This window comes from Orcinus orca, chromosome 17 (assembly GCF_937001465.1).
Source record: "Orcinus orca chromosome 17, mOrcOrc1.1, whole genome shotgun sequence".
Taxonomy (NCBI): domain Eukaryota; kingdom Metazoa; phylum Chordata; class Mammalia; order Artiodactyla; family Delphinidae; genus Orcinus; species Orcinus orca.
The window spans coordinates 41,354,353-41,481,375 of NC_064575.1; the positions used below are offsets into that span (position 1 = coordinate 41,354,353).

Consider the following 127,023-nt stretch of genomic DNA (forward strand, 5'->3'; position numbering starts at 1 on the left):
CAAAGGATTATAAGAGACTATGACAAGCAAGTATATGCCAATAAAATGGACAACCTCGAAGAAATGAACAAATTCCTGGAAAGGTACAATTTTCCAAGACTAAACCAGGAAGAAGTAGAAAATATAAACAGACCTATCACAAGTAATGAATTGAAACTGTAATTAAAAATCTTCCAACAAACAAAAATCCAGGACTAGATGGCTTCACAGGTGAATTCTATCAAATATTTAGAGAAGACCTAACACCTATCCTTCTCAAACTCTTCCAAAAATTTGTGAGAAAGGAACACTCCTAAATTCATTCTATGAGGCCATTATCACCTTGATACCAAAACTAGACAAAGATATCACAAAAAAAGAAAATTACAGACCATTATTACTGATGAACATAGATGCAAAATCCTCAACAAAATACTAGCAAACAGAATCCAACAACACATTAAAAGGATCATACACCATGATCAAGTGGGATTTGTCCAAGGAATGCAAGGATTCTTCAATACATGCAAATCAATCAATGTGATATACCATATTAATAAATTAAGAAAAAAACCCACATGATCACCTCAATAGATACAGAAAAAGCTTTTGACAAAATTCAACAACGATTTATGATAAAAACTCTCCAGAAAGTGGGCATAGAGGGAACTTACCTCAACATAATAAAGGCCATATATGACAAACCCACAGCTAACATCATTCTCAATGGTGAAAAACTGAAAGCATTTCCTCTAAGATCAGGAACACGACAAGGATGTCCACTCTCGCCACTCTTATTCAACATAGTTTTGGAAGTCCTAGCCATGGCAATCAGAGAAGAAAAAGAAATAAAAGGAATACAAATTGGAAAAGAAGTAAAACTGTCACTCTTTGCAGATGACATAATACTATACATAGAAAATCCTAAAGAGGCCACCAGAAAACTTTTACAACCAATCAATGAATTTGGTAAGGTTGCAGGATACAAAATTAATGCACAGAAATCTCTTGAATTCCTATACACTAATGACAAAAGATCAGACAGTTAAGGAAACAATCCCATTTACCATAATAACAAAAAGAATAAAATACCTAGGAATAAACCTACCTAGGGAGGCAAATACCAATACTCAGAAAACTATAAAACACTTATGAAAGAGATCAAAGATGACATAAACAGATGGAGAAATATATCATGTTCTCAGATTGAAAGAATCAATACTGTGAAAATGACTATAGTGCCTAAAGCAATCTACAGATTCAATGCAATCCCTGTCAAATTACCAATGGCATTCTTCACAGAATTAGAACAAAAAATTTAACAATTTGTATGGAAACACAAAAGACCCTGAATAGCCAAAACAATTTTGAGAAAGACAAACAGAGCTGGAGGAATCAGGCTCCCCGGCTTCAAACTATGCTACAAAGCTACAGTAATCAAGACAGTATGCTACTGGCACAAAAACAGAAATATAGAGCAATGGTGCAGGATAGAAAGCCCAGATATAAACCCATGCACATATGGTCACCTAATTTATGACAAAGGAGGCAAGAACACACAATGGAGAAAAGACAGCCTCTATAATAAGTGGTGCTGGGAAAGCTGGACAGCTACATGTAAAAGAATGAATTTAGAACACTCCCTAACACCATACACAGAAATAAACTCAAAATGGATTAAAGAGCTAAATGCAAGAACAGACACTATAAAACTCTTAGAGAAAAACACAGGAAAAATACTCTTTGACATAAACCACAGCAAGATCTTTTTTGACCCATGTCCTAGAGTAACCAAAATAAAAGCAAAAATAAACAAATAGGACCTAATTAAACTTAAAAGCTTTTGCACAGCAAAGGAAACCATAAACAAGACGAGAAGACAATGCTCAGAATGGGAGAAAATATTTACAAAGGAAGCAATGGACAAAGGATTAATCTCCAAAATATACAAACAGCTCATGGAGCTCAATATCAAAAAAACAACGCAATTAAAAAATTGATGGAAGACCTAAACAGATATTTCACCAAAGAAAACATACAGATGGCCAAGAGGCACATGAAAAGATGATCGGCATCACTAATCCTTAGAGAAATGCAAATCAAAACTACAATGAAGTATCACCTCACACCAGTCAGAAAGGCCATCATCAAAAATCTACAAACAATAAATGCTGGAGAGGGTGTGGAGAAAAGGGACCATCTTGTACTGTTGGTGGGAATATAAATTGTTACAGCCACTATGTAGAACAGTATGGATATTCCTTAAAAAACTAAAAATAGAGCCACCATGACCCAGCAATCTCACTACTGTGCATATACCCTGAGAAAGCCATAATTCAAAGAGTCATGTACCCCAATGTTCACTGCAGCACTATTTACAATAGCCAGGACATGGAAACAACCTAAGTGCCCAATGACAGATGAATGGATAAAGAAGATGTGGTACATATATACAATGGAATATTACTCAGTCATAAAAAGGAACATAATTGGGTGATTTATAGAGATGTGGATGGACCTAGAGTCTGTCATACAGAGTGCAGTAAGCCAGAAAGAGAAAAGCAAATATTGTATATTAATGCATATATGTGGAATCTAGAAAAATAGTACAGATGAATCTATTTGCAGGTCAGGAATAGAGACACAGACATAGAGAACGGACATGTGGACATGGAGGGGAAGGGGAGGGTGGGACAAATTGGGAGATTAAGATCGACATATATACACTACCATGCATAAAATAGATAGCTAGCAGGAATATGCTATAAAGCACAGGAATCTCAACTCAGTGCTCAGTGATGACCTAGATGGGTGGGATGGGGGGGGGTGTGTGGGAAGGAAGTCCAAGAGGGAGGAGACATAGGTATACATATAGTTGATTCACTTCATTGTATGTCAGAAACTAATACAACATTGTAAAGCAATTATACTCCAATAAAAAAAAAATAAAGTAAAATATACACACTACTACTATATAAAATAATCAATAAGGACCTACTATATAGCACAGGGAACTATACTCAGTATCTTGTAATAACCTATAATGGAAGAGAATTATGACAAATTTATTTTAAAAAGAATATATATATTTATATATATATGTATAATTGAATCTCTTTGCTGTACATCTGAAACTATCACAACATTGTGAATCAACTATACTTCAATAAAAATTTTTAGAAAAGGAAAAAAAATCCATATTTATTGCCATGGTCAGAGCAAGTATGATTAACTGGCCAAGGGAGGAGGGTCCCATCTAGAAATATCAATAATGGCCCCAACAGAACTATAAGTCCTTTCTTCTAGAATAAATTTCCTAAGGGCCATCCAATTAGAGTCTTGGAGAAGAGAAATCCACCAAGGTAACCCAGGAGTACTAGACACAGGTAATTGTCCACAAACGCAGAAATTGGACTGATTTTTGAAACGCATATGATTGAGCCCAAGAAAGAAACACATTTGGTTCATAAGCAAAAGTGTGAGCAACCATCAATGTAACAAGTACACAGGCCTGGTTCGGCATCTTGGGTCAGCTGTCTCCTTCAGATGTCGTCTTCTTCTTGTCCTGGTCTGGTACTGCTGGTCTCAATTAGTCAAAGCTGGTTGTCAGAAATAGAAATTGCAGTCCATTCAGTAGAGGATGCCTGATATGGCCCCTTCCAATGTGGCTATAAGGAATCCTGTACTTGATGTCTTTTCCAATATGCATAATCTCCTGATTGCAGGTCATGGGGCATCTGATCTTCATCCAAAAATAGTTTACTATGATAAGCTTCAGAAACAAACTTAGACTGTCCTTTTAATAATTCAATTAAACTTTACAATAACGTAACAGTAATGAGGAGCCATCCAGGAAGTGAGTCTTAGGCAGTAAATATAGAACCTCAAAGACAATTAGAACACTGTTAGAATTTAATATCCACAAAACCACATTGCTAAAACATAATTTTTTCTCTAAAATTGTCCTCATTTCCACCAAATATAGCTAAATTAAGACTAATTTGTTTGCAAAATAAGTCTGGTTTCAATAAATTTGGTCTCTTTATTTACATAAGTCTAATTGATCATATAGGCTCTTTTAAAGAACTGTTCATAAGGAATCTTAGATTGAATTTTTAAAAGGCATCTCAAGGCCAGGAAAGCCACACCAAGAGCTTGCTATCAGACTCCACCTGCAACATCTACAGATTTGGGTGAATTCCTCTCTTCTCAAGGTCCCCAAAATATCTTGAGATTCTTTCGCCTGCCAAGAGGTGGCCTTCCTCATTTACCTGGTAAGGCTTCTGAGAACCCTGTAAATGGGGTATCAAGTTATTTTTCCAAGGGGCTTTATGTCTCCATAAAGTTCACCTTAGTTCTTTAAAGCTGTCTGGTCATATCTGATTCTATGTACATTCTCAAAATATGACATTCCAGTCAGAGCCATGATAATATAACTAATGTTTCCAATTATGTCCTTTAATAAGGAGAACAGATTCTTATTGAAATTATGGAAATAACTATATTGCCATAAAATAAGAATACTCATTAAGAGTTTCCAAAATCTGGAGGGATCAGGTAGAGAGAAAAGATAAAATTTTCAATTCTGATTACAAAAATATAATTTACCAAATTGCTGTAAGTCACAATTAGTGTAAGGGGAAAGATTTACTTATATCAGGAAAACAAAGATTAAAAGTAATACTTCAAACAAAAACCATAAAAATTATAACCATATTAACCAGTTCACTCAGTCCTATGTAACTAATTCTTTTTTTTTTTTTTTTTTTTTTTTTGTGGTACGCGTGCCTCTCACTGCTGTGGCCTCTCCCGTTGCGGAGCACAGGCTCCGGACGCGCAGGCCCAGCAGCCATGGCTCACGGGCCCAGCCGCTCCGCGGGACATGGGATCCTCCCGGACCGGGGCACGAACCCGCGTCCCCTGCATCGGCAGGCAGACTCTCAACCACTGCGCCACCAGGGAAGCCCAACTAATTCCTGATTTTAATCATCTGTTAAGAGTTTAGAAGCCATTGGGGTTTCCATTAGAACTTTTAAATTTCTTACCTGTTTCAGCAGTATGATCTGAAAGCTATCAGAGACCTGTAGTTGTCAAAAAGTCCTTTCTATGAATCTTCTTGAAGATGAAGCATTTTTGCAAAAGTATCAGAGTAAAACAACTCTCTATGAATGACAAAGATTTGATTACAATGCAATTGACAAAGAAACTTGATTATGGCTGTGACATAAACATTTTAAGATAATAACTAGAATTATGACTGATAATATTATACTGGGACATATCCAATTTTAGAAATTTCATATAATTTCTAGAACATTATATTAATGACATTTACCCATACAATATAACCTAAGAAGCTTTATCATCACTATTTGACAATGCTTCCCATTAATTTAACATATCAAATAATCCTAATTAGTTGAATATCTCTCTTTGAAATGCTTCAGGGACCCTCTGAAATATCCCAAAGTTAGCTAGCGGTCAAAAGAACTTCATTTAGAATCTGATTTGAAGAAGTTTGTCAAAAATTTTAAAGAAGTTTTAACATTTGTTCCAATGGATAATAGGGTGCTGCGAAACAATACTTATTCACATAATCAAAGTGACAATAAAAGCAGCTCAATATTCCAAGAAAAATTTGTTCTCTTTACAGAGGGAGAAAACCAAACTCCAGTCTTGTACCAACTTACTTTCAATAACAAAAGACATTTACTTATTTAGTTCAATCTAGTTTTAGCCAGTCCTGATCATGCACAAAACTCTTTTCTCAGGTTTCCTTTTCCACAAACCTCCCACAACTTTCTATATCTGTATTAGTTTGTTCCTTATTTTCTTTCCCATTTAGAAATAACCAGCTTTAGTACATAATTACTTTCTGTTCTTTTAACAGAATGCATTTCCATACCTTCTTTTATTGAAAACACACATCCTCCTTTTCTTGAATACTGAAATATTTCCCTTATTATTTCTAGTAAATTTAATTACTTATATATTATAATATTAACCTTGAAAACCTTAATTAATCTCTATCAAAACCCAAGAAGCAAGTAATTGTGAACTGTTAGTCATACTAGCATTTCCTGATTGGCAAACTTATGAACATATTCTATAACCTCTAGAAACATACATTTTTCTCAAAGCATAATTTCTTTCCTCACTGTGGCACAAGACATGTGTCCAATAAGCTCAAACATCTCTAGTTTTTCTCTAATAAGACAAAAGTAGGTAAACTTAAACTTGTTTGGCAATTAATTTTCCAGGAATTTTTAGGAAATGATCTGGATATTCAATGAATTCCCATCACTTAATTTAGCAAAACTCTAAAGTTTCAAGTTACTAAAAATATGGAGAAACTATTTTAGATAGACATACCTAAAACATAATTATTCTTAAAGGGCTCACCTAAAAAGTTCTTGTCTCATTTATATTTAAGTTATTTAAAAGTTTCATCATACCAAGTTATTTTTCTTGCTGACAATTTTGCAACAGATATAACAAGATCTTATTTGATTTCTAGTAAACCTAGGTACAATGAAATTATTATACTTAATATTGATGACTCTAAAGATATCTCTGTGTTAATTAAACCAACAAACTTAAACTAACTTTAATACCAGATATTGCTTTAATACTGAATATTTACCAGATCACATGAACCTGAAATTCTTTTGGGTTAGTTTCTTTTATATTTCTGAGTGTTTATATAAGCCAATTTTATTTAAGCCAATTAAATAGAGCTCTTTTACAAATTAATTTTGGTAATACCATCTGGAGGTAAAGACATATCTATATGTATCTATCTACATGCAGACATACATACATACATATAGACACAGAAATCTCACAGTCTTCCTGATTCAGGTTAAAAAGTCCCCCTCCCTGCCCCGTTTCTTTTTCTCAGTCTCAGGAATTGGAGATGCTCTAGATAAGAGTAAGATAAAAATTCCTGAGAGCCCTGATAGAACCCTTACATCTCAAGGCACAGGGAGAAGAAAACAAGCTCTGTTCCTAGGGTCAGAATTCTGAAAAGGTGTTTCATCAAGCCAGCTTTCTCTAACTGTGTACCAAAGCCTGTTTTGGAATGTCAGAAGAGTTCCATCTTGGCCATTTTCAGTTTGAGACTTCTCTCTGTTCCCAACTAAGCACTTGCAAGTTATCCGTTCGCTAAGTGTGATACATAAACCCAGCTAGTATCCACTTAGGTGGCTGTCCATCAGGGAGCTGATTGTCCTTTGGGGCACAATTTCTCATTATTAATTTAGTAGCCTAATTTAGATATGAGATATAGTATGAACAACCTTCTGAGGACAGTGTGGTGGATTGGATGTGTGCTGCTTCTGAGTCCAGTTCCCCAAGGGTTGGTTCAACTCCTTTAGGTGTCATAGTTTTTCCCTCTGACAGTCTAAAACCATTGTGGGTGCTTGGAGCACTGGATGATCAGTCTTTATCTTATGCATCGTTAGAGGAAGAGTATTTACTTAATGGTTATAGTGGGGTTCTCTGTGGGACTACTGCAGGTCACAGGATTGATCCTCAGATACATGTGTTAGGTTATCAGTCACCTGAGGATACCTTATGGCTGGAAGGAACCAACATCCCTTGTTCTTTAGAGCTAAATAATTCAATCTCTCATTTCACTAGCAAATAGTTTGTTCAGATCATATATCTACTTGTTTTTTTTTTTTTCAGTTTCAGTCAAATTTAACAAAAACCAGACACCTATATTTCCCTTGACCTCCCACCAAGATCCCCCTAGGTCCCTCCCTTGGAAATACATCAGTGCCACTTAAGACTCCCAAGTCTTAAGTAAAATAGCTCAAATAAAATTTTTAGGTTTATCACTTAAAAGCAATGAGATCCACATATCAGGAGAACTCACCGGAACATCTGAGGAGTACCAAGAAGTCAGTGGGACTCAAATGGCCCATGCTGATACCAAACACCAGTTCAGGGTAGACTCCAGGTGTCCTCTTGTGGGTATCTCTGATATCCTGCCAACTATGTTATGCAAATGTTGATGAAAAAATAATAAGCGATCTAAGAAAGAAATGGAAAATTTTATTCAAGCCAATCTGAAAATTGTGACTAGGGAGATAGTCGTTCAGAAAGCTCTGAGGACTGTTCTGCCCATTAGATGTCAAAGCACAGTTATATAAGTTTTTGAGACAAAGGGTTATACATCAAAGTGTTAAACATCAAGGTGACATTGACAGTTTACATAGCTCAACAAAGTGAGTAGTGGGTCTTCATAACACCTTACATGATTAAGGAGGGAATGCTATCTCCTAAGGAATTTCCTTGCTGGTGCCAGCAGGAAATTGATGTGTGTGTGTGTGTGTGTGTGTGTGTGTGTGTGTGTGTGTGTGTGTAGGCATTCCTGCGTCTTTGTAGGGAATCTAGTTAATGTATAATGCAGATGCACAATGCACACTAAGGAGAAGGTATAGTGGCTCAAACAGCAGAGAAAATTTCACGTTAAATTTTATTTCCTGCCTTAAAATAATTTTGTTTCATCAGCAGCCTCATTGAGGAGGTAATATTTGAGTAGACTCTAGGGTGGTGAGGGACTTAGCCCTATGGATATGGTGGAAATAGTGTTGCAGGCAGTAGGAGCAGCCAGTGAAAAATTCTAAGGAGGAGAGCTTGCCTGGTATGTTTGGAGAACAGCATGGGGACAGAGGGTAAGAGGTGAGAATAGAACTGTAAACTAGTATGTTTGTTGGTGGGGGGGGCTTTTGACTACAGAATTAACCTTATTAATGAAATAAAAGCTATACGTTTTCTATTTACACTATAACTATGTATTATAAGGTCAAGGAAGTGAGTGTTGTTCTTTCTTGGACTTTATATTATGAATATCAGAATGAAAAGTGGTTTGAAGGTCTAATTTTTTAACTCAATCAATTGTGCAGAAATCACTTATGAACTGTATGTTAATGATTTGAATCATGTGCCTGAGGTCCCTTTGCCAGAGACTTTTAATTGGTAGTGGTGAGGGTGGGAAGGGAGGGGGTTTTGCCTGGGCATTGAGTTTTTTAAGTGCTCCCAGGTGGTTCTATATGCACTACTCTGGTACCTGTATATATAAAAAAGAGACACCTTTTTCTCATTCGGGCTCCAAAGTAGTCTGCTCAGTATGCTTATCATCCTTGCTGCTTCAGCTCACTGCGGTGTCTAATAACTACCTGGAACTCCACAACCACAAATCCCCTCCACAGAAATCCTGGGACCTCTCCTAGCCATGCCATTGGAGGGGAAAGGTAGGACAGGTAAGAGTTCTCCTTTACTGCCCCATTCATAAGTTCCTCACAACACCAAAAAACAAGACTGGGTGTGGGCACCAGATGACTGAAAAGTTTGTTACAGAATGACAGTGTAAGAGGAAGGGTAAGAGAAGAGGAGAGCAACATGTTGGCATCAATTGCCTAATAAAAAATTTTAAGAACAAGGCTGCCTAATATTCAATTTCAAATTTTGGCATTGTTGTGGTAGAAAATACCCTGTCTCCCCCAATCATCTGTTTCATTTATGTGTCTGGCACATTTTTGGCACACAACAAATATTTGTTATATAAATGAATGAATGAATTCAAGCGGGCTGAACACAAAAAGCACCAAGCCTCCAACCCATCCTTTCCTGACCCTCCAATCTCGTTCCCCAGTGGCAGTCGCATTTACCTCATTTGTTACCCTACTAGTTCTAAATTATATATTTATGCTGTTCATTCTAGGTGTATCGGTGTTAGATCTTGCATACTCACTTTCTGCTAAAATAGGTAAGGATTTTACTAAATGAACCACTCTAATTTTTCCTGACCTACAATACCTAATAAATTATATCACTATTGTTAGCTTTTCCATTGTTTACATTTGTTAGGTTAACTAATATACTTAAATTTGTATTTCTTGTTTCAACTATAAGGAGTACCTCTTCACTTTGTCAAACAAGAATATTGTATCCCATACCCTACTCTTCATCTGTCTTGTTCTCTTTTACCTTATCGTGGATGACGTTTATAATCTGATTTGTAGCCATAGTTAAGGGATTCTTGATTTGTCTACAGGTGGACTATATATGTGAAAATCAGTAAACAGTGTATATCTTACATCTACCTGGCCAAGTTGTATTCTATGACTATATATGTTTTTTGTATACTTTTTGCCATACACCCCCACCCTACTAGACTTCTGCCTTTTTTTTTTTGTTTTGAATGGCCATCATTCGTATAGGTTCTCCAACACTTCCATTTACTCTCACATCTGGGGGCTCTTTCGTTGCTACAGAAAATTCTCTTACAACTCTGTAGTCTCCTTTCAATTTGGTTGGGTGGCTCTCAGGCCTGCTGCACAGTCGTTCCCTGGAAGTTGCCCTCATTGCTTTGCTGAATTAGTTCTATTGTTAATAGATCCAACCTGTTCCAATTTCTAGGACAGTTCTCTTGTTTTGCCAGTCAACATTCTCAAGTAACTTCCTAAAAAGGAGTATTTGAGATATAAAGATTCCTCAGTTTATGTTTAGTTTTCATTTTCATTCTGCCTTCATATTTTGTCAATAGTTTGGCTTGGTATAGAATTCTAGCTTCAAAGTCATTTCCCTGACTTGGGAAAGTGGAACTTTCAGGGAATTGCTTTTCTCCTAACCTCTTCTCCTATTGCTGAGAAGTCATTCCCAGCCTGATTCTAATTCCCTTATGGAAGACCTGTATTAGCTCTCTGGACACTTTTAGGATCTTCTCTTTATTCTTGCTATCCTTAAGTTGTATATGCCCACACATAGATTTTTTTCTTTTCTCTTGCTCAGTAGATATTATACATTTGCAGACTCACATCTCCCTTTAGCTCTGAATTCTTTTTTTCTTGTAAGTTTCATCCAATCATTTTCACTGTTCTTTCTGGAACTTCTATTCATGTTGGAAACCACAATTAATTCTGTATGAATTATCTTTTCTCTCATATTTTGTCTCTGACTACTGTTCTCTACATTTCTCCTTTGCTCTAATCTTGTAGTAATGCAAATATAGTCTACAAGTCAACCTTACAGGCAGTGAGACAGAGAAATGTGTCATAAGTCATGTTTCTCCCTTCCATTTAGTTAAAGGCTTATCCAACATCAGTCCTCCTGGATCAGTGAGTGAGTGTCACCTATGGTGGTGTGTGTTCACTCTTACTACAAACCAATATCTGGTCTCAGTACTGGAGTATACAATAGTGAACAGAGAAACAAAGTTCCTGACATCCTGTACTTACTTTGTTAGAGGAATAAAAGCAATAAAGGGTTGCATTTCAGGTGTAGTTCTAGAGTGAGCAGCTGTAGCTGAAGATTTCAAGTAGGCAGGCAGCATCTTGGTCACAGATAGGCAGCAGCTCCCTTGGTGGTTTGGGGTACTAGGTTAGGCAGCCCCAAAATGTGCCTCAATGGCATACTGATTATTTTGAATTAAAGTTACTAAACAGCCAACGCAAAAAATACTCTCCTGTCTCTGTGAAAAGAGGAAATAAATTGTGACAAGTGCACTCATGCCTCTGGAGGTAGAGTGATACCTTTTCACCAAAGATAGGGAATTTGGGGCTGAGAAGCCTATATAAACAAAACTTGTTACTTTAATTTACTACCCCAAACCCAAATTCTGTTTAGATTTTTCACTAATTGGGCACCCCAAACCTAAGTTCCTTTGTCCTATCAATTCCTTACAAATGTATTGTTTATTTGCCTAAAAGTATAAAAGCTGCTTGCTTCAGCCACTTCTTAGGACCCATTTCTACAAGACCTCCATGTGCATGATTAAAATTTGTTTCTTTTTCTCCTGTTGATCTGTCTTGTATCAATTGTATTAGTATAGCCACAAGGATGCAAGAGGGGTCGAGGGGAATAATTCCCCCTTCCTGATAGTGAACTGCTCTTGCAGTGTGACTTTGGGTACTTTTCTCATAATTCTACCTATGTGTCTTCAGCTCTCCTATGCTTCTGCAATATCCTGTAAAAATTCTTCTTATTCTTAAGAGTGATTCTTTTTTTTTTCACACACACACACTGTATTTTATTTATACAAAATATAAATAAACTGACACCAAGCATCGTAAATGGATGACCACAACAAAAGCAACAATGATTGCAATTACCAAACACGAAACACACTCATACTATGTCATAATATTGACATTCAGTCCAGTAATCCTCCACTGTAACAGCTCCATTATTTTGCGGTGAAAATTGATTTGTATATTTTTTGTCTCTGAGTCCTTGTGGGATTTTATTTTTTTATTCAAACAGGAAGTCACAAAAATTATAATCATCCTCATCAGTTCACTCAGTCCCACGTAATTAATTTTTTTTATCTTGATCTTTTGTTAGCACTTTTATGAATTCATCAGTTTTCCATTAGAGTTCTGAAAATGCTTATTCATTCAGTTCAGCAGTATACTCAGTTACCAGAAACCTGTACTTGTCAAAGTCTTTTCCATGAATTCTTTGAAGATGAAACCCTTTTACAGGAACATTTTTGCAAAAGCATCAGAGTACACCCAGAACTGTCTGAAAATGACAAAAGACTTAACAATGACCTTGGATAAAGATTTGAGGAACATTCATAATAATGCAATTGACAAGGAAATTTAGTTATTTCTGAGATATACATTTTAAAGTAATAACTAGAATTATGACTTATAACATTAAGAACATATAAGATTTCTAGAAATTTCATGTAATGTCTGAAACATTTATATTAACATATTTCCATACAAATAACCTAAAGAAAGTTTAGTATTAGTTGTTTTTTTGTTTGTTTGTTTTTTTATACTGCAGGTTCTTATTAGTCATCAATTTTATACACATCAGTGTATACATGTTAATCCCAATCGCCCAATTCAGCACACCACCATCCCCACCCCACCACGGTTTTCCCACCTTGGTGCCCATACGTTTGTTCTCTACATCTGTGTCTCAACTTCTGCCCTGCAAACCAGTTCATCTGTACCATTTTTCTAAGATCCACATACATGCATTAATATCCGATATTTGTTTTTCTCTTTCTGACTTCACTCTGTATGACAGTCTCTAGATCCATCCACATCTCAACAAATGACCCAATTTCGTTTTTATTATGGCTGAGTAATATACCATTGTACATATGTACCAAAACTTCTTTATCCATCCTTCTGTTGATGGGCATTTAGGTTGCTTCCATTACCTGGCTATTGTAAATAGTGCTGCAATGAACATTGGGGTGCATGTGTTTTTTGAATTATGGTTTTCTCTAGGTATATCCCCACTAGTGGGATTGCTGGATCGTATGGTAATTCTATTCTTAGTTTTTAAGGAACCTCCATACTGTTCTCCATAGTGGCTGTATCAATTTACATTCCCACCAACAGCGCAGGAGGGTTCCCCTTTCTCCACACCCTCTCCAGCATTTATTGTTTGCAGATTTTCTGATGATGCCCATTCTAACTGGTGTGAGGTAATACCGCATTGTAGTTTTGATTTGCATTTCTCTAATAATTAGTGATGTTGAGCAGCTTTTCATGTGCTTCTTGGCCATCTGTATGTCTTCTTTGGAGAAATGTCTATTTAGGTCTTCTGCCCATTTTTGGATTGGGTTGTTTGTCTCTTTAATACTGAGCTGCATGAACTGTTTATATATTTTGGAGATTAATCCTTTGCCCGTTGATTCATTTGCAAATATTTTCTCCCATTCTGAGGGTTGTCGTTTCGTCTTGTTTATGGTTTCCGTTGCTGTGGAAAACCTTTGAAGTTTCATTAGGTCCCATTTGTTTATTTTTGTTTTTATTTCCATTACCCTAGGAGGTGGATCAAAAAAGATCTTGCTGTGATTTATGTCAAAGAGTGTTCTTCCTATGTTTTCCTCTAACAGTTTTATAGTGTCCGGTCTTATATTTAGATCTCTAATCCATTTTGAGTTTATTTTTTTGTATGGTGTTAGGGAGTGTTCTAATTTCATTCTTTTACAATTAGCTGTCCAGTTTTCCCAGCACCACTTATTGAAGAGACTGTCTTTTCTCCATGGTATATCTTTGCCTCCTTTGTCATAGATTAGTTGACCATAGGTGCGTGGGTTTACCTCTGGGCTTTCTATCTTGTTCCATTGATCTATGTTTCTGTTTTTGTGCCAGTACCATATGGTCTTGATTACTGTCGCTTTGTAGTATAGTCTGAAGTCAGGGAGTCTGATTCCTCCAGCTCCGTTATTTTTCCCTCAGGATTGCTTTGGCTATTCAGGGTCTTTTGTGTCTCCACACAAACTTTAAGATGATTTGTTCTAGTTCCATAAAAAATGCCATTGGTAATTTGATAGGGATTGCATTGAATCTGTAGATTGCTTTGGGTAGTATAGTCATTTTCACAATATTGATTCTTCCAATCCAAGAACATGGTATATCTCTCCATCTGTTGATATCATCTGTAATTTCTTTCATCAGTGTCTTATAGTTTTCTGCATACATGTCTTTTGTCTCCCTAGGTAGGTTTATTCCTAGGTATTTTATTCTTTTTGTTGCAATGGTAAATGGGAGTGTTTCCATAATTTTGAGATTTTTCATCACTAGTGTATAGGAATACAGAGATTTCTGTGCATTAATTTTGTATCCTGCAACTTTACCAAATTCATTGATTAGCTCCAGTAGTTTTCTGGTGGCATTTTTAGGATTCTCTATGTATAGTATTATATCATCTGCAAACAGTGACAGTTTTACTTCTTCTTTTTCAATTTGCATTCCTTTTATTTCTTTTTCTTCTCTGATTGCTGTGACTAGGACTTCCAAAACTATGTTGAATAATAGTGGTGAGAGTGGACATCCTGGTCTTGTTCCTGATCTCAGAGGAAATGCTTTCAGTTTTTCACCATTGAGAATGATGTTGGCTGTGGGTTTGTCATATATGGCCTTTATTATGTTGAGGTAGGTTCCCTCTATGTCCACTTTCTAGAGAGTTTTTATCATAAATGGGTGTTGAATTTTGTCAAAAGCTTTTTCTGCATCTATTGAGATGATCATACTGTTTTTATTCTTCAATTTGTTAATATGGTGTATCACATTGATTTATTTGTGTATATTGAAGAATCCTTGCATCCCTGGGATAAATCCCACTTGATCGTGGTGTATGATCCTTTTATTGTGTTGTTGGATTCTGTTTGCTAGTATTTTGTTGAGGATTTTTGCATCTATATTCATCAGTGATATTGGTCTGTAATTTTCCTTTTTGTAGTACCTTTGTCTGGTTTTTGTATCAGGGTGATGGTGGCCTCATAAAATGATTTGGGAGTGTTCCTTCCTCCACAATTTTTTGGAAGAGTTTGAGAAGGACGAGTGTTAGCTCTTCTCTAAATGTTTGATAGAATTCACCTGTGAAGCCATCTGGTCCCAGACTTTTGTTTGTTGGAAGATTTTTAATCATAGTTTCAATTTCATTACTTGTGATTGGTCTGTTCATATTTTCTGTTGCTTCCTGGTTCAGTCTTGGAAAGCTATACCTTTCTAAGAATTTGTCCATTTCTTCCTGGTTGTCCACTTTATTGGCATAGAGTTGCTTGTAGTAGTCTCTTAGGCTGCTTTGTATTTCTGTGGTGTCTGTTGTAACTTCTCCTTTTTCATTTCTAATTTTATTGATTTGAGTCCTCTCCCTCTTTTTCTTGATGAGTCTGGCTAATGGTTTCTCAATTTTGTTTATCTTCTTAAAGAACCAGCTTTTAGTTTTATTGATCTTTGCTATTGTTTTCTTTATTTCTATTTCATTTATTTCTGCTCTGATCTTTATGATTTCTATCCTTCTGCTAACTTTGGGTTTTGTTTGTTCTTCTTTCTCTAGTTCCTTTAGGTGTAAGGTTAGATTGTTTACTTGAGATTTTTCTTCTTTCTTGAGGTAGGCTTGTATAGCTATAAGCTTCCCTCTTAGAACTGCTTTTGCTGTATCCCATAGGTTTTGGATCGTTGTGGTTTCATTTTCATGTGTCTCTAGGTATTTTTTTTTTAATTTCCTCTTTGATTTCTTCAGTGATCTCTTGGTTATTTAGTAACGTATTGTTTAGCCTCCATGTGGTTGTGTTTTTTACGTTTTTTCCCTGTAATTCATTTCTAATCTCATAGTGTTGTGGTCAGAAAAGATGCTTGATATGATTTCAATTTTCTTAAATTTACTGAGGCTTGATTTGTGACCCAACATGTGACCTATCCTGGAGAATGTTCCATGCGCACTTGAGAAGGAAGTGTAATCTGCTGTTTTTTGATGGAATATCCTATAAATATCAATTAAGTCCATCTTGTTTAATGTATCATTTAAAGCTTGTGCTTCCTGATTTATTTTAATTTTGGATGATCTGTCCATTGGTGTAAGTGAGGTGTTAAAGTCCCCCACTATTATTGTGTTACTGTTGATTTCCTCTTTTATAGCTGTTAGCAGTTGCCTTATGTATTGAGGTGCTCCTATGTCAGGTGCATATATATTTATAACTGTTTTATCTTCTTCTTGGATTGATCCCTTGATCATTATGTAGTGTCCTTCCTTGTCTCTTGTAACATTCTTTATTTTAAAGTCTATTTTATCTGATCTGAGTATAGTTACTCCAGCTTTTTGATTTCCATTTGCATGGAATGTCTTTCTCCATCCCCTCACTTTCAGTCTGTATATATCCCTAGGTCTGAAGTGGGTCTCTTGTAGACAGCACATATATGGGTCTTGTTTTTGTATCCATTCAGCAAGCCTGTGTCTTTTGGTTGGAGCATTTAATCCATTCACGTTTAAGGTAATTATTGATATGTACGTTTCTATGACCATTTTCTTAATTGTTTTGGGTTTGTTTTTGTAGGTCCTTTTCTTCTCTTCAGTTTCCCACTTAGAGAAGTTCCTTTAGCATTTGTTGTAGAGCTGGTTTGGTGGTGCTGAATTCTGTTAGGTTTTGCTTGTCTGTAAAGCTTTTGATTTCTCCATCGAATCCGAATGAGATCCTTGCGGGTAGAGTAATCTTGGTTTTAGGTCCTTCCCTTTCATCACTTTAAGTATATCATGTCACTCCCTTCTGGCTTGTAGAATTTCTGCTGAGAAATCAGCTGTTAACCTTATGGGAGTTCCCTTGTACGTTATTTGTCATTTTTCCCTTGCTGCTTTCAAGAATTTTTCTTTGTGTTTAATTTTTGCCAGTTTGATCACTATGTGTCTTGGCCTGTTTCTCCTGGGGTTTATCCTGTATGGGAATCGCTGTGCTTCCTGGACTTGGGTGACTATTTCCTTTCCCATGTTAGGAAAGTTCTTGACTATAATCTCTTCAAATATTTTCTCTGGTCCTTTCTCTTTCTCTTCTCCTTCTGGGACCCCTATAATATGAATGTTGTTGCATTTAATGTTGTCCCAGAGGTCTCTTAGGTTGTCTTCATTTCTTTTCATTCTTTTTTCTTTAGTCTGTTCCACAGCAGTGAATTCCAACATTCTGTCTTCCAGGTCACTTATCCGTTCTTCTGCCTCAGTTATTCTGCTATTGATTCCTTCTTGTGTAGTTTTCATTTCAGTTATTGTATTGTTCATCTCTGTTTGTTTGTTCTTTAATTCTTCTAGGTCTTTGTTAAACATTTCTTGCATCTTCTTGATCTTTGCCTCCCTCCTTTTTCCGAGGTCCTGGATCATCTTCACTATCATTATTCTGAATTCTTTTTCTGGAAGGTTGCCTATCTCCACTTCACTTCGTTGTTTTTCTGGGGTTTTATCTTGTTCCTTCTTCTGGTATATAGCCCTCTGCCTTTTCATCTTGTCTATGTTTCTGTGAATGTGGTTTTTGTTCCACAGGCTGCAGGATTGTAGTTCTTCTTGCTTCTGCTGTCTGCCCTGTGGTGGATGAGTGTATCTAAAAGGTTTGATGGGAGGGACTGGTGGTGGGCACAGCTGACTGTTGCTCTGGTGGGCAGAGCTCAGTAAAACTTTAATCCACCTGACTGTTGGTGGGTGGGGCTGGGTTCCCTCCATGTTGGTTGTTTGGCCTGAGGCAACCCAACACTGGAGCCTACCTGGCCTTTTTGTTGGGGCTAATATCAGACTCGGGAGGACTCACGTCAAGGAGTACTTCCCAGAACTTCTGCTGCCAGTGTCCTTGTCCCCATGGTGAGCCACATCACCCCCCCTCCCCAGCAGGAGACCCTCCAACACTAGCAGGTACGTCTGGTTCATTCTCCCCTGGGGTCACTTCTCCTTCCCCTGTGTCCCGACGCACACACTACTTTGTGTGTGCCCTCCAAGAGTGAAGTCTCTGTTTCCCCCAGTCCTGTTGAAGTCCTGCAATCAATTCCCACTAGGCTTCAAAGTCTGATTCTCTAGGAATTCCTACTCCCGTTGCAGGACCCCCAGGTTGAGAAGCCTGGCGTGGGGCTCAGAACCTTCACTCCAGTGGGTGGACTCCTGTGGTATAAGTGTTTGCCAGTCTGTGTGTCACCCACCCACCATTTATGGGACTTGATTTTACTGTGATTGCACCCCTCCTACCATCTCATTGTGGCTTCTCCTTTGTCTTTGGATGTGGGGTATCTTTTTTGGTGAGTTCCAGTGTCTTCCTGTCGATGACTGTCCAGCAGCTAGTTGTGATTCTGATGTTCTTGCAAGAGGGAGTGAGAGCACATCCGCCTACTCCGCCATCTTGGTTCCTCTCCGAAAGCAACTCTTAAGAGTGATTCTTAAGAGCTAGAGTGAATTTTATGAGTTCTGTTCTCTGCAACTGAATCTGACTGCTACAATAGCCACAAAAATAAATTGTATTTTTAGCAAGCAGCCTTCTTGGTATAGAATTTTCTAATCCCCTGAGTTCAAATTGCAGGAACAAACTTTATCTTAAGTCCCCAGCACCAGTAAGTCCCCAATTTCCCATGTAGTCAGGGAAGCATTTTTTTTTAATTTGCCATCTAGATAGAGAATAGAGCTGATGACTCTATTCTCTAAACCCCTCTAAAACTTAGTCTTATACTACCAAGCATATGAAATGGTCCATTGACAGGTTTACCTAGTATACAAAATGCAAGTTTATTTTGAATAATTTCCATTACAATTTTTTGTTTGCTTCTAGAAAATGCAAAAACATACTATCTTTGTCAGCTCAGGCTCCAAAACAAAACGCCATACAGTAGGTGGCTTAAACAGATATTTATTTTCTCACAATTCTGGAGCCTGGAAGGTCTGAGACCAAGGAGGCTGCTGATTTGGTCCTTGGTGAGAGCTCTCTTCCTGGCTTGCCACCCTCTCCTGTGTCCTCATCTGGCAAAAAGAGACCGCTCCTCTTCTTCTAAGGTACCAAACCTACTGGGTTAGAGTTCCACACTCATGACCTTATTTAATCTCAATTACCTCTTTACAGGCCCTATCTCCAAATACAGTCACATTAGGGTTAGGGCTTTAATATATGAATTGGGGTGGAGTGGGGGAGAGCACATTTCAATCCATACACATACTTCCTGATTTTAGAAAATGTGAAAATATTTTACAATATTATTGATAATAATGAAAAGTATTTATTTTCATATTTATTTAATATTTTATATTTATTTTAATATTTATTAACATGAACCAGGTACTGTGGTAAGTGCTTTATAAGTATTTTTTAATTTAATTCTTATAACCAATGAACTAACTATTATTATCTCATTTTACAGATGAGGAATCAAAGCCCAGAGATGCTAAGTAACTTGTCCAAGATCACACTGCTAGCACAGTGAAGACTCCAATAGACAGTCCTTTTAACTACTATAGTATAATTTAATGTATAAAATACTGGTATATTATACACCAGTAAGGAGGGTTGTTTTGGAATGGTTGATAGTGTGAGATAAGCTCCACCCTGAATGTGCTACTGCATGTGCTGAAAGGAGGAATGAGAGTCTATTATGCAAACGGGGGAGTTTGTATTACATACTAATTTACACTCTCACCAGCAGTATCTGAGTCTGTTGCTCCATGACCTCATCAAACCTGGATTTTATATTTAAATAGCACCTCACCCTACAATTTCAAAAAACAGAAACAAAAATTCTGATGTGCCCCATTTGCTATAAGAAAAATCCTCTATGTAGTTATTGTGACCTGGTTTAATCATTAGCCCTTATCAAGGGTAAACCATGATAGCAAGTTCCCGAGGTTTAAATACACGTCTGCTTAAGGCTAAAATTTGATATGCTCACTTTATTAATTCATCTGAAAATACCACAAGAAACTCAATGTGAAAACAAAGCCATAAAGAAAAGAAAAAGTTATACAAAGTACTCATAAAACTTACAGTTTTAAATATTTCAGTTCTCTGGATTGGCATAGCTATTATGAATTTAGTTCCTTTAAAAGGATAATGTTATGAATATCAACAGAAAATTATGCTTCACTTTCTGAAACATTAAAGTAAAATAAACATTAGAGTAACAGGAATATAAGTGTATATGTATGAATGAATATATTATTTTAGATTGTATAATCCTGGAGTCAGGCTGAGTCCTAAAACTTCATTTCAAGCTCCACAGACTCTAAAATACCTGCTAAGTCCAAGTTTGTTCAATGACAACATTCAGCAAAAATTGAGAACTTAAAAAATTATTTAAAACCAGAAACTTACGTATCCCAGATTTTAACTGCAAAAATAATTAGCGCTCTTTGGAAAGAGGGATAGAAAGACATCTCTATATAACAGTATATGCAATTAATCACTTCTCCCAGTTTTTTTCCCCCCCTTCATTTCTTGAAAATACCGAATGGGAACACTCATTACTCGGTACTTTCTAATTTTTCTTGCATTATAACCACCTGGAGGGACTTAAAAAAATACACGTCCCTGCCCTTTCCCCCTCCATGAAAGGTACTCAGTGAATCTGGGGCGGGGCTGAGCACCTGTATTTTTAACCAGCGATGCCACTTCAGGAAGGGGGGCCTCAGTCGGAAAGCCAGACTTCCCCCATCAGAACCCTTGGGGTGGGGCCCGGGCACCCATGGTTTGATGAGTTCTCTCAGGCGATTGTGAGGCAGGGTCAAGAACGAAAAGCGCGCGCAAGCTCCGGGCGTCTGCGCCCAGGCCAGCGCGAGGTAAGGCGCTAAAGTGGTTTTCGTCGAGCGGGAATCTCGGTCTTGCCGGGCGTCCTCAGTGAGAGGCCCGCGTGGACCGACTCTGGAGACACTGGGGTGCTCGGGTCGCAGAGGCCGCGCATCACGCAGGGATTTCCCCCTATCCGTCCCGCTACCGAGGTTAGTAGCTCTTCCTCTTCCCCTTGTCATCCGGCACTCAGGACGCACATCCTCCCAGCCTCGCCAACCTCCCACGCCGCAGGGCGCAGGCCGAGGCCCGGACCCCAGTAGCCACCGCCAGCCGTCTGGTGGGCGGACTGCCTCGGCCCCCCGCCCTCTCAGCCAACACTTCTTCAGGCCGGGCCCCTCGCTCTGGCCGCGGCTCCACCAATCCCGGGCCTCGCCCGCCGCCACCGCCTCCGCACCTGCGAGGAGGAGCCCGCCCGCCTCCGCCGCAGCCGTCGCAGCGTCCCCGCCCCGTTCCGCCCCCTTCGCGGCGCCCAGAGATCATAGGCCGCCGGCGTCCGGCTGCCAGTAGTCGAGGAGCGGAGGTCGCTTTCCTGAAGCGGGCTTGGGTGCTCCAGAGCCCGGCCGGCTGCTGAACCGCAGCTTCCGGCAGCCGCTGCAACGGCTAGGCGCGGGGCGCGGGCGCCCCGAGGACCCCGTAACCGGGCGGGCGTCCTGAACGGGCAACCCCGCCGAGGGAGGTGGCCGTGGCGGTCGCGCTCGGGCGCCCCGTGCGCCGCGCTCCATGCCCGTGTGGTGCTGCCGCTGCTCCCTGGCCGGTCATTTCAGGTGACTTCTCCACCGTGGAAGAAAAGGGGGCAGGCGGAGGTTAGAGTGCTGCGGGGCCCTGCGGCAGGGCAGGGGCCGAAATGGGTAGAGGCCGCGCGGGTTAGGGAGTCGGGGACGGGTCGGGGGTGGAAGGCAAGCGCCTGAATTGCAGAGGCCTCCCGCCTTGGCTGCTGCTTCCTCCTGGTTCCTTTCTAGTCGAGGTTCCCCGCCTTGGCTCCTGGCTCTGGGGGACTCTCCTCTGTTGTCCCCTTTTCCTCTCCCTGGACCGTACTAGTCACGGGACTGCGGGACCGGCTAGGCCCGGATCTAGTCGGTTACGGCGAACTGAGACTTAAAAGTACTGCAAAGTTTTAGTGAAGGGTTGTGAGGTTCTCCCAGCCCCACACACACCTTAAACATTTTTTTTTTCTTAAAAAAAAAAATCTAATAACGTAAGTTACTGGGTTGAAGGGAGGCAGGGAGCTATGTTTAAAATGTGATGTTCTAGCTACAAATATGTTTCTGACTTTTAAGATGTCAGTCATTGTAAGTCATATATATTGTAGAAATTTGAAAAATGTCGCGATTCTAGACTAACATTATGAGGAACGTTTTTAGGGGTGATACGGATAATACATTTTAAAATAAAAGTTTATTTACTAGATCTAGCACAGTTGGCCAACATTTCATTCAGTTATGGAGAGAAAGACCGAAAGCAATTTGAAACTAGTTTTAACCTTGTGGTGAAGAAAAGATAAGCTTAGCGAAGACTTTAGTGAAGTGCCTTGCCTTATATATACACGAATGTGCTAGAATAATGATATGCAAAACTTCTTTTGTAAAATATGAAATTCTGAACAGAGTTCTTAAATTGGGCTGCATATATAGACTTTAGGTGGCCAGTGAACTTGGATGTAAAGAAAGGTACCAGGAATTTTCACTCAACTTTAACCAAAATCTGTTTTCTTCAACTGTGAATATAAGCAGTAAATCACAGTAGTATTTGTGACTTTGTCATCAATAGAAATCACAAATATTTTCATACCACATTAATTGTTGCAGATACCTAGAAATACTGTTTATTTATTTCTTCAAGATTACAGTAATTATTTTACATCACTGAACTTGTTATTTAATACAATAGAGGAATACATAAAAACATATTCCAAGTTTACTTTTTAGTTTCCTTGTAAATCCTGTTATGTGTTTAATAATATTATTCAAAGAAGAGGTCCAGAGGCTTCACCAAATTGCAAAAGGTGTGTAAGGCACAGAAAAGACTCAGAATTCCTGTTGAACTAGAGCAGCAATCCAGGCTTGCCTACCTTCTCAGTGAGTTTTGTAGGAGTCTCTAAATTCTGGATATTAAAAATTATTTTATGTAATAAACTGCTGGATATTAAATTCTAGGCAAATTTGTGTGGTGCTACTTGACAGTGATTTGAGAGTATCAGATCCACTTTGGAGAACTTTAGAAAACAAGTTCGCCTAGTGAAAACTTGTTAAACTGAAGCCCCTGAGAAAATAATATGCTTTTTAGAAAGTACTGTCCAAAAGCCTTTTGACACCTTTTGGTACAGTTGAATTCTAAGGACACAGCTTGGGATTCATACGTGTTCAACTAACCCTAGGTAGTAAATATCGTGTGCTTACGTCCTTGTACAGAAATGTGGAGGAGGAGGTGAAAACAATGTATTTGCTATATTTTGATCTTGAGGGATAAGGGAAAACAAGCCTGCTAGCCAAAGAATAAAAATTGTGATTGATAAACCATATTTCCATTGTATAAACAGCTCTATCTTATCTAAAATTTAAAAAAGAAAACGTTTATTTAATAATTAAAACATTTCCTTAGAAGAAGGTTTATAATTTACTAGCACAATTTTTTTTTTTTGAGTAATCTCATTAGGAGCACATTTTAAAACCAATAGTGACAGTGTCTACATTTTGGATCTTGCCTTATATCTGAAAGAATAAATATTGTGAGAGAACTGTCTCCTAACTTTCCAAGGAAGAAAACTTCCATACTTCCTGTTCTAGAAGATAAAGAGTGTGACTGACTTCCTTTGTGACTTTAGAACCTTCTTTTCTTATGGTAATATCAATTTGGTAAAAATCTAAGCTCATGCTTCCAAAGACTAAACTCAGGTAGTAAAGCATTTCATTTTGAAGGATCATTTAGAAAAGTATTGCTGGTGTGAGAAAAGTGTTTTGTTATTCAAATATTATGTCTGTGCCATCCTTTTAAATTTGTTTTGAGTCTTTGGACCATAATGTTTCAAAAACACAACATGGAAGGCATCTAAAATCATCTGAAATTTCAAATAGTCTTCTAATTTGATGCCTAAGAATAAGGTTAACTATTTCTGCATATGTGTAAAGTGCTGTTCTTTACTATTCCTAAAATTTAATTATATTGTCCAATTTACTGCCTCAAAGGAAAAGTAGATTTTTTTAAAGTAGATTTTTTTATTACTCAAGTACTTGTTTTAAATAGAACAAACATTCAGCAAATTGGATATCTGCAGTGGAAATTTTCACTGTTCATAGACCTGTGAACACAGTATGCATATAGTATGCATATACTGTAAAATATGTACAGCAATACTAAATTTATAGTTTAGACTCTGAATTTTTTAGAAAGAATACTTACTAATAGGTCTTTGTTTCATTGTTGCTTTATGTAAATTCAGTGAACCTTATTTTCATTTCTTCTCTTGGTTCAGTTTTTCATGCCTGTGTTAAACCAGTATTTATCAAGTACCATGCAAGTTTATTACAAATAGTTTATACCAATATTATGGATTATATACACAAAGATTATACCTATGACCAGTTAGTAGAAAATCAGAACAAATTACATATACTCTGGATAATTAAGATAAGCTAAAACTTTGGCTGTATATACTCTACTTGAGTCTTGGGAGAGACTAGTGTCAAATTGCTTGAGGCCCACACACACACAAAAAACCTACTAGATCTAGTAAATGAATTCAGTGATATTGCAGAATACAAGATCAACATACAAAAATCAGTTGTATTTCTGTACACTTACAATGAACAATCTGACAGTGAAATTGATAAAACAATTCAATTTATACTAGCATCAAAGAGAATGAAATATTTAGGAATAAATTTAGAAGAAATGTGAAAGTTGTACATTGAAAACTAGAAAACATTGAAAAGAATGAAAGGAGGCCTAAATAAATGGTAAGGAATCCCATGTTCATGGATTGAAAAGCTTAGTATTCTTAAGATGGCAATAATGGCAATATTCCTTGAATTTATCTACAAATTCAGTGTAATCCTATCAAAATCCTAGCTGCCTTTTTTTTTTCAGAAATTGATGAGCAGATCCTAAAAGTCACATGGAATTACAAGGAACCCAGAATAGCCAAGACAATCTTGAAAAAAGAACAAAGTTGGAGGATTCACACTTCCTAATTTTACAACTTACTACAAAGAAACTGTAATCAAGACAGTGTTACGTTGGCATAAAGATAAACATAGATCAATGGAATAGAATTGAGAGTCCAGAAATAATTCCCTTCATTTGTTGTCAGTTGATTTCTGTGGGATCCCAAGACAAAAGGGAAATATCAGTCTTTTCAACAAATGATGCCAGGACAGATGAATATTCACAAGCAGAAGAATGAAGTTGGACTGCTACCTCATACTATATATAAAAGTTAACTCAAAATGTATGAAAGACCTAAATTTAAGAACTAGAACTATAAAACTCATAGAAGAAAACAGGTTTGTAATCTTAGATTAGGCAGTGCTTTCTTAGATATGACACCAAAAGTACAGCAACAAAAGAAAAAAATAAATTGGACTTGATCGAAAATTAAAACTTTTGTGATTTAAAAGACAATATAAAGAAAGTGAAAAGACAACCCACAAAATGGGAGAAAATATTTACAAATCATATATCCAAAAAGGGACTTGTATCCAGGACATATAAAGAATTTTTTTAACTCAACAATAAAAAAGACAGCCCAGTTGGAAGGTGGGCAAATAATTTGAATTATTCTCCAAAGAAGATACACAGATGGCCAATAAGCACATGAAAAGATGCTTAACATTATTAGTCATTAGGGAAATGCTAATCAAAACTGCAATGAGATGCTACTTTACACCTACTAGAGTGGCTAAACTAAAAAACACAAAAAATAACATGCTGGTGAGGATGTGGAGACATTGGGACCCTCATATCACTGGTGGGAATGTAAGATGATGCACACTTGGGAAAATAGTTTGCTAATTCCTCAAGATGTTAAACATAGCGTTTACGGCCCAGCCATTGCATGCACTCCTAAGAGAAATGAAAACATTTATCCACACAAAAATTTATATGAATGTTCATAGCATATTTGTAATAGCCAAAAAGTGGAAACCATCCAAATGTTTATCAGCTCATGAGTGGGTAATATACAATGGAATATTATTCAGGCATAAAAAGGAATGAAGTACCAATATATCCTACCACCTGGGTGAACCTTGAAAACATGTTAAGTGGAAGAAGCCAGACACAAAAGGCTACATAATGTATGAGGAGTTCCATTTATTTGAAATTTACAGAGTAGGCATCAGTAAGACAGTAGATTAGTGGCCGCCAATGGCTGCAGGGAGGGAAGAATGAAGAATGAGTGCTAAGGGGTGCAGCATATACTTTTGGGGTGATAAAATTTCTCTGAAGTTATTGGTAGTGATTGAAAAACCTTGTGACTACTTAGAACCCTGAATTGTACACTTTAAAAGGGTGAATTTTGGACTTCCCTGGCAGTCCAGTGGTTAAGTCTCCGTGCTTCCACTCCGGGGGGCGTGAGTGCAGTCCCTGTCAGGGAACTAAGATCCCACATGCCAAGTGGTGCCGCCAAAAAAAAATAAATAGAAGGGTGAATTTTATATGTGAATTATATCTCATTAAAGGTCTTTTTTTTTAAAGCATTACCAAGTTCCCTCTATTTATTTACCTTGGTTTAAGGCCTGATCAGATGATCTGTTGTTTTTCTGATGTTTTTGAGCTCTTGAAAACTTTGTCTTTCTTGATAGAAGCCTAACAGAGGAGGCATTTTATTTCTAATTGTCTTAACCTCTTTTTTCTTAAGTATAAACCAATTATTTGAGAAGACTAGTCCAGTGTAATGAAAGATCCTTGTAAAATGTATAGTCGGGGTTGGTGGTGGTGGGATGAATTGGGAGATTGGGATTGACATATATGATTGGGAGATTGGGGTTGACTAATATGTATAAAATAGATAAATAATAATAACTTGCTGTACAAAAATAAATAAAATTCAAAACAAAATGTATAGTCAATTTATAGAATTGATAGCTATATTAAAATTCTGAGGCCTGCAAGAAAAAAAAAAAGGTTTCTTGAGACATCTTGACTTAGAATATTAAATGCTTCTTAATAAGTTATTAAAAAAATGAATTCTACTGTACCTTTAAGTAAAAGTGATTTGGAGTTTAAGCCAACACTTCTAGCCATGATTTTTTTGCTCTTAAGGAATTTAAATATTAAATATTTGTTTCACAGTGTTTATTTTTAGACTTAAGAAACTGACCAAGGCATTTTAGATCATTGAGTTTTGCTTATAAAATCAAATATGGTAGTAACTGCTAAAGTACCTTCATTCAGTCATTCAGAGGATTATCAGTTTGCTCTCAGAGTGTACAGGATATCAGATAATATTCAAGTATCTAGTTTAATATTTATATAGTCTCAAGTTGACTCTAACCTCCAGCATATCTGCCCTTTTATTAATGTGAAACACTTGTTAGGGTTTGAAGAAGGAGACATCTTTTTAATTATCAGAATCTTAGAGTGATGATCATTTTTATTAATTAAATTCCAGGTTATATATATGGAAGCAACAGTGTTTGAGATAGGGATGTCAGGAGGAGACTGGCCATGATGTCTGCATCTCATGAAAAAGAACTGTGGCCTTTACAACCACCATAATATTAACGAGGCCTGGATACCTAAAAGGACTAATCAGAAGCATCCAAAGGAAGCTGGGGAACCTGTCCTGGGCACACACTTTGGAGAAATATCAGGGACAGGCTCAAGTATAATATATCCTTGTTGAGTTCAGTTGTCAAGAAGCAGAAGGCAAGACAGCCAGTACATCTGGATCTGATCAGTGGTGGGAGTTGGAATGCTCTGAAAGGGATGGATTGAGCATAAGACTTCTTTCAGGGGCAGGCTTGCAATGTGAGGAGGGGCTTTCCTAAGTAGCCATATCCAAAGGGTATCAGTTCTGGCCAAAAGGGGCCATGTATTGTTAGGGGAGCCCAATTACTGGGGGTGGGAAATCTATCAGTGTATCCTGGGGAACTCTGCCCTATCCTGGGGTAGTTCGGGAACTTGGAAGGTTATAGGGAAGCAGAAATTTTGGTCTCTGCCTAATTCTTTCCATGTGTCATCCTCGCCCAAGGATCAGTGAGTCCTATGAAATAACTGATCCATTCCCATGTTTATCATTTTAGGAATAGTAATAAGCACACTCACCCACTGGTCAGTACTGTTTAATATTTTCAGACATTGGCCTGTTTCTGACTATATGAAAATGAAAAATAATTCAGGAATTCTGTTCTGAAGTTCTCTCTAGTATAATGCAAAATTAACTGTGTTCAAAGGATACTCCATTTATTACATGAGCTTGTCAGAACGCCAAAACTAGTTTCTAGGGAGGCAGTTGGGAAAGAAGGTAGACTGGAAATTAATGTTAAGATCTTTGCATTTTTCAGTATCTCTTTGAGAATAAGATGTATAAACCTTATTTTTTTACCAAAATGCACCATTTGTAATATATAAGTTCAGTAACTTTTCCTTAAAGTATTATGTGACTGTTTTTTCCCAAATATACTACCTCTATTGCACTCATCTTTTTATTAATGAGAAAAAAGTGAATGAGAAACTTTCCAGTCCTAGGAGATCTCAGAATTATAAAAATCCCTAATACAATGTTATGTCTTTGGTCATTAAAAATAGCTTCTTATTTAAGACTTGCCTTCAAGGCATTAAAGAGACATGAGCAGCTACATTCAGCCCTCCATATCCACATGTTCTGCCTCCATGGATCCAACCAACTGCAGATGGAAAATATTTGGGAAAGAAAAAATTCCAGAAAGTTCCAAAAAGCTAAACTTGAATTGGCTGCATGCAGGCAACTACATACATAGCATTTACATTGTATTAGGTGGTATAAGTAATCTAGAGATGGTTTAAACTATGTGGGAGGATGTAGGTAGGTTATATGCAAATAGTATGCCATTTTATATAAGGGACTTGAGGATCCATGGATTTTGGTATTTGGGGAGTGAGGGTGGGGTTCTGGAACCAACCCCCCTTGGATACCGAGGGACCACTGTATTTAGGATTTCTAGCAAAGTGGTGTACATTGACGTGGCTAAGGTACTAATTTGAAAGCATTAATCAAAAGGATTTCCTTTTCTCCTTTTATGGAACTATTGAATATTTTATGGCCTAAATAAAATCTGAATAAAGACAGATTTTTATAAAGGCTATATTGACTGTATATCTGTTGTTTTGTTTTTGTTCCATATTTTCCTTTTAAAAGAAACTATAGTGACCCTGAAACTGAAGGAGAGATTTTTAATTCCTTAGTGCAATATTTTGGTGATAATTTGGGGCGAAAAGTTAAAGCTATGCCATTAGTTGAAGAAACTTCTTTACTTGAAGATTCATCAGTGACTTTGCCTGTGGTAGTAATAGGTAAGTTTTATTGCATTTTTTCTCTTAAAATTACAGTTCTGATCCTTACTGCTTTTATAAATGCACAGTTGCATAGCATAAGTTCTTAGGATTGTATTGAAAAGTATTCTTAGGTTGCTTAATATTTTTAAATAACCAATAACCAAATCCTTGGAGAGAGGAATTGGTTGATCTGATATTAGATTCTGTGTTAGAATAGAACATTTTTTCATTGAAGGGTTGATATTACTCTATTATTTTAAAATATCAGTAGTCTATCAGTTGTGTTACTTATATGACAGTGTCATGATAATGATGATAACCAATGTTATTAGAGCCCTGTATAGAGCATTCTGTGTACATTATTGGATTATGCCTTAAAACGCTATAGCCCTCTGAGGTTGTAGGGTATGGACAGACAGGGAAACTCAGTAGTTGAGTAACCTGTGCAAGTTAGTAGTCAGTGCTCAGTTAGTAAAGAACATTATAGTACTCTACAGTTAGGTTTATAATATTTTAACCATATGTTACTATTGTATATCTATTGTACCACCTCAATAGATAGGTATATAAGATTAAAAATTAAGTTATTAATAAAACCTAATTCAAAATTATAAAATTTTATGATTTTGTTTTATTGCATGTATTTAATTACCTGTCATATGTATCTTTAATATTCAAACTCATGAAGTTTGACAAGTACTATAGTGTGAAACCAAGCCAAAGGAAGGAATTATGGGACATATGTACCTTGATGGCATACAACTTCCTTAGTTTCTTTGACTTGTTTCAAGTTAATGGAGAGGAAAGTCCTGTGCTCTGTCTGGCATATTGACATCTCTCCATAGGAGATTCAGTAAAGGAAGGAAGGAAGGAAAGCAAGATAGTTCTACACTAGATTCCCCTCTAGGGGAGCTGACAGTGTTTGCAGTATTTCTCATCCAAGATATCTTGGAAACTAAATCTCACGTTCATTTCCCACTTATATCCAACCCTGGTTTTCCATCCTGGATGTCTTGCCATAGGCAAAGGAACCTATGTCTTCTTGTTCTAGTTGGGCTATGGCAGGGTCAGAAAAGGAAAAACTACTTTCATCTGCACCTTACTTCCCCCAAAACAATCTGTTCCTATTTTGCCTCAGCTAGCCAAAGCGTAGCTTAACCTCATGTATATAGGGCTATTATTGCTGGCAGTAGCACTGCCAGCTGATCATAATAAAGGGCTAATTTCCTTAATGTATGTAATTGGTTTTCTGTTGCTGTCATAACACATTACCGCAGACCTGGTGGCTTTAACAACATAAATGTATTTAACTGTTCTATAAAACAGAAGTCCAACAGTGGTCTCACTGGGCTAAAATCAAGGTATCAGCAGGGCTGCATTCCTTTTGGAGGCTCTAGGGTAGATAGAATGTTTCCTTGCTTTCCCAGTTTCTAGAGGCTAGTATTCCTTGGCTCCTGGACCCCTTCTGCATCTTCAAAGCCAGCAGTGTTGTTTCTCTTTTAACCTTTCATAGTTATGGTTCCTCCTTACCACAGGTGGGAAAGGGTCTCTGTTTTTAAGGACTTGTGTGATTAGATTGGGCCCACCTGGATAATCCAGGCTACTCTCTCTAGCTCACGGTCCTTAATTTAATCACATCTACAAAGTCGTTTTTCTCTGTAAGGTAACACGCTCAGGTTCTTGGGGTTAGGAATGGGAAATCTTTGGGAGTTGGGGCACATTCTGCCTGTGTATATATTTCTCTATGAACTGTTTATTTGTATTCTTTTTGTATTGTCTTTTGAGTGTTATTTCTTTTTGATTCTTTGAGATATTAACTCCCACTATTTTTCGTATAGTCAGTATTTATTTTAATAGGCTTTATTTAGAGCAGTTTAAGTCTATAGGAAAATGAAACAAATTACAGAGAATATTTCTGTAAATACTCTCCCAACCCCCTTTTATACCTTTTATTAACATCTTTATTATATATTCCTTTTCTTCTCCTTCCCAACCCCCTTTTATACCTTTTATTAACATCTTGCTTTGGTGTGGTACATTTGTCACAATTGATGAACCACTGTTTTTATACATTATTATTAACTAAAATCTATAGTGCACATTAGGGTTCACTCTTTGGGTTGTACAGTTCTATGGGTTTTGCTGGGTGTATAATGTCATGTATTATAACATCATATAAAATAGTTTCACTGCCCTAAAAACCTCCTGTGTTCCACCCATTAATCCTTTCCTTCAACTATCAAACCTTGGTAACAACTGATCTTTTACTATCTCTATAGTTTTGCCTTTTCCAGAATGTCATATATATGGAATCACTGTATGTAGCCTTTTCAGACTGGCTTATTTGACTTAGCAATATGCATTTAAGATCCTTCTCTCTGTCTTTTCATGGCTTGATACTCATTTCTTTTTATCACTGGATACTATTGCATTGTATGGATGTTTCAGTTTATCCATTCGCTTATTGAAGCACATCTAGGTTGCTTACAGTGTTTGACATTTATGAGTAAAGCGCTGCAAACATTTATGTGCAGATTTTTGCATGGCCATTAAGTTTTCAACCCACCTAGGAGTGTGATTGCTGGGTCATATGGTAAGACTATGTTTAGCTTTTTAAGAAACTGTCAAATTGTCTTCCAAAGTGACTGTATCATTTTGCATTCCCAGCAACTATGAATGAGAGTTTCTGTTGTTCCACATCCTTGGAAACATTTGATACTGTCTGTGTTTTGGGGTTTAGCCATTCTGATAGGTGTGTAGTATCTTGTTTTAATTTGCAGTTCTGTAATGATATACAATGTTGAGTAATTTCTCATATGCTTATATTCCATCTCTATACCTTGAGGTACAGAGCTTTTCCCTACTTTTTAATTGATTGTGTTGGTGGTTTTCTTATGGTTGAGATTTAAGAGTTCTTTGTATATGTTAGAAACAAGTACTTTATCAAATACATGTTTTGCAGATATTTGCTCCTAGTCTGTGACTTGCCTTTTCATTCTCTTAACAGTTACTTGGCAGAGCGTAAGTTTTAAGAAGTCCTGCATATCAGTTTTTTTCTTTCATAGATCTTGCTTTTGGTGTTATATCTAAAAACTCATTACCAAACCCAACGTCACCTAGATTTTCTCATAGTTATTTTCTAGATGTTTTATAATTTTATGTTTTATATTTAGGTCTATAATCTGTTTTAATTCATTTTTTTAAAGATATAAAGTTAGTATCTAGATTCACATTTTTTACATGTGGATGTCCAGTTGTTCTAGTACCATTTGTTGAAAAGATTATCCTTTCTCCATTGCATTGCCTTCGCTCTTTTGTCAAAAATAAGTTGACTGTATTTGTGAGGATCTATCTCTTGGCTGTCTATTCTGTTCCATTCATTTATATATTCTTTCATTTCCATACTGTCTTATTGACTGTAGTTTTACAGTAAGATGAAGTTGGATGGTATTAGCCCTAACTTTGTTCTTCAATATTATATTGGCAGTTCTGGGTCTTTTGCCCTTCCATTTAACTTTAGAATCAGTTTGCCAATATCCACAAAGTAACTTGCTGGGATTTTTATTTTGATTGCATCAAATCTGTAGATCAAGTTGGGAAGAACTGACATCTTAACAATATTGAATCATTCTATCCATGAACATGGAATAGCTTTCCATCAATTAGATATTCTTTGATCTCTTTCATCAGAGTTTTGTGGTTTTTCTCATTTAGATCTTATGTGAATTTTGTTAGACTTATACCCAAGTATTTCTTGCAAATATAAGTGGGGTTGTGTATTTAATTTCACATTCTACTTGTTCATTACTGGTCTGTAGGAAAGCAATTGACTTGTATATATTAACCTTTTTCATGCAACATAATTGCTTGTTACTTCCAGGAGGTTTTTTTTGGTAAATTCTTCGGGACTTTTGACATAGATAATCATGGCATTTACAAACAAAGACAGTTTTGTTTCTTCTTTCCCAATCTGTATACCTTTAATTTCCTTTTCTAGTCTTAGTGCATTAGCTGGGATTTCCATTAAGGTGTGTGATGAGTAGGAATGGTGAGAAGAGACATCCTTTTCTTGATCTTATAGGGAAAACCCCCCTAATTTCTCACCATTAATTATGATGTTAGCTGTAGGATTTTTGTAGATACTCTTTGTCGAGTTAAGGAATTTCCCCTCTGTTGTTTGTTGAGAGTTTTTACATGAATAAGTGTTGGGTTTTCTCAAATGTTGTTTTCTATTTCTGTTGGTATCATGATTTTTCTTTAGTTTTGTCTCTTTCTTTTTGATTCAAGGAAATTAGCTCTTTACCTCAGATCTTAACTCCCAGTATTTGCCATTTAAAAAAAGTTTTATGAAGTCAAATGGTTTATTTTCCTTTCTGTCTTCTGAGTTTTGTGTTGTACTTAAAGGCTTCTTGCTACAGCATTATAAGTAGAAATATTAACCTCTTTCCTAATATTATGATGTTACTTTTCATGTTTATATCTTTGAGCTTATTTTATTTGGGGCAAAATATTAGACAAGGAACAGGATATTTTTCTGATGGCTTACAGTTGTCCCAGATAGATTAAATTTTTGGTAGATGGATATAATAGAGAAGTGGCAACCCAGACTAAAAGAACTACAGAAATCAAAGTAGTTGTTGGAGTTCAACAACAACAAAAAATCCAGTTTGGTTTTGGGTAAAGGATATAGAAATACAGGAGGGAAATTATTAAGAGGTGGGACTTGAAAGATGGTTGAGACCAGAACATGGAGAACACTGGATAGAAGAAACAAGCAATGAAGGGCTTTGGGTAGAGTGGGTAACATAGCGCGGGTAACATAATGAGAACTCTGTTATGAGAACTCATTTGAATGTAGAATGTGAAATGATTTGAAGTAGGTGAATCTTGAAGAGGAACAAGAAGAGATTTTTGTCTTCTGAGTGAGAATATATGAGTGAGAATAACAAAGGCAACTGAATGGATATAGGTGACAAAATACGTTTAAACCAGAACCTGATTAACTTAGGATTTTCCTGGTAAGTATCATACCAGCAAAGGAATGAGGTTTAAAGGAGAGGCCACCAAAATGGAAGAACTCATGAATTTGCTTTTGAACACATTGTGATTAAGTTATTAGTGGTTCAGTGAGGTGAAGAAGTGGCATATGGAAATTTGGGATATATTTTTGGGGTAAGAGGTCAGCCTAGATATCTAATTTTGAGGGTTAGTAGCATAGAGAGTTGAAGCTTTGAGTAGGTGAGACTCCCAAAAGAAAATAGGAGAGAAGACAAAAATCTTCTCCTGTGAATACTTGGCTTTGAGAGTTTAGAGAAAGAAGAATTGGTGAAGGAGAAAAACCATCTGTGAAACAGAAAAGCCAAAGAACATGAGTATTAAGATGCAAGATACACCCCTCTCCACCTTTTTTTTTTTTAATAGGAAATGGACCCTCAGGAATCTGCCTTTCTTATATGCTGTCAGGCTACAGACCATATTTATCATCAGAAGCAATACATCCAAACACAATCTTACATAGCAAATTAGAAGAAGCGAGACATCTTTCCATTGTCGATCAGGTATTATTTTTCACATGTTGATGCTTTTAAATTTATTTATACTGAGACAAGGTTAGTTTTCTACTATATAAGCATTGTATTTCTTAGCTGAAAACCTTTTCTTCTAAGTAACACCTAACATTTTAATTTTAGAATTGTAAATATATTCTGCTGAGTTGCTTCCATTTATTTTCCTGAATTAATTAGAGCAGAATTTCACAAATTATTTCCTGATGGAGTTTAATAGGTGCTCTATGCTCTGGTAAGTTTGGGAAATGCTGCTTTTTATTATTAGAGTGTCATGGTAGACATAGTAAGGCATACTAGCATATTAAAGGCATCTTCAAGTTTTATAGTAAAATGATCTGATTAGCTTTTTGAAACCCAACCTTTTCCCGTACTTATTTGACCAGAGAATCTATTAAGATCTCAAGGAATGTCAGTGTTTTGTAGCACACTCTATAGGAAATGCTGGATTACAATAATGGTCTTCACTATTATTATGTTAGCCGGAGTTTTTTTTGTTTTTCCAAATTCTATCTGCCTTTTTTCTTTCTTTAAAAAAAAAAAATTCAGGACTTAGAGTACTTGTCTGAGGGCCTTGAGGGTCGATCATCCAATCCTGTTGCAGTACTTTTCGACGCACTTCTTCATCCAGATGCTGACTTTGGGTATGATTATCCATCCATTTTGCATTGGAAATTGGAACAGCATCATTATATCCCTCACTTAGTTCTTGGTAAAGGTCCACCTGGTGGAGCTTGGCATGTGAGTATATTTTCCTTAGCATTTTAGTGAATGTGAATTATTATACGTCATCTTGATAAGACCATTTTGATTCTTAAACATTATGATATAATATTATATATGATGATTACCACATCTTTATCTGAGAATTTTAATGTGTTTGGATAAATATGAATTAATTACTAGTAGAAATTAAGCCAAATTTGATTAGTGATAATGTCTTAGAATAAGTGTTTCTCTAAGAATTATACAGAAAATATTTCAAGATGTTTTGCGTAGTACAACATTTTTAATTCATTTATTCATTGTAGAGTTTACAAAATTTCACACAGTATTTCATTCTAATATGTATTATTTCCCTACATTTTCAAGATCTTAAATGAAAAATGTAAAAGAAAAAAGTTTGTATTAGTCTGCTTGGGCTGCTAAAATAAAATACCATAGACTGAGTGTCTTAAACAACAGATTCACACTTTGAAGGCTGGAAAGTCCAAGATCAAGGTGCCAGATGATTCAGTTTATGGTGAGGGCTCTTTTTCTGGCTTGCAGACAGCTGCTTTCTTGCATATCCTTATGTAGCAAAGAGAGTGTGAACTCTCTTCTTGTAAAGCCACTAATCCTGTTATGAGGGCATCAGCCTCATGACCTCATCTAGCCCTAATTACCTTCCAAAGGCCCCATCTCCAAGTGCCATAACGTTGGGGGGTTAGGGTTTCAGCATGTGGATTTGGGGGGTGATACAATTCAGTCCATAGCAGAGGTTAAACCAGAGGACTATCAACATAAAGATTCAGCATATTTCATTAGCGGGCAGCAACTAATAATTATTCTTCACTCCTGTGTCCTTAGCAGTTAGTACAGTGTCTAGTGTGTGGTGAGTGCTCACTTGTACAAATAAATGTTAAATAATTTTTGCTGTGTTATGAAATAAAGACTTCATGGGAATTTTAACTTTAAATATCAAATCTTTAGTATAAACTTCAGTTGGATATTCCTATATTAGTGCAATGTTATATGGCTAAAAGTTGTTTACATTTATCAAACGATTGTTTCAGAGTATTTGGGGACTTTATAGATTATATCACTGACTTTTTCATCTTAATTACCTTTATAGTAATGGATAGCAACTATCAAAATATCTGTGCCTTTTAGCTTACATGTTTATATTTGCTTTGTTAATAAGTAGCATTCTTAATAAAACTGCATTTATTGGAAAAGCCATAATATATTTTTTAAGTTTTTAGAGAACCTTCTATAAATTCCTGAGGTTTTATTGTACATATATATTTTCTGCTTGGAAAAATGTGCAGGCAATATTTGATCTCTGTTACTTCATTTCTCCCACTTACATTCAGGAAAGTTAAAGTATGGATAAGCCTTGATTACTAAAAACATATTTGAATCAGTGCTAAAGCGATATATACCTGAAACTTGGTTCTAATCCTAGTATCAGGCCCAGCCTGCTTCAAAGCAGTGGCAACTTGCTACATTCTCTTCCTGTGGTGATCTTGTACTGTCACAAATAATATGACTTTATAAGCCGTAGCACATAGTAAGTGCTCTGTAAATGTTAGCTAATAATAATAACAAGTCCCATTCCCAATACTGGGCTGTGTAGAAACAGGACAAGAAGTGTTCAGATAAAAGAAGGCATAGCCTAAAAGAGTTGGTTGAAAGAGATCATTGGGAAAGGTGCTTTTGGCCCTTGGGCTTTTCTTGCTTTGTACTGAGCAAAGTAGAAGTAGGGCAAGCTTGAAGGGGCTCACTTCCTTAAAGGCAGCATTAGCCTCAGCAGTGAGTCTGTTCTTAATCAGGCAACCACTAACTTATTTCCCTAGTTTTAGAAAGCGATGCCTGCTATATTGAAACCAGCTTAGACTTCACAATCATAATTGATTGGGGTGGGGGGGAAGCCATTTTGCTGCCCATTTAAAAAAATTTGTTGGGCTTCCCTGGTGACGCAGTGGTTGAGAGTCCGCCTGCCGATGCAGGGGACGCAGGTTTGTGCCCCAGTCCGGGAGGATCCCACATGCCACAGAGCGGCTGAGCCCGTGAGCCATGGCCGCTGATCCTGTGTGTCCAGAGCCTGTGCTCCGCAACGGGAGAGGCCACAGCAGTGAGAGGACCGCGTACCGCAAAAAAAAGAAAAGATTTGTTAATAATATTAAAATGGAAAGACATTTAAAGCGTTAGAAATGAATGAACTTTTCCCCTTTTGTTTAAAATGAAAATACTGATTTGCTCCTCTAACACGATATTCTGCATCTAATTATGTTGATTATAGGCATTGGCTAATATTGTAAATCTGATTTATAAATATATAGTTACATGAAAGAAGGAATATAGATACTACCAAGTGTTGAAAATATTTGAAAGTTAATTGGAATAAATTTCCAGAGGTGATTTACACAACCATTTAGGATTTATTAGAGCTCTGCTTATCCAGACTTAATTATAGTAAATGAGATGGCTTTGGTTAAAAAAAAAGAAAAAAAAACCTTGTTACTGATAAAATGTGTTTTTTGATTGTACATTTTTTATTCAAATAGAATATGGAAGGCTCGATGTTGACAATCAGCTTTGGAAATTGGATGGAGCTACCTGGACTTAAATTTAAAGATTGGGTATCTAGCAAACGAAGGTAAAGATAAAACTATTAAAATTTTGGTGTACAATGGGAGTCTGTCAGCAAATCTCAAACTAGCTGTGATCCTGTCTTAGATGAATAATATTGATGCATGTGTCTTTCAAATAAAACCTCTTTGCAGCAGTGGTTATGAGCTAGTTTCTATTTAGAGATTTTATAAAACTAAGCACACAGAAGTAAGGACTTGTCTACAGATTGTTAATCATAGTTTTATCCCACTCTCCTGTTAAACCACTCTGTTTTGTTACTTTCTTGTCCACCTACATATCCTTTCCTTATTTACTTATTTTTATGAGTGGATATATATAACTTATTTTTATGAATGGATATATAACTTCATGTATGCATATCTCATGTATACATACCTAAAGTATTTGACTTTTCAGAGTAGAAGAGTATATATAATGAATAATTTTAAAACGCTTAAGATTTATATGATCTGAAGAGAAACCAGAATATATATAATGAATAATTTAGAATGATGGAATAAAATAGAATCCGTGATGTGATTGCCTACTTGGCTGTAGAGGTGAATATTTAATAAGAATACTAAAATATGAGAATAGAAAATATGAAAATCCCCTAACACAACATTGTAAAACAACTATACCTCAATGAAAATTAATTTTAAAACAAAGAAAATATGAAAATCTCAACTTGAAAGAATAAAAGTTTATTTTGTATTTATTTGGGAGAAAGAACCCAAAATTTAAAAAGAAATATGAAAAGCCCTATCATTTTCAAGCCATTTTCATTCCTATAGATAGGAACTACTAATACACAGAATCTACTCTACTTTGCTGCCAGAAACAATAAATTAAAGCAGGAAGTTACTCAACCTTTGTTAGAACAGGGCTGTAATGTTTGAATGCTTGACTTTCTGCTAGATAGAAACCATGTTAATCTACAGTAATTATCCTTAATTTAAGAAGATTTAAGGAAAGTAAATTTAGACCAGAGTAAATTTAAACCTTTCAAATATGACTTTTGGGTTTTTAAAAAGGAATTTTATATGGGTTTGAAATGTTAAGTTGCAAAATCAGGCAAATTGTACAAGTTCTTGATTTTCATAAGTAAGAAAGTGAAATTGCTCAACATATTTTTCCCTTTATGATGTGGGTAAGAAAGGGAAAGAAAGCTTTATGATTTACATACCAGAGTGTTCATCCTTCTAAATTGAGCATATTGTGTGTTTAAGTAATATGTGAAAATGAATCTTGTGATAAATATTAGCTTTAGTTCCTGCCCTTGCATAGTGTTAAGACTCTTAGACCTCTAGAGATTGGCAGGGTTTAAATCCTGACTCTGTACCTTCTAATGTTATGACCTTGGTCAAATAACTTAAACTAGCTATCAACTTCCTAGTTTGCAAAATGAAGATAATAATAATAGTAACTATTACATAGGGTTTCTGTACAAATTGAGAGTTAATACATTCTAAATCTTAATTATTAGTCATTAAACTTTGAACTTCTTCCAGTTACAAGTTACACTGAATTATGTGAAATGATTTGGTGTTTTTTCTGGGTTTTCTTGGCCCCACTGCATGGCTTATGGGATCTTAGTTGCCCAACCAGGGATCAAACCCCGGCCCTCGGCAGTGAAAGCACGGAGTCCTTACCACTGGACCACCAGGGAATTCCGATTTGGTGTTTTTATTTCTACTTACTTCTAATTGGGGCATTGTTTAAGGATACTAATGCCCATTGCTTTAAATTTCAAGTGAAAAATAAAAGATGTATTAACGTGCTTTTTTCATAAAGAGCAGCTTATATTTATAGATCTCTTTATGAGTAGGAAAACACAGAGAGAGAACTGTTATCTACTTAAATATGATTTTGTTCAGCAAAAGACTGATCTGAATTATTTTTGGTCATTAGGAAAACAGAAAGCAACTTATTAAAAATCGTGTCTAGATATTATGTTTGAGAAGTATATGTATTGCAGTCAGACCTGTAATATCTCGATGGTTGTAAACAATTCAGTCAATAGTTAAATAGAATACAGACTGAATAGTATAGCTATAGACTGAATTATTTAGATTACAATTGTGACATAGACTAAAATAGTCTAATTTTCAGATATCCACATTTTAATCCATTTATTTAATAAAAGTTTATTGATAAAGGCAGCTAATCTGAACAGATACTTATACAAGGCATTGGGGAAACAAAGATGCATTAAATACAATCTCTACCCTTATGGGACTTCCTCCATTGATAAACTAATTTATTAACATTTTTAAAGAAAAGGAAAGGCTTTCTTTCTTTGTAAAGTGTTATGGTAAGTGTTAGCTTTAGCTTGGACAGTCCAGAGGAATTAAAAAGATGTAATAGTTTACTAGATGGAGAAGTGCTAATCATGGAAACTAAAAGTATTATCCTCATAGAATATATTTCCTTTTCTTTTTATAGGAACCTAAAAGGGGATCGAGTTATGCCAGAGGAAATAGCTCGCTACTATAAACATTATGTAAAAGTCATGGGTCTTCAGAAGAATTTCAGAGAGAATACTTACATTACCTCTGTGTCAAGACTCTACAGAGATCAAGTTGATAATGATGGTCAAGACAGAGATATTTCAACACAGCATTTACAGATAGAGAAGTCAAAATTTACCAAGAGAAACTGGGAAATCAGGGGTTATCAGCGAATAAGAGATGGTTCCCATATTCCCTTCTGTCTCTTTGCTGAAAATGTAGCTCTGGCAACCGGAACATTGGATTCTCCTGGCCGTTTGGAAATTGATGGGGAAGATTTTCCTTTTGTGTTTCATTCAATGCCTGAATTTGGAGCCGCTATAAGCAAAGGACAGTTGTGTGGCAAAGTGGATCCAGTGTTAATTGTAGGTTCTGGGCTTACCGCAGCTGATGCAGTACTGTGTGCTTACAACAATAATGTCCCTGTGATTCATGTATTTCGCAGACGAGTAACTGATCCAAGCTTAATTTTCAAACAGCTTCCCAAAAAGCTTTATCCAGAATACCATAAAGTCTATCATATGATGTGTACTCAGTCATATTCTTTAGACTCAAATCTTTTATCTGATTATACCAGTTTTCCTGAGCACCATGTGCTTTCCTTTAAGTCGGACATGAAATGCATTCTTCAAAATATCTCTGGATTAAAAAAAATATTTAAGCTCTCTGCAGCAGTAGTATTGATAGGTTCTCATCCCAATCTGTCCTTTCTGAAGGAGCAAGGGTGTTACCTGGGCCACAACTCAAGCCAGCCAATCACATGTAAGGGTAATCCTGTGGAAATAGATGCATATACATATGAGTGTGTTAAAGAAGCCAACCTTTTTGCATTGGGTCCTTTGGTTGGAGACAATTTTGTTCGATTTTTAAAGGGAGGGGCACTGGGTGTTACACGCTGTTTAGCTACAAGACAGAAGAAAAAAAAGCAGCATTTATTTGTTGAAAGAGGAGGAGGAGATGGGATAGCTTAGAGCAGGTTTACAAGTAATTTATATGAACACTTTACCATTAAAGATTTTTAATAGTGGTTTTACAGTGTACTGGCTTGAATTTTCTGAACTTGAATTAACTGAGAGAGCCTCAAGCTATAGTAACTATTTTTTAAAGTTACCAGAATTTGGTGTCCTAATTACATTATAATGTATCAAAGGTGTCAATTGTCAGACAAATAGAAACACTGCCAATTTGGTATACTTTAAGTTCTCACTTAACTAAAACATTCTTTTCTTCCAAGACTTATTTTTTGTGATCATTGTTGCTTATTTATGTTTGATTACAAAATATGACAGCATTGAATCTATAAAACCACAGTCATTAGGCCAGAGGTTTCCCTCACTTTATATATTGGGTCACCTTGCTGCTCATAGGGTGGTTCAAAGATAGCATCAGCTTCATTTCTGGCTTGTTAGAAAGGTAGACTCTCAGGACCCACAACAGACTTACTGAATCAGAAATTACATCTTAATGAGATCCTCAAGGAATATGTATGCTTATTAAAGCTTGAGACACACCGGTCTAAAAGAAAATGGGATGTAAAAAGGTACAGATAGATGCTGAGGGTGGGTGGAAGTAGAGGGCATATACTACTCAGGTTTTATTTATTTTGAAATTATCAATTGTATAAATCTAATTTATTAACAAATATGGGCTTTTAAAATTTTTATTGTTGAAACCTTGACAGGTAATTCATAGTTTCAGCTTCTAATTTAAACAGTCCAATAATGTTGGCATATACTGAGACATCCAGGAACCTGCTGAGATATTTTTTAGAGATATATTCTCTAGTTAACTAGCATAATACTATTTGCAGTTCAGTAAATTTTGAATGGAACAATTTATTCCTTTGTGAACACTGAGTTAAGTTCTGTCACTGAAACTTAAGATATTTGGGCATAAGTACTTATAATATTGCAATACTTTTTGAGTATTACCAGAATTATTAAACATTAAAATTGAAAAAGTTAAAACCTGTCTTTTCTATTCTCAAGGTGATTACTTTGAAATTTGTTCACTGGAGATGACATAGCATTTAATCCTTTGGTTATTTATTGAATTATGTTCTATCTTGATTTATATTTAGGTGTGCTTAATGTCTTGTGTTTTCATGCAGATCCCCAGAAATTTAGTATTAGACAAGAAAAGTGTTACTTGTGAAGTTCTCCATGGCAAATTGAATTTCTGAAGTCTTTTTCTCTCTTTTTTTTTTGGTAAAATTTATTTCACCTGGAATGTGTTTATTCAAAGTCTATTTCTATTTTATTTATTTATTTATTTATTTATTTATTTATTTATTTATTTATGGCTGCATTGGGTCTTCGTTGCTGTGCACGGGCTTTCTCTAATTGCAGTGAGTGGGGGCTACTCTTCATTGCAGTGCGTGGGCTTCTCATTGCTGTGGCTTCTTGTTGCGGAGCACAGGCTCTGGGTGCGCGGGCTTTAGTAGTTGCGGCTCGCGGGCTCTAGAGCGCAGGCTCAGTAGTTGTGGCGCACAGGATTAGCTGCTCTGTGGCATGTGGGATCTTCCTGGACCAGGAATCAAACCCATGTCCCCAGTATTGGCAGGTGGATTCTTAACAACTGTGCCACCAGGGAAGTCCCTCTTTTTTTTTTTTTTAGTATTAAAAAATGGACTAAAAGTATTTTTCTGTTCATGTTATTGCAATGTTATGTGCTTACAGAATAACAATTCACCTTAAAATAGAATTGTTTGGAATAGACATCTACAACTAGCTGTTTCAGATGAATTCTTACACTCTTGATAACTGTCATGTATGATTAACTTGGTTTTAGAAATGACTTACCCAGTTTTTATAATGGTAACTTTTTCAGATTAGTTTCACATCTATTGATATGGTATAACATCCTTTCATGCACTTGATTGAGCACTTTCTTGTTTGTTCTTTTGAGTTCTGAATGAGTTGGATTGGATGTTTTTCTTAATGTCGATTCTAAATTGAAAATGACATTGTTATAAAGATGGTTTCTAGGGAAGGATAAAAACTGTTGACATCCCCTTGTGTCTCAAAAGTTTTCTTTTACCCGACCAATAGCATTTTTGCAATGAGAGTATTCACATACACGCACAAAAAGACTTCAAGGAAAATAAAACTTCAGAAGGGCCCTAAAGGCCCTAAAGGCCCCGGGCCCTAAAGGCCCTGGTGAATAATTTCATTTTTAGCAACCTCACATTTCTCAATTCTCTCTCAGACCTAGCTGTCCTATGTTGCATGTAACATTAAAGCTTATTCTCTGATGTAATATACTCTTGTACTCTTAAGTTGATCAATTTCTGTCCCATAATTCCAAATCTTTCATTATTCATCAGTATCAACTACCTATTCAGGGAGGGAGGAAAGCACTAAATATTTTTACTAGTCATACCATGATGTGGGCATCTCTTTCATCCCTCAAAAGTCTAGCTCTTGAAAGAATGATTAAAAAGCAGAACCTCTTTGGGGTTTTGAAAATAATACAATAAAAATAAGATTTAGTCACGGCTCTGTGTTTTAAGCAGTCTGAGTATGTGAACTTTGTTCAACTTTATCTTTTTTTAAAGTGAAAGAAAGAAAAAAAAAGCCAGGCATTCAGTTGAGACCCCAAACAGGCCAACCCTTGGGAATACAGTTACTATAAATCCACATTACTCTAAAACCAGTCCTCAACAGGATCACACGTATTTGCCAGTAAATTAACTGCCTGCCACCACAGAACTGGACACTCTCTAAAGGAAGACAGCAAAATCCAGATCCTTAGCAACATCACAGCATCCACATTATACAATATGCAATAAAAAATTATTAGGTGTGAAGACAAGAAAGTGTGACATAACCAGAGAAAAAAGCCATCAAAATAGATCCAGAGGGCTTCCCTGGTAGCGCAGTGGTTGAGAGTCCGCCTGCCGATGCATGGGACACAGGTTCGTGCCCCGGTCCGGGAGGATCCCACATGTCGTGGAGCGGCTGGGCCCGTGAGCCATGGCCGCTGGGCCTGCGCGTCTGGAGCCGGTGCTCCGCAGCAGGAGAGGCCGCGACAGTGAGAGGCCCGCGTACCGCAAAAAAAAAAAAAAAAAAAAAAGATCCAGAGTTGACACAGATGTTACAGACAGCACTTTAAAAGCTACTATATAAATGTTTAAAATATTAAAGAAAAAGGTTTACATTGAGTGAATAGGTGGTGAGTTTCAGAACAACAAAAACAAAAACAGACAAACCCATATATTCTACAGCTGAAAAATACATTCTTAAATGAAAAATTCACTACATGGGCATAAAAATATACAAGACACTGTAGAAAAAAAGATCAATGAACTTGATAGGTTAATTGGAACTACTCAAACTAAAGCATAGCAAAACGATTTAAAAAAAGAAAAAAAACCTGACATATGAGATAAATAACAAATGGTCTAACCTGTATAGTTGGATCCAGGAGAGGAAGAGTGACGGGAGCAGAAAAATATATATGGAAAAATAAAGATTAAAAAATTTACAAATTTGATTTAAAAAATAAAAACTCACAGATCCAAGAAACTCAAGATGTAAACAGGATAAATAAAAGGAAACTGATCAATTGCTGAAAAAGATGAGAAATTTTAAAAAGCAGTCAGAGTTTGACACATAGCAGTGAACAATAAGAAGAATGAACAACTTACCAGAAAATGTAATCAAGAAGACAGTGGAACAATGTCTTTAAAGTGCTGAAGTTTAAAAAAGGGTGTCAAACTAAAATTCTATATCCAGTGAAAATATCCTATAATGAAAACTGAAAAAATCTGATACCAGGAGATATGCACTACAAGAAATCTTAAAGGAGGTTCTTCACATTGAAGGTAGTGATATCTGGTGAAACATATCTACATGAAGGAAAGAAATTCCAGAAATGAAAATTTTAAATTATTTTTCTAATTCCTTAAATTATTTAAAATCTAATTGACTATTAAAATGAAAATGACAGTGTTTAACCAGAAGAAAATTTAAAGCAGAAATTAAGAACTAAGGACATGTAGAAGTAAAATACGTGATAATTATAAGTAATGGGATGAATGGAAGTACACATTTATAAGATGTATATATTACACTGGAAGTGGTCTGTTATTTAAGGTAAACTGCAATAAATGTATTCCTTACAGCAACTAGAGAATTTTATAAGGTGTGGCTGTAAAGCCAATAGAGGCAGTAAAGTAGAATACCAAAAAACATTTTAAAATTTGAATTTTTTCCTAGGTGCACAACATAGTGATTTGATATTTCTGTATATTACAAAATGATAAGCACAATAAGTCTAGTTACCATCTGTCATCATACAAAGATATTACAATATTATTGATTATATTCCCAGTGCTGTCCATTTCATCCCCATGACTCTATTTTGCAACTGGAAGTTTGTACTTCTTAATCTCCCTCACTTATTTCACTCATCCCCCAGCCCCCTGCACTGTAAGAATGACCTGTTTGTTCTCTGCATCTAGGAATCTGTTTTATAATGTATGTTCATTTGTTTTTTATGTTCCACATATAAGTGAAACCATACGGTATTTTTTTCTCTGACTTATTTCATGTAGCAAAATACCCTCCAGGTCCATCCATGTTGTCACAAGTGGCAAGATTTCATTCTTTTTTATGACTGAATTATATATATATGTACATACACACACACACACACACACACACACACCATAGACACAGGTTGCTTCCATATCTTGGCTATTGTAAATAATGCTGCAAGGAACACAAGGGTGCATATATCTAACTGAATTAGTGTTCTTGTTGGAAAAATACCCAGACGTGGAATTACTGGATTGTATGGTAGTTCCATTTTTAATTTTTTGAGGAAACTCCATGCTGTTTTCCATGGTGGTTGTACCAATTTACATTCCCACCAAGAGTGCAAGAGGGTTCCCTTCCTCCACATGCTCACCAACACTAGTTACTTGCCTTGAAGACAGCCTTCTGACACAGATGTGAGGTGATATTGTGGTTTTGATTGCATTTCTCTGATGATTAGTGATGTTGAGCATCTTTCCATATGTCTGTTGGGCATCTGTATGTCTTTTTTGGAAAAATGTCTTTTTGAGGTCCTCTACCCCTATTTCAATTGGTTTTTTTTTTTGAAGTTGGGTTTTAAGAGTTCTTTGTATATTTTGGATATTAATCCCTTATCAGATATATCTTCTCCCAATTCAGTAGAACTTTTTCATTTTGTTTAGTTTCCTTTGCTGTGCCAAAGCTTTTCAGTTTGACGTAGTCCCAATTGTTTGTTTACTTTTGTTTCTCTTGCCTGAGGATACATATCTCCACCAAAAGATACTGGAAAGACTAATGTTAAAGAGCATACTACGTGTGTTTTCTTCTGGGGTTTTTATGGTTTCAAGTGTTATTAAGTTTTGAATCCATTTTGAGTTGATTTTGGTATATGGTGGGAGAAAGTAGCCCAGTTTGATTCTTTTGCATATAGCTGTCCAGTTTTCCCAACACCATTTATTGAAGAGGCTATCTTTTCCCTATTGTATATTCTTCCCTCCTTTGTTATAAATTAATTGACAATAGAAATATGAGCTCATTTCCGGGCTATTTTGTTCCAGTACCATAAAACTTTTCATCACTGTAGCTTCGTAGTATAGTTTGAAATCAGGGAGCATAAGACTTCCTCCAGCCTTGTTCTTTCTCAAGATTATTTTGGCTATGTGAGGTCTTTTGTGTTTCCATACAGATTTTTAAATTATTGGTCTAATTCTGTGAAAAATGCCATTGGTATTTGATAGGGATTGCATTGAATCTGCAGATTGCTCTGGGTGGTATGGTTATTTTGACAATACTAACTTTTCCAATCTACGAGCATGGTATATAATTCCATTTGCTTGTATCATCTTCAATATCTTTCATCAATAATTAATTAAAAAAAGAAATCTATGCAACAGATTTCTATATATTAATTTTGTATCCTGAAATATTATTTAATTCATTTAGTAGTTCTAATAGGTTTTTTTGGTGGCATCTTTAGGATTTTCTAAATATACTATCATGTATAAACCATGTATAAACATGGCAGGCCAAAACGGAATGTAATGATATAGTCAAATTGCTAAGAAAAAAACAAACCAAAAAAACCCCAAAAAACAAAACTTTCCAACCAAGAATACTCCACCTAGCAACGTTCTGAATTGTTCTGTCCTTCTGAATCAAAGGAGAGATTTTCCAGACAGCAATAGCTAAAGGAGTTCATCACCACTCAACTAGCCTTACAAGAAATGTTAAAGGGACTTCTTCAAGCTGAAAAGAAAGATGCTAATTAGTAACAGAAAAACATATGAAAATATAATCTCTGATAAATATAAATTTAGAATAATGTAATGGTGATGAGTAAATCACTTAAAAATCTAGTATAAAGGTTAAAAGTAGAAAAAAATAATTATAGCTACAATAATTTATTAATGGTTACATAAGGTAAAAAGATGTAAATTGTGACATCAAAAACATAAAACATGGGGGTGGGAAGAGTAAAACTGCAGAGCTTAGTATGCATTCAAAGTTGTTATCAGTTTAAAATAGACTGTTATAACTATAAGATGTTTTATGTAAGCCTCATGGAAACCACAAAGCAAAAACCTATAGTACATACACAAAAGATAAAGGAATCTAAACATACCACTACAGAATATCATCAAATCACAAAGGAAGAGAACAGAGCTTCCCTGGTGGCGCAGTGGTTGAGAGTCCGCCTGCCGATGCAGGGGACACGGGTTCGTGCCCCGGTCCGGGAAGATCCCACATGCCGCAGAGTGGCTGGGCCCGTGAGCCATGGCCGCTGAGCCTGCGCGTCTGGAGCCTGTGCTCCGCAACGGGAGAGGCCACAACAGTAAGAGGCCCACATACCGCAAAAAAAAACAAAAAACAAAAAACAAAAACAAAAAAACAAAGGAAGAGAACAAGATAAGAAGGAACAAATGAACTGGAAAACAATTTACAGAAATTAGTCAGAAAACAACAAAATGGCAATAGTAAGTTCACACTATCAATAGCTACTTTAAATGTAAATGGACTAAATTCTCCAATCAAAAGATGTAAAATGGCCGAATGGATAAACAAACAAACAAACCAAATTATATGCTGCCTACAAGAGACTCACATTAGCTTTAAGGATACACACAGACTGAAAGTGAAGAGATGGAAAAAGATATTCCATGTAAATGAAAATGAAAAGAAAGCAGAAGTAGCTATGCTTTTGTCAGACAAAATAGACTTCTATCCCGAGTATAATACAAGACAAAGAAGGTCATTATATAATATTAAGGGTCAATCCAACAAGAGGATATAGCAAACATAAATATTTATGCACCCAACATAGTAGCACCTAAATATGTAAGCAAATATTAACAGATTTGAAGAAAGAGACAGCAATACAATAACAGTAGGGGATTTCAATACCCTGCTGTGATAAACAATTACAATTAATACTAAGGAGATTGAATCAATAATCAAAAATCTCCCAACAAAGAAAAGTCCAGGACTAAATATCTTAACTGGTGAATTCTACAAAACATTTAAGGAGTAGTTAATACCCATCCTTCTCAAGTGAGTCCAAAAATCTGAAGAGAAGGGAACGCTTCCAACCTCGTTTTATGAAGCCAGCATTAATTAAGCCAGCTCAGGGACTGAAATAGTTGATATTGTTAAAATATCCATCCTACACAAAGCAGTGTACAGATTCAGTGAAATCCTTATCAAAATTCCAGTGGCATTTTTCACAAAAATAGAATAATTGTAAAATTTGTATAGAACCACAAAAAACTTAAAAATTCAAAGGAGTCTTTAGAAAGAAGAGGAGCAAAGCTAGAGGCATAACACTTCCTGATTTCAAAGTATATTACAAAGCTATATCAATCAAAACAGTACAGTATTGGCATAAAAATACACATAGATCAATCAAACATAAGAGAGCCCAGATTTAAAGCCATGCATTTACAGTCAATTAATTTTTGACAAAGGATCCATGAATATAAAATGGGGAAAGGAGGGGCTTCCCTGGTGGCGCAGTGGTTTAGAGTCCACCTGCCAATGCAGGGGACACGGGTTCGTGCCCCAGTCCGGAAGGATCCCACATGCCGTGGAGCGGCTGGGCCCGTGAGCCATGGCCACTGAGCCTGTGCGTCTGGAGCCTGTGCTCCACAACGGGAGACGCCGCAATAGTGAGAGGCCTGCATACTGCAAAAAAAAAAAAGGGGGGGGGGGAAGGATAGTTTCTTTAATAAATGGTGCTAGGAAAACTGGACAGCCAAATGTAAAAAACTGAAACTGGACCATTATCTTACACCATATACAAAAATCAAGGCAAAATATATTAAAAACTGGACTGTGAGACCTGAAAGCATAAAATTCCTAGAAGAAACCATAGGAGGTAAACTCCTTGACATAGGTCTTGGCAATGATTTGTTTTTTTCGATTTGACAACAAAGGCAAAGCCAATAAAAGAAAAGTAAACAAGTGGGACTACATCAAACTAAAAAGCTTCTGCATGTCAAAGAAAACCAACAAAATGAAATGGCAACCTATGGAATGGGAGAAAATATATGCAATATATGCAAAACATATATCTGATACGGGATTAATATCTAAAATATATAAAGAACTCAATAGCAAAAATCAAACAATCCAATTAACAAACGGACAGAGAAACTGAATAGACATTTCTCCAATGACATACAGATAGCCAACAAGTACATGAAAAAGTGGTCAACATCACTAACCATCAGGGAAATCAAAAGTATCTCACAGATATTAAAATGGCTGTCATCAAAAAGACAAGAGATAACAAGTGTTGGCTAGGATGTGGGGAAAAGGGAACACTTGTGCACTGTTGATGGGGATGTAAATTGGTGTAGCTACTATAGAAAACAGTATGAAAGTTCCTCAAAAAGTTTTTTAAAAATACATCATATGACCCAGCAATTCCACTTCTGGCTATATGTCTGAAGGAAAGAAAATCACTGTCTCAGAGAAATATATGCACCTCTGTTTCACTGAAGTATTATTTACAATAGCCAAGACATGGAAATAACTTAGGTGTCCATCAATGGACAAATAAAGAAAATGTGGTATATATACAAAATGGGATATTACCCAGCCATAAAAAAGAAGGAAATCCTGTTATCTGTTACAACATGGATGAATTTTGAGGCCATTATACTAAAATGGCAGAGAAAGGCAAATACTGTATGATCTCACTCATGTGGAATCTAAAAAAACCCAACTTACGGAAACAGAGAACACATTGGTGGTTGCCTGAGGCAGGGGGGTAGGGAAAATGGATCAGGGTGGTCAAAAGGTACAACAAACTTCCAGCTATAAGATAAACAGTTTCTGGGTATTGAATGCACAGCATCTTGACTACCTTTAACAATACTGTATTGTATATTTAAAAGTTGGTAACCTTTAAGATGTGATCTTAGAAGTTCTCATCACGAGAGAACAACAATTTGTAACTATGTGAGGTGATTGAGGTTAACTAAACTTGTGGTAATCATTTCACAACATGCACATATATCAAATCATTATGTTGTATACCTTAAACTAATTTATATCTCAATAAAACTTAAAGATATATGAAGTAAAAATGGACAGAACTAAAGGGAGAAATAGACAAATCCACAACTACAGTTGGAGATTTTAATATGCATCTTTCAGTAACTGGTCAAAGAGAAAAAAAATTAGTATATTAAAGATTTCAATAGTATTATTAACCACTGACCTAACTAACATTTATAGAACACCTATACCCACAAACTGCATAATACACTTTAAGTGTACATAGAACACAAACAGACCAACCATATGCTGTGATAAAACAAGTTGCAAAAAATTTCAAAAGACTGAAATTCTTACTAAATACATCTCTCACCATAGTGCAATTAATTTAGAAAGCAGTAACAAAGAACTGGTAACTAACTAGCTATTATATCTCTGGATAGACAGAGAACTTTTATTTGGAAATTAAATAGCTAATGCACATGTCAATGAAGAAAGCACAAGGAGATTAAAACATATTTTGTATTGAATAATAACACAAATATCCAAAGTTGTCACATGCAGCTAATGCAGTGCACAGAGGGAAACATATAGTTTTGAATTCTAATATTAGAAAGAAGACAGGTTTAAAATCAATGATCTAAGTTTCCATCTACAGGGGCTAGAAAAATACGAGCAAAGTTAAACACAAAGTAAGTGGAAGGTAGGAAATAAAGAGTGAAAATCAATGAAACAAGACAAAAAATAGAGAAAATCAACGAAACTAAACATTCTTTAAAATTTTTAGAACAGAACTGATAAACTTCTAACTAGATTGATCAAGCAAAAAAAAAGAACACAAATCTCTGAAAAGAACAAAAGAGACATCACTATATATTATACAGACATTAAAAGCTTAATACAGGAATATTATGAACTCTACGCCAGTAAATTTGTTAAACTTGAGGGAGGAGAAAACTTTACCTAAGTCTCAATGTGCTTTGATCTCTTAGGAAGGAATATGGATCATGATCATTCAAATAAGCAAATATAGACTCCCACTAGTGTGCCCAACCACAAGGTTTCAGTTAACGAATTAGGAAGAAATACGTAAGGAAGATACTTCTGGGTAGAAAGAGCATTATACCTAGAGAAAGGGAAGGGGGTATGCAACTTTAAAAGTGCTGCTGGAGATCCTTTTTGACCCACCTCCCAGAGAAATGGAAATAAAAACAAAAATAAACAAATGGGACCTAATGAAAGTTAAAAGCTTTTGCACAGCAAAGGAAACCATAAAAAAGACAAAAAGACAATGTTCAGAATGGGAGAAAATATTTGCAAATGAAGCAACTGACAAAGGATTAATCTCCAAAATATACAAGCAGCTCATGAAGCTCAATATCAAAAAAACAAACAACCCAATCCAAAAATTGGCAGATGACGTAAATAAGACATTTCTCCAAAGAAGATATACAGTTTGCCAACAAACACATGAAAAGATACTCAACATCACTAATCATTTGAGAAATGCAAATCAAAACTACAATGAGGTATCACCTCACACCGGTCAGAATGGCCATCATCAAAAATCTACAAACAATAAATGCTGGAGAGGGTGTGGAGAAAGGGAACCCTCTTACACTGTTGGTGGGAACGCAAACTGGTACAGCCACTATGGAGAACAGTTAGGAGGCTCCTTAAAAAACTAAAAATAGAACTACCATATGACCCAGCAATTCCACTACTGGGCATATACCCTGAGAAAACCGTAATTCAAAAAGTCATGTACCACAATGTTCACTGCAGCACTATTTACAATAGCCAGGATATGTTAGCAACCTAAGTGTCCATCGATAGATGAATGGATAAAGAAGATGTGGCACATATATACAATGGAATATTACTCAGCCATAAAAAGCAACGAAATTGACTTTTTTGCAGTGAGGTGGATGGACCTAGAGTCTGTCATACAGAGTGAAGTCAGAGAAACAGAAAAATACCTTATGCTAAGACATATATATGGAATCCAAAAAAAAAAAAAATGTTCTCATGAACCTCGGGGCAGGACAGGAATAAAGACACAGACGTAGAGAATGGACTTAAGGACACAGGGAGGGGGAAGGGTAAGCTGGGACAAAGTAAGAGGGTAGCATTGACATATATACACTACCAAATGTAAAATAGCTAGCTAGTGGGAAGCAGCTGCATAGCACAGGGAGATCAGCTTGGTGCTTTGTGATCACCTAGAGGGGTGGGATAAGGAGGGTGAAAGGGAGACACAAGAGGGAGGGGATATGGGGATATACGTATGCATATAGCTGGTTCACTTTGTTATACAGCAGAAACACAACACTGTAAAGCAATTATACTCCAATAAAGATGTTAAAAAAAAAAAAAGTGCTGCTGGGCAATGGACAATTGTGAGATTATGGTCAAAGGCTAGGCTACCTCTTCCCTGCCACCACCTAAAGGCCCAGGTCAAAAATGGGGGCAGAGTTCCCACTCATCTGACTAAGAAAGGGAGGTGGCAAGTTACACCTCCCCTCTTTCTCCTAAAACATGTAAAGGCTTACAGAAGAGTCCCCCAAAATCCAAGGGAAAAGGTACACACCTTACCCAAGCATGGGTGTGACTAAAGTTGTTCAGGGCAGAGCTAAGAGCTTTATAAAAACTGTGCAGCACTGAAGGATCTATGCAAAGCAATGGCAAACATCTTTCATCTATTTAACAATACTTTCTAAGCTAAACAGAACTTAAAGGGAATTTTAAAAACTCAGTCAGTTCTGGAGTGTTTGAGCTTTTAGACTACTCCTAGAAAGTTAGAGAGACCATTATTCATTTATCTTTGAATTCTTTCAATGTTGTGGAGGGTAATGTTTTATATAAAATACACATTTAATAATGTTTCCTAAACAAAGAATTTGAAGGGATAATAAAACGAAGAAACAAGAAAAAGCTAGGACATTTAAAAACTATGTCCTGAAAGGAAATAACATGTTCTGAAGGCTGGTCAAGGGTGCAAAGTATATTAGTCAGATACTTAAATATGGTGACTTCCCTTGACTGAATATGAAGGAACACTAAATCTTCCATGAAGGCTTAGCAACACTATAAACTAATTTATGATATAACTTTTCATGCTAGGCTATCTCTCACAACCTAAAAAGGGGTGGCAGAACCTACGTGAAACTAGGAAGTTTTCAGTCAGTATAAAAAGCATGTTCTACCTCCTAAGACAAAATGCATCAGTCCTTAGAGCAGGTAAAAAGACTTTACCCTAATTATAATGTACAGCCAAAGCTGTCTATATGACAAAATGTGGAAAAAGACATTCTTTTTTTCTTACCATCTCCCTTTAAGGTAGAAAGAAGACGATCTTACCATTTCTACTTTATAGATACAAAAACTAGGATTCTAAAAGGCTCAAAACACCCAGCTCAGTAAGACCACCAAATAGGTCTTATCTCATTCTAGTGAGATCTATCCAGAAGCTTGATGAAGTCTTCCACTATCATTCCCAGTACTAGAATAATATGTGGGTGACATCTTCAACACTGAAATCCATTTCACTTGGGTTACTTCAGCTCAGGGAAGACTATGGCATAATGGAAAAGAAAAAAATAATAAACAGAAAAAAATTATGTTTTGATATGACTATAACCTTCCAATCTAGTCAGTGAAGAAGAATAAGGTACAGAACACTGTATATATTATGCTATCATTTTATAGGAAATTACTGAAAAATGATATGCAGAGAAATTTGAATAGACATTAAAAATCTCTGTAAAGACTCATAAGAAATGAGTGTCATGGATTTTTTCAGAGGAGGGGAAACGAATAGCTAGGACAGTGGTAGAAGGGAGACCTTTTAATCTTTTACCCTTTTTATACTTTTAGAATTTTGAACTGTGACCACAGTAACTATTCAATAAGTTAAAGTAACGTTTAAAAATGAAAAAAACATTATTATAAAAGATTAGATAACAAAGACTGAAAACAGAATAAACAATACTAATTGTCACACACAAAAGAAATGGAGTTTTGTTCATTTTATTTAACAAATTTAGGCCATAAACTTAAATCTTCTATACACTATATGCATGTATCCCAGAGGAAACTCGATGTAAATACTTGATAGGAAATGTTTTTCCATGGCTTCTTCATAAAACCCTGTTATCTTCTCCTTTTTATATTAGGATTGTATCTGCAAAGAAAGAAACAGTTAAATGATATCTAGATAAATGACAGCATTCCTTTCACTTTTCAAGTTAAAGGGCTTTCAAAACATAGACATACTTCTGCAAACAGAAATGAGAATGCTAATTTTATCCTTGGGATCAGATATTAAGCACTGACATTTTTACTGTCATTTATCCTTTTGATGCTGCTTTGATGAATATTTGGTAAAACATCATCAAAAAATCCTGTAAAAGCACTAAAATAATTAATGAAAACAACAGTTTAAAAATTAATACATGTTTTTATACTTCCTCCAGGATGGCTGCAAACAGACCTCTCCACTCTCAAATTAAATTATATCATTTTCACCAAGAGCATAATGAACCTCAAATATAATTATAAAGTCTTCTCCTATAACAAACAATGTAGTTGGGCAACTATTCCCATCTGACTTGTACTTATGAAAAATCAGCACCATTTGTCAACATTTTCATCAATGATTCACACTGTCAATAATGAAATTAAAGAATCAAATTGGTTACAAAACAGACTCAAAAATACAGTATTTCTTGGGAAAATGTTATTCTCCCCTAGCCAGTATCTACCTACAATATTGTTTATGAATATTTGTGAGCTAATTATTATAATGTTTGTTGGGTCTGCAGGAATGCTGAAAATGTTAAATCAGAATTAAATTATAATCATCCATTATAACTCCTCTAACCCTCCCACAAAAACCTGCTTTGAAACTCTAATCCAGCTTCTTATTTTTATGTATGTGCCAAATAAAACTAACAAATGGTCTGGTATTTTACTTGTCTTATTTCAAAACCCCATTCATTCATAATTCTACTCAGAGCTGAAAATCTCACAAATTTATCAGCCAAATTCACCCAGCTCAGGACCCTTCTTTTGCCTAAATGCCCCAAATAAATTTTAAATATCTTGTGACACAGTATAAGTGAATTAAGCTCAAACCTAGAAGCTATATCCAGTAAACCTAATTATGAGGTGCTCAAGCAGTAAAAAGAAATACCTATATTAAAAACAAGACAAAATATTCTTTCGGTGAAGGTACTGAAGTGTCTATTTCTAAGGATAGAAGAAACAAATATTTAAACTCTATCAATAGAACTGAATTTTATATACAAAGATTCAGGAGAAAGCTGAAATTAAACTTTACCTAAAGAGTTCATCGGCAAGAGATTCTTCTTTTGCATGTTGATTTTGCACCTGTCAAAATTAACATAGTTTCAGAAACTTGCTAAGTGATGAAAATATAGTTAATGAAATTGCCATGCTGGGTGATCACATCCCAGAGGTCACCAGGTCTGTAAGTTTTTGCCTCTATGACTTCTTGCCCATTCAACAGGTCTGTTCCGTATTCACTTCATGCCAAGATTACTGTGAAAGTCCTCTAATTGAACAACTTTCTCCAGCCAATCTCCTCTCAAAGGCAACCAACACATACATTGCTAGCTTGTTGAGTTTTTAAACATTTTTTTCCAGGAGAACCCTTTTACTAAATGAAATTTCAGTGTTTTGAGATCATACCACTGATGGAGGGGCTGAAAGGGCAATATTTACCCCCCCTTCAACCAGAGCAGCTCTGCAGGTAAAGTGGCTCTCTTCCTCACAGCCCCAAATCAGGACTCAGAAGTTGCTGCTGAATCACCTCACCCACAAAATAATTTAAAACACAAACTCACCAAACTCCTAAAGTACCTTTGACAGTTAGGACTGGAAATACCTTGTGCTGGGTGCATCTTCCTAAAGTCCAGTATGATGGACTTCAGTATGTATGATCCTATCATGTGCCATGATCCTATCATGTGCCATTCAAAACCCTTCAATGACTTCTCCCACCTACCAAAGAAAACACAAACTCTTGAGTCTGACCCTTAAATGGGAAAGGCTCTTCATAACCTGGCTCCATTCTACTTCCTCAATCACTTCTCACTCTCCTCTTCATGAACCCTGTATGCCAGTTAAACTGAATCACACAAAAAGACAAAACAAACAAAACAAACAAAAAACCAGGCTCACCTCCGAACAAATATACTGGGACCCTCTCTGCTTTTGTTCATGACAAAAAATGTGATACAGTATCCTCCTCTTTCCACATCTGACCATCTTTCAAGGTGCATTCACTCAATAATTGTTTAGTGTCTACTATGCATCAAGGAACATGTTCTTCACCTCTTTAACAATGACTTTCTAATCCTCTTCATTTAAAAGTAAGTCTGCTATGAAGAACTCCCACAGAACTTTACCTATGTGACTCCTAGATGTTCATCAATTTCTATCTTCTGTTATAATTATTTATATCACATCTCCACTAAAAAACTGTAAGTTCTCTGAATGCAGACACTGTTTGCTTACTGTAAGTAATTTACATTTGTGTATTTCCAGATACTATCTTAAAACTGTTTCTAAAAAGAACTCATTTAATCTTCATATAATCTCATTACTACTTTTACACTATTATTCCAATTGTAATCAATAAGGAAACAGAGACTTAGGTTAAGTACATTGTAGAAAATCAAAAAATTGTCATATGGAAGAACTGGGATTGACCAGGTCTCCTTGAATAAAAGCACCAGCTATTAACCAGGCTGTTACACTGCTTCTGAGTCTTTGGAAAGGGCCTAGAAGAAGACTTGCAGGGATTCAAACTTATAGAATGATTTTCTATTCATACAGTGAAATGTCAAACTGAAATTACATCTTTTACATTTTCTAGTAAGTACAGCAGAACACAAATGGGAAGGCACATGATTTTCATAAAGCAGTTGTCAAAAAAGCTGCTGGTATCATTCTCCTAAATATTCTTAGAGGCTTCCTAGTAAGGGATGTGAATTTTAAAGTTTAAATAGTAAACAAAAATCAGCTTTATCTTATATATCTTAGTAAAATCATTAAGTAAAAAAGTATTAAAAACCAGAAATCCTCCTATTACTGGCATTTTTCAGTGGCTTGGGAGAACTACAAATCACAGTCTTTCAAAAGTCAAATCAGGTTGGGTAGAGGTCAAAGAGTTATTACGTTTAATGCACAGAATAAAAATATCCTATATTCAAAGAAAGTTTGGGAACTAAGTGATTATGAAAACTAAGACTGGTCTGCAGCAAAAGAAGAAAAAGGAGGGCTAAAAAAGAACAAAGGCAGGGAATACAGAAGAGTAGCTAGAGCAAGCCTAGGGAAACATCAAGACAGTAGCACATTTATACATAGAAGCTGCAGTCATGTAGAAGAACAAAGTCAACTCTATTATCTTAGAGAGCAAATCCTACCTAGAGCACCTAAAATTGTTCTAGCAAAAAAAGGAGAGATTTGGTAGAATAAATCTAGGACACAGCCTCTCTACTAATGCTAATGAAATAAATGAAAGATAGGAAAAAGTCAGCAGCTGCACCATCGTTCTGTCAACTCCTCCCCATCCAAGAACAAGTAAAACTCGACAGCTATAATTAATCAAGAAGCACATAACCCCACGCCACAGACTTCAAAAAGGTGGCTGTGCAAAGAACCAAAAGATTAATGCAACTGATTCCTAACCCTCCCCCAACTCATTAAAAAGTGCTACGGAACTGTCCAAACCTGAGAATTCTTACTAATAATACAAATTTGGGAAAAAGTAGCCTGAGCAGGAAAGAGAAAACAACTGCTGGTGGACTGCTGGGAGGGGACTAATGGCATGGAGAGGTAAGTGGGACTGACACTGACCAAAGGCATAGGCTCCAGGCATCCCTGACAAATTAGGCAAATAACCTAAAATGTAAGTTATTCTCTTCTGGGATAAGATATACTCCCTGGTACATATTTAATTCCAGTTCCAAGAAAGAGCTGCACACAGCTTTACATTACCCTTGCCTTTCCTCAATTCAATGTTTTCAGGCAATAGAAACTAGATGGGACGTGCAATGTGCCTTTGACTGAACATGCTGCCATACCAACAGTATGGAGGCATCAGGATAATTGTTTTTTATGAACAAGCTAAGATGGGTAGGAGTGACTTCAACGACATTCAATTTTTGCCTCACTGGTTTCAGAATGTAATCCCTGCAATAAGATGTCATATAATGTTTCACACAGCAAACAATATCTGGAAAGGGTATTTTACTTTAAATAGCTGCAAGATGAAAGAAAACAGGAAAGCCACTCCACATCCAGATGGAAAAAAAGAGAGAGAGACTGGAATAGAACCTGCAAAAGACAGTTAAAGAACCTAGTCTGAAACAAATAATAACCCATAAATAAAAAATAAATAAAATTAATAAGAACATGAATGCAATAAAATAAGAACAAGAGTTAAATATAGAAAAAACACAATGAAATGAAATGGGAATGAATGCTAAGTAAACAAACCGAGAACTCTAATAACACCATTTCAGAATTAAATAAATGAGAAATAGCTAACACTGTTTCCACTGTTATAAATGCTTTATTAAGTAGTATCGTATGTTATTCTCACAAAAAGCCTGTGAAATGGAGGTACTATTATTATTCCCATTCTGCAAAGGAAGAAACAGAAGGATAAAGAAGTAATTTCCTCAAGGTCACATAACATAGCTGGTGAGGAACAGAAGAGACACAACTGAAATTTGGATTTCTGATATAGTGAAAGAGCTTAAGAAAACCACAATGAACGTAGAAGAAATGCATGTGAAGGGCAAAGGTGATTTAATAAAAGGAGAGTTATGTCTTAAATGTAGAGAACCCAGCAAATATAAAAATGTTTTTAAAGATGTAATAGAAAAGTTCCTTGAAATAAAAAAAGAACTGCACCTACAAATCAAAATAGCATACTTTACTCTGGGAAAAATGAAGGGAGAATGATCAACACTGAGATATATTCTGACTGTTACTGACTTTCAAGCCTAAGAAGGAATACTGAAGGCATGCAAGCCACCTAAAAAGGGAGAAAAGGGGCACTGGCATGAGGTGTGGGCGGGGAAGCAGAGGAAGCACAAATGATTTCCTCACTCTTCACAGTAGGAGCCAACAAACAGTATCTAAAATCAAAATATGTAGTTTGAAACAAATACTGATTGTAACCTGATAGTGTTTTTCTTATTTAGGGATCTCAGGAAATATCTGGAAGGAAGAAACATTTATACGAATTCAGCAATGCTTTCAGTTTTACTTCCTTCTATCAATCTCTCTCCTTCCCTTCCTACATTATCCCTCCCTGCCTCCACTCCTCCTCAATAAACAGATGTCTGGAACATTATGTATTTAATGTCTAAATGGGTACTTAGGATTTTCACTTCTTCATTCTTTTGTGTACTACCATAATTATTTGGAATGCACATTTATAAAATGGCAAAGCCAGTTATCCTTTCAAAAAAGAATGAAGTGAAGGATGGTACCTCCATCCTTCCATTTTCTGACATTAAAAATCCTGACAACCCTACTTTTGAGTGACCTAACAATTTTTTGATTAAAAAAAGCATGTTTAAAAACAAATTTCTGAATACTACATTAAACCCATAATAAAGCAAAATATAAATCCTGAGATGTCACCAAGTACCAAAGCCAGCTTTTGCCCTGCCCTGGGGGGATCTACAAAGCAGGAAAAAACCCAGGCTCTCCTTTGATGTCTGTACAGGAAATGAGCATTATTAAAGAAAATCCAAGATAAATAGAATAAAAGACTCCAGCACTAAAGGGCGAAAGAGGAACAAACTCTACAACACAAAAGGAGACAGCAAAGAAACTTGCCTATCTTGACCCTGACACAGGGTGAAAGAAATAAATAAAAAATCTCACTATGTTTATAATGACAAGGTAGCCTTCACCCAAGCTTCTGGTCCAAATACATTAACTACCTGAATGATCCCAAAACATCACAAGCAGAGATTAAAGTAGTCTCATATTGGTAGAACAAGATTGGCAGACACAAACTTATCTTTTCTGGAGGAAATAAACCTCAAATTAGGACTTAAGGAATTCCCATAGATCAAGTTCCAAGGAAAATGAGCAGTTCACATTCAAAGATCACAAAATACATACTTGGAAACAAGGCACCGTAAGAGAGAACTACATTAAACAGATCAACACTTTAGGTATTGGTATCATTGGGAAAAGAATACAAGAGAGGAACTTTAAAATGTCAGCAGGGAACAAGATTTAGAAATAAATGACAAAGATTTCCAGAAATGAAAAAATCCAATAGGTTGAATGAAAACTCAGTGGATGAATGAAATACCAACCAGACAGAGCTCAAGAGAGAAGTACTAAACTGGAAGACAATCTAAAGAAATTACCAAAGTACAATCCAAAGAAACAAAGCAGTGAAATATACAGAAAGGAGCTAAGATACATTGAGAAGAAAGTGGGATTTAACTTATGTCACATCAGAGTGCAAGAAAGAGATATTGTCCCTACCCCCTAATTACCAAACAGCCCTACTTCAAACAGCCCATTGAGATGACCAATGGAGCCCACCTTTGGGTTTCAGTAGCACCGGATAATCACGCAATACAAAGACTAAGAAGAAGACTTTCTACCTTTGGATATGGACTCTGATTACCTCTCAATTCAATGGTCATGTGTTTCTGAATTCTTAACTTCCACGTAGTACTTCTATATTAAAAAGCTCCCAACTTTAATGAATTTTTTTCAAATTCACCAGTTTAAAAAAAGGGGTTGAAAGAATTATGGATCACGTGGACAGTCTTGTTATATAACATACACTAGTACTCAAAACACCCAGGGAGAAAGTAAAAGAAGCATATTTTTGTATTCTTCCCTGTGAGTTCTCATTATAGTAGTTTATAAATATTTACTTGCAGCCAATAGCTGTAAAACAGTGAGTTTTTGGAAACCACATTCTAACATGGAGAGCTGTAAAGCAGTTCATATTTTCCCAAAAGAGCACTGTAACTGAGGTTTGGTTTCCTGAGGCTTAGATGGCATATTAGATAGGATATGATCAATAAATCTAGAAGTTCCTTAATGAAGTGTTATGGAAAGGTACAAATTAATCTTAATGCTCTGTAACTCACGAATTTTTCTGAAAGAATAACCTTAGGTCACTCATCTTAAGTTTGGTTTTAAGAAGAATTTGCTCTAAGGAAATCACAAGGGATCAAAATACAAATCAAACAAGTTACTGGGTCTTACTTCCTACTAACCTCCATTTCCTGCCTCAACCACTCCTCTAATTCTGTAGTCTTTCGGGTATGATGAGCTATTAGATCTGATCCTCCAATGATGTGTGGAAGTTTTCCTGCTCCAGGAAATTTGACCTGTTAAATAGTAAACCTTGGTAAATGCACTAAAAAATTGACAATCTTTTTTTTAAAAAAGCTTAAAAAAACAAAGACTGTAAATCACATATAAGTACTAAAGATGTTTATATATTATAAATGAAAATGAGTGTGAGAGGAAATAGAGCTGTTTCATTGATTTGAGTATATACAGAAAAAGTCAAATTCTTTCACTAGAGGCAATCCAGTTAAGCTTCTTTTTATTGAGTATTATTGATTGTTGTTTGGTAACTTAATTTTAAAAATTAGTATGCCTTTTGAATTTTGATTTAACAATGAGATTTTGCAACACGATACTGAACATGAAGTAAGCATGCATTAATACAGACTGGATCAGAAATATTCTCTTAGAACAACAAATATTGTATATTAATGCATATATGTGGAACCTAGAAAAATGGTACAGATGAACCGGTTTGCAGGGCAGAAATAGAGACACAGATGTAGAGAACAAACGTTATGGTCACCAACGGGGGAAAGTGGCAGCGGGTGGTGGTAGTGATGGGATGAACTGGGAGATTCTGATTGACATATATACACTAATATGTATAAAATGGATAACTAATAAGAACCTGCTGTATAAAAAATAAATAAAATTAAAAAAAAAAGGGAAAAAAATTCTCTTAAATATCTTGTCAGTTCCTAAAGGAGGAGGAACTCAGATCTGATATTCAGTATACTTATTTATATTTTGTTTAATATACACACGTAATAATAAAATGCCTAGTTTTCATTATTGAATGTGCTCAGTTAGTTTGAACAAATCTGTTATTGTCACAAAGTCCTAAGTTAAAGAACGTCTTCAGGTAGTCATAGATCAATATTAGAAAATAGGAGGACCTGGGAATTCCCTGGCAGTTCAGTGGTTAGCACCCCACACGTTCACCGCTGAGGACACAGGTCTGATTCCGGGTTGGGGAACTAGGATCCCGCAAGCCATGCTGTGTGGCCAAAAGACATTAAAAAAAAAAAAAGAACTAGGAGGACACTGTCGATACAGCCAAAAGCCTGCTGCTTAAGGTAGAAAAAACCAGGTAAACAGCAACCTTTAAAGAATTCAACCTTAATAAAATTTGTTTTATATATTCATTTAAGTGTCAGTTTATGTCCTTAGTAGTTTTTAACTGTTTTAAGCAGAAGAAATAGCATCACTTTTCAACATAAACTGCTTTTATTACTAGTTAGCATATTTCTAAAAACATTTCAAACACTGGCCTCTTGTGATATTTTAGTTAAAGGAATACATACCTTTTTGAATTTCTTGAAATTCTTTAGTTCACCATAATCATTATTTACACTGGATGCATTTCTGGAAGTAGAGTTACGAACCACCAGTGACCTAAATTCAGTCAGTAACACCGTCTTTGGAAGCATCTCACCATCACCCTGAAGTTCATCATTGTTCTTAAATGGTGTTAAGATGGAGAGAAGAAATTAGAAGGAAAAGGAAAATTACTTGTCATTTAGGAGTTTACAGAAAAAAGTTCAAATACCCACAAAAACAGTAAAAAAAAAAAAAAAAAAAAAGGTTTATTTCTGGCACCTGCTTTGTACTTGAAATCAAATCATATCTATTTCAAAACGAGAAAATTACTCAATTACTCTACAACTTTAGAAACATTTATAACACATTATCTATGAGAGAAGGCTAAAAAACCATAGTGTTTGAAATTTAGTAGCATATTCTAATAAAAATCATCCCAATAAACAATTTATCTTCTTGTATACATTTTCTTGGCAAGAAATAGTCTGCTTCTTTTCATTAAAACCATACACCACGATTATTATACAATCCATCCTAGAAGTTCTCTATACTATGTTTAAGGTTTCTTGGATTTTCAATAATTTATATTTTTTATTATTTTGGACACCTCAAAAAAAGTCAATCATTAATTCTGGGCACACTACCTCATTAACTGAAAGCCACTTTTTTATGCCAGATTAATAATTATTAAATCAGCTTGAAGATTCCTTCCTGTTGCTGGAAGAGATTCTTTATGTCACTTACTATTAACTAACTAGTTAGTTACATATCCACATTCTTACAGCAGCTCAAGGCTATCTTAGTTTTTAAAACTGCTTTACTATATATCCATTTGGAAGCTGCTAACAGGACTAAGATAAAAACAGTCAGGGAGAGAAGAAAAAAGGGAAAAGTCAAAAGAAAAGGTTCATGTGACAGTGACAGAACGTAATCAGGAACTCAAAATAACAATGGCCTAATACTTTTGTATTTTGTTTTAGAGTTTACAAATATTTCATTACTCTTTTGGATATAAACAACAACCCTGTTGTAAAAGTGTTAACCTGATTTTATAAACAAAAGACTTGAGGTTCATAAATGTGAAACTGTTGTTTTCAAGGTCACCATCTATGGAGTAGAGGGCAGGGAATTACACTCAGGCTTTGTCCATACTCTTTTTGCTATACCATGGTTATAATACGATCTATCCATTTCCAGAGGAGGCATAATTATGAAATAGATCAAAATTACAGAAAGAGAATCAATTAATCCTAAGAATATATAGACTGACAGAAATTGATGCAATGATGGTCCATACAAGTCAAATCTTTATAAAAATAAAATACAAATCCCTCACAGATAGTTCTTTAGTTGACCAGAGTGATTCTTGAGCTCACAATTCTTCGCAATTTCATTTTCTTGCTAAAGAAATAAAAAATATTGCTCATAAGAGTTATAAGATGGTACCTTTCTGAAAACCTTAGAGATACTCATGCCCTTGACCCAGTTATTTCACTTTCAAGCATCTTTCCTAGAGAAACTATGACGTGAGAATAGAAATATACATATAAAAAGACTGTCGTATGAGTAAAGAACAAGAAGCAATTTAAGTTCATACAAGTTATACATCTAAAGAATGTAATAAGAGAAATGATAATAATACAAATGAATTTAAAATGGCTATAAAATTGCATTAACATTTGAGTCCAATTTGAAAAATAAGATTTAAAAAAAAAAATGCCAAAATATTGACTATGGTTATCTGCAGATGGCAGGATTATCAACAAACTGTAATGTTTTTCTTTATTTTTCATATTTCTACATGATCGTGTATTACTTTTACAGTCAAAAATAAAAACAAATTTTTAAAGAAGTCTATCTAAATTTATTTAGAATTGAATGTTAAGTCGTCCTTAATCCAAAAGAGTTATTTTAATTGTTCAAGATATTTATGGAGACTGCTTTGTATAAAATCATACTATCCTTCATATTCATATATCCAGACCACGTACTAGACAAAAGTATATTACACAGATAGCTTTCTAATACTTCCAATAAAAACTACAATTCCTTTGTATACAATAGGGGGGCATATCATTTTACATCAAATTTTCAATGATTCAGTAATAAAAATTCAGAAAAATTTTAGTAAGTAGAAAGTTGGAAAGAAAAAGCAAGATGTACTCTGTGCTTGCTTAGAGACTAAAGAAAATTAATGCTATTTGTCAGTTGTAAGATTAAAAATTTCGATTCCAAGCCTACCATGTACCCTTTTACTGAGTATTTTCACATACATTACCCACTGGAAGTTGTTACTACAATCAGAACATTTTACTCCCCCGTACATTTTCCCCATCCTGTCCTACTCCCTCAAACTTGCTTAACCTCTTGAGCAAGTTTTTATTTCCTATCTCTGAGAATCATACTACAGCCTACCCAGACCCTTCGACTGCAAGCTTGGGACTTCTACACTCTTTCCTCTCTCCTCATTTATCATATTGAGTCAATCACCAAGTCTTAGAGATTCTACCTCCTAAAGGCCTATCAAACTTATTCTCTCAGACTGCCTTTCATGTTAGCATGCCCAATGCCTAGAATAAATAAGTGAATGAATGACATTCTGAGAAACCTGACAAAAGAAACAGCCAAAAGAACAGAGTGGACCTTGCATTTTTGTCTCAGTTGTCAAAACCTAGCTAAGTCACTTTGGCAAGTTACTTAACTCCCACTGCAGTTTCCACATCTGTTCAATGTGTATAGTACTACTTCACTGCAGGCTGCTATAAATAGCATGATGGTATCCAGGAGGTGGTAGGTATAATTGTGAGGCTTTCAAAGATGCTATATGGTAAGAGAAGAGGAAACCTTAATTTAAAATAGAAGGATGGAAAGAGGTGAAGAAGAGATATTCTGTAGACAGAGGTTGCTGTTAAGAGGAGGAATGTTAACAAGGATATGGAGACATGTTTGCATTTTATGGAGACTGGGAAATTGAAAGTAAGGCCAAGACCCCGACACAGTTGTCATTTACACAAGGATAAATGCCTAGCAGGGTTATCTAGCCAATAGCCCTCTATTTCAGCTTATAGTAAATCTTACAGACATGCTAGAATCCATATTTAATCCCAAAACAGAAAAATGGTAGTTCTATCATCAATATATTTTAGAAAATGCCCTTCTGATATACAGCTAAGGAATCCAATGCCAGAGAAGTATGACATTTTTGCCTTCTTAAAAGTGCAAAAAGTTTTTTAAATGAAAGGATTAAAAAATATTTTTTCTGATCATCACTTCTGTAGCTAGAAAATTTAAGTGTAATTCTATCAATTCACAAGTATCCACAAGGACCTTCAGACAACAAATTCTTAAAACAGTAAAAATGAAAGAATTAAAAATAATTTCACACTGTCTGAGTAAGGTTGATGAATTATATCAATATCAATTTCCTGGTTTTGATATTATACTTAAGTTCTGCAAGATGTTACTAGTAGGGGAAACAGGGTGAAAGGTATATGGAATCTTTCTATATAATTTCTTACAACTGCATGTGAATCAGCAATTATTTCAAAATAAAAAGTTTTAAAAAATTATCTTACATTGAAAGCAAAATTACTTTTGTTAACAATGTTCTTACTAAAAAAGTACAGTGCTAAAATACAGTGATTTAACTTTAGTATATCCAGAAGTGTGTCACAACTGAGTTGCTATTCACTCTCCAAACGTCTGCTACAACATATTTATGTTGTACCATATTTTTATTCAGAATGTCATGAATTCTAAAATAGTAAAATAAGGACAAAGGAAATTATGCTGCAGAATCGTAGAGCAAAATAAAATAATTATATTCCCTGATATCATTATACAGCATGTAAATCTTGGCCCTATCTTATTCAAGCCACTGATTTTAGAATTTTTTAAAGACAGCAAAAGGAATTCTTAACTAATACAGTGAGGGAACTTATTCTGGGAAGAAAACTGGATGTGCTGAATCAGGATCTCTGGGGCTTTGGTCTGGGAATCCCTATTTTTAAAAAGCTCAATAGGTGATTCTGATGCAGCTGGTCCACAAAATGGCATTAAGTATTCACTCATAAGGAATAACAAACATTGAGGATTTTCTACCTCATATGAAGATGCCAGTATATAGGCTAAACAGGACATATATTTTGATTTTTCAATAGTAGTTATAGATTTATATCGTGCTTGATACACACTAGGTTCTCAACAAATGCTTATCAAATCATTGTACCTGTGCTCTCACCTAATGAGGTAACCAGTCTACCAACAGTAGGCAACTTAATGATGCATAAAATACAAAATAAAGAGTTTTCTTAGACCAAAGTGGGTAAGACAAATATACCAACTTCATGAAAAGAGGACAGAACATTAAAGATAAAAATGAAAATTAAAAATCCCGAGTGATGTTATACATGTTCTATCCTAAAAATTCATTTAGTAGATACTTTGTTTTTACTAACTTTCTTCATCTCTCTGTGCCTGTTTACTCTATTAAAGTTCCTCCTATACTTACCATCATGGCCAAATGTCTGATATAATAAAATAGTACAGCCTGGAAATCTATTAAAACAATCATGGGGACTTCCCTGGTGGCGCAGTGGTTAAGAATCCGTCTGCCAATGCAGGGGACACGGGTTCGAGCCCTGCTCCAGGAAGGTCTCACATGCCACGGAGCAACTAAGCCCGTGCACCACAACTACTAAGCCTGCGCTCTAGAGCCCACGAGCCACAACTACTGAGCCTGCATGCCACAACTACTGAAGTCCACCCGCCTAGAGCCCGTGCTCTGCAACAAGAGAAGTCACCGGAGAAGCCCGCGCACTGCAATGAAGAGTAGCCCCCGTGCACCACAACCACAACGAAGAGTAGCCCCTGCTCGCTGCAACTAGAGAAAGCTCCCGTGCAGCAACGAAGACACAGTGCAACCAAAAATAAATAAATAAAATTGATTCTTTAAAAAAAAAAATCATGAATAAGTTTTATTTGTTGTCATTTATTATATATAGTCAAGGAATCATTGTATTTTTAACATTCACCCTATCAACCAACAAATTCTTATACTTAATACTAGGTGTAGAAGATACTAATTTTTTCCCCCAAATAAACATCATGACTGCTCATACTGTCAATACAAATACCTCAAGTACTTTTTAACATTCTAAGTTCCTATTTGCAATACTTCTTATTAAAAAATGTTACTTACAGAGATTTTGTTACTTTCTGGTATTGCTTCATCATTACAAGGGCCATTTGTTTCTATATCCAATCTTGGCCTTTTTCTAATATTGACATCTTCCTCTTGTTTTTGAACTTTCACTTCAATTTCTAACTCTGGTTTTGCATTCTTCAATAACTGTTCCAATACTTCATTTTCTATGGCTAAATCATCAATTTCTTTTCTTTTTTCTGATCTTAGTTTTTCTGTAGAGAGAGATTTATTGGCAGAATTTTTCACAGTGGATTTTAAATCTATATCTGCATACGAGTTATCTGGGTTTCTTTCCACAGGCTCATTCTGCTGCTCCTTATTGTTCCATACTGAGGATGTAGTAGGCTGTGTTTGTTCTAAAAGAGAACAAGACATTTCTATTCTTGCTGATTTAGATAAAGACATTTCTTGATTTTCTTCATCCCTTTCCCTTAGGTTCAAAAAAGGAGAGAAGAAAACAAAAACAGGAAATGAACACAGCTAAGTAATTTTTTTAGTTTGGCAGTATTCAGCCCCTTCTTCATTTAATTAACAATATTCTTGGTTTTACTGATTAACAATCTCACCAGAAATAAAAAAACACATCTGAAAACAGTACATAATTCATACACACCCTACTGTTTTGATAGGACTGGTCAATTCCATGGCTTAAAAAATAGGGAAATGTCTATCTTCTTTTCTGGAAGTTGCAGTAGTTGATGAATCAGTGTGGAGGAAAAGGTAGAAAAATATAAAATATAAAAGACTTGGGGCTTCCCTGGTGGCACAGTGGTTGAGAGTCCACCTGCTGATGCAGGGGACACGGGTTCGTGCCCCGGTCCAGGAAGATCCCACGTGCCGCGGAGCGGCTGGGCCAGTGAGCCATGGCCGCTAAGCCTGCGTGTCCAGAGCCTGTGCTCGGCAACGGGGGAGGCCACAACAGTGAGAGGCCTGCGTACCGTAAAAAAAAAAAAAAAAAAAAAAAGACTTGTCAGAAAACAACAGCTTACTTTATAATGTAGGGAACCTGTGGACATGGAAAAATTACCCTGGGACTAAATCCTGATGGGTTAATGAGAGCTAGATTCAAGATAGTAAGTTAAAGTGGCTAAATCCAGAATACAGTATAAACTATATACTGCAAGTAATATGTGAATATATGACTAAGGGTATTCTATACAATACTGTATCATTCATTCAATGAGTACTGAATACCTGACTCACTTAAACTGTACTGAGGCCCACAAAAACTTGGGTCTCTGCTCTCTAGTTTACTGGATTCATGTTGAACTGGAACAGTTAGAGTGATATTTTAATAATACTAATCTAATGTCAGGGTCCTAAATAAACCAATCAAGAAGTTTTTTGTAATAATTTACATGATCAGCGTTTGAACCAGAGAGCTAGCAACACAAACAGATGGAAACAGAGGAATTTATAAGACAAGGAAAATAAGAATCAGCAATACTGGTTTGGGGAGGCAGAGGAGAAACAGTCAAAGATTTTGACAAAGTAAATTACAAACAAAAATATATATACAAGGCAGTGATAGGGGAGAAAGTTTTAGGCCTATGATTAGGGGAAAAAGCAGATTTCTGTGGGAAGGTAGAAATGATGCTTAAAGAATAAGTCAGGACCAAATATACTGATCATCTGTAACCTGAAGTACAATATACATAGCAGGATGAAAAGAAGTCCTCAAAGGGAGCAAAGGAGAAAGTCAGAGAGGCAAAAAAAACCCAGGATAGGACACTACCACAAAAGCCAAGAAGAGACCAGAAGGAGAACAAAAGTTCAAGAGTTGAGTGTTACCAAAAGGCCACAAGAGGTGGCAACTTGTGTCAATGATTACTTTCAAGGATGTCATGTCAAGATGAAATATTGCGAGTTAAGAAATATTTCACATAGAAATGGGAACAATAACAATAATCTCCTCTTTATGAGAAGTTTAACAGTGATTGTAAAAGATAAAGGGCAGTAGCTAGAGGAACAAATCAAGTCAAGGGAAGGTTCTAAAAACTAAAAATGAGATAGAGTCTTTGAACACAGACGAAAAGGACCTAGAAGAAGATATTAAACATGCTAGAAATTAAGAATAATTGATGAAGCATGGTCCTAGAGGAAATGAGAGACATGACCAAGGGAAATAGGTAGGTCAAAAAAACTGAGGTGTGGGAAACCTCTTCTTCAACAGAAGTAGAGCAAATGAAACAACAGAAGGAAAAAATTGAGGGAAAATGTATCTAATGACCTTAGTGAAGAAGGAGACTTGGACATTTCTGAGAGGGAATAAGCTCAAAGGGCCACAGCTTTCCACAGAAGCATACTTAAGCAGAACACGGACTTAGTACCATTCTACAATCGTATAACAAATATTAATATTTTTAGACACAAAGAGCAGTATTATTAAAAATTATACCTTTTTTTGGTAGATGGCTGAAAGTAGTTTTTGATGGAGTTGGTTTGCTGATGCTGAGAAGCCCAATCTCCACTTTTATTTACACCTGGGAATTTAGTTGGTGAAAGCTGACATTTTGGGATTTTCATACTAACAAGAGTATTTGATACTATATTATTATTACTAGAGTTTACTTTGTGGGGTTCCTTCACAGTGGATGTTTCTTGTGAAGGTATTCTGAACTTTTGTTCCATTCCGAAGATTTTGATTTCTTTTGGCCTTTCACTCAAATTCATACTGCAGCAAAAGAAAGGAATGCAAGGTAAACAATCACATTTACAGCAATTTTTATCCAGAAACAAAGTCCTTTAAGTAGTACTAACGTAATACAGCTTTAGAACATAGTTATCTTGAGACAGTAGTTTAGTGAATATATTTTACTATCCCAAGACAGTAGCTCCTTTGTCATCAAAGCTCCCTGAAGACAAGATACCTTTCTCTTCTTCATCCCCTATAGCACATACTGTCAGGAATGCTCTATAAAAAACTGCCAAACACACATGGAATAACAACCTAGTATCCTATTATAAATTATACCAGGTCATATACTGAAGTGATGTTTGCTTTGTTTAAAATTGTAAAATTATTTCCATGTAAAAAAACTAATAAAAACTGGAAATTTATAAAAAGAATAAGCTATCATTCCAATTTCAAATATAATGGGGTATTTAGATCACTTTTGATGAACTGATACGGTTATATTCCAACCAGATGGCAGTCTCTAGAACATAACTCTAGAGTAGAACTCTAGATCATCAGAAAAATATTTTAAACACACACACACAAACACACAGTTCTACAATGTATGGTTGAATATATACTACTTTTGCTATTCTTACTTCACCAAAAACCCCAAACTTGTCATTCAACTGACTTCTAAAAAATTAAGTTTCTCTTTTAAAAGTTATATTAAAAGTTCTGTTTTAAAAAAATTTGTAGTTTCTCTTTTAAAAGTTTTGATCTCAATATAAAACATAGGTATAGTGAAAATTTAAGTATGGTCTAATATAGTGCAATCAGAAGTATCTTCCAATACGAATAATTCATTATGGAGTATTTAAAATACACTGTCTTAAGTGAAAAATGCCATAGGATACATATGAGCTACCCTTGCTCTCCAAAAAAAAAAAAAAATTCCAAAAAACTATTTTAAAAAACCCTCTTCAAATAGAGAACCACTGGGCTTCCCTGGTGGCTCAGTGGTTGGGAATCCGCCTGCCAATGCAGGGGACACGGGTTTGATCCCTGGTCCGGGAAGATCCCACATGCCGCGGAGCAACTGAGCCCGTGTGCCACAACTACTGAGCTTGCGCTCTAGAGCCCGCGAGCCACGGCTACTGAGCCCGCGTGCCACAACTACTGAGGCCCGTGCGCCTGGAGCCTGTGCTCCTCAACAGGAGAGGCCACCGCAGTGAGAGGCCCGCGCACCGCGGCGAAGGGTAGCCCCCGCTCGCCACAACTGGAGGGGGCCCGCGCGCAGCAGCAAAGACCCAGTGCAGCCAAAAATAAACAAATAAATAAATTAATTTAAAAAAATAGAGAACCACTAAAAAAACTACCTTTATGAACAAATTATGATTATTTAGATAGCCAGGTACACACATATAAAGTACCTCTAAAACTGTGTAATGTTCACATACAGGCAACATCATATAATAGAAACAAATTGATCTCAAACTTATTTCACCAGTCACAAATAAAACAGTATAATTCTTTGTAGTCTTCCATATACATTTACACGGAATTAAAAAAAAAACTTTATCATTTTCAGGAGTTGGCAAACTACAGCTTGCAGGACACATCTGGCCTGCCACTTGTTTTTGTAAATTAAGTTTTATTGGAACACAGCCACACTCATTCATTTACACGTTGTCTGTGGCTGCTTTAATCCTACAATGGCAGAGTTGAGTAGCTGTGACAGAGATCAGTGACCCACAGAGCCAAAAATATTTACTCTCTAGTGCTTCATTTTAATTTTTATATTTATTTTTGGCTGTGTTGGGTCTTCGTTGCTGCACATGGGCTTTCTTTAGTTGCAGTGAGCAGGGGCTACTCTTCTTGCAGTGTGCAGGCTTCTCACTGCGGTGGCTTCTCGTTTCAGAGCATGGGCACTAGGTGTGCGGGCTTCAGTAGTTGCGGCACATGGCCTCAGTAGTTGTGGCTTGCAGGCTCTAGAGCGCAGGCCCAGTAGTTGCGGCACCCAGGTTTAGTTGCTCTGCGGCATGTGGGATCTTCCTGGACCAGGGATCGAACCCATGTCCCCTGCATTGGCAGGCAGATTCTTAACCACTGCGCCACCAGGGAAGTCTTTATAAAGTGCTTTATAAAGTCTGCTAAACCCTGTCCCAAAATATTATTTTCCCTGGCATCCCACACTCCCAATTCTTTATCTCCCAAGAGATGACTTGATATAGGCATTGACTTTACTTCTTGAATATACTATTAATTTATTGATAGAATAATAACAATAGTTCGTTAACAATGAAGCTTTACCATTTATTTCCTTGCTCTGATTGTGTATCAGCTACATATGTTGTAGTATTCACTGGGGCACCTGGCATTAAGTTTTCATTGGCTGGTAAGACTTGGGAAAGGCTTGGACCTGGAGTTGTTGTCTTCAATCCTGTAAATCACAGAAGTGAAAGAAAGAATCACAATTGCTAGACACAAGATAGACATTTGGTCACTTAGAATTGTTAGGACTGTGCCATGTTGAGAGAATTAACTACAGCACACAGTTGTCTCCAGTCAAATACTTAACAAAACAGCCTATGAGCAGCAGCCTGTTGGCATCTGTGATGGGCTTATCTGAAATAAATCATTTTAAAGACACATCAAATCCTTCAGGTTAAACTATTATCAACTTAAATAAAAACAAACTCAACTTAAATTCTAATTCAAATTATGCTTTAGTCAGGAGACCAAAAATTAAAATTTCTCCCCCACAGAAAGTATATCTACTGTCTACACAAATCAAAATCAATGTGAATTTAATTTTTAGAAGGAATATACTATTTGAAAAGGAGAGATGAACAGTTTTAGACATAAATTTTTTGGCTACTCCAGAAAACCATAATGATTACTTCATCATTTTATATACCAAAATAGCAATTTAATTCAAGTGCCACTCTTCTGGAATACTTCTCTTGAACCTCCCACATTGAATTAGATGCCCCTCATTTTAAATCCCATACCACCCTTTACATCACTCTACTAATTGTTAACACACTCTTACTAACTTTTTAACACTAGCTGTGTGACCTGTATTACTTAACCTCTCTATGCCTTAGTTTCCTCATCTATGAAATGAGGATAATTACATGCTGTTTCTTCCTCACATATTGTTTTAAGGGCAAAGTGAACTAATATATGGACAGCACTTAGAAAAATGCTTGGAACATAGTAAGGACTATGAAGTGTTAGTTGTTATCATCACTGTATACCGTACTTGTTTACTTGTTACTTTCTCTTATTAGACCTCCTTGAGAACAGGGACTGAGTCTTGCTCATTTCTGTATCTCATCTCTGAGCAATGTTTGGTATATAATGGATATAAATAAGTTAACAGAATTAAATTAACTGAAAAAAAATTTTTAAGTTGACATTTATTAAGTATCAAAGCTAAATTACCACTCTGTTAGCTCCTGACACAGGATGTGTTTAATAAAATGTTTATAACTGATTCCAAATTCAGGTATTTAACTTACTTCTGCCACTCTCCTTATATGACCACCTTAGCTCACTGGCATTTCCTTATAAATACATATCCCTAAAATTCTTCTTAGCTTGCACAGTTTGCAAAAAATAATAATTATAAATGTGTATATAACCATTAAAAGAAATATTCATAAGCTGAATCTAATGACCCAGAATAACTAATGTCTGCCAATAAGATTATTTATAATATTCTCCTTGCTAAAATACCAGGAGGGTAGGGATTTGCTCTACTCTGCTCACCTCTTTATTCCAAGTGTTTAGAGTAATTAAAGGCATATAACAAGGTTCAATAAATACTTGTTGAAAGATAAATGAATGAATATGGAAGGAAAGGAGGAAACAAAGGAGAAAAAGGGAGGAAAGAAGACATGCATTCACTCTGTTCCCCCCAAAACTAGCCGTGTTCTAAAATTGTTTGTAAGTCTGATGTCTATGACTTGGAACCCACACAGACCTACCTATGAATATGTGCAAGAAATAATACTACTAATTATAATGTAGATTTTTTATCAATTCCTTATGACCTTGTTCCCATATGAAATAACACAATAGAAAAGATGCTGGTCTAGCAGTCACAAAACCCCAATTTTAGGATTGTCTCGGCTGTTCTATTTATGGGACCTTAACTTTTCTCAGCCTTGAGGTCTCTTACCTTTTAATAGAAAGATTAGATGATCTTTAAGGACCTTCTGGCCATAAATACATTTCTAACAGTGGATGATAAAATTTTGTTGCTCCACCCTAGCAAAGATAATCTTGTGTACCAATAACTTAGTTCAATTAAGCAAATATTTATACCAACTATAAACAAGTATTGGGGAGAGAAGGCGGAAGATGGCGGAAGAGTAAGACGCGGAGATCACCTTCCTCCCCACAGATACACCAGAAATACATCTACACGTGGAACAACTCCTACAGAACACCTACTGAAGGCTGGCAGAAGACCTCAGACCTCCCAAAAGGCAAGAAACTCCCCACGTACCTGGGTAGGGCAAAAGAAAAAACAGAGACAAAAGAATAGGGACGGCACCTGCACCAGTGGGAGGGAGCTGTGAAGGAGGAAAAGTTTCCACACTCTAGGAAGCCCCTTCGCGGGCGGAGACTGCGGGAGGCGGAGGGGGGAGCTTCGAAGCCGCAGAGGAGTGCACAGCAACGGGTGCGGAGGGCAAAGCGGGGAGATTCCCGCACAGAGGATCGGTGCCTACCGGCACTCACCAGCCCGAGAGGCTTGTCTGCTCACCCGCCGGGGCGGGCGGGGCTGCGAGCTGAGGCCGGAGCGCAGGGAGAGAACTGGGGTTGGCGGCTTGAACATAGCCTGAAGGGGTTAGTGCACCACAGCTAGCCGGGAGGGAGTCCGGGGAAAAGCCTGCACCTGCAGAAGAGGCAGGAGAATTTTCCTTCCCTCTGTTTCCTGGGGCGTGAGGAGAGGGGTTTAAGAACGCTGCTTAAAGGAACTCCAGAGACGGGCGCGAGCCGCGGCTAAAAGCGCGAACCCCAGAGACGGGCGCGAGCCGCGGCTGAAAGCGCGGACCCCAGAGACGGGCGCGAGCCGCGGCTGAAAGCGCGGAATCCAGAGACGGGCGCGAGCCGCGGCTGAAAGCGCGGAATCCAGAGACGGGCGCGAGCCGCGGCTGAAAGCGCGGAATCCAGAGACGGGCGCGAGCCGCGGCTGAAAGCGCGGAATCCAGAGACGGGCGCGAGCCGCGGCTGAAAGCGCGGAATCCAGAGACGGGCGCAAGCCGCGGCTAAAAGCGCGGACCCCAGAGGCGGGCGGGAGACGTTAAGGCTGCTGCTGCCGCCACCGAGGGGCCTGTGTGCGAGCACAGGTCACTCTCCACACCCCTCTTCCGCGGAGCCTGTGCAGCCCGCCACTGCCGGGTTCCCGGGATCCAGGGACAACTTCCCCGGGAGAGCGCACAGCGCGCCTCAGGCTGGTGCAAAGTCACGCCGGCCTTTGCCACCGCAGGCCCGCCCCGCACTCTGTGCCCCTCCGTCCCCGCCGGCCTGAGTGCGCCAGAGCCCCCAATCAGCGGCTCTTTTAACCCCATCCTGTCTGAGCAAAAAACAGACGCCCTCCAGCGATCTACACGCAGTGGCAGGGCCAAATCCAAAGCTTAGCCCTGGGAGCTGTGAGAACAAAGAAGAGAAAGGGAAATCTCTCCCAGCAGCCTCAGAAGCAGCGGATTAAAGCTCCACAATCAACTTGATGTACCCTGCATCTGTGGAATACCTGAATAGACAACCAATCATCCCAAATTAAGGAAGTGGACTTTAGGAGCAAGATCTATGATTTTTTCCCCTTTCCTCTTTTTGTGAATGTGTATGTGTATGCTTCTATGTGAGAGCTTGTCTGTATAGTCTTGCTTCCACCATTTGTCCTAGGGTTCTATCCGTCCATGTTTTTTTTTTAATTTTTTTTCTTAATAATTAATTTTAATAACCTTATTATACTTTACCTTCGTTCTTTCTTTCTTTCCGTCCTTCCTTCCCTCCTTTAGACAACGAATCATCCCAAATTGAGGAGGTGGTCTCTGACAGCAAGATTTAGGATTTTTCCCCATTTACCTCTTTTAGTGAGGGTGTATGTGTATGCTTCTGTGTAAGATTTTGTCTGTATAGCTTTGCTTCCAACATTTGTCCTAAGGTTCTTTCCGTCCCTTTTTTTTTTTCTAAATAAGAATTTTTTAATTCAATAACTTTATTATACTTTATTTTATTTTTACTGTATCTTCTTTCTTTCTTTTTTCCTTCTTTCCCTCCTTCCTTCCTTCCTCCCTCCCTCCCTCCCTCCTTTCTTTCCTTCTTGCCTTCTTTCCTTCTTTGCTTCTTTCTTTCTTTCTTCCTTCCTTCCTACCCTCCTTTCCTTCTTTCTTTCCTCATACTTCTACTAATTCCCTCTACTTTTTCTCCCTTTTATCCTGAGCCTGTGGATGAAAAGCTTTTGGTGCTCCAGCCAGGAGGCAGGGCTCTGCCTCTGAGGTAGGACAGCCAACTTCAGGACACTGATCAACAAGAGACCTCCCAGCTCCACATAATATCAAACGGCGAAAATCTCCCAGAGACCTCCATCTTAACACCAGCACCCAGCTTCACTCAACGACCAGCAAGCCACAGTGCTGGAAAACCTATGCCAAACAACTAGCAAAACAGGAACACAACACCACCCATTAGCAGAGAGGCTGCCTAAAATCATAATAAGGCCACAGACACCCCCAAACACACCACCAGACGTGAACCTGCCCACTAGAGAGACAAGATCCAGCCTCATCCACCACAACACAGGCACTAGTCCCCTCCACCAGGAAGCCTACACAACCCACTGAACCAACCTTAGCCACTGGAGACAGACATCAAAAACAGGAGGAACTACAAACCTGCAGCCTGCAAAAAGGAGACCCCAAACACAGTAAGATAAGCAAAATGAGAAGACAGAAAAACACACAGCAGATAAAGGAGCAAGATAAAAATGCACCAGACCTAACAAATGAAGAGGAAATAGGCAGTCTACCTGAAAGAGAATTCAGAATAATGATAGTAAGGTTGATCCGAAATCTTGGAGATAGAATGGACAATAGATTGGACAAAATGCAAGAGTCAGTTAACAAGGACCTAGAAGAACTAAAGATGAAACAAGCAACGATGAACAACACAATAAATGAAATTAAAAGTACTCTAGATGGGATCAATAGCAGAGTAACTGAGGCAGAAGAACGGATAAGTGACCTGGAAGATAAAATAGTGGAAATAACTACAGCAGAGCAGAATAAAGAAAAAAGAATGAAAAGAACTGAGGACAGTCTCAGAGACCTCTGGGACAACATTAAACGCACCAACATTCGAATTATAGGGGTTCCAGAAGAAGAAGAGAAAAAGAAAGGGACTGAGAAAATATTTGAAGAGATTATAGTTGAAAACTTCCCTAATATGGGAAAGGAAATAGTTAATCAAGTCCAGGAAGCACAGAGAGTCCCATACAAGATAAATACAAGGAGAAATACGCCAAGACACATATTAATCAAACTGTCAAAAATTAAATACAAAGAAAGCATATTAAAAGCAGCAAGGGAAAAACAACAAATAACACATAAGGGAATCCCCATAAGGTTAACAGCTGATCTCTCAGCAGAAACCCTACAAGCCAGAAGGGAGTGGCAGGACATACTGAAAGTGGTGAAGGAGAAAAACCTGCAGCCAAGACTACTCTACCCAGCAAGGATCTCATTCAGATTTGATGGAGAAATTAAAACCTTTACAGACAAGCAAAAGCTGAGAGAGTTCAGCACCACCAAACCAGCTTTACAACAAATGCTAAAGGATCTTCTCTAGGCAAGAAACACAAGAGAAGGAAAAGACCTATAATAACGAACCCAAAACAATTTAGAAAATGGGAATAGGAACATACATATCGATAATTACCTTAAATGTAAATGGACTAAATGCTCCCACCAAAAGACACAGATTAGCTGAATGGATACAAAAACAAGACCCTTATATATGCTGTCTACAAGAGACCCACTTCAGACCTAGAGACACATACAGACGGAAAGTAAGGGGATGGAAAAAGATATTCCATGCAAATGGAAACCAAAAGAAAGCTGGAGTAGCAATTCTCATATCAGACAAAATAGACTTTAAAATAAGGACTATTAAAAGAGACAAAGAAGGACACTACATAATGATCAAGGGATCGATCCAAGAAGAAGATATAACAATTGTAAATATTTATGCACCCAACATAGGAGCACCTCAATACATAAGGCAAATACTAACAGCCATAAAAGGGGAAATCGACAGTAACACATTCATAGTAGGGGACTTAAACACCCCACTTTCACCCATGGACAGATCATCCAAAATGAAAATAAATAAGGAAACACAAGCTTTAAATGATACATTAAACAAGATGGACTTAATTGATATTTATAGGACACTCCATCCAAAAACAACAGAATACACATTTTTCTCAAGTGCTCATGGAACATTCTCCAGGATAGATCATATCTTAGGTCACAAATCAAGCCTTGGTAAATTTAAGAAAATTGAAATTGTATCAAGTATCTTTTCTGACCACAACGCCATGAGACTAGATATCAATTACAGGAAAAGATCTGTAAAAAATACAAACACATGGAGGCTAAACAATACACTACTTAATAATGAAGAGATCACTGAAGAAATCAAAGAGGAAATCAAAAAATACCTAGAAACAAATGACAATGGAGACACAACGACCCAAAACCTGTGGGATGCAGCAAAAGCAGTTCTAAGGGGGAAGTTTATAGCAATACAAGCCCACCTTAAGAAGCAGGAAACATCTCGAATAAACAACCTAACCTTGCACCTCAAGCAATTAGAGAAAGAAGAACAAAAAAACCCCAAAGCTAGCAGAAGGAAAGAAATCATAAAAATCAGATCAGAAATAAATGAAAAAGAAATGAAGGAAACAATAGCAAAGATCAATAAAACTAAAAGCTGGTTCTTTGAGAAGATAAACAAAATAGATAAACCACTAGCCAGACTCATCAAGAAAAAAAGGGAGAAGACTCAAATCAATAGAATTAGAAATGAAAAAGGAGAGGTAACAACTGACACTGCAGAGATAAAAGAGATCATGAGAGATTACTACAAGCAACTCTATGCCAATAAAATGGACAATCTGGAAGAAATGGACAAATTCTTAGAAATGCACAACCTGCCAAGACTGAATCAGGAAGAAATAGAAAATATGAACAGACCAATCACAAGCACTGAAATTGAAACTGTGATTAAAAATCTTCCAACAAAGAAAAGCCCAGGACCAGATGGCTTCACAGGCGAATTCTATCAAACATTTACAGAAGAGCTAACACCTATCCTTCTCAAACTCTTCCAAAATATAGCAGAGGGAGGACCACTCCCTAACTCCTTCTACGAGGCCACCATCACCTTGATACCAAAACCAGACAAGGATGTCACAAAGAAAGAAAACTACAGGCCAATATCACTGATGAACATAGATGCAAAAATCCTCAACAAAATACTAGCAAACAGAATCCAACAGCACATTAAAAGGATCATACACCATGATCAAGTGGGGTTTATTCCAGGAATGCAAGGATTCTTCAATATACGCAAATCTATCAATGTGATAAACCATATTAACAAATTGAAGGAGAAAAACCATATGATCATCTCAATAGATGCAGAGAAAGCTTTTGACAAAATTCAACACCCATTTATGATAAAATCCCTGCAGAAAGTAGGCATAGAGGGAACTTTCCTCAACATAATAAAGGCCATATATGACAAGCCCACAGCAAACATCATCCTCAATGGTGAAAAACTGAAAGCATTTCCACTAAGATCAGGAACAAGACAAGGTTGCCCACTCTCACCACTATTATTCAACATTGTTTTGGAAGTTTTAGCCACAGCAATCAGAGAAGAAAAGGAAATAAAAGGAATCCAAATTGGAAAAGAAGAAGTAAAGCTGTCACTGTTTGCAGATGACATGATCCTATACATAGAGAACCCTAAAGATGCTACCAGAAAACTACTAGAGCTAATCAATGAATTTGGTAAAGTGGCAGGATACAAAATTAATGCACAGAAATCTCTGGCATTCCTATATACTAATGATGAAAAATCTGAAAGTGAAATCAAGAAAACACTCCCATTTACCATTGCAACAAAAAGAATAAAATATCTAGGAATAAACCTACCTAAGGAGACAAAAGACCTGTATGCAGAAAATTATAAGACACTGATGAAAGAAATTAAAGATGATATAAATAGATGGAGAGATATACCATGTTCTTGGATTGGAAGAATCAACATTGTGAAAATGACTCTACTACCCAAAGCAATCTATAGATTCAATGCAATCCCTATCAAACTACCACTGGCATTTTTCACAGAACTAGAACAAAAAATTTCACAATTTGTATGGAAACACAAAAGACCCCGAATAGCCAAAGCAATCTTGAGAACGAAAGAAGGAACTGGAGGAATCAGGCTCCCTGACTTCAGACTATACTACAAAGCTACAGTCATCAAGACGGTATGGTACTGGCACAAAAACAGAAAGATAGATCAATGGAACAGGATAGAAAGCCCAGAGATAAACCCATGCACATATGGACACCTTATCTTTGATAAAGGTGGCAGTAATGTACAATGGAGAAAGGACAGCCTCTTCAATAAGTGGTGCTGGGAAAACTGGACAGGTACATGTAAAAGTATGAGATTAGATCACTCCCTAACACCATACACAAAAATAAGCTCAAAATGGATTAAAGACCTAAATGTAAGGCCAGACACTGTAAAACTCTTAGAGGAAAACATAGGCAGAACACTCTATGACATAAATCAAAGCAAGATCCTTTCCGACCCACCTCCTAGAGTAATGGAAATAAAAACAAAAATAAACAAATGGGACCTAATGAAACTTCAAAGCTTTTGCACAGCAAAGGAAACCATAAACAAGACCAAAAGACAACCCTCAGAATGGGAGAAAATATTTGCAAATGAAGCAACCGACAAAGGATTAATCTCCAAAATTTACAAGCAGCTCATGCAGCTCAATAACAAGAAAACAAACAACCCAATCCAAAAATGGGCAGAAGACCTAAATAGACATTTCTCCAAAGAAGATATACAGACTGCCAACAAACACATGAAAGAATGCTCAACATCATTAATCATTAGAGAAATGCAAATCAAAACTACAATGAGATATCATCTCACACCAGTCAGAATGGCCATCATCAAAAAATCTAGAAACAATAAATGCTGGAGAGGGTGTGGAGAAAAGGGAACACTCTTGCACTGCTGGTGGGAATGTGAATTGGTTCAGCCACTATGGAGAACAGTATGGAGGTTCCTTAAAAAACTACAAATAGAACTACCATATGACCCAGCAATCCCACTACTGGGCATATACCCTGAGAAAACCAAAATTCAAAAAGAGTCATGTACCAAAATGTTCATTGCAGCTCTATTTACAATAGCCCGGAGATGGAAACAACCTAAGTGCCCGTCATCGGATGAATGGATAAAGAAGATGTGGCACATATATACAATGGAATATTACTCAGCCATAAAAAGAAACGAAATTGAGCTATTTGTGATGAGGTGGATAGACCTAGAGTCTGTCATACAGAGTGAAGTAAGTCAGAAAGAAAAAGACAAATACCGTATGCTAACACATATATATGGAATTTAAGAAAAAAAGTCATGAAGAACCTAGGGGTAAAGCAGGAATAAAGACGCAGACCTCTTAGAGAACGGACTTGAGGTTATGGGGAGGGGGAAGGGTGAGCTGTGACAGGGCGAGAGAGAGTCATGGGCATATACACACTAACAAAGGCAGTAAGGTAGATAGCTAGTGGGAAGCAGCCACATGGCACAGGGATATTGGCTCGGTGCTTTGTGACAGCCTGGAGGGGTGGGATAGGGAGGGTGGGAGGGAGGGAGACGCAACAGGGAAGACATATGGGAACATATGTTTATGTATGACTGATTCACTTTGTTATAAAGCAGAAACTAACACACCATTGTAAAGCAATTATACCCCAATAAAGATGTTAAAAAAAAAAAAAAAAACAAGTATTGGGCTTGGTGATGTCAGAGAAACCAAAATTAGTAAGAGTTTATAATCAGTCTAGTGGCTGAAAGAGGCATGGAAACAACTGGCTATGCTTCAAAGTAGGAAAAAGTTCTAACTGGAATGCAAAAAAAAAAGTTACTGGGGTATAAAAAACCAAAATAATTAACCTGACTTGGAGAAGAGTTATGGGAGAGGAAAAAACCTAGAAAAACTTCACGAAAGAGGTGAGCATTTGTGGAAGGAGTCAGATTTTGAAGAGCAGTGCTAGCATTCTAGGAACAAGGACCATGATGAGCAAGGTCAAGGAGTATGGCACATAAAAAAATATGGCGTATGTATTCTGTAGGGAAGTATATTAAAAAAAGATGAGGATGGGAAGAGATAGGCTACAGCTAAACTGTTGAAGGCTCGAAAGTCTAGACAAAGGGCTCAGGGATTTATTCTATAGATAATAAGAACTAGTAAAAGTTTTTAGGAGAAGGGAAGGTGATTCTAGTGGCAAAGTGAAATATTAACTGTAGAGATGAATATGGAGGCAGGACCTTACTGAGGGCGGTTAGAACAGCCCTCAGGAAATAAAGACATGGAGGGTTAAATAGGGCAGTGGCTGTGGGAAGGGATGGTAGCAGACCTCTTGAGCAGAAGCTACAGAGGAACAATTTCAAGTCTTGTATGAGTAAAAAAATGACTTAAATTTATAGTCTGAGTGCCTCCTCCATTTATATAAAAGAAGGTTCCTCTCTAGTTCAGTCCTTCCCTAGTTTCTTGGAGTTTATATGACAAACAGGAGGTTAAAATCAAGCAAAAGAAACCAAAAAAATCTGATGCCTTGGCTGCATCCCAGAATATCCTGGAATACAGAGAATGTGAATTTGAATTTTAAAAAAATGTTTCTGAAGCATATAGCTAGTTGAGATTAGTTTTCTAAAAGAGAACAGAGGACAGTTGTTCCAAACAGGGACCTGGGACAAGAGGAGATACTCACATAGACCCAATGATTGTTTATTTTTACATATTTTTTGTTGTGTTGTTAAAGTCTGAAATTACACATAGCATTTTATTTTTTTCTGTAACAGAACAGAAATGCACAATCAACAAAATAGTATTTACAGTACATGCTATTTCTAAAGGGCTGTGGAGCTTTCTAATGGACAGCTTCTATAAGAATATGGCTCATTTTGGTATCCACATCAAAGTAGTTTTCTCTCTAAGAGAGGTTGAAAAGCTGGCCTTTGACTTCTGACTCTAAGGATAAATTCTAAGAATGTTAGTCCTGAATTTTGAGGAAACATTCACCATATCACAATTATTATGGAAACTTCACAAGCTCTTAAAACTGTATTTGAAGGTTACCCACGTATAGACAGAAACATATCTAGTGTACTCATGGGAAAGGGTACAGATATCAGGCGAATAAACATTCTTAACCAAATCATAAAATCCAAGTACTAGTCTGTTTATCCTTTTATATCTGCTCCCAGTAACCCCTACACCATCAATCATAATAGCAGTGTAATAACATCATAAAAGCTTTGACTTCAAGAGTCAGTTTGAATCAAATTATTTGCTATGTGACCTCTGGCTAATTTCTTAACCTCTCTGTACATCAGTTCCCTCATCTATAAAATGCAAACAATGTCATCTATCTTAAAAGGATTGTTTTGCAGATTAAATTGTAATGCCTTGTGTAAAGCACATACTTCAGTCTCTGCAGACTCAAGAGACAGCAGCTATTATTACTAATCAGGAGGTACACTGTCCAATTCTATAGGTGCCATTCAGTGGGCTACAATGTAAATGATATCCCCTGGAGTGTATTATTACATAGTGCTGTCCTTACTTGTCTTTTAGCCAAAGTCCAATAACTGCTGACAAATAGCTATAAAAAGAACTTAGGAGGCAAATAAATGTATAAAGAAATCCCAAATGGATGCACACATAACTAGACAAAGAAAAGTTATGAGGAAGAATAAACGTAAAAATATCTAAGGTAAAGAAGCGAGAAGAAAAGAATAAATGAACCATCTTCTTGATGGCAACATCACCTTATCAAGAAAAGTAGGGGAATGAGTTTTAAAAAACCAAGGGGTAGGGCTTCCCTGGTGGCGCAGTGGTTGAGAGTCCGCCTGCCGATGCCGGGGACATAGGTTTGTGCCCCGATCTGGGAAGATCCCACATGCCGTGGAGCGGCTGGGCCCGTGAGCCATGGCCGCTGAGCCTGCGCGTCCGGAGCCTGTGCTCCGCAACGGGAGAGGCCCGCGTACCAAAAAAACAAAAAACAAAAAACAAACCAAGGGGTAATAGCTGCCCTGAGTAAACTGGCTTTTGTGATAGTCAACACTGAGATAATTATAATATGTATTCTTCATCTCTGTAAAATGGCATCACCACCCAACCAGCTACTCATGCCAAAAGATTAGGAGTTGTTTCTAAATCCTCCACTGGCAAGATGTGCTGGGTCTAGTTCCAAAATTTGGCCTGAATTTATTTGCTTTTCTGCATCTCTACTACTACCACCATGGTCCAAGGCACCAGGCTCTCTCTCACCTGGACCTCCACAAAAGCTTCTACTCATATCCCCACTTCCATTTTGGACCCCTGGAATCCATTCTCCACGCAGACACGATTGTGATCTGTTCCTTCCACCTGGAATTCTGCTATCCATATCCTCCCATGGCTGCCTTTTCTCATCATTCAGGACGTGTGAGGCTCAAATATGACATCTTAAGTGAGACTGTCCCTAACTACCAATCTAAAATAGCCTACTCCCAGTCACTATCACATCATCTTGTTTTAGCTTTCTCTTTGTACTTGTCCTTAACAGAACTTATCAGATGTGTTTGTTTGCTTGTTAACTGTCTGAATCCTGACTTTTAGAATATAAAGTTCACAGTAACAAGTATCTTGTTTACTTTATTCACCACTGTATCTTCAGTACTTACAACTGTGCCTAGTACTTGGCAGCCACAAATACTTATCGAATGAATAAATGAACAGATAAACATATGGCTTTTAAAAGACGGTGAAGATGGTCACCTGTGGCAAGTATAGTACATACATACAGGGACTTCCTTCGTGGTCCAGTAGTTAAGAATCTGCCTTCCAATGCAGGGGACGTGGGTTCGATACCTGGTTGGGGAACTAAGATCCCACATGCTGCGCGGCAACAAAGCCCGTGCGCTCTAGAGCCCATACGTTACAACTAGAGAGAAGCCCGCGTGCTGCAACAAAGATCCTGCGTGCCACAACTAAGACCCGATGCAGCCAAATAAATAAATAAATATTTAAAAAAATAATGGAGATACAGCCAATCAGCAATTTATAAAATAAAGTTGCTAAAGAATCAATAAAATAGTATTTTAATTACCTGTACTGGGCTGGCCCTGAGGATCACAGTAATTCTCTGTAGTAATGAAAATAACTGCCAATCCAATTTCTGCTTCAGGAATAGGTCTAAGACCTTGCCTGTTAGAATAAAATAGTTTAAGTATGATGATATATTAAAACTAACAACTTTTATTAAGATGATGTCAAACTGAATCTATCTTCCACCCCCCCGCAAAGTGACATCACTATTTTATGGTACAGAGAGAACTGCAAATACCTATAGTACTAGCTTATTCACTGGAGCAATGTTACATTGGGCAAGTTCACCACCTTTTAGTAATTCAATTATTTCATCTGTAAAACAAAGGTCTAGAGTAAAGGATACAGATCCTTCCAGTTCTAAAACTCTGTAATTTTCAGAATAATAGTAATACCCAGATGAAGCAATAAAGATTTTTTAAAGCAAATCTATGGTTACTAGAATCCTAAGATAAAACTTAAAAGAGAGAAAAAGAGGGGAGAAGGATAAGGAGGGAGAAAAGTACAAAGAACTATAAATAAGCTACATCTATACGTATGTTAGTAAATCAAATCATTTTACCAAATTTACATGTATTAATGAATCTTCTTATTAAAGGAATCTTATGGTGAACCTATCTTCTGTTATTCTGTAATGTGAATAATGACTGATTTTATAAAACATAATTTAATATAACTTAATAATGCTACATAGAAACTAAACCTCAAATTTTAAGAGCTTTAAAACTCCTTTTAATACTTATTGTAGAGATATTTTAAGTGGTTGTAGTAGCTTAACAAGTCATTTTCAAATGCTTAACATTTGTTTTTTTGTTAAGTTTTTAAAAAGATGATTCTAAAATGTATATGGAAAAATAAAAAGCCAAGAATAGCCAGGATGCTTCTGAAGAAGAGCAGAAAGAAAATATTTGTCCTACTAGATATGAGGACTTAAACTGTTATAGTAATTAAGACAATGTAGTAAACGTGGTATTAGTTTAAGAGACATATTGCTCAATGGAAAAGACGGCCAAAAACATTCCCATGCATGTAAGGTCCCTTGGTATAAAACAGAATCAATTCCAGATAGATCAAAAATAAATTTCAAAAACAAAATATCAAAATACTAGTAAAAATTAGTAAAAAATATAGGTGAATATCTTTTTGATCTATGAGTAGAAAAAGATTTCTTATACAAAAAGCACTGACTATGAAAGATTGTTAATTTTTAGGATATTAAAATTAAGGGCTTTCATTCATCAACACAATAAAAAGTTAATTTACAAAGTGGTAACAGATTCTGCAATCTTTTATGTAATCACATACAAGTGAAAAAAGGATTAATGCCAAGAATATATAAAAAACTCCTACAAATTAAAAAAAAAGGCACACAAATATGCAATTACCATATAATCCAGAAACTGCACTCTTGGGAGTTTATTCCAGAGAAATAAACACTTATGTTCACAAAGAAACCTGTATATGAATGTTCATATCAGCTTTATTTGTAACAAAAGCTGGAAAAATGCAGATGTCCTTCGATGGATGGATGACTCAACAAACCATAGTATATCCATACTACAAAATACGTAAAATATACATATGTATATGTATTTTAAGTGGCTGTAGTAGTCTAAAAGTTATTTTTCAAATGCTTAACATTCATTGTTTTATATGTATTAGTTTAACTTAGACTTGAACTCTAAGTGAATTTATAATAACACACAAAAAAAGATTTTAAAAAGTATTATCATCAAGTGATCACATACACCTACTTGTATTTCAGGCAATTCAAAATTGGTATTTTACTACCCTACTAATACTTTTGAAACTATACATACGTCATATCATGAAAATTAGTTATAAAAGATTGGCTATGTAAAACAAAATACACATTTAATAATGATGTTATAAGACATACATCATCTTAAATGGGGAAATACTGGAAGCATTACTTTTAAAGTCAATAGTGAGATAAATGTGGTGGCTACTATCACCACTTCTATCCAACAGCTTTGGATGTCCCAGTTGGTCCAAAACCAAGAGAATAAAAGAGAGAGAGCAGTACCAGAGGCAAAAAGGATTAAAAAGGAGGAGAGAAATATTATTTATAGATGATATGGTTTATATAAAAAAAGACTATAAAGTATTAGAAATAAAAGGGGAGTCCAACGAGGTGGTGGGATATGAGATTAATATCAATGTCAGCTGAATTTCTATACATCAACAGTAAACTAGAAAATGTAATTAAAGAGACAATATCCATACCATGGTTATCCATACCATGAAACACTACTCAGCAATAAAAAAAGGATGAACTACTGATACACAAAACCTAGGTGAATCTCTGAGGAATTATGGTGAGTGAAAATAAAAATTCTAAAAGGTTACATGCTGTATGATTTCATTTATATATCATTTTCTAAATAATAAATTTTAGAAATGAAGAAGAAATTAGTGGTTGGCAAATTTAGGGACATGGAGGGGGAGGTAGGAGGGGTGTGTGGTTATAAAAGAACAACACAAGGGATTCTTGTGGTGATGGAACTGTTCTGTATCTTAACTATGGTGAATACATGAACCTACACATGTAATAAAATTATATAGAACTAAATACACACACATACACTACACACACAAGAACACATAAAACTGGGGAAATCTGTATTTAAAACAAAAAAAGAATACAATTATCCCAACAGAAAACTGGGCAAGAGACATGTATTTCACAAAGATGGAAAAATTAACATCTAATAAACTTTTGAAGAAACGTTAACCATCACTGGTAATCAGGGAAATACAAATCAAAATCACAAGATATGATTATATATCCATTAAATTGGCAAAAATGATAGTCTGAAAATACCGAGTATTGAAAATGACGTGCATCTAACTTAATCTCTTATATACCGTGGGTGGGAGTATAAAGCGGAAAACAGTTTGATACTGTTGAGTGTTCTAACCCTAGTAATGTAGTAATATATCCCAAAGAAAATCCTGCACAAGTACCAATAGGAAACATACAAAGATAATCTCAGTAGCAGTTTACAATAATAAAAATTTATTTAAAATAACTAAATAATTAGTGAACAAAATGAATGTGTATTATTTATAGTTCAGTGATGACGGTGTATCATGATCCAAAGATTATGATTCATTCAATTTTATGCAAAGCTATGGAACAGGTGAGAAGAGGATAAGGCAAAGGAGGAGAGGATAAAGAGAAAATAATTAAATTAGTAACAGGAAGAGTTCCCAAATATGGGCTAAGACATTGGGAAAATATCTCAGCAAGAACAAAAATCAGGGTTATATTGTTCCCCTAGACTTCTAATCTTTTTCAGAGATATTTAATTTTAATCACTGATTTCCTATACCCACTTCTGACAACTAATCAATAGCACCATGGCACTAACCCATCCCAATGTTGCCCTATTGTCTGAAATTCAGTCAATAGCTGACTTTACTGGTTTGATATAACTGTACCTTCAATTGCTATCAACGGCTTGGACTAAATGGACAGGTGTTATTTTAAGTGATAGTCTTTCTCAAACTGTAAAATTGTCCTCTCTCTATGACCAAATTGAAACAGGATCCAGAGAGTACAGAACAAAATGTCATCTCATGATCAAGTCACCAGCCTCTGAGCAACCTCCACTCCAGCAAGGCAGCAAGATGTAATGGTAAAGAGCATGGACTCTGGAACCAGACTGCATGTATTCACATCCTGGCTCCTCTGCTCGCTCCCTGTGTTCTACTCAAATCCCCTTTTGCCCTCTCTGCACAACGGGGAACATAGCAGTAAAAATACACATGATTGTATGAGGATTAAATGTCTTAATATATGTAGAACTCTTAGAACAGGACCTGCTACAGTATATAGTATTATGTAAGTAAGCTATTATTGCTATTGTTCAGCATGGCTTTTAAAGATTGGTAAACTGGTCATAAGTAAAATACTGCCTGAAAGAAGCCTTCTCTATTTAAAATAAACTTCTCCCCTCTGCCCTGTTATTCTGCTTTCTTATACACAGTTGTAATTATCTGTTTACTTGTAAGCTCCAGTGGTGGCAGGGTCCATAGCTATCTTGTTAACCATTATATTCCCAGTGCCTAAAACACAATAGAATCACAGTACATTTTGGTTGTAGTAGTAAGATGGTATTTTTGTTACACAAATATTTTCTTTTTCACAGCAGTTAACACATCTCCATTAAGCAAAATATTTATGGGACACATGACTGAAATTTTACTTTTTACCTCGGCAAACCCATTTTTAAGAAAAGCAGTCTTCATGGTCGGAAAGACTCCTGGGTCAGGAAAAATGAATACTGTGGAGAGCTTATTTTATGGACTTTTTAGACATATAAATACCCTGGGCCCTAACTATTTTTTTAAAATATTTATTTATTTATTTTGCCATGCTGGGTCTTAGTTGTGATGTGCAGGATCTTCTAGTCGCAGCATGCAGGATCTTTAGTTGCAGCATGCAGGGTCTTTTAGTTGCAACATGTGGGATCTAGTTCCCTCAACAGGGATCGAACCCAGGCCCCCTGCATTGGGAGCGTGGAGTCTTAGCCACTGGACCATCAGCGAAGTCCCAGCCCTAACTATTTTTTACTAGGTGAATAGAAATTCAGTCAACGGACTGCCAAGGCTGATTTTTTTACTTTGTGCTTCAAAAATGCTAAGATTATTAACACCAGTAAAGAGTCCAGGAAAAAAATCCTTGCTTTAGTGCTTTCAAACTGCCTCCCCTCCACACTACAAACACATTCTAGGATACTTGATACTTTTTTTCCTGCTTTCCCATAACAGCCTATATAGCCATAATAGCCTAATTTTCATACAAATTTTCGATGGGTAATAAACAAAGGAAAAATACATTCCAGCTTGAGGCTATTTCAGAACAATTTTACATTTGAGTTTTAACTTCCTCAACTACATATTCTAGAGAAAAACAAATACTGCTTTATTAAGAGAGGTATATTCTGCAAATTCTATTAAAGTAACAAAAAAGCAGCAGAAAATAAATATTGAGATAAAACTGACATGGATAAATATATTCTATTTCTAGCATACTAAGTCACAATAAATTTCCAAGTACCATACACAATAAAATCTTTACAATAATTCTTGTATATACCTTTACATTATTATGTGGAGTGCAAAAAAAGTTACCTATAAAATCACCTACTTGCCCTTTTTTTTAACTAATAAAGATAATTCTGTACCTCTGGAGTATATCCATAATTGAATGAATCCGTTTTTTCTGAGAGTCAGGAATTAAGGTCTGTGAATCTGTTATTCCTACATCAACAACACAAGTTCCAGGAGCTGAAAAGAAACTATCTTCTTCATTGTCTTCTGTTATCAACCTAGCATCTCCTCCTCCAAATACAACTGCTGCACTTAATTTTTTATGCTAAAAATGGAAAGAAAAAGAAAAAAAGTAATGAAATAGCCATAATTAATGTCTTGAATACATTCTTAAAATTATAAGCATTTGATTTGGGAAATAAAATATAAGCAGAATTGAAGAAAAATTGATTTTATAATACTTCCTGAGAGGACAATCTGAGCTTCCACTCTGAGAAAATCCCTAGTTCACCAGGTACCACTGCACCCTGGAATCCTTACATCATCTACAGCTCCTCTTCACACAGCACTGTAACTGTGGGCTTACTTGCATGATTTTTCCACTTGCAACATTAACTCCTGGAACTGTCATTTCAGCACACAGAAGACATTCAACAGCTGCTTACTAACCGAACAAGTTAGAACTTAAACCAAAGTTTTTGGTCTCCTCCCTGTATGTATTTATATAAACAATTAATAAGCCAATTAAGAGATATTAAGAAATGCCATAGTCATATACATGAACGCTGGGCAAGTTCTGGTGCCTGGGCAGTTTTTTATTTCACTTCACACTTCTACACAAAATCTCAAAAGGAAGTGTATTAACAACTATTGACAACAGTAATAATTTATCCTAGTTTATAACATTTTCTTTACAAAAATTTAGCTTATAACATTACCTGTTTGGCATTTAGAAAGACAAATGTTTTCCCTTTGAAGATTTGTTTTCTTTCCTGTCGTTCTGACAGATCAATATTTTTACTTCCAATAACTGGTTCATCAATAGGTGGGTAAAAACTATAAAAAATAAAATAAAGTACATTCTAATTATACCCTACACTGTATGTATGTATAATCTAATGTATAACATTAGATTTTTAAATGGAATGGCAATCTAGACACTAGAAAGGCTTAATTTCCATAATACCATTATATTATTAAAAAATTAAGAGTTTTATCTGGGACTTAAGGACTCATAATGAGATACAATTAAATATATATGAATCAAACAACTTATGTAAATTACAAATAGTTAAGAGAGAAAAAAGTACTTAAAAAGTTTTTTAAAAATGTAAAAACAAACCAAAAAAAAACCCCAAAACCAAATGGTTGAAACATCATCCATTAAAGATCAAATTCTATTAGCATGCTGTGCTTGCTTAGGAACCAGTAAGTATTAGTAATAATGTTCATATTGTAATTCTATGAACTACTGCTGTAAGTGTTTTGTTACAAATCTCTTTGGAGAAGCTCAGGGAATTTTAAAACCTACATTTTGTGAGTTTAAATAAAATTCCCAAAGATTTAAAAATACAATCTTTTAGCTCTTTAATGTAACACTATAAACACATCTTAATCATCCATAGAGATTAGGGAAAAGAAGAAAATAGAGAAGTAAAATCAACAGATAATTCCGTTCATGTAACTTTCTATATAATCAGATCTTTTGTTACAGCTATTCATAACTGAGCAGACTTTTAGTTTCTCTCTACCTTCTAGTAAAAACTATTAATGTTCATGGATAGAAAGGCTCGATATTGTCAACATGTCAGTTCTTCCCAACTTCATCTATAGATTAAACACAATCCCAGTAACTCCCAGCAAGTTATTTTGTGAATGTTAACAAACATTCTAAAGTTTACATGGAGAGGCAAAAGACCCAGAACAGCCAACACAATATTAAGGAAGAAGAACGAGGTTGGAGTACTAACACTACAGAATCCAAGACTTAATGTAAAGCGGCAGTAATCAAGAGAGTGTGGGACTTCCCTGGTGGCGCAGTGGTTAAGAATCTCCCTGCCATTGCAGGGGACACAGGTTTGAGCCTTGGTCCGGGAAGATCCCACATGCCGCAGAGCAACTAAGCCCGTGCGCCAAAACTACTGAGGCCCGCGCCGCTACAGCTCGTGCTCCGCAACAAGAGAAGCCACCATGATGAGAAGCCCGCACACGGCAACGAAGAGTAGCCCTCGCTCGCTGCAACTAGAGAAAGCCCGCGCACAGCAACGAAGACCCAAAGCAGCCAAAAATAAATAAATTAAAATAAATAAATAAATAAAAGATTAAAAAAAAAAAAGAATCCGCCGGCCAACGCAGGGGACATGGGTTCGAGCCCTGGTCCGGGAAGATCTCACATGCCACGGAACAACTAAGGCCGTGCGCCACAACTACTGAGCCCACATGCCACGACTACTGAAGCCCGCGTGCCTAGAGCCCGTGCTCCGCAACAAGAGAAGCCACTGCAATGAGAAGCCCTCACACCGCAACGAAGAGTAGCCCCTATTCGCCGCAACTAGAGAAAGCCTGCTCACAGCAACAAAGACCCAACGCAGCCAAAAAATTTTAAAAATTAAAAAAAAATTTTTAATTAAAAAAAAAAGCATGGTACTGGCAAAAAGATAGACAAATAGATCAGTGGAGGAGAATGAAGAGCCCAGAAATAAACTCACATAGAATCAATTCTGATCTTTTACAACAGAGCAAAGGCAGTACAATGGAGCTTAGTCTTTTCAACAATTGGTGATGGAACTGGACATTCACATGCAAAAAAAATGAATCTAGACCCAGATCTTACACTCTTCACAAAAATTAACTCAAAATGGATCATAGACCTAAACATAAAATGCAAAACTATAAAACTCCTGCAAGATAACACAGGAGAAAATCTAGATGACCTTGGATATGGAGATGACTCTTTAAATATAACACCAATGGCTTCATCCATGAAATAAATAAATGATAAGCTAGACTTCATTAAAATTAAAAAGTTCCACTCTGTAAAAGATAACATCAAGAGAATGAGAAGACAAACCACAGACCAGGAGAAAACACTTGCAAAAGACACATCTGACTGTTATAAAAAATATACAAAGAACTCTTAAAATTCAACAAGAACACAAACAACCTGATTTTTAAAAAGGGCCAAAGACTTTAATAGATACCTCTCCCAAGAAATAGAGAGAGCAAATAAGCATATGAAAAGTTGCTCAATATTATATATCATCAAGGAAATGCAAATTAAAACAAAGAGATACCACTACACACCTACTAGAATGGCTAAAATCTAGAACACTGATACCACCAAATGCTGGTGAAGATGTAGAAGAACAGGTACTTTTGTTCATTGCTGGTGGGAATGCAAAATGGTACAGCCACTTTAGAGGACACTTTGGCACTTTCCCACAAAACTAAGCACATTCTTAACCATATGATCCAGCAGTCATGCTTCTTGGCATTTACCCAGAGGAGATGAACTCATGCCATAACTTGGAAGCAACCAAGATGTCCTTCAGTAGTTAATGAATAAATTAACTGTGGTACATTCAAACACGGAATATTATTCAGTGCTAAAAAGAAATGAGCTATCAAGCCATGAGAAGACATGGAGGAAACTTAAATGCATATTACTAAGTGAAAAAGGCCAATTTGGAAAGGCTACATATTGTATGATTCCAACTATATGACATTCTGGAAAAGGCAGAGCTATGAAGACAGTAAAAGATCAGTGGTTGCTGGGAGTTGGGGAAGTGGAGGGATGAATAGGTAGAGTACAGAGGGTTTTTAGACAGTGAAAATACTCCATATGATACTATAATGATGGATATATGTCATTCTACATTTGTTCAAACCCAAAGAACGTACAATACAAAGACTGAATCCTAATGTAAACTATGGACTTTGGGTGATTATGATGTGTCAATGTAGGCTCACCGATTGTAATAAATGTGCTACTCTGGTGGGGGATATCAATAATGGGGTAGGCTATGCATGTGTGGGAGCAGTGGGAATACAGGAAACCTGTACTTTCCTCTCCATTTTGCTGTGAACCTAAAACTGCTCTAAAAATTAAGTCTTTAAAAAAGATTTTAAAAAAATTACTAAAGCATAATGGTGATGATGAGGGGACAATGTAGGATGGGGGGGAATCTGGACAGTCACTAGAGTTAACTATCCACAGAGAGCAACATCCAATATGACAAAAATGTTTTGGTCATAAGAGTCACCATCCAGCATTTTAGAACTAATTTCCTTACATTTCCCTCCTCCCACCCCCCAGATTTCTCCTTGGAAACATACATTATCTCATACAGTAAGCTGTCATGACTAAAATTTTATTAATTAAAAAAAACTTTTATAACTGACTAAACCACAAATGCATGGGTTTTAATCTGCTAGATTACTAATGGATGTTTTAAGGCTATTTTAAAGTAGTGATTCCTAGAATCTGCAATGTCAAATGACTGAGTTATCTGCAGGTAAGAGCAGATTTAGTTGGTAGGATGGAATGCAAACCCGGGGAGTTATTGCAGTTTTCTAAATAACTGACTTTAAAATTCTGTTTATTCTACTTTTAAACACATACAGAGAATAGTGGAAACTATTTTAACTATTAATTAAATCTACAATGAGAAAATAGGTAGCACTAAAAAATTAACAGGCATTCTAATTCATAAATAGGAAAAATTTTAATATCTCTTCATCAAACACCTTACATCCCTTTCAAGAAAATTCTTCTGTAGCTTACACTTCTTTTAGTGTAAAAGGCTTCATATATATACAAATGGGTGTTTAAAAATTAGTCTACATAGTAATGTAACAACACTAGATTATTGGGCCAGTCTCAGACAAAAATAGAATGTAAATGTTTAATACATACATATGACTGAGTAAATGTGAGATTCCTACTGCTTTCTAATGACTAAAATAGCATTTTAAAATTATCTACAGCTTTGTGGTTTTCACATTGTCATTCTTAATTTTGCCACAGGTAACAGATAACAGTTAACTACAGTTTAGTTCAATGAAGAGTGAACATTTGTTATACCAGGTCACATTCCATGAGAATGATATGCAATTACCTTTCCAGAGTTCTAACTTTTATTTGTGTGATTCTTTGATGTTTGGTTCCTCTACTAAGTGCCAAGATGGCAGAAACTGTAATGCTTTTTGGCTCATCATTATATCCTCAGGTCTATCTTGCCTGGTTCAATAAATATTTAATAAACCGGCAGTATAAAACAGAAGTAAAAATTTCGCCTAATAAATTAGAAGTAGACAGAAAGTAAAAACATCCCTCAATACAAATGTGAGTATTAAGATTCTGGGACTAGAAAAATGTATTTTGGTTTTCTTTTAAAAATATTGGTAAATTTGAGCCCCAATACTCAATAAGACTGATCTCGAAAGGAAAAAAACCCACCGTATTATCAAGAATCGAATCAAATGTTGGAGTCATACATACATATACATATATACGATATATATATATATATCTCGTATATATGTTGGAGTCATACATACATATACATATATACGATATATATATATCGTATATGTATATAATATATATATCATATATATACACATATAATATATATATATCATATATATATATACATATATGATATATATAATACAGTGACAAATAATAGACCATGTTCTGGAACTTCATATACGCAGAAAAATCTTTCTCTCTTTAGTAGTATTAAGGATGAAAACAAGAAAGGAGAGACTAGTGATAAGTGTGAAGAAAACATCATTAAAAAGTCAATATTTCTGAAAAATTACATTCTAGAAGTTTTAAAGCATCACTGAGGCTATAGTGATTTGACAGCTAGTAATAAAATTGGAAAACAGTAAATTAACTTGGCAGAGACCTAGGTTAGAGGCACACTGCCTGAATACAAGAATACCACAAATATAAAGTGACCTCTAACTTCTATAATGAAAAAATTAAAACATTTTTTGGCATACTTACACAGAAACTTCAAGAGCTACAAATAAAATAATTATGCTTTATTATGTAGTAACTGGTACATATCATTCACAAATTCTATAAAATATTAATCTAGAAATATTGACTTTTTCCTATGTACATTTTATAACTTTATATAAATTCTTCACATGATGTTCAATAAATTTCATCTAACTCAGAGCACATCATCTTCACTTCTGTCCCAAGATTTTCCAAATACAGAAATTTTCTGAATTCATGGCTGTGGAAACTATTCCAAGCCACAATATTTCTTTGCCCAACATCTGGATAGCTGTTTATTTCATTAGTACCAAAGGTACATGTCCATGATTTCATGATTTTTTTTGGTGATCTCCAAAAGGTTTGAATTACATTGGCATCCTGGAGCTTGTATCTCCAGGAAAAAAATCTCTAGTGTGTGTTAAATTTCTTTGCTTTAAATTTTAATTGATTATTTAAGGTCAACTCTATAAGCTTCCTAAACTTTCATTTACCAAGATTGTTTCATGCTAATGTGTCTCTTGGGTCTGAGATTTTATTACAAGCTAATAAGTTAACCTATTCCTCTTTCATGGATGCTGGCAGAAGACACAAGACTCCTGGGTCAGAGACAAAGCAAGCAGCAAGCCTCAGTGTGTTTGCAGCAGGTCTCCTTCCATGCCAAGTCCCCTGGGGATGAACAGAAGGTACATACCATGGGTTGTGTTACAGGAGAGGTATATACCATGGGTAGTGTTACACTGAACTTGGGAATCCACCCATTTTATAACAAGCTATAAGCAGGCCTGCTCTCTGTCCTGGGAAGGAGATATTACCTCATCCCTCCAGGTTTCTCACTGCAAACATAACCCTGAGAAATGGCCTGGGTATAGGGTAGTCAGGGCCTTTCATTCTTGGCATAACCAGCAAGTTTTGTATGATGTAAGGACTCTCTCCCAACAGTGTTTTCTGAAAACAATGCTGCTTGTTGTTTAAAATAAACTGAGAAAGGGAAACTCCCTTTTTCTCTTGAGGATCATTTTTTTTACATTCAGACATATATAATATTTTAATGAACGTCCTTTATTAGAGCACAGAGTATCAAAATTAAATACTTCTTTTAAATGTAATCTAAAAATGACTTCATCTACATTGGTACTTTGATAACAGTATAGGAAAATTAGGTATCACAAACCATATCAGGTACTCTATCTTAACCCTTCACTTACTCTGTTTCGTGGTAACAGTGCAAAGATGCAGACAAAACTGTACCAAAAAGGACTACACATTTTGTTAGGTAAAAATATAGTATGCCTCCTAATTTAAATTCAGGACTAGTGATAATGCTTTTACAGAACTAAAAGAACAGGTAGTTATGTAATAGAAGAGCCACCACAATTTATCTCATATCCCTTTTATAACCCATCCTACTACTATTTAATATCTTAAATTTAATCATTTTTCTATTTAATTGAGTATGGAGTCAAATTAGTCTTCAACAAACATATCAAAATGGATCCCAATAAGTATAGCAATCTATTAAGGCAAAAAACTACGTACTTTAAAATAGTATTAAAAACTTGATTATCAGTTGCCATCATCAAACATGAACTAATGTAATAGTCTTTCCTGGTTAACAATGAATTAGGAGTTAGTGAACAATCTTAGAGTAGGGATGTTTTATTATAGTCATCTAAGTTAATACAATCGCAAATTGAAGCCAGAAAAAAACTATGCCTAATCTAAAGTAAAAACAACAAAAAACCAAAAAACCAAGGTTAAATACACCTGAGAATCTAAACAAATAAGCAAGAATCAATGACTAATTCTAAAAACTCTAAGACTATAAAACATATCACCAGTAGTAAAAAATCAGACCCCTCCACTCTTAAGTAATCTAGAATTAACAATGGTTTATTATCTGTAACAAGAGTCATTATTTATAGGATTTATCAACTTTTCTAGGGAGGGTCATAAATAGGCTTCAGGGAAAAATGTAATTCTGTTGAAATACTATGTAAGTTGGTAGTAAGTGAAGTTTCTAGAGGAGAGACCAGTGCTTTCATTTTCTCACAGCGGATCTAGGACTCAAAAAAGGTTAAGAATCATCTATTTTAAAATCTCGGGAATTCCCTGGTGGTCCAGTGGTTAGGACTCTGCATTTTCACTGCCAAGGGCCCAGGTTCAATCCCTGGTCAGGGAACTCAGATCCCACAAGCCACTTGGTGTGGCCAAAAAATAAATAGAATAAAATCTGAAGATCTCTTTCCAGAGGAAAGCATATTTTCTGTTAACCAGATTATAAAATACAAGAAACCTCCCAAATGAAAATTAAAAACAAAGAGAAAAATCTGATATTCAGTTACTTTTAAAAGCAAATACATATTATCAGGTATAAATAGTTCCTAAAAATATATGTACTGGGCAAATTAGCTTATAATAGCTAGTAATACTTTTAAATTGGTAATAAAATACTTAGCTTGAATAGGTAATACTTAACTTAAATTGGGTAATAAAATACTTAATTTGCATAGAATTTTAGATTTTTAAAACTTCCTCAAATCTATTATGCCATATAGACTATAAGCTACTGACATACATTTTAAGCAAGCATGTTCTTATGTTGACTAAAAACACCCACCGTTTTATAGTCACCAGTATTTTAACCATGTAATCTAAAAAGAAAAATCACAAATATCTTCCTCCTCAACCATAGCTTATATTACTGCAAACATTACTAATACAATACATACAGTGGATAGATCCTTTAGTCTGGTGGTTCACAAATTTAGCAGAGCATCCAAAAAATAATAAATAATCAAGCTACTATGAATCTTCCCAGATATTGCAATTAGCTACACTTCTTTTAATAAGCACCTATTATGATGCCAGGCAATATGCTCAGACTTTATGTATGCCACTAGTTAAGATAAATAATACTTATACTAATACTAATAATACTGAATACTTAGACACTCAGCAGGACAGGTATTAGTCTCATTTTTCAAAGGAGGTAACGGACACTTAGAAGAAATCAGCTCAATTCCCAAGGCCACAGCGCTGTTAATATTCTGGCCCAGGACTCTGAGGCTCCATAACAGGGATGCTGCGCCACACAATTCCTGGTGTCCTGCATGCATGATGCCCAGCACTGGCATGTGTGCTCTACTGATTTCACCTCTATGCTATTACTGTCCTTCAATATTTTCCTTTTAATATTGGCACATATGTAACATGTGTTTCACAGAGATAAGAACAATCAACAAAGAACTGGGAAACTTTCTTCACATACTAACAAGAAAACTTCATTAATAATACTGAACTGTAACATTACATCCTGAAATAGTCAATAAAGAGGGAATTAACCTAAATAAAACCAGTGCTATCATATTTTGTATGTCATATTTTATTATATTTAAAATAAGCAATATACCTTTCAATTTCTGGAGGCTGTTTCTTGGACTGAACTGTTTTAAGAAATTCAGTAAAATATTCTGGTTTTACAATCGGACGCCCACAAATGAGTGCACATATTGTCTAAAAAGAAGAAAACATGTGAATACATATACTCATACCCTAGTTTTTTTAAAGATGTAAGTTATAGACTACAAAGAGGCTGTTCTATTCTGTTTTTCCTCCTGTCTCTCTAAATTTATAAAGGAGACACAATCTATAAAACAGAAGTCAGTACTGGTCACTGCCTAGTTTTAGTATAAAAATCCCTGTATAATCACTTGATTATTAGAAGCTACCAATTACAATACAGGGGGGGACAGATTGGGAGTTTGGGATTGACATATACACAATGCTATATTTAAAATAGATAACCAATGAGGACCTACTGTATAGCACAGGGGACTCTGCTTGATATTCTGTAATAACCTAAATGGGAAAAGAATTTGAAAAAGAATAGATACATGTGTATGTATAACTGAATCACTTTGCTGTACACCTGAAACTAACAAGGTTGTTAATCAGCTATACTCCAATATAAAATAAAAATTAAAAATAAACAAACTGTGGTAACTACAACTCATGTAAGTCAGAATCCTGCAAAGCAAAGGCCTATATGCTAAAATAGCAATAAGACTGTTGAAATAACAAATAAATGTAACATACAGGCAAGTAGCAATAAACAATAAACAATCATTATTAAAGGTGAAAAAAAAGAAGTTACCAATTACAATATTAATTTAAAAACTGCCTGGGGAGGGCAGAACAACATAACATAAAATACAAGTCAATTTAAAAATGTATACCATTTTAAAAACATTAAAATGTACATCTTAGAATTAAGGAAATGTAATGTCTGCCCTAGAGAAGACAGTAACAAGAGATAAACATGAGAGAGTTCTTTCACCTTAATTGCCTTTCAAACTGATTTTAATTATGGAATAAAGTCTTTTTAAGAAAGTAAATAAAGGAATAACTCTTTAGTGTTGGACAAAAGCTGAAAATAAGTATATACAGATGGAGTGGGGGAAGAAACTTCAACTAGCAAGTGAATTAAACTATAAGCCTCAAATAAGATGTATCCACAAAATTTGAGACAGATTAAAATATACCATCACTGGCAATGAAAATAAGATTCAGCATAATTCCAGGAAATAATACAACTAAAGAATTGGTAAGAATGCTTCTAATAAACATGGGAAATTACCTAAATGTGAGCAAGCAATTTAGGGTATCTCTCAAGAATGAAATCTGAAAGTTATGAACCTCAAATATGAATGAAATAATTGACTTCTTGCATGAAGCAGTAATGTGCAATTCAACACTGGACTGAGTAAACTCCAATACATGTGATCCTGGGCAAAGGATTCAATTGCTCCATGCCTCAGTTTCCTCTTCAGAAAATAAAAACTGAACTGAATGCTCTTTAGGTTACCTTTTGGTTCTAACATTCAACAATTTTAAAAACATAAACTAACCTGTATTTTTGGAAAATTTACTAAAAAAATAATATAATGACAAATATTTTTTGCACACGATTGATCATAAATATTGAAAAAGGAGTATTGCTCTGCAAGCCTTTGTTGGTATATATACAGTACTCTCTAATATCCAGGGACTGGGTGGCCATTAGCATCCTAGTCACTGGAATACTGTGTACTATGGTAAATGGATCCTAGTTTCCAGGTCTGTCACAGACTCAGTAAAATATCTTTCAAGACAATCTAACTGCCTTTGCTCTTATTTCATACCCACCAAGCAATGGCATGATTATCTATTCCATTTCTCAGGTACCTTGGTATCTTCAAGGGGACCATGTTGGAGTTTACATGTAAATATTCTGGTCACTATAAAGATACATCCCTACTATAAACTAATAAATGGACATTTTGAATTATGAATCTATTATTTGGGTTTATTAGCATAAATTACTATTCAGGAGGCTAATCACTCGTTGAATTTATAAATCAATTTCATAAACTTACAAAGATGAAACAATCTTTGATCCAAGTTTAACATGAGGTTCAATTTGAACAGCAAGCCTTTCTCTATGACACCTATTTAGGTATAAGACACATATTCTAATTTAATTAATTATATATTAAAGGATTTTTGTATCATTGAATAAAGGAGTCTACTGTTGCTTTTCACTATAGATATTAACCTAAAACAATCTCACATATCTATAGTCAACCTGCTGAAGGAGACGAATCACCTCCCAAAATCATTCTTCAATTAGTTTTGGATTAACCAAATCTGAAGATGATGCAAAGTCTGAAACATCCCAAAATATATCACTGCTTTGACAAATAACATATATCTACATATCTCTAGATTGTGACAATACATTAAGGTAATATTGTAAGAACGTAAAGTCTTTGTGATTAGGGTCTAAAGCCAAATAAGAACTAAAGAAAAGAGCATGAAAATATGAGATGGTATCAGAGACTGGAGGAAGGAAAGACATGAGCTGCTAACTTTGAAGATTGGCAGTTGATCTCTAATTGCTTTGCTTTTAGACTGAAAACACAAACTATAGGCTGTAATAACTTCTTGGTGAAAGGATAATATAAATCATTTAAATGCTAAATCAATATCTGAAATATACTTTAATGTGCTTTTGCTTGCCCCATTCTAGCCCATACGGTAGATATGGGATTCATTGGCATATATACATCTACAACTAACAGTTCTGATAGTTTTAAAGCAAGTGACTTTTAAAACATCCGTGTATAGTGGGTAAAGGAATAAACTTAAATTCAGAGAACTTACTTTAACATAATAACAAGGCATTCAACTTACTTTAATGGTAACTTTAACTGATGTCATGACAAGGTGAGTACATTCCTCTGTCCAATTGTTTACAGTAAGTCCTCCAAGTTGCAATACAGCTTGACTTAAAGCAGTTTTCCCAGAGACATCTAAACAAGAAGAGCACGCAACCAAAGGTTCATACTCTACTCTGTAAATGAGAATAAGTTACACAAAGTTATCATAGTTATAGAGATGGCAACTTATGGTACTTTAAACTTTAAGCTCACATCATATGCTGTTATTTTAATTTTTATTAAATTACTAAACTTTCTAACTTATGAAATTATCACTTCCTAAGTCTTAAGTCGCAATTAAGAAAAAAACAGTGATCAAAGTTTAACATTATACTTTGACTTATGCAGAATCAAACAAAAGTAGCTCCCATCAAGGTTCTTAGGGCCCACTCAAACTCTCATTCACTCTTTTCACTATCTATGATTAATAAAATGCACTAACCACGTGTGGTGCAAAGTTCACCACTGTCCTAAGTAGGAACTAAATAGACTGGTCCCAATTCATTATCCATAAATATCCTTTTCCTTTAGAATCTGATTGGTACAAAATAAAGCTGTCCATTTTAATATCAATTTAAAAATTCTTACCTAAATTTACTTTCAAACACTCCAAAGGTAACTCTATCCCCTGTCTTCAAAATTCGGGAAAGGCCATTCTGCATTTTTTCCTCATTAACAAAGGTACCATACTTAGAATTATCTTTTATTGTCAATATAGGGATTTCATCTGTTTGACTCTGAAAAAAAAAATCAATACATAATTTAAAGTCTCTTACTGCTCAGTAAATACTATTCCTAAGGGGAAAGGTTTCAAAACAAAAGGTTGATAACTTCTGGAATAGGTGATAGGTGGCTAACCTCCCAACACAGTAGGCAATAAAGTTATTGTTTTGGTTGCAAGCAAAGAAGGATCACTCAACTAACAATTAAGAGAAAAATGTCAATTCCAGAATCACTCCTCTTAGAACATACATTTTCTTTATTTTTGTAAGTCAGGGGAGATTTTCCTGACCCCTCATAATTTGAGAATTGTTTGCTTTTGTACAGTCTGTTTCATGTATAACATGACAGCTTCATTCCTAAGGTTTTTGTTTTTTTTTAAATTATCAAAATCACATAGTAAAAATCAGTCCAATGCAAAAAGGCTAGAGTGTCTGACTTGCAGTAACAATTTTTTTTCTTTAGTATTTTCAACAATGTTTTTCTATACCTAAAAGAATACAGACACAAAACCTAAATATTACTGAACAGATCCAGTATTTGCCAACATGCAGTCTTTGCTCAAAATAATGGCTTTTCTTCCTTAATTACCACCAGCATTACCATGAGCACAGCTATTTGTATATATTTATATTACTTTTACAATCTACCTTTATTATTAAAACAACCAACACACCAAAACAAACTCAAAGCCATTCAAAGGAGCTGTGGGGCATATACAACAGCTGTTTTCCCTAGTAAAGCAATCAATTTCCCTTGTGAAAACCTAAGATATACAGGAAACACCAGTGTTCATATGGCTGCATTAACTCATTAAAGCAGGAGTCACGATGGTCTATTCACTGTTCTATTCCCAGGCTTTGGCACAGTGACTGACACACAGTAAGCACTCAATAAATGTTCAAGTAAATAAATAGAAATATGTTCTACTTCCCCTGAGTTTCTAAATCACTAAAACAAATAGTAAAATACTGAAACAGAAACTTCAAATCTTAAATAAACAAATATCACCAGTACCACTGCCCAAACGTCCTTAATTTTGTTAACATTTAAAGAAAACTAACAGCTTTATAAAAAGTCTCCCAAACTCTTACATATACACCAAGGTAAACTTTTGTTATTTCAATCCTCTTACTGTCAGCTAGTGAAATAAAATTAGTAACTTACCAGGTTAGTTACAGAAAAGTTAGCAGTTAATACAGCATGATTTCGGCTGATTGATTGATCATCTTCAATTAGAATGCCACAGTTTTTCCTTCCAACAATGTACTCAACACCAGCCAAAAGTCTGTATGGTTCTAAGAGAATTTTTTTAAAAAGTAAATTAACAGGTACACACATACATAAACATGTATTTAAGATATACATATGGCAAATATTTAAACATTTTTATTTTGCTATTTAAAGGCTAATAATCAACTTTACATAAATCAAACTTGTGTTTTCCAGTAAAGCCTCACTGAAGGAGGCAAATCTAAATAGATAGAAAGCTCTACCATTTTTCTAACAGGAAAACAATTTTGTCAATGCTTGCCCAAATTAACTTATAATTTAATGCACTACCAAATAAAATCACAACACTATGTTTGGAGCTTGATAAGCGAATTCAAAATTCCATCAGGAAAATATAATGTGAAAAACTGTGCAGAAAAATGTGAATATTTTGGGAACTTCCTCTACCAGGTGGTAAAATATGCCAAAGTGAAAGCAGTTAAAAAGTATGGTATTGGATCAAGAGTAAAAAATATAGATCAATGCAAGAAAAGTCCAGACCAGATTCAAGTGCATAATTTGGGGATTTTTTTTTTTTATGTTAAAGGTAGCTTTTAGAACGTGAAAAGGTTATTAGTTTTAAAAAAATTTGGAAATCACAAATTGTTGGAAGAACAGCATGTACGTTGAAGACTTGTAGAGTTTACTCTGGTACCACTGGAGTGGTAGAGTGATTAGGGCAAATAAACTAGACAAGTAGAAAGGAGTCCAGGTAAACCTTGACGAGACCTGGATTATATTTTATTAATCAGATTCTTAACCTAGAGTGGACTCTTTCAACAAAAATCTTTTGTGTTGGTTTCCCTACATTTTTCTTAGAAGGATGGAACCCCATAGCCTCCATCTGATTCCGAAAAGAGTTCAAGATCCCCCAAAAGTTAAGAATGCCACCCACTGGCACTAGGGGCATTTTTCTTCTGCTGCCTCCTTAAAGGAACTCAAAGAGCCAGCCACAGGCTACAACTGTTTCTGGAAACTGTTCCTACTGTGTTACACCTCACAATGCTCCAAGTCCACAGTGAAACTTGATCTTTGAGTCTCTATACTTTTTAGTATCTACAGTATTATTACAGTATTTATTTTCCTTACCATTAGTTTGCCCTCTCCATACTTCCTTACACTGTCAGTCCATTTAGCCTCTACGTAGATCTTTTCTTCACTCATAATGTAAACTTCCGGAGGGCAAGGCCAATCATAGGCTACAACTGCTTATCTATCAACTAATAAGTGCTTACATATATTAGGCAACCAATTTACAAGCAATTACCATTTTCCGCTGCTAGAAATGCAGAAAAAAATTTTTTCAGTTGTGATGACAAAACGGTAAAAGGCTCCGAAACAAAACCAAAATTATGCTTTCCTGTAGTTGCCATTTACACAAGTCATCTCCGTGGCTCCTCACAATGCGCTCAAGACAGAGTCATAGAGTCTTCCAGACTGTTAACTTATTCTGGATGTTTCCTCAAAAGCTTAAAACGCTAGATGTCGTTAACATATACCCGGCCAAGACTCAATCCGGAAGACCATTTAAGCCCAGGTCAGAGCTAGTTCCTCCAGAGGAGTTGGTCCCAACCACGGAGAACCTGGCGGTAGACCGGGAGGAAAGGACCCGGCGGTCACTAAACGGCCCAGTGTCGCATGCCTCCTCCCCCCGTCAGACCAAAGCCTGGTTCGCAAGCACTGCGCACCCGCCGAGAAAGACTACGCAGTCCCCACACAACAAATGCGCGGCTTTCGCACCAGCTTTCGCAGTCTCCCAGGGCGAGAACGGTCCGAAAGTAACCATCCGCAAACCCTCTGCCCACCGCATCTGCTCCCGGGAAATCGGTCCCCGGACATCTCCCTACCGCCCTTACCTCGGGCAGAGCCCGCAGCTGGGAGCAACTTCCACATGGCCTGGAACACTAGGGTCTGGCCGATGCGCGACAGCGTAACCGCGGCTGACCGACGTGCGCGGCCGCAGCGCCTGCGATTGGCGCAGACTCCGGGACGTGCGCGCTCCTGGAAGCCACACCTGCCTAAGAAGCGGAGGGATAGACAGAAGTGCGGCGTTGGCGCCTAGTCGCCACCCTGTGGTTAGGAAAGGAATAGCGCAATGTGTATTGAAATGTGCTGTCTTAAAAGGATCCCATTTTAAGGTGTTCAATGAATACAAGATTATCGATTTTTTTTCTGATTGTGAATGGAAATGATTTTAAAAATCAGCTTCAAAGCAACGTAAGGAAACTTTCTAATTAAAGATATTAACGTAGTGACCAGTTACGTATTTCCATGCATTTGCAATTGCTTAAATTGCGGTCATTCCTTCGTATGGATCCTAATGATTGTGATAATTATGGTGAAGATAAGTATTTCACTTCAATTATTTTTACTCTTCTCCAAGCTCAGATAAAGTTCTCCTAATTTCTCTGTTTCATAATGTTGCACTTTCATCTAATCAGTAGCTAAGTACTGGGGAGTCTATCCGTCCTTTCCATTTCTACTTGTACCAAGCTGGTGCAAGCTCTTCTCTTAATGCTATAGTAGCTTCCTAATCCTTCACCATCCACCTCCTGCACTAATCCATCCTACAGTCTACACACTACAAAGTAAACACCCTAGAGTACACTTCTGATGTGTAATAATTCACATAATTTTTGGTTTTCAAAAGCATTCTGAAATGAGAAGGAAGAAAGATGTCACTTCAAAAGGCTGGTTTATGAAAGGCTCTGTTATGAACATAGATGCAAAAATCTTATACACAAAATTAGTGAATTGAATCAGGTGGTATATAAAAAGGATAATCATGACTAAGTGGGGCTTATTCCAGAAATAGAAGGGTGGGTGTTAACTGGGGGAAAAAAATAAATGTAATTCACCAGAATAACAGGAAAAAGGGAGCAAAATAATGATCATCTTGGTAGCTGCAGTAAAATCCTTTGATAAAATTCCACATTCATCCATTTATTCTCAGCAAAATTGGAATGAAGGGAACATTCTTGATCAGATAAAAGGCATCTACCAAATAACTGCTGCTTACATTATACTTAAGGTAAATTATTTCATGTTTCCCCCTGACATCAGGAATGAAATAAGGACATATTTGCTCTTACCATTTATTTTAAACATGGTTTCGGATGTTCTAAGCAATGTAAAAGGGAAAAAGAAAAGGCATATGGATTGGAAAGGAAGAAATAACAGTCATTATTCACAAATAACATGATCATGTACATTGAAAATCTAAAAGAACTGAAAAGTATATTTAATAAGGTCACTGAACACAATGTCTAAAAAATTCAGTTGTATACCTTTATTCCAGAAAATAAATAGAATGTGACATTTAAATAGCTAATTATAGTAGCACCAACAGTCATCAAATACCTTATAAGAAATCTATCAAAAGATGTGACACAAAACATTATTGACTGCAAAAAACTACTGACAGAAATGAAAATAAGTTCTAAATAAATTCAGTATAGTATACCATGTTCGTGGATTAAGATGCCATTTCTCACAAAATTGATCTTTCTATACAATGAAAAATGAATTTAAAAAGTCCCAATTTTTTGAGTGGAAATTGATAAGCAGTTTTTTAAATCTATATGGAAATGCAAAGGCTGAGAATAGCCAAGGAAATTTTGAAGAAGAATAAAGCTGGAGTGCTTACAGCTACCAAGTATCAGGATGTATTTATAAAGTTATATTGTCAGTGTTCTGTTGACACGAGGATAAAAAATAGGCAACTGTGTCAAAATAGACCTAACCCATGTTAGGTCAACCATGTTGATCTGCATATGTAATTTGATTTTTCAAAAGTGATATTACAGATCAATGGAAGAAAGTTCTTCCTTTTTCAGTAAATGGTCCTAGGGTTATTAGTTAACACTACAAAAGAAATGAAGACTGACCCCATACTTCACACACATACAAACTTTCAAATATACAAAACAGTATTGTTAGCTTATAGTCATGTTGTACATCACAACTGGAAATTTCTATATTGTTTTTTATTTACTATCTTGCCTGTGCAATTTCAGAGGCTCCCCATTGGCCTTTCCCGCTTTAATAGCTCTTATTCCGTAGGCCAAAGAACTGTACTAATGTGGGTGCTTTACTAACTACCAAATATGTCCTTTTCAATTATATATTTGGGAACTGTGGAAATGACCACCAGATAGGTCCCTGTGCTCAGTGGATGTACTTCTTCCACACCTGGGCAAAAATTTCATTTATTATCTGGCTCCTATCTACCTCTAACTGCGGGCCATAATAACTCTTTGTGTTCCTGGGTGTCAATAATGATTGTGTCCAACAATCCTCAAAATGTTTGAGCATTCCCTCTTCCTCAGTGTATGGTTTCCCAAGGGAATGGCCATAGGTCCTTTTGAGGAAGGACTGAGGGTGGGGTGGGCATGGACGGGGAAATCATTACCATATATTCTCACCAAAGTGTTACAGGGTGCTTCCTCCTGGCAATCCTGCCTCTCCTTCAGTAAATGGGTTCTGGAATGGTAAACTGGCTCAAGTTAGAAAACTGGGTAAGAGACTGACTTTTTATTGAGACTGCTGCTCTCAGCCTTATGTCACCCATCCTTGATTTCTTGTCATTGTATAGATTGAGCATGCCCTTGTTAGCTAACCTCTATCTTTCCCCCTAGGGATGCCGTATTCTATTAATCATCTTCAGAGGTCAGGATCTCTGACTGTCACTCCTATTTTGCCACTCATTTGGATACGTGTAGTGGTACCTTTCTGATGGTGAAGTGCTGCCACCTGGCTTCTACTGTTTCAGGATTCTGTTAGCCTTGTTGTTTATATGTGAACCCAGTTCTGTAACAACATCTTTTATCACTCCCCATAACCTACGAGGAGAGCCACCACTGAGCTTCTCAGTGATGCTGGTGCCCCTCTCACCAGAGAATTCCTAGTCACTTTGATAAATAGAGCATCTGTATTGGAATACTGGCATGCCTACTTCTCTGAGCATTTTGCTCCTTACATCTTCCATCTGCCATGACAATTCTTCCATTTCTACTTCTCTTCGTGTGGGCCACCACTTTCTTCAAGCTTCTAAGAGCCATCATGGAAGAATGATAGTCATATTTCCTAGGGTCCTTGATAGTATTAAATCCTCTCTCCCTGGAGAGTGCTGCCAAATCAATAAACTCTCCCTTGTGCAAATTTATTTTCCATCTGCTCCCTGTTTAGCAATTTCAGAATACAGTCTCATAAGCACTCTTCTTGTTCCTGCTGGTACATGTTGTTGAGGTCCTGCAGCTCCATCACTATAAAGTCACTTTTTCCCTTTTCAGAGCAAGTCCTTCCCTAGCTGGCTTTTGCTATAACTTTGTCCTGTTTATGTCTGATTACCAGAAGGACAGATTGAGTAGTCTCAGAGTGATTAAGGAAAACTTAACTGTTGCTTGGCAACAATATATGTCTGTTAATCAGAGTTGAGAAATATTAAAAAGATGGGACACAATGCGGGTAGAATTTAAGATTGGTAGCAAATTGGTCTGCTCATTGTTCCATGCTCCTTGCTTCGTGTAGTTTGCTGGCATCTCCTCTTACCTCTGTTCTGTTATAAACAAACTCTCTTAGATCTTTAAAGTCTTCATGGAAAATTCCCTCTACATCTTGCCTTAAATGAAACATGGCTCTCTCCCTAGGTCACAGCTTCCTTCCATGAGTTCTAGGATAGTCATTCCAATACCTCTCCCACTGACATGCACCATATTTATTGGCCAATAGAATTACTATTTCCCCCTAAACTTTCATTTCCATTTTAAGATATTCATCTTCCCTGCCTTGCAAAATCTCTTCTAGGTCAGGATTATTTCATATGACTACCCACCCTCTATACCCCTTTTATTGTTACTAACTGCAGGTATGTCCATGTCATTTGCCCATATTCATTGAGGACATTGCCATCTATGTGAGAGTTTTCTTCTCCATCCCAACTCCTGCCATCATTCTCAAGTAATTGTAAGACACAGCTGGACAACATATTCTACCAACTAGGCTCACATTTCTTTGACTTTCAGCTCCTGTGACTTTCATTTCTGCTTCAAACATACTACCCCTTTGATGGTCAGTTTTAGCTCTTTATATCACCAGAATCTTCTCCAGCTTTAATATCCAACTTTCTGACTGGAGCTGCTTGGCCTTCTCGCTTTCTTATATGTTCACTCCCATTACACCTGCTGTTTAGCTTCTTCCAGGTATCCAGCCACTTGAGCCCTCCACTTTACCCAGGTTATCTGTATCCTTCTATCCTCCATCATATGCAGGATAGACACCAGGATCTGAGCTTGAACTACTTTTACTCTTAGCTCATCTCTCAGTACTGAGAATAGCTCTCAGAATAACTTTTACTCTCCGAGCTTTCAACTCTCACTTTCAGCTCTATAGCTCACTTTTCTATGAACCCTAACAACCCCTCAGTCATGAGTCAATCATACAGTAACATTCTAGACTGAAGCTTCTGGATAAAATCTGCCTATCTTTGAAAACATGAAATGAATGCAAATTCATAAGCTCTAATATCAGTTGAACTACAGAGCATTATTCATCAGTCCCATTTCCTGTTTTTTTTTTTTAAATTTATTCCCTATAAACCTAAAGAGCTATTCCACAGCTTCGCAAATCTCCTCAAATCTGATCATCTCCTAGCCCCCTTCTAAGAATATGGTATCATACCTTACTGAGGAAATTGATGCAAGAACTTCCCTGCAATTTCTGTTCCTACTCTGCCTCTATCCCCATCATAAGACAAACTTCTTTTCTTTTAAAAGCTATACCTACATCTCATTCTTGCCTTCTTTTATTTTTTGGCCATGCTTCACAGTGTGTGGAATCTTAGTTCCCCAACCAGGGATCGAACCCATGGCCCCTGCATTAGAAGGGCAGAGTCTTAACCATTAGACCACCAGGGAAGTCCCTCATTCTTGCCTTCTTATCTCTTATTTCAGGGTGTGATTTGACCTTTCAGTTTGGGATCAAATTCTCCATTTGTACTTAACTTAAACCCATCTCCTCTCATTTCCACTAAGGTTTTGCTTTATGAGTTACCTCTTTATACTACATATCTTCAATTTCTTTGTTTGTTTTCTTCACATTATCATAAAAACATTTAAAAAACTATCTTGTCTTCCCCCCAAATTCCATTAATTCTGCCATTATTTTATAACAAATGTTAAGCTAAAGCATAGGTTTAATAGAGCTAGGATTTAATTGTCTCAAGATCACAAACTAACTAAGGTAGCTCAGTCTCCTCTGACATATAAGTGGGATTAAATAATAGCTACGTTGAAGTATTATTGTTAGCATTAAATGAGATACTGTACTATGCATGGTAGATGTTAAACAAATATTAGTTCCTTTTCTTTCCTTCCTTTCTAGTTCCTTAAGGGTAGGGGCTGTGTCTAAGTCATTTCTGAGTCCCTACTGTATAAATCATTTTTATATCTCTAATATTTACCATAGTGATGGGCACAAAGAGGCACATAAGTGTTTGTTGAACTTAACTGCTCATTGATGTCTTTTGAATATCTCATTGAATATCCCTCTTTCCAACCTTTACTTATATTGGAACTGTGAAGATAGATGGGGTGTGGGGGAATAAGAAGCATGTGGAGAAACAGTGTTGACTCAAGGTGTATCTTTATGATTCTGAGGATTATCTGATAATAAAGAACAATTAGTTATATTTTTTGTAGCCCAATCCTAATTCTATTTTACTAGAATTATTCTACTATAATGATTTTATATTTTTTGAGAATAAACAATTTAATTTCTATGTGACTAAATTGCTTTGTCTTTACATGGGAGTATAATAGTATATATGTTAATCTATGCATTATTAGTAACTTAATGAATTAATCTACTGGATTATAATTATCAAATTGGCTGTTTGACCAGAATTTATTTGTTAAAAAATTGGAAGTTAAAAGAATGCAAGACCCCAAGTTGCAAAATGTATGACTTGACTTTACAGAATGAGAACAAATAAGTCTACGTAATGGAAGCATGGGTTAGCTTTACTTCCAGAAGTCACTCAAGTCACCCTAAATGATTGCAAAGCACTTTAAAAATCTGAAGCTTAATAATCATCTAAAAGTGTAAATTAGATGAAGTACGTAAATACTAGAATACATAAGAGCTACTATTCTAAAGAAAGTCATATCTTATCAATTACTTTATGTTAACAGCACTTAACAATGACTTTCGTTAGTACCATACCAGATGGTCTATAATAATTCTACCAAATCTCATTTATTTGTAAAATCACAGATTTTTAGACTACAAGTGATTTTAGAGATAATTTATACCAACACCCCAGTTTCATGGATGAGGAAAATAAAGCTGATAAAAATTTATTTGCACAGTAGCAGAAAGCCATTGTGCAGTAGAGTCATGACAAGAACAAACTTCTGCTTCTCAGTGCAGCTCTCTTTGGATCCCTTCAGCTGCAACCTGGACCAAATCCTTGGAGCCCTACCCTTGAGCAATCCCTGTGTAGTGCAGCCTGGGAAGTGAACACTGGATCAGAAACTAGAAGGAGGAACATTATCAACTGTTTCTTCTTTTTCTCAGACTCAGACATATACCTTTAAGGATGTTACAGGTCACATGTTCAGTACTTCTCACCTAAAATAAGCAGGACATCTGCTATTCTCTAGTAGTGAGATAGAAGCCAGGACTTCTTAGTCACTCTAATCCTTCTTCAAGACAATACTAAACAACCCTCTGGCCATTTCTGGAAGTCATGGTTCTTTAGTACCCCACAGTCCAGGCCCAAGCCTGGTGTGACTATATGGCTTTAGTACTGGGCATTGTTGGCTTTGCTCACTGAGTGGTTTGTTGCTGGGGGGCAGGGCATGACTAAAAACAAAATCTCCTGCTACCCCAGAAAACCTCTCCACAAAGATAGAAGAGAAAGGGAACAGCTTTATTATTGAATAAGCATAAACTGGAATTACAGGTGATCTGTTAAAGAGATTGCAAAGACAGAAAGAAATCTCATCCTTCTATATAATGTTGACAAAAATTTAATCAATAGTTGAGCTAAGAAAGAAATGGGAAATTTTATTTGAGCCAACCTGAGAATTATAACCTGGGAGACAGTCTTTCAGTAAGCTCTGAGGACTTTCCACACATTAGAGGTCAAAGCACAGTTATATAAATTTTTGAGACAAAGGGTTACACATCAAATGATGTATTGACTGTTTGCACAATCCAGACTGCATGTACAAAGCAAGTAGTTGGTCATTATGACCCTTTACAGGATTAAGAAGGATGGTTGTCTCCTAAGGAGGTCTGGTTAATGCAGATGCACAATACACACTAAGGGGAATGGAGAAGGCCCAAATAGGTGGAAAAAAATTTATGATCAAATTTTTGTCCTGCCATAAAATGAATTTTATTTCATCAGTTTCCCCCTTTTGATCACTAATCTTTTGAGAGAAAGCATTGAGTGATCAAATATTTGGTCCCTTGATGATAGGGTGATTGCTTATCTGCCCTGGGTCCATCATGTCCCTTGATGTCAGGTCTTAATAGCCTGGTTCTTTTTTTCCTTTTAGGGGTTGTACTAGTAAGAACTAATGTCAATTCCAAGTTGTCCAATAGGATTTACACCAATTTTATCTTGCATGTGCATTGTGCATGTTCATTAATTTATAGAGAACTATAGATGTAATCAATAATTTCAAGTTGTTTATATATCATTCTTAGTAGGAGTAGGTGATGCATAGTGTGAAAGGCAAAAAAATTATCACTTTATGAGTTACACAAACTGTAATCAAATTGACGGTATAAGTAACAATGTCATTTAGTAAAGGTTTAAGCCAAGACCCTCCTAAACCAAACCATTTCCTTAGTATTACCCCTAAACTGGGAAGAGGATCATTCAGAGTGGCAATATGATTTTTCATATGTGTCATAAGATGAGTTACAATAAAAGACTCATCAGGTATAAAAGCACAACATTCAGTATCTATTATAGCACAAGTTCCTCCTTGGGAAGCAGTTAGAATATTGAGGACCATGTGATTCTGATCTTCATGGAGACTTCTGAATTGAGCAAGATAATGACTTGATTACTATTATTCAAAGCTTGCTGAGTAAATTTTGTTAAAGCCTCTATGTGATTAATGCCATCTTCTATTCCAAGTGATGGAACAAATATTGTAACCAAATGGTCATACTGTTGGAAAACTGATTGAATACAGAATGCTCACATTAAAGGCAGATTGGCAGGAGCTGTTTCCACCTACCTGTAGGTGACCTTGAGCCCAAGGAGGAAATACATTTGGTTCATAAACAAAAGTTTACTAAAGTAATACAGGCCTGGCTTAGCATCTTGAGTCAGCTGTCTACTTCAGATGTCATCTTCTTGTTCTGGTCTGATAGTGCTGGTCTTAAGTTAGTCAGGTGTCAGAAACAGGAGTTGCACTTCATTCAGGAGAATAAGAGGCCTGATATGGTCCCTTCCATCAGGGCTGTAAAGAATCCTTTATCTGATGTTTTTTTCAGTATGCATAATCTCCTGGTCATGGGGCATCTGATCTTCATGCAAATATAGATTACTGTGATAAGCTTCAGAAACAAACTTTACAATAATGTAACATAGCAATAAGGAGCCATTTGAGAACTGAGTCTTATGCAGTAAATACAAATAACTTCAAAGACAACAACACTAGAACTTCTTTTTAAACCACACTAGAACTTAATGTCCACCGAAACATAATCTTTTCTCTCTAAAATACAGAAAGTTTTAACAGATTACTTAAAAGGTTAAGAAACTTTACAATCTGTTATCAAAAGCAGATTAGCATCCTAAGAAAACTTTGCCCTCTTAACAGAGAAAACACCAAGTTCAGATTTTACACCATCTAACCTTTAATATTAAAATTAATTTACTCAATTAATTTATTCTAATCTTAGCAAATCCTGACATAGAATTCTTTTCTAAAGATTCTTTCATTTTCTTTCTCTCACACCTTCTACAACTTTCTATATCCATATTAATTTGTCCCTTATTTCCTTTCCCATTTAGAAATAACCAGCTTTAGGACAAAAATTACTTTCTTTTCCCTTAAGAAAACTCATTTCCAATCCTTATACCTTCTTTTTCCTTGCATACAAAGATGTTTTCCTTGTTAATTTTTAGTAGTTTTAATTACATATTTTAATTAGAATTCTTAACTTTAAAACCTTATTGTCTCAAACTAACAGGCAAGTAATTATGAACTGTTTATTTGTCATACAATCACTTCCTGATTGGCAAACTTAGGAATATATTCTATAACCTAATTTCTTTCCTCAGTGAGGCACAATATATATCTAAAGAACCCAAATATCTTTAGTTTTTCTCTAATAAGAAGACAAAGGTATGTAAACTTAGACTTGTTTAGCAATTAAAGTTCCAGTACATTATTTGGAATGATCTGGATATTCAATGAATTCCCATCATTTAACTTAATTTAGCAGTTTTAAGTTACCAAAAAATCTGCAGAAACTATTTTAAGTAGACAGTCCTTAAAAGAGAAACTATTTTAAGTATACAGAAACTATTTTAAGTAGACAGTTCTATTTTAATTAGAGAGTCCCATCATTTAAATTAATTTAGCAGTTTCAAGTTACCAAAAAATCTGGAGAAACTATTTTAAGTAGACAGTCCTAAAACATCATTATTCCTAGAGTTCACTTAAAAATCTCTTACCTCATTTATATTTAATGTACTTTAAAGTTTCATCACATCAAGTTAATGTTCTTGCTGACAAATTTTGCAACAGGAATGATAAGAACTTATTTGACTTGTAGTAAACCTAGGTACCATAAAAGTATTGATATTACACTTAATGTTGATGACTCTAAAGACACGTCTATATTAATTAAAACAACACACTTAAACTTGTTTTCATTCATTAAAGTTAATCTTAGATCATGTGACACTGAAATTCATTTGGATTAGTTTCTTTTATATTTCTGAGTTTTTATATAAGCACTTAATTTCCTTTCAGCCAAGTAAATAGAGTTCTTTTATAAATTAATTTTAGCAATACCATATATCTAAAACACACCTATGTAGATACATACAAACACACAGACACAGAGACCCCATAGTTCCTATAACAAAATTTCAGCCATGAATCAGGTACAATAATATAAAACCCACCAGTTACAAAAGAGATTGGATTCAAATTGGGTTTCTGGCAGATGGAACAAATCAAGGTCATTTGTTTAGATGGCTAAATCCTTTTTGCTATTATTTATTGAGAAGACACTTAAGATGTGTATTTGTTCTTGACAAGTCAAGTTCCAAATTAACTATCTCCCTTTTGTTTTTTTCTTTCCCTAAGAGTTACCATCCTGAAATTTGCATTTTAAAAAGATGGTCTACCTAAGAGTTCCTAGAGAAGACCAGATATATGACTTTATATCTCAAAGGCATAAGAGAGGAAATGCAAGTTCCCCTTAGGAGGAAATTTTGTTCCCTTAAAGCCAGAATTTATTTTTTCAATACTTACAAGCCACTTAAGGGGAGGTTTATCCCCACTAAGGGGATAAATAGGGGAGGTTTGTGGAGTGGTAAAAGGATTGGTGGGCTTTGGATTGTTTCTGGAGACACACATATGGTCCCGTAAAGACTAGACTTATAAAACAAGGACAGCTGTTTTTAATTCCTCAAAGGATTGAGTGGCCACTTAAATTATATCGAAGGGCTGACATACTTTTTCAGCTATGTTGGATTGTTTTTGTTTCCCTCCTTTAGCTTAGGGGAGAAGGCCAAAGGAAAAAAAGAAATCCAATCAGGCCCTCAACATTAGCTATGGTTCTGTTAGACTGGTAGCTTCCCCTCTTGGTAATCCATTTACAAAAACATTCGCGGATTCTCCCTGGGTTTAAAAAATTCTTTAACTATGGCCCTCAGTTTGGCCTTTGATCTGAAGAGGCTCACCTAGAGCCTCAGGTGGTCCCATTCTTAAAGGTAACCATTCAATAGTCTCTTCATAGTGGAAAGGCAATTCAGAGGATTACTAGAATGAGTACTCAAATAAAGGGGGACAGAGGGGAACAGTAATTACATCAGTCTTGAAGTCTTTTGTTTTAGGTACCTTTTATATCAATCTTTCATTAGCCTTCTACAACAAATCCTTCAATGAGGCCACTTTGGAATTTTGAAACCTGTGGGGGCTTCTGCACACCAATTAAAATAAATACAATGTTTTAAGATGAGAGGTCTCTAAAATTTTAACAGTTTAGAAGTCTTTCTAATTCAAAGAATCCAAGAAGCTAGCCCTACACGTATTTTCTCCTACTATTCTAATTTTAGAAAAGAGAAAAACTATTACCACTCTTGTTTCCAGTAGATCCTGCAGACAGAGATCCAGCAGACTGGTTGCCATGGTAAGAACTTACCTTCCACTGGCTTTCTTTAACTGTGAACACAAAGTTCAGTTTTGGAGTGCCTAAAGAACCCTATCTTGGCCATTTCAGGGTGGGATTTCCTTTAATACCCAAATAAGTAAGTACTTGCAAATATACATAAACCCAGCTGGTATTCCCCTGGGTGGCTATCTTCCCAGGAACTGTTTGGCCTTTGAGAAACAATTTTACATTAATAATTTGGTAATCTAATTCAGATATTAGATCTGATCTGAACAACTTTCTGAGGACAGTGTGGTAGATTGGATGTGTGCTTCCTCTGAGTCTAGCTCCCCAAGGAGTTGCCTTTGGGTTGGTTCAACTCTTTTACGTGTCTCAGTTTCTCCCTCTGACAGTCTGAAACCACTGTGGGTGCTTGGAGCACTGGATGATCAGTCCTTATCTCGTGCATCTCTGGAAGAGCAGTATTTACTTAATGATTATAGTGGGGTTCTCTGTGGGGACCTCACTGCACATCGTGAGGATTGATCTTCCACTATGTTCTTAGTCACCTAAGAACACCTTGTGGCTGGAAGGAGCAAATTCCCCTTGTTCTTCAGAGCTGAATGATTCAATCTTTCATACCACTAACAAAAGTTTTGTTCTGAACATATATCAAATTGTTTTGTCAATTTAAGTCAAATTTAAAAAACCCAGCCACCTATGTGTCCCTGAATCTCCTGCCCAGATCCCCCTAGGTTCCTGCCTAAGAAATGCACTGGTGCCCCTTAAGATTCCAAGTCTTAAGTAAAAACAGCTCAAATAAAAATTTAGAATCATCACTTAAAATCAATGAGATCCAGATATCAGGAGAACTCACCAGAACACCTGAGGAGTACTGAGAAGCTGGTGGGGCTCAATGGGCCTATGCTGGTACCAAGTGACAGTCTGGGGTAGACTCCAGGTGTCCTCAGGTGGGTATCTCTGATATCCTGCCAACCATACCATGCATATGTCAATGAAAAAATTAATCAATAGTTGATCTAAGACAGAAAGGGAAAATTTTATTTGAGCCAACTTGAGGATTATAACCCAGGAGACAGTCTTTCAAATAGCTCCGAGGACTATTTTACCCATTAGAGATCAAAGCACAGTTATATTAGTTTTTGAGACAAAGGGTTACATGTCAAATTACATATTGACCATTTATACAATCCAGATCTAAATGTACAAAACAAGTAGTAGGCCATCATAACCCCTTACAAGATTAAGAAGAAAGGTTATCTCCTGAGGAGCTATTGAGTAGTAGATCATCCTGACCCTTTACAAGATTGAGAAGGAATGTTGGGGATTCCCTGGTGGTCCAGTGGTTAAGAACCTGCCTTCCAATGTAGGGGACATGTGTTTGATCCCTGATTGGGGAACTAGGATTCTACATGCCGTGGGGCAACTAAGCCCGCTTACGCTAGAGCAGGGGTCCCCAACCCCCGGACTGTGGACTGCTACCAGTCCATAGCCTGATAGGAAGCGGGCTGCACAGCAGGAGATGAGCAGTGGGCAAGCGAGCAAAGCTTCATTGCTTCATGTGTCGCTCCGCATTGCTTGCCTTACTGCCTGAACCATTCCCCCCATTGCTCCCGTTACTGCCTGATCCATCCCCCCCAAATCTGTGGAAAAATTGCCTTCTATGAAACCAGTCCCTGGTGCCAAAAAAATTGGGGACCGCTGCTCTAGGGCCCGTGCACCACAACTAGAGAGCCCATGTGATGCAACTACTGAGCCCACGTGCCACAACTAGAGAGCTCACATGCTCTGGAGCCTGTGCGCTGTGGAGCCCACGCACCACAACTAGAGAGAAGCCTGTGTACTGCAACGAAGAGTCTGCCAGCTGCAACTAAGACCCAATGCAGCTAAAAATAAACAAATACTTTAAAATATATATATGTTTAAAAAAAAAAAAGACGGAATGTTATCTCCTAAGGAGGTCTGGTTAATGCAGATACACAATACACATTAAAGGGGAGGGAGGAGGCTTATATAGGCAGATAAAAATTTTATGTTTAAATTTTTCCTGCCTTTCCATAAAATATTAAACCTTCCCACAGAAACTAGGAGATGGGGTACTCTCTTTCTTGATAATTACGTTTCTAAGAAATGGCCCCCAGGTCTCTGAGAAAGACATTGCTGGATTGTAAAGCTATCAAGAAGTTTATTTAGCTTTATAAAAAATATTTACATACATTGCAAAGAGAAAGAGAAAGAATTTACAATTATAAGTTTTCTAAAGTAAATGCTCTAAAAAAAGGGAGATAACAGAGTTTTTCCCCTTATTTTCAACAGGGAGAATTGTCTATTATTTTTAATTTGTATCCCCATTACAGTACCAAACTAAGTGGGACTGATCACCCTCTTCAACCTCTTCCCCTTGAGCAGAAGCTGTGAGGCATAATTTTGTACAAACAGAACTTGGTAAACTTATTTTGGACACTATATGTTAGGTTTTTGTAAAACTCTCTAACAAAAGTTTAAAAAGCATTGAATGTAATTTCTAGACAATAATTCTTGAGCAGGAATTTTGTAAGTTTTTTTCCTTTTTTTCCCTCCCTTGGAGTAGTTTATCTTCTGGGTAATAATCTTGTTGAACCTGCTTAACAGTAAGAGACTGTGATTGCATGGGAAAAGAAAAAATCATTATATAATGATGCCAGGGGTTTCCCCCTAATCCTGGGTTAACAATTGCCTTTGTCGATGTGCATGATAACAGTGAGTGTTTATTGGCTCTTTTCTATATGCCAGGCCCTATTCTAAGTGCTTTAAATATGTTATTTCATTTAAACCTGTATAGAACCTTACAAAATAAACACTCTTCTTATCTGTACTTTACGGATAAGAAAATCAAACAGAGTTCATAACTTGTTACACATTAGGCATCTAGTGAGACCTGTAGCTTGGCTTGAACCTCAGCAGTCTGACTCCCATATTTACACCCTACTAGCAATGGCTGCGAGCTGGGCCCCAGAGCCAGACAGGTCTGGGCTCACATACTATCACTGTTAGCTGGGAAGTTTGCCTAATTGTTCTGTGCCTCAGTTTTTCAAATGGGGATAATAATAGTACAAACCTGTGAATGAAAAATGTTGCCTGCCATATCAGTAAACAAAGGATGTTACAGCCATAAAGCCGTCACATTACAGCCACCCCTTACAGTGAGCCCTGAGGGAACTCAGGATGGAAACAGGCTGCCCACTGCCCAGCCCTCAGCTGCTGTAGCCACCGACGGTGCATCCTGAGAGGACTCAGGATGGGAAAGAACAGCATACTGATCCTGGTTGGTTAGGGCGCATATCAAAGGAATGATTTCAGTGAGCCCAGACTCTTGCATCTTCCCATACATAGAAAAGTGCTAAATTCCTTAACTTGAGATGTCTGGTTTTCTTTAATTAACAGCAATCTTCTGAAGTTCCTACTACCTGGTCTTTGTTGCAAAAACTCCTATATACCCTGGCTCCTCCCTTACCCCTTTGGAGCAGTCTCTCAGAGCTATCTGAGAGGCTGTGTCCTGGCTTAAGTCCTCAGTTTTGTCTGCCAAATAAAACATAATTCTCAACTTTTAAGTTTTGTGTTTTGTTTTTTTCAGTCGACAACCTCATGAAAGCTCATGAGGATTACTGATATGTGTGCACAGGATGCTGAAGAGTTTGACAAAGAGAAAAACGTTGAGAGATATTAGCTTTCATTAATAATATATCCTCAGTCATTGAAGTCAAACCCCATGGCTCCAGCCTAATTGAAATAACTCACTGAATTTGGAAAGGTCTCTTTGAGTCCCCAGTCTATTCCTTGGTAGTGACTGTCAATGCTACAAGTTCTCTAAATTATATTTATGGTACTGGCTTTAGAAATGGCAACAGTCTCAGTGCTTACAAATTCATGCAACAAATGTTTCTTGAGGGCTATGTTACCAGTCATTTGCTAGATATGGGAGATAGAAAGATAGTAAATAAAAAAGACACTCACCCCCACACCTCCCCTCTAATACATAAAAGAGAGATGCAACTGCAACTGTGACAAGAGCTACAAAAGGGAAATTCAGGGCTCTGTGAAAATGTAGAACAAGGTGGAACAAGTAAACTTCAGGTCCCCTCACTTGCACAATCCTTCCAAGGACACAGAGGCACTTATGTTTTAGTAAAAGTTGCAAGATATCTTAACATTTGTGGTTAAAATAACTTTTCATTCCACTTCTGTTTGTCAAAACTCCTCTCCTGTTGGATGATGTTGGGGTGACCACCAGCAGTTGGGGGATTTGCTAAGAGGAAGTTGAATTGGGGATAGCTTAGACTTGGACTAAATGAGAAATATTTTGTGATTAGTTGTCTCTTCTGTATAGGTGTAAGTAAATTTTAGTTGTACTGCTATAGGACTATCTTCCAGAAATATACTTTCTCTGTACCTTGTGACATCCATGTCTAGGCCAGAGGTGGTATTGAGATATAGATGTGTCCCATGGTGTCCAGTCCTGGAAGAATATGAGGATTGAAGGAGAAGCAAAGTTTGAAATGTTTGAAGTGTATGGAATAAGAAGTTAGTATCAACTGTGTAAAATTGTAAGCAGAGGATATGGTTTCATGGATGCAGTCATAACGGAAGTTTTCCTTTGTCAGAAATATTCAGCAATACAGTATTTACTATTATGATGCACCATACTTTTTGTGTGTGTATGATGGGAATTGGACACAATAGAATTTATCAGAATTTCTGTCTATGCAGGATACAAATCTGTAGCAGTCCTATAAACAGCAAGTCTGTATATGTGTGCAGTCACATGATTTAGCACCCAAACTTTCTACTCCCTCTATAGAAAATGTGCTTACAAAATCTTTGATATATGAGGAGGCGATCAAAGATAATGCAGCCAAAAAAATGTAGGGGAAAAGTGTAAATAGTGGTATGGTAATTAAGCATTTAAGTAATTAAACATACTACCTTACTTTTCTGGATTGTATGAAATGTGTGATATTACAGATTTTTTTGACATTTGTAATTTGTTATGATTTCTTCTTACATTCTAAATTAATATTCATTTTTGTACCTAATTTGGTATTCTTTCTTCTTAAAGAAGTCTCCCAAAAGTGTGTAAGTATCAGATATCACCAAACTTGGATGCAGCTCTAGCAGGGAGACCTACACTAGTCCAGAGTCAAGGTAACTTTCTGAGAAAATGACTTTGAAGCTGACTTTTGATGTTGGGGGTCAGAGGCAGCCACACTAAGATGGTAGTGTATTTATGTGTGTGTTATGTGGGATGGGGATGGGAGGGAGAAAGTGTGAGGAACTGGGGTGCAGACGCTAAGGCTGAACAATGAGGAAGGATGGCAGAAGTCATGGTGTGTTTTTAGGCCCTGCAATTTCAAGAAAAATTAAAAATTAAAAAAATTTAATATGATCATTTCTTTTGTGTCACATTCAAGACAGGTGCAGTGTATATGAATTTTCAACCCCATATTCAGGAGTGAAAGTAATATCATTTTATTTTATTTAAGTCCCATTCTTAGTCCTCATCCATCCATCCATGATTGTGGGAAATTCAACCTTAGTCATCCTTAGAGTCCTGTTCTTTTCCTTCACTCTCAAGATCATGAGAAGGTGGGCTTTCTCTGAGGTATGTGTGTTAGTCCGTTCATGCTGCTATAACAAAATACCATTGACTGGGTGGTTTATAAGCAACAGAAATGTATTGCTCGCAGCTCTGGAGGCTGGAAGTCCCAGATCAGTGTGCCAACAGAGAGTCCCCTTCTGGTTTGCAACTGCTGACTTCTCATTGTAATACCATCGCTTTGGGGGTCATGATTTCAACATATGAATTTTGGGGGAACACAGATATTCACTTCATAGCAGCATGTGCTCTCCATCTTCTCCCAGAGTTTCCCTGTGGCATTGGTCTAACTGCCCACATTGTTAGTTAACTGGATAACTCACCCTGTATTGTCTGCCTCCCTTTCTTACTGGTATTCCAAAGTTCCCCAGTGAGTCACTTGTAGTGGATCTTCTTCTCAGGATCTGCTTTGGAGGAACCCAAACTGAGACGAGTTAATACTGTAAGCGCACTGTCAATGCCCTCCAGCCAAAGACCACCAGGGACACATCTACAGTTGAACCAGTTGGGTTTATTTATTTTTTTGCATCAAGGTAGGACACACACCATGGGGTATCATGGGGTGTCTCTGAAAAAGTGTGTCAGAAAGGACCTATTATAGTATTTGGACTTGGATGGTTTGGGAGATGGTCTAAGGAAGTGGGATTGGATACTGTCAGAAAGCACAGGCCATTCTATGAAGGAGGATCTCAATAAATCTTACCTATAGTGAGGGGAGACTAAAATGAAGTTAAAGTTGTAACTGGTAAAGAAATAGCCACTCATCTGGGCCAAGAGCTGGGTTGTCAGGTACTTGTGGGTGACAACCGGAAACTTGTTTTTGTCTGTGCTTACACAAAATTGTGAAGTGGACTTGCTTTGTCTCACCTTCTGATCTCAGAGTAAACTTGTCTGAGGTTGGTATTCTGTGAGATGGTTTATGTCTAACAGATTAGCATGGTTTACCTGTGAATGCCAGGCCAGGTTCCGAAAGTCCAGTCCTGGTCTGCTTTTTAAATTTCTCAGCACTTAGAAAATGCAAGGCACTTAGTAAACTCTCAATGTCACATACCAGTCACCAGTCTGAAGTTAGGGCTTCACAAGCAACCTCTTTTAATCTTAACAATAATCTTGAGTTAGGTATGAATTATATTCACATTTTAGAAGTGAGGAAGAAATGTGATCTGTGCTTATGCAGGATGTCAACAGGTACATTACATTAAGATGAAGAATGATAAACCAGAGATCTGCC

The 127,023-nt window shown here is 36.3% G+C and overlaps 2 protein-coding genes and 1 non-coding gene across 10 annotated transcripts; 2 read left to right on the plus strand and 1 right to left on the minus strand.

Annotated features, from left to right (window-relative positions):
- Window positions 1–21,485: 21,485 nt before the first annotated feature.
- On the plus strand, window positions 21,486–42,151 carry OSGIN2 (oxidative stress induced growth inhibitor family member 2). Of its 8 annotated transcripts, none has more exons than XM_049700242.1 (7): window positions 21,487–21,837; window positions 25,118–25,533; window positions 29,370–29,524; window positions 34,928–35,064; window positions 35,620–35,811; window positions 38,340–38,431; window positions 40,852–42,151. In XM_049700242.1, exons 2-7 carry the CDS (start codon window positions 25,430–25,432, stop codon window positions 41,885–41,887), a joined length of 1,716 nt encoding a protein of 571 aa, XP_049556199.1. In that variant the 5' UTR covers window positions 21,487–21,837; window positions 25,118–25,429; the 3' UTR covers window positions 41,888–42,151. The 8 variants fall into 8 exon arrangements, with proteins under 8 accessions (XP_004286450.1, XP_049556199.1, XP_049556201.1 ...); XM_049700244.1 differs by having other exon boundaries at window positions 21,487–21,798; window positions 25,118–25,786; XM_049700245.1 differs by having other exon boundaries at window positions 21,487–21,798; window positions 25,118–25,786; window positions 29,417–29,524.
- Window positions 42,152–55,446: 13,295 nt separating this feature from the next.
- On the minus strand, window positions 55,447–108,806 carry NBN (nibrin). Its single transcript, XM_049700239.1, is given in 17 exon segments — window positions 55,447–55,616; window positions 56,775–56,824; window positions 62,731–62,844; window positions 64,114–64,269; window positions 65,466–65,494; window positions 65,497–65,530; window positions 69,330–69,765; window positions 71,734–72,009; window positions 74,266–74,395; window positions 87,444–87,541; window positions 92,656–92,846; window positions 93,460–93,577; window positions 101,947–102,050; window positions 104,769–104,928; window positions 105,383–105,531; window positions 106,682–106,812; window positions 108,643–108,806. Coding segments are annotated over 17 exon segments (2,244 nt in total). The 5' UTR covers window positions 108,680–108,806; the 3' UTR covers window positions 55,447–55,585.
- Window positions 100,644–100,716, plus strand: TRNAE-UUC (transfer RNA glutamic acid (anticodon UUC)). The gene has a single exon. It is a non-coding gene; the product is annotated as a tRNA-Glu (tRNA).
- Window positions 108,807–127,023: the final 18,217 nt, after the last annotated feature.

Bases quoted from the DNA above. Each gene is read 5' to 3' on its own strand.
- OSGIN2 (XM_049700242.1), top strand. From the start codon at position 25,430: ATGAAGTTGGACTGCTACCTCATACTATATATAAAAGTTAACTCAAAA. The intron at 29,525-34,927 runs GTAAGTTTTATT...TTTTTTTAATAG, and splicing joins TTTGCCTGTGGTAGTAATAG to GAAATGGACCCTCAGGAATC. The intron at 38,432-40,851 runs GTAAAGATAAAA...TTCTTTTTATAG, and splicing joins TGGGTATCTAGCAAACGAAG to GAACCTAAAAGGGGATCGAG.